Here is a 144,179-nt window from a genome sequence, read left to right on the forward strand (position 1 = left end):
AGGTGAAAACAAAAACAAACGTTTCGGGCCTCAGGCCATCATCAGTGTAAATCGTTGGCACAAACACCTGGCTTCTATTTCAAGGATAATTGCATATGTCACATGATCCAGCAAGACAATGCATCAGAACATCTATAAATCAGTGCTTAGTACAACAGAATGCACGAGATGATATACAAAATGTACAAATGTGGACAGAGAAATAACAAAGGATTGCTTTAATATACTGTATACCATGTCAACATTTCCTCAGAAAACATAACACAGGATTGTAATAGAGTAGGTAGCTAGAGAGACCATTAGATGGGGGTATGCAACACCAGTAAGAGGCACGATACCAGTTACCAGTTACAGAATACACTTCAATAACAATGCCTGATGGGTGGAGAGTTTTTAAATGAACTCCTCTCAACTGCGTTTATTTTCAGAAAACTTAACATGTGTAAATATGTGTATGAACATAACAAGATTCAACAACTGAGACATAAACTGAACAAGTTCCACAGACATGTGACTAACAGAAATGGAATAATGTGTCCCTGAACAAAGGGGGGTCAAAATCAAAAGTAACAGTCAGTATCTGGTGTGGCCACAATCTGCATTAAGTACTGCAGTGCATCTTCTCCTCATGGACTGCACCAGATTTACCAGTTTTTGCTGTGAGATGTTACCCCACTCTTCCACCAAGGCACCTGCAAGTTCCCAAACATTTCTGGGGGGAATGGCCCTAGCCCTCACCTTCCGATCCAACAGGTCCCAGACATGTTCAATGGGATTGAGATCCGGGCTCTTCACTGGCCATGGCAGAACACTGACATTCCTGTCTTGCAGGAAATCACGCACAGAACGAGCAGTATGGCTAGTGGCATTGTTTTGCTGGAGGGTCATGTCAGGATGAGCCTGCAGGAAGGGTACCACATGAGGGAGGAGGATGTCTTCCCTGTATCGCACAGCATTGAGATTGCCTGCAATGACAACAAACTCGGTCCGATGATGCTGTGACACACCGCTCCAGACCATGACGGACCCTCCACCTCCAAATTGATCCCGCACCAGAGTACAGGCCTCGGTGTAACGCTCATTCCTTCGACGATAAACGCGAATCCGACCATCACCGCCGGTGAGACAAAACCGCGACTCGCCAGTTAAGAGCACTTTTTGCCAGTCCTGTCTGGTCCAGCGACGGTGGGTATGTGCCCATAGGCGATATTGTTGCCAGTTATGTCCGGTGAGGACCTGCCTTACAACAGGCCTATAAGCCCTCAGTCCAGCCTCTCTCAGCCTATCGCGGACAGTGTGAACACTGATGGAGGGATTGTGCGTTCCTGGTATAACTCGGGCAGTTGTTGTTGCCATCCTGTACCTGTCCCACAGGTGTGATGTTCGGATGTACCGATCCTGTGCGGGTGAAGTTACACGTGGTCTGCCACGTTCCACAGGTGCATGTTAATTAATGGTTTATGGTTCATTGAACAAGCATGGGAAACAGTGTTTAAACCCTTTACAATGAAGATCTGTGAAGTTATTTGGATTTTTTGTAATTATCTTTGAAAGACAGGGTCCTGAAAAAGGCACATTTATTTTTTTGCTGAGTCTAGAACATCCACCTTCATTCTGTCTGGAGAAGACAGAAGTTCAAGATTTTCCACCCCTACGTGAACATTTTATCTGCTGTATAGCACAGAAGGACATGGAGGAGATGGGGTGACCGGCCTCTGAGAAGTGATGTGCAATAGGGAATGTGGGGTAATTTCTCCTTACAGCTCTCTTGTGTCCAATAATATGCATTCTTATCTGTCTACTGGTTTTACCCTCATATTGCTTATTGCAAGGACAGGAGATACGGTCTAGGAAGCTAGAAGAGCTGTATGTGAGGAACTGTTTGCTAAATATGCTCAATTTTTTATAGGAATCCCTACATGTCGCATAACTACGGCAGGGGTACAAGCAAGTCACCTTGTCCAGTCTTCTGCCATTTATTTTCAGGGGGACATGAGTGTCAACCCGAGTAATTAAGTCCCTGACATTCCTGGCCTTGTAATGTGAAAAGAGAGGAGGGTCAGAGAAAATATTTTGGCAAGCAGGATCAGCCATTCCAATGCTGCTTTATCACTCCCTTGATATCATCACTCAAAGGAAAATATATAGTGGTACAGACACATTCATGTTTTTGGATTTCTTTACTTTTATCCTTTCAGGTTGACCTCTCATCAATGGTACATTCTTTACGGAGAGCATCATCAAGCCATTATTTAGGGTATGAGCTTGCCTCAAAATATGTTCATAGTCTCATTTCAAAAGTCTGTTTTATGTGCTTCAGTCTCAGAAATTGTGTGTACGGTAATCCCTTCTTCAGAAATGCGGGATACACACTAGAGGTATGTAGGATACTGTTCTTGTCTATAGGCTTTGCATACAAAGTAGTGGACAAGGACAAGAGATCAAGGAAGGTTCTCGCCCTGACTAATCTCGGCTGTGAACTTGAACTTGAACCATATCATTAAGGTAAGCGAGAAAATCATCGAACACATTGAGGGACCATTCGTAATGAGAAACACCTTATCAATATATCTTTTGAGAAAGGGTTAGGGTTATTGTGCCAAGCTGTTTTTATTAAAGGCACAGTCATTTTAGTGTATGTAAACGTCTGACCCGTTGGAATTGTGATAGAGTGGAATAAGTGATATAATCTGTTGGAAAAATTCCGTGTCATGCACAAAGTAGATATCCTAATCGACTTGCCACAACTATAGTTTGTTAACAAGAAATTTGTGGAGAGGTTGAAAAATACGATTTAATAATTCCAACTTAAGTGTATGTAAACTTCCGACTTCAACTGTAAATAGCGGGTGTTAACAGCGTGTCATGTGGGAGATTTATTGGTGCCACTCCAGGGTTTTTAAAAGGGTGTGTGCCGTCTCAGGCCAGTTTCTAAACCTATTGCGCCCACTTGGGATTTGACTTTGGTTTTGGATGTGCTGTGTGAGGACCTATTTGAATCAATAGACACTGCAACATACACTATGGATCCTCTCTTACAACATTGCACTGCTCGTGGCTTTGGTCTTGACTAAATGTATGATTGAGGTCAGGGCTTTATGATGGCCACTCCAATACCTTGACTTTGTTGTCCTTAAGCCATTTTGCCACAACTTTGTAAGTATGCTTGTGGTCATTGTCCATTTGGAAGACCCATTTGCGACCAAGCTTTAAGTTCCTGACTCATGTCTTGAGATGTTGCTTCAATATACCCACATCGTTTCCCAACCTCATGATGCCATCTATTTTGTGAAGCACACCAGTCCATCCTGCAGCAAAGCACCCCCACAACACGATGCTGCCATCCCTGTGCTTCACGGTTGGGATGGTGTTATTCGGCTTGTAAGCCTCCCCCTTTTTCCTCCAAACATAACAATGGTTATTATGGCCAAGCAGTTCTATTTTTGTTTCATCAGACCAGAGGACATTTCTCCAAAAAGTACGATCTTTGTCCCCAAGTGCAGTTGCAAACTGTGGTCTGGCTTTTTTATGGCGGTTTTGGAGCAGCAACCTACACCGATGTCCACCCCTCTGTCGTCAGGACCCAGTGGGATTCGGCTCTCGCTCCCGGGAGCGTATGACGGAACAGTTGCCGGGTGCCAGGGGTTCCTACTCCAGCTGGAGCTCTACCTGGCAGCTGTTCAGCCGGCCCCTTCAGGACGCAAGAGAGTGAGCGCCCTCATCTCCTGCCTGACTGGAAAAGTCCTGGAGTGGGCCAACGCCATCTGGGGAAGGGAAGGCCCGACTCTGGATGACTACGAGGACTTCTCCCCGTTTTTGATCATCCACCTGAAGGGAGAGTGGCGGGAGAGCGATTGTTCCATCTGAGACAGGGGATGAGGAGCGCTCCAGAGTTCGCACTGGACTTCAGAACTCTAGCAGCTGGTGCGGGATGGAGTGAGCGGGCCCTGATCGACCACTACAGGTGTAGTTTACGAGAGGACGTTCGTAGGGAGCTAGCCTGCAGGGACACCACTCTCAACCTTGACCAGCTGGTGGACTTGTCTATCCGGCTGGATAACCTGTTGGCCTCCCGCGGACGTCTGGATCGGGGTCCTCCCGTTCCTTTTCCCAGCACCTTGGATCCAACACCGATGGAGTTAGGAGGGGCTGCTATGAGGGGGACCGGAGGGGGGACCATTCCCTGCACCAGCTGTGGCCGCATAGGGGACACTGCTGGTCGGTGCTAGGGTGGTTCTCCAGGAGGTCGAGGTAGCAGGCGGAGCACTGGTGGGTCATCCCAGGTGAGTAGGCACACAACTCACCCAGAGCCCCCTGTTGCACACATGTGGTTACCTATGGAATTTCCTGAGTTCTCCCCGCATTCCCAGCATAAGGTGCTAGTAGATTCAGGCGCAGCTGGGAACTTTATTGACCGCTCCTTAGCACATAGATTAGGGATTCCTATTGTTCCTGTTGATGTTCCCTTCCCTGTACATGCCTTAGATAGTCGTCCTTTGGAGTCGGGGCTAATTGGGGAGGTCACAGCGCCCATTGCTATGTGAACGCAGGAGGGTCACGAGGAGAGAATTAGTCTCTTCCTGATCGACTCTCCTGCATTTCCTGTTGTGTTGGGTCTTCGTTGGTTGGCCTCTCATGGTCCTATCATTTCGTGGAAACAGAGGGCTCTCAAGGGATGGTCCTGTCAGTGTTCAGGGAGGTGTGTAGGTGTTTCCTTAGGTGCCACTATGGTGGAAAGTCCAAACCAGGTTTCCACCATGCACATTCCCCCCGAATATGCCGATTTGGCACTCGCCTTCTGTAAAAAGAAGGCGACTCAATTACCACCCCATCGACAGGGGGATTGTGCGATAGATCTCTTGGCGATAGATCTCTTGGTAGAAGCTGCACTTCCCCTCTGTCACAGGAGGAGACGGTGGCTATGGAGACATATGTCACCGAATCTCTGGGACAGGGATACATTCAGCCTTCCATCTCACCTGTCTCCTCGAGTTTCTTTTTCGTGAAGAAGAACGATGGAGGTTTGTGCCCGTGTATTGATTATCGAGGTTTAAATAAGATCACGGTAAAATACAGCTACCCGCTACCGCTCATAGCCAGTATGACCGGAGTCATTACACTTTTTTATTTTTTTATTTCACCTTTATTTAACCAGGTAAGCAAGTTGAGAACAAGTTCTCATTTACAATTGCGACCTGGCCAAGATAAAGCAAAGCAGTTCGACACATACAACGACACAGAGTTACACATGGAGTAAAACAAACATACAGTCAATAATACTTCACAAAATTGGACCTCAGGAGCGCTAACAACCTGGTGCGTATCCAGGCGGGAGATGAGTGGAAGACAGCATTTAGCACCACTTCTGGGCATTATGAGTACCTCGTCATGCCGTACGGGTTAATGAATGCTCCATCAGTCTTCCAATCCTTTGTAGATGAGATTTTCAGGGACCTGCACGGGCAGGGTGTAGTGGTGTATATAGATGACATTCTAATATACTCCGCTACATGTGCCGAGCATGTGTCCCTGGTACGCAGGGTGCTTGGTAGACTGTTGGAACATGACCCGTAAGTCAAGGCTGAGAAATGTCTGTTCTTCCAACAGTCCGTCTCCTAGAGATGGAGATTGACCACATTTCAGCAGTACGTAATTGGCCGAATCCAACCACAGTAAAGGAGGTACAGCGGTTTTTAGGGTTTGCCAACTACTACCAGAGATTTATCCAGGGTTTTGGTCAGGTAGTGGCTCCCATTACCTCACTGCTGAATGGGGGACCGGTGCGACTGCAGTCGACAGCTGGGGCGGACAGGGCTTTTGGTCACCTGAAGGCTCTGTTTACCTCGGCTCCCGTGCTGGCTCATCCTGATCCCTCCTTAGCGTTCGTAGTTGATGTGGACGCGTCCGAGGCAGGGATAGGGGCTGTGCTGTCTCAGCGCTCAGGTACGCCACTAAAGCTCCGCCCCTGTGCATTCTTTTTGAAGAAGCTCAGCCCGGCGGAGCGAAACTATGATGTGGGAGACCGGGAGTTGTTGGCTGTTGTCAAGGCTCTGAAAGCGTGGAGACATTGGCTTGAGGGGGCTAGACACCCTTTTCTCATTTGGACTGACCACCACAATCTGGAGTACATTCGAGCAGCGGGGAGACTGAACCCTCGCCAGGCAAGGTGAGCCATGTTTTTCAGCCATTTTGTTTTCACCCTTTCCTACAAACCAGGTTCCCAGAACGTTAAGGCAGACGCACTGTTCTGGCTGTATGATACAGAGGAGCGGTCCACGGATCCCAATCCCATTATTCCAGCTTCTCGACTGATGGCACCGGTGGTATGGGAGGTGGACGCGGACATCGAGTGGGCGTCACGTGCAGAGCCCACTCCCCCTGAGTGTCCACCATTCCCACCCTGTGTCGAATTGGACGTCTGTATGTTCCGTTTGATGTCCGTGATCGTTTGATCTGTTGGACTCACACGTCACCCTCCTCTGTTCATCCTGGCATCGGTCGGACGGTGCGCTGCCTTGCTGGGAAGTACTGATGGCCCAGTTTAGCTAAGGATGTGAGGGTATGCACACAGTGCAAGGCACCTAGACACCTACCCAGAGGGAAATTACAACCCCTTCCCGTTCCACAACGACCGTGGTCACACCTATCGGTGGATTTCGTGACGGATCTTCCCCCGTCGCGGGGTAACACCACGATCCTGGTCGTTGTGGATCGGTTCTCTAAGTCCTGCCATCTTCTTCCTTTGCCCAGTCTCCCTACGGCTCTACAAACTGCGGAGGCCCTGTCACGTATTCCGGCACTACGGGGTGCCTGAGGATATAGTTTCTGATCAGGGTCCCCAATTCACGTCTAGAGTCTGGAGGGCGTTTATGGAATGCCTGGGGGTCTCGGTCAGCCTTACCTCAGGTTTCACCCCGAGAGTAACGGGCAGGTGGAAAGAGTCAACCAGGATGTGGGTAGGTTTCTGCGGTCCTATTGCCAGGACCGGCCGGGGGAGTGGGTGGTTTACATCCCCTGGGCGGAGATGGCCCAAAACTCCCTCTACCACTCCTCTACCAACCTATCACCATTTCAGTGTGTGCTGGTTTATCAGCCGGTCCTGGCACCATGGCATCAGAGCCAGATCGAGGCTCCTGCGGTGGATGAATGGTTTCGGCACTCAGAGGAGACATGGAATGCTGCTCATGTGCGGCTACAACGGGCCGTCAAGAGGCAAAAGGCGAGTGCCGACTGCCACCGCAGTGAGGCCCCGGTGTATGCACCGGAGGATCGGGTCTGGCTCTCGACCCGAAACCTGCCCCTTCACCTGCCCTGCTGGAAGCTGGGTCCGTGGTTTGTGGGGCCATTTAAAGTCCAGAGGAGACTGAACAAGGTTTGTTATTGGTTACAACTCCCCCCTGATTATCACATTAACCCCTCGTTCCATGTGTCTCTCCTCAGGCCGGTGGTGGCTGGTCCGCTCCAGTAGTCTGAGGTGCGGGAGGTTCCTCCGCCACCTCTGGACATCGAGGATGTCCCGGCGTATAACGTACGAGCCATCATGGACTCAAGGCGTCGGGCGAGGGGCCTTCAGTACCTCGTGGAGTGGGAGGGTTACGGCCCGGAGGAGAGATGCTGAGTACCTTTGGAGGACATCCTAGATCCTTCATTGCTACAGGAGTTTTACCGTCTCCACCCAAATCGCCCTGTTTCCCGGGGGGTACTGTTACGACTTCCGCCGAAGTCGGCCCTTCTCCTTGTTCGGGTGGTGTTCGGCGGTCGACGTCACCGGCTTTCTAGTCACCACTGATCCATGTTTCAGTTTCGTTTTGTTTTGTCTGTATTACACACCTGGTTTCAATTCCCATATCATGTTCCTTATTTAACCCTCTGGCATACATTTCTGTTCTGTCCGTGATTGTTGGTGTCTTTAGTGGTTGTTGATTGTGCTAGTGTGTATGTATGTTCCTATTTGGAATTTGTGCTTGACTTTTTGAGTAAACTCAGTTGTGTTGCTCAAAACCTGTGTCCTGCGCCTGACTCCGCTACATCTCTGCACCCAATTGCCAAGACTGATTGGTTCTGTATGAGGTGACCTGAAGAGATATCCTTCAAGTTCTCAATGGTGTTGATGCTTTGCCTCCAGTCATTGCTGACATCTGCCAGGGAGTTCTGAATGTCCTTTATATCCCCCAGGGCCTTATGGAGCTGAATGAGGCCTGTACGTATGAGGCCTTGTCTAACTGGGAATGATTGGCAGCCTGGAGAGTGGGGACAGATAATTGTAAACAGTTCAGATAGGGCTTTACATTAACCAAAGGCCAGTACATATTCACAGAATCCAATGCTTCTACTAAAATTCCAGATCTGAATGGGTGACCAATAAATCATTGGATTTATGTCAGTTGCTAGGTCTTAGCAAGTGAATGCCTGCTTTTCTCATGATTATGCTAGCTAGCAATGGCTCCATACCAGTGGAGGCTGGTGGGAGGAGCTATAGGAGGACGGCCTCATTGTAATGCCTGGAATTGAAGAAATGGAAGATAGCATCAGGCTACAACGTTAGAGTTACACTTGTAGAAAACTCTATTAACAGTGACTTGGACAATAGCTTCCAAAAACGTATAATAAATAAGAAACAAGCTTGCTACCTAGCCAGAAAAGTAAGACATTTTAACTTACCCATCACCATGGCAAATGGACTTCTTTGTTGGACATGCTCAATCAGGACATGCACAAGCAGATTGGCTGTCATCTCAGCTGTTTACAGCTAGCATTAGACAACCAGCTAGGAATCGTAGCTAAGACTTCAATGTCTCTCTGGTTGATAACGTTAACTAGCTGGGTCAAATACATTTATAGCCAGATATGAGTATTTCTGGCATAGTTATAAATGGCTAGCTTGCTAAATAACTGGCTAGGTAGCTAACGTCATAATTTTTAGGACCTAGATGTGATCGCTGACCGGAAAATAAATTATTGGTAATGTCAGCTAACAGGATAGCCACTTCACTCCGGGAGACCTGTAACTTACATGTCAATTGTATATCCAAGGTGTACAGGTCTCCCGGAATGAAGAGGATACTAGCAGGGGGAATGCAACGCTATAACAAGCAAGCCTGTAGCTAGTTAACGGTGTTGCGTTTCCGAATGTCGCAAGTCTGTAAATAGCTATTCAGATAGCGACAACTTGGCTAGTTTGGTTTTCTGTGACATAATTTTAGCTAACTAGATACTTAGATCATTTGATAGCTAAAGGCAGTCTCCTCTAATATTACAATGGCACCGTTCTATAACTTAATAACTTCAGGGGGAATTCCGAGTGGCTCCCGAGTGGCTCCCGAGTGGCGCAGCTGTCTAAGGCACTGCATCTCAGTACTAGAGGCATCACTAAAGACCCTGGTTCAATCCTGGGCTGTATCATGATCGGGTTGCCCACAATTGGCCCAACATTGTCCGTGCTAGGGGAGAGTTTGCCTGGGGTAGGCAATCATTGTAAAATAAGAATTTGTTCTGAACTGACTTGCCTAGTTAAATAAAGGTTCCATTTTTTTTTTTTTTTTTTAAATAACCAGTTGAGCTGACAGCCGTTTTGCTCTGTTTCGCTGTGACTTTAGTCATCAATCTAGCAAGAGGGCTATTTTATTAATGTAGCAGTGTTTCCCCCCCTAGAAAGCTTGGCTTTCACCTGGAATTGTTTATTTATGTCTGAGAAAAAAACACTTTTCAAACTATATGATCTAGTACCCAATAAAAGTATAATAAAATATATACAGTACAAATATGATGACATGATAAAAAAATGTGAATGAATAAGCCTTTTCATACTTTATAATATGTCCATATACTGTTATAATCTATTTTAGGAAAATCTACCCAGAATATTTCTATATAACTTTACCAAACATATCATGGCATTAGTGATAATTAAAAGCTGTTAAATTTGTGAACTTGTGAACATTTGGGCCATTTAAACATTGTGCGTCCCTCCTATAGACAAGGGGAGAAAAGTAAAAAGCTAGATTTTGTCATTCTGAGCATTTGCAAGGTGTCTGCCTCTGACATTAAACAAATGTTTGACTTCCACACAAAATGACTTCTTGACTTATTTTAGGTTTAAGAAAGTACGTAGGTCATATTCTTTATCGTAAAGCTATGATAGTTATGCATTTAGATCTGCCTGCTCGAGACAAATTCAGTGATTGCTTTGCCATGTCTGTGCCATGTAGCAGTCGAGCTGGATACCTATTTTAAGTATAGGCCCTTTGACGTAATGTTGCAGTGAAGTGATATTCATCAATGTAATGATGTACCCGATCACCAGAGGGAGGCAAATACAAGTTTATTCAACAGAGAACTGGATTGCTGTTTTCTGACTTATAAAACGGTGGGAAATCAATCAAATAAGTAATGTAAACATATACACTACCGTTCAAAAGTTTGGGGTCACTTAGAAATGTTGTTGTTTTTGGAAGAAAAGCACATTTTTTTGTCCATTAAAATAACATCAAATTGATCAGAAATACAGTGTAGACATTGTTAATGTTGTAAATGACTATTGTAGCAGGAAACGGCTGACTTTGTATGGAATATCTACATAGGCCCATTATCAGCAACCATCACTCCTGTGTTCCAATGGCACGTTGTGTTAGCTCATGGCACGTTGTGTGAGCTAGGCTAATTGATCATTAGAAAACCCTTTTGCAATTATATTAGCACAGCTAAAAACTGTTGTTCTGATTAAAGAAGCAATAAAACTGGCCTTCTTTAGACTAGTTGAGTATCTGGAACATTAGCATTTGTGGGTTCGATTGCAGGCTCAAAATGGCCAGAAACAAAGAACATTCTTCTGAAACTTGTCAGTCTATTCTTGTTCTGAGAAATGAATGCTATTCAATGTGAGAAATTGGCAAGAAACTGAAGATCTTGTATAACGTTGTGTACTACTCCCTTCACAGAACAGCGCAAACTGTCTCTAACCAGAATAGAAAGCGGAATGGGAGGCCCCAGTGCACAATTGAGCAAGAGGACAAGTACATTAGAGTGTCTAGTTTGAGAAACAGACGCCTCACAAGTCCTCAACTGGCAGCTTCATTAAATAGTACCCGCAAAACACCAGTCTCAATGTCAACAGTGAGGAGGTGACTCTGGGATGCTGGTATTCTAGGCAAAGTTCCTCTGTCCAGTCCTCTGTCCAATGTCTGTGTCTTTTATTTTAATTGGTCAGTCTGAGATATGGCTAATTCTTTGCAACTCTGCCTAGAAGGCCAGCATCCCGGTGTCGCCTCTTCACTGTTGACGTTAAGACTGGTTTCAGAACAAGAATAGACTGATGAATTTCAGAAGAAATGTATTTGTTTCTGGCCATTTTGAGCCTGAAATCAAACCCACGAATGCTGATGCTCCAGATACTCAACTAGTCTAAAGAAGTACAGTTTTATTGCTTCTTTAATCAGAACTGTCACGCCCGACCTGAGTATTCTTTGTTTTCTTTATATATTTTGGTTAGGTCAGGGTGTGACATGGGTGATGTATATGTTTTGTACTGTCTAGGGTTTTTTGTAGGTTTATGGGGTTGTTTACCATCTAGGTGTTTTTGTATGTCTATGGTTGCCTAGATTGGTTCTCAATTAGAGGCAGCTGTTTATCGTTGTCTCTGATTGGGAACCATATTTAGGCAGCCATCTTCTTTGGGTATTTCGTGGGTTATTGTCTATGTGATGTTGCATGTTAGCACTCAGTTTTGATAGCGGTCATTTTGTTATTTGGTTAGTGTACTTCGTGGTTTTCATCTTTCATTAAAAATATGTATTCTGCGCTTTGGTCTCCTCAATACGACGATCGTGATAAGAATAACAATTTTCAGCTGTGCTAACATAATTGCAAAAGGGTTTTCATTTTTAAATTTTAAACTTGGATTAGCTAACACAACGAGCCAAGAGTGATGGTTGCTGATAATGGGCCTCTGTTCGCCTATGTAGATATTCCATAAAAAATCTGCCATTTCCAGCTACTACAGTCATTTACGACATTAACAATGTCTACACTGTATTCATTTTAATGGACCAAAAAAAATGTGTTTTTCTTTCAAAACAAGGACATTTCTAAGTGATCCCAAACTTTTGAACGGTAGTGTAATTTAAAAACAAAAATAAGTCATTCTGTAATTCTGAAGGATTCCTTTACTAATGATTATGGTATCTAGCTAGCATAATTCATGTTAGCTGGATAGGTGGCTAGCAAGTACCTCTATGTTCAAGATTTAACATTGTTAGCTAGACACAAACAGAATGATATGTACAAAAAGATTGACATTTAGAACGACATTAAGTTGCGCCGAATGTCATGCTTTTCAACGGAGTGGCAACACAAGGCTCCATGCGGTTGAAGGTTCCGTTGTTGAGAGACACTCTGCGATGTCTTCAGTCTAGCCTCATCATAGACCGGAGGTTTCCAAACCACAGAAGATGAAAATATTGATGACTTTGTAGGATAGCTAACATGTTAGCAACTTGTAAACGATTACCCATTCCTATAAGTAAGTTCTACTTATAGGAATACTTATAGTAATGATAAATAATACACATTGGCTTTTGAGGCGATTATATTATATGACTGTTGCTTCCCGTTTAAGTTTATTGTTATGGTAATGTCATTTGTTTTTGATTGTAATTATTAGGTGGAGGTCGCTAGCTACAATGGTATCTTCAACCTAGCCTAGCTTTTAGCTAGCTAGCTGCTCTGCAGTTCAAGTTTACCGTAACGTTACAGAAACACGTTGAGGTAACTAAACAAAAAATAACTGATTATCACCTGAAACAATATATGTATCCTGTCTTTTAGAAGTCAAATGGACATCTTACAACGTATTCACCCTCCTAAGGTATTGTAATACAATTATGTTGTAGCACCATTAACATGCAAGTGTGGTAAGAATAAGGTTTGGGGTATGACTTTTCTTTAGGAAGCAAAGCAACTCCCTTTCATTGAATCATATGCCAAGTATTCTCATTCTTCCACCCATCTTTCACAATGGAACTACAAAGTGTGTTTTTAAAACAAGACTATAAGTAGGAATTTGCTTTCTTTGTTTTTTTTTCAACCTCCTTTTCATGTCAAAATGTTACATGTGAAAAATAATTCCACAATAATTATGCCATTCAGTTTCGGTCACAAAAGGTAATCTGTGAATTGCCCACAAGGTGGCAGTATTTTCCCTATTGAAGTGACTGCTCTGCTCTCTGTCATCCACTGCTCAGTCACTACCGCACATTATCCCGTTTCTACTTGTGCTCAATTTCCCATGAAAGACAGAGGCCCAGTCCCATATGGGACCCTACACCCTAAACAAGATCTGGGCAATTATTTTCCATGGAGGGCCACATTAGAATATACTTTTGCCACCGTGGGCCAGAATCATATTACAGGATTATACATCATGTGTATGACTGTGTTGACAGATATATCTACTGTAAATCACATCCAGATATGCTACTTATTTTACTTTTTTAACATGCACAGAAATAAACCACATCCATGTTCTCCTTTTGGTAGGTATTTTCATTATTAAACATGCAATGAACTACACAGAGGGAAGAGTATTCTGTGCATTCAGCACCACGGACAGAACTCTTGTTAACGGGTATGCACAAAAACACAAGAAAGAGAGAGCTCAAGATTGCATTTAAAATACTCAATCAGTGTGAGGAGTGAAGTCTCTGATGGGCGTTGCCTAGAGCGGTGAAGTCAGGTATAGTTTCTGACGTCTCTATGCGCAGGATTGCTGAGAGGTGAGAGTCAGTAATAAATGATCTGTGCCTTGACTTGTTATATTTCATCACTGAAAATGTCTGTTCTCATACATAGGTTGACCCAAACAGTACAAAATAAAGTTTTGTTCATTGAGAGATGCTTAGAACCTCGTCAGTGACATTGTTTTGAAACGTTCTCCAATCACAGCATCCGATTGAAGATCGATAAGCTCAAGTTGTAGGTCAATTGGAGCGTTATCCACATTGAAAGTGAAAGGAGAGGAAACCAACAGCATGTCATTTTCCAACACTTTGAAATCCTCATAACTACGAGACAACTTACCATTCAAAGCACGCAGCAGCGATGTATACTTCTCCCGCTGGTCATCTGATAGGGAACAGACTAGTAGTGTCTGAAGGTGGGTGAGATTGTTGGCTTCTACTTGGCGGGTCAGGAGGAGTCATTTTCCCTTGAAGGCTTTGACAAGGCTGTACATCTGATTAGCAAAAAGGCCCTTCCCTTGTAGTTTGGAATTCAGTTCATTCATGAGGGACATGATGTCCACGGTGAAGGCAAAATCAGCCAACCATTCTTTATCTTGCAGTTGAGGGAAATCCACATATTTTCCTCATTTGCAAAAACTCAACAATCTCCAAATTCAGGTCCCAGACCCTTTTAAGCACCTTCCCCAAACTCAGCCATCTCACGTTTGTGTGGTAGGGGAGATCTGCATGACCCGACTCTGTCTCTTCCAACAGTGAGACAAACTGTCTGTGGTTTAAAGATTATGCTTTTATGAAGTTTACCACTTTAGTGACTGTATCCACAACATGGCTCATTTTCAGAACACATTTACAGAGCACCTCCTGATGAATAATGCAATGCAGGAAAATCATTTTCTGATCTGGGTTCAGCTCAGCTCAAAAGGACAACGTTTCTCCCTGTCAAGTTTGAGCACCCATCATTGGTCACACTCGAAAACTTTTGCAACACACTTATTAATCTCCTCCAATAAATCTTTCCCTGTGGTTGTGCTCTTCATTGACTGCACTGAAGCAAGCTCCTCTGTAATTCCAAAGTCTGGGGTTATGCCTCGTAAGAATATCAACAACTGCACCGTGTCACTTGCATCACTGCTCTCATCCAGCGCCAAGGAGAAATAGGTGAAATCCTTTACCTTGTCTTTCAACTGTTGTTCCATATTCTCTGCAATGTCCTCAACAGGCAGTGTCACTGTTCGTCTTGACAGGGAAACATTTTCTTGTCGGGGCAAGGTATTGCTGCAGAGTCAATTAAACATTCTTGTCAGGTGTGTGCGTACTGGCAGCGAAGTCAGGTGCAGGAGAGCAGAGAGTTGTGAACAGGCGCATACTTTATTGAGGCAGGAGAAACCAACAGACGAACGCAACTGCGTCTAAACCTCCAGCCAATATACCAAAGTACAAAACGAGCAAAACAGTCACAATAATTTATGTTTAACAATAAACATCTTCGTGAACAACACGGTATAAGCAAACCAGTCTGGCACGTCAACAATAAACACGTATTACAAACAATTTCACACAAAGACATCAGGGGGAACAGAGGAATATATACATGCAGTGTGATTGGGGAATGTAAACCAGGTGTGCAGTGAACAAGACAAAACAAATGGAAAAAATGGAGAGGCGATGGCTAGAAAGCCGGTGACGTCGAATGATCCCGCTAACGGGATGGGTGCGTCAAGAAGTTAAGGTTGCAGTGACACATCCATAACCTGAGTGGAAACCAGATTGCATACCAGAGAGAATACTATAGACATCACAAAAGCCAGTCAGTTGATTATTGACAAGTTTTTCCAACACTTTTGATAAACAGGGCAAAATAGAAATAGGCCTATAACAGTTAGGATCAGCTTGATCTCCCCCTTTAAATAAAGGACGAACCGTGGCTGCCTTCCAAGCAATGGGAACCTCCCCAGAAAGGAGAGACAGGTTAAAAAGGTTGGAGATAGGCTTGGCGATGATAGGGGCAGCAACCTTAAAGAAGAAAGGGTGTAAACCATCTGACCCAGATGTTTTTTTGGAGTCAAGTCTCAGGAGCTCCTTTAGCACCTCGGACTCAGTGGCTGACTGCAGGGAGAAACTTTGTAGCGGGGCAGGGAAAAAGAGGGAGGAGCATCAGGGCTAGTCACATTAGAAGGGGTGGGAGATGAGGAAATGTTGGACAGGCAAGGAAACATGGTTGAGTCAAACAGGAATGCTGACTTAATGAAGTGGTGATTAAAGAGCTCAGCCATGTGCTTCTTGTCAGTAACAATCACATCATCAACTTTAAGGGAGATGGGCAGCTGTGAGGAGGAGGGTTTATTCTCCAGATCTTTAACCGTTTTCCAGAACTTCTTGGGTTAGACCCACAGAGAGAGAACTGCTCCTTAAAAAGAAGGTCCAAGCGTCTTCAACAGAGGGGCTCAAGCTGATTCTATACCATTTTACAGGCCAGTTCATGAAGGAAGGCTTGCTCATTTAAGTTTTTTAGCAAGAGTCTATGACAAATCAGGACAGGTCGTTTCACTGAGCAGCCATTACAAACACAGACTGTAAAACAGTGATCACTAAGGTCTTTACAGAAAACACCAGACTGATACCTATCAGGGTTATTTGTGAGGATAACTTTCAGTAGAGTAGCTTTTTCTGGGTGTTTGGAGTCATACCTTGTGGAATTGGTAATAATCTGAGAAAGATTTAGGGAGTCCCATGGCTTTAGGACTTGGTCAGGTGGTTTAAGCATGTCCCATCTAGCAGGACAAATTCAGACTTAGTGTAAGGGGCCAGGAGAGAGCTTAGGGCATGGTAATGCCTCCAATACGGTAATAGTTCCATCTTGTTGTCTGACAGGCTAGGTTGAAGTTTCACTATATTGTTTATACTAATCACCTCCTCTCAGATCTCTACAAGTGCATAGGGTGTAGACTCTAGGGGTCCACTTGGGATTGGACCAAATACTACACTGAGTGTACAAACTATTAGGAACACATGCTCTTTCCATGACATAGCCAGGCACACCAGTTTGAGTGTGTCAAGAACTGAAACGCCACTGGGTTTTTCATGCTCAACAGTTTCCAATGTGTATCAAGAATGGTCTAGAAAGGACATCCAGCCAACTTGACACAACTGTTGGAAGCATTGGAGTCAACATGGGCCAGCATCCCTGTGGAACACTTTCGACACCTTTTAGAATCCATGCCCTGAGGGCAAAAAGGGGTGTTCCTAATGTTTTGTACATTGGTGTATGTGTGCAAGTTTAAGGACCAGAGGCAGATACAGGTTCAGATGTCCGACACAGGTTGCCTGTTTTAGCCAATGGTGTAATTGCCTGTGTGAGGGCAGTAGAAGTCACAAGGACGGACAGGTTCCACTTGTATGGCAGGTTGTGTCCAAAATGGCAACATATTCCCTACATAGTGCACTACTTTTGACCAGAGCCATAATCGGCCCTGATCAAAAGTAGTGTGGAATAGGGTGCCATTAGGGACCTAGAGTCTAGACAGGATAATGTGGTCAGACAGTGTGCTCAGGTAATTGCTCTTTGGCAGTGGTAATGTTAGGCCCTATGAAAGATTTTATGCTTACTGAATTCTCTGAGTCAGTCCCCTGTATTCAAGCCTGAGTGCCAGTCTGTTTGCGCTATCATGCCAACTCCTTGTCACTCATTGTCATGGCAAAACAATTGTTTTGAGCAATGGAGTTTGCAAGAGCACAAACAGATCTGGAAACAGGCTAAATGTATTCCCTTCTTTTAACTTTCCTGTACTTCCTCTTGCTGTCTTACTGAAGACACCGTGCCTCCAGATTACTACGCTAAAAAAAATGCTGGGTTAAAAACAACCTCATTTGGTTAAATATTGGACAGAACACAAGTTGGGTTATTTTGACCCAGCCAGTTGGGTTACAAACAGCTCATTACCATGCCCTGCTCAGATCAGAAGACTGGAGGCGTGGCTTATTAGGGGCGTGGCTTGCAGGTCGTTTTTTGGGGGGAGGACCAACCGTGATAGTAAATGTCATTCCAGTGAATCAGTTCAATTGTAATGTCAACACATGCTGAGTTAGAGCACTGACACTCTTATAACTTTAATAAGACTTACACAAAAGTATGAGTTCCTAAATGCTCATCCCAAGCATTCCCTTGGATTACCCAAAAATGGGTTAATTTAACCATTGGTATGGTATTTATTCAATTTCATGCAAGTTTGACCCTGCAGATGGGTATTATTATAATGTAATCCATCTCTTAAGGTCTGAGAGCATGAGTTTTTTTTATGTGCTTGATGTCAGAATGCACTCACTGTTTCAAAATGTGATTGTTACGCAACAGAACAGTTATCCTGCACTGCCCTCAAACCAAGGCATGCTGCCTGCTAATGATCTATAGGCTGTTTCAACTTACCAATTTAAAGTTGTTTTCAAACAACAGTTTGAAATGAGGATTTCTGCCTCCTCATTAATGCAGATAAAAGTACCCCATTTTACTGGGGCAGCCAATTCACTTTTGAGGCATGCTATGCTAATGTAAGGACAGGATTAGCTAGATGAGCCGGGCAAACTACTCTCTTCGAGCCCAAGCAGTCCCTCAGTGTTTCCCCAGGTCAAGTATGCAGACACACCCCCAGTTAGAACCCGCATGAACTTTTCCCCCTGGCGCATGTTCCAGCTGGCGCACACATTGCCTTCATTGCTGTTTACCTTATTCAAAAACTTTGGACATGTGTGCATTCCCATCAAAGTATGTGATCTTATATCATAAGTTTCTGTATATTGTGTTATATAGTTTCTACTGTAGCAAACCATATTTCTGTATGGAGGATAATGTATATGTGTGTATTCCTTTATAACCGCAGACAAATCAGGTAATGATTTCATAACCTTTACAGTGTTTAATTGTGCTTATGTAGGTAACTGGCACCGGAGGGGATGGCTGCAGTTGTACGGCCTCCTAACCAACTGTGCTATTTTGTTAGTTTTTTTTCCGTTGTTCATAACTCAATTTGTACATAATGTTGTTGCTACCATCTCTTATGACCAAAAAGAGCTTCTGGACATCGGAACAGCGAATACTCACTTCACGAAGAATATACTGCTTTGTCAAGACAAGGCCCAAATCCCTGTCATCAGCGAGAAGAATAGACAGAGAATAAGGGGGATGAGGGCGGGGTGCCTTGTAAGAATTTGCAGATGAGTAGGTAAACGACCACTACCCTCCGTATTATTGGCCAAAGTGCAATCATTGGAAAGCAAACTGGACGATCTACAATTAACCTCTCTAGGGTATGTGGGAGCGTCCCACCTGGCCAACATCCAGTGACATTGCAGAGCAGAAATAAATACAAATACAGAAATACTCATTATACAAATTCAGAAAAGATACAACTATTTTACATAGGTTTAAAGATTAACTTCTTGTGAATCCAACCACGGTGTCAGATTTTTAAAATGCTTTACGGCGAAAGCATACCTTACGATTATTTGAGAACATACCCCCTGCAGACAAGTCATTACAAACAGTAACCAGCCAAGTAGAAGAGTTACACAAGTCAGAAATAGAGAGAGAATTAATCACTTACCTTTGATGATCTTCATATGGTTGCACTCAGAAGACCTTCGTTTATTCAATAAATGTTCATTTTGTTCGATAAAGTCTCTCTTCATATCCGAAAACCTCTGTTTTGTTCGTGTGTTTTCTTGAGTAATCCACAGGCTCAAACGCAGTCACAACAGACAGACGAATAATCCAAATTGTAACCGTAAAGTTCATAAAAACATGTCAAATTATGTTTATATTTAATCCTCAGGTTATTTTTTGCCTAAATAATTGATAATATTTCAACCGGAAAATAACGGTGTCAATATAAAAGGTAAACAAGAAAGGCACTCTCTGGGTAGCGCACATGAAAAAGCTCTGTGACACGGCAGGGTCCACTCATTCACACTGCTCTTACTCTCTCATTTGTCAGAATACAAGCCTGAAACAATTTCTAAAGACTGTTGATATCTAGTGGAAGGCATAAGAACTGCAATTTGAGTCCTAACTCAAAGGATACTGTAATGGCATTGAATAGAAAACTTTTTCTCAGGTTTTCGCTTGCCAAATCACTTCTGTTATACCCACAGATATTAGTTTAACCATTTTTGAAACTTTAGAAACTTTGTTTTCTATCCAAATCTACTAATTATATGCATATCCTATCTTCTGGGCCTGAGTAGAAGGCCGTTTAATTTGGACACACTTTTCATCCAAAATTCCAAATGCTGCCCCCTACCCTAGAGAAGTTAAGACTATCCTACCAACGGGGCATTAAAAACTGTAATATCTTAAGTTTTCACTGAGACTTGGCTGAATGACAACACAGATAATATAGAGCTGGCTGGCTTCTCAGTGTTTTGGCAGGACAGAGTAGCTACATCTGGTAAGACGAGGGGCAGGGGTGTGTGTCTATCTGTCAATAACTGAGGGGCAGGGGTGTGTGTCTATCTGTCAATAACTGAGGGGCAGGGGTGTGTGTCTATCTGTCAATAACTGAGGGGCAGGGGTGTGTGTCTATCTGTCAATAACTGAGGGGCAATCTGTCAATAACTGAGGGGCAGGGGTGTGTGTCTATCTGTCAATAACTGAGGGGCAGGGGTGTGTGTCTATCTGTCAACTAACTGTCAATAACTGAGGGGCAGGGGTGTGTGTCTATCTGTCAATAACTGAGGGGCAGGGGTGTGTGTCTATCTGTCAATAACTGAGGGGTGTGTGTCTATCTGTCAACTAACTGACTGAGGGGCAGGGTGTGTGTCTATCTGTCAATAACTGAGGGGCAGGGGTGTGTGTCTATCTGTCAATAACTGAGGGGCAGGGGTGTGTGTCTATCTGTCAATAACTGAGGGGCAGGGGTGTGTGTCTATCTGTCAATAACTGAGGGGCAGGGGTGTGTGTCTATCTGTCAATAACTGAGGGGCAGGGGTGTGTGTCTATCTGTCAATAACTGAGGGGCAGGGGTGTGTGTCTATCTGTCAATAACTGCTGGTGCGCAAATGTCTATTATTAAAGAAGTAAGAAAGTTCTCATCTATATTATTCGTAGCTTTCTATTTACCACTACAAACCTATGCTGGCACTAAGACCGCAATCAATGAGCTGTATAAGGCCATAAGCAAACAAGAAAATGCTATTCCAGAAGCAGCGTTCCTAGTGTCCAGGGACATTAACAAAGGAAAACTTATTAAATCTGTTTTACCTAATATCTACCAGCATGTCACATGCAACCAGAGGAAAACAACTCTAGACCACCTTTACTCCACACACAAAGACTTATACAAAGCTCTCCCTCGCCCTCCATTTGGCAAATCTGACCATAATTCTCTCCTCCTGATTCTTGTTTACAAGCAAAAACTAAAGTACCAGTGACTCGCTCAATACATAAGTGGTCAGATGACACGGATGCTACGCTACAGGACTGTTTTGCTAGCACAGACTGGAATATGTTCCGGGGTTCATCCAGTGGCATTGAGGAGTATACCACCTCAGTCATCGGGCTTCATCAATAAGTGCATCGACGACGTCGTCCCCACAGTGACCGTATGTACATTTCCCAACCAGATGCCATGGTTGGGAAACAACATCCGCACCGGGCTAAAGGCTAAAGCTGCCACTTTCAAGGAGCAGGACACTAATCCGGACGCTTATAAGAAATCCCACTATGCCTCCAGACGAACCATCAAACAGGCAAAGCGTCAGTACAGGACTAAGATTGAATCCTACTACACCGGCTCTGATGCTTGTCGGATGCGGCAGTGCTTGAAAACTATTATGGAATACAAAGGGTAACCCAGCCGAGAGCTTCCCAGTGACGCAAGCCTACCAGACGAGCTAAATGCCTTTCGTGCTCGCTTCGAGGCCAGCAACACTGAAAAATGTATGAGAGCATCAGCTGTTCTGGATGACTGTGCGATCACGCTCTCCCTAGCTGATGTGAGCAAAACCTATAAACAGGTCCAATATTCACAAAGCCGGATTACCAGGAGGTGTACTCAAGGCCTGCGCCGACCAAGTGTCTTTACTGACATTTTCAACCTCTCCCTGGCCAAGTCTGTAATACCAACATTTTTCAAACAGACCACCATAGTCACTGTGCCCAAGAAAGAGAAAGGTTTGAAGGTTGATCACACCATCATGCCAGAAACCCTAGACCCACTCCAATTCACATACCCCCCAACAAATCCACAGGTGATGCAATCTAAATCGCACTCCATACTTCCCTTTCCCACCTGGACAAAAGGAACACTTATGTGAGAATGCTATTCATTGACTACAGCTCAGTGTTCAACACCATAGTGCCCACAAAGCTCATGACTAAGCTAAGGACCCTGGGACTAAACACCTCTCTCTGCAACTGGATCCTGGATATCCTGACGGTCCGATCCCAGGTGGTAAGAGTAGACAACAACACATCTGCCACGCTGATCCTCAACACGGGGGCTCCTTAGGGGTCCGTGCTTAGTCTCCTCTTGTACCCCCTGTTCACCCACTAATGCGTGGCCAAACACGACTCGAACATCATTATTACATTATTACATTTGCTGACAACACAACAGTAGACCTGATCACCAAAAACGACGAGACAGCCTATAGGGAGGAGGTCAGAGATCTCGCAGTGTGGTGCCAGGACAACAACCTCTCTCTCAATGTGAGCAAGACAAAGGAGCTGATCGTAGACTATAGAAAAAGGAGGGCTGAACAGGCCCCCATTAACATTGACAGGACTGAAGTGGAGTGGGTCGAAAGTTCCAAGTTTCTTGGTGTCCACAGACAGATTATTTCACATATAATGTACTGTATCAGAATTCCAGTGGGTCAGAAGTTTACATTCACTAAGTTGACTGTGCCTTTAAACAGCTTGGAAAATTCCAGACAATGATGTCATGGCTTTAGAAGCCTCTGATAGGCTAATTGACATAATTTGAGTCAATTGGAGGTGTACCTGTGGATGTATTTAGAGGCCTACCTTCAAACTTAGTGCCTCTTTGCTTGACATCATGGGAACATCAAAAGAAATAAGCCAAGACTTCAGAAAATAAATTGTAGACCTCGACAAATCTGGTTCATCCTTGGGAGCAATTTCCAAACACCTGAAGGTACCACGTTCATCTGTACAAACAATAGCACACAAGTTTAAACACCATGGGACCACGCAGCCGTCATACCGCTCAGGAAGGAGACGCGTTCTGTCTCCTAGAGATGAACGTACTTTGGTGCGAAAAGTGCAAATCAATCCCAGAACAACAGCAAAGGACCTTGTGAAGATGCTGGAGGAAACAGGTACAAAAGTATCTATATCCACAGTAAAAACAAGTCATATATCGACATAACCTGAAAGGCCGCACAGGATGGAAGAAGCCACTGCTCCAAAACTGAACTGGTTCGTCCGGCCATGCACTGCCGAAGACATAGTAAAACTCCTTGTATGCGATTCCTATCTCACTCAAGTTAGAGGATCCCTGATGAATTTGCTATCACAAAATGGGTCCCCGGCCTCAAAAACTTTGAGAACCCCTGCCATAAGTCATTGCAAAATATGTAGAATTTCAGGAAATTAACTGTAAAACAGCAAAAACATCTCTCCACCCCACAGCAAAATGTGTAGAATTGCAGAATATGTGCTGTAAAATTGCCAATATTTCTCTCCACCCAAACCAAATCTCACTTAGGGCCCCCAAAAAGGATAGAGCCAACCATGCTATGTGTTATAACTGTTTATTATATATACAATTCTATAAAATGTTTATTACATTTATAAGCTATATATAATAAAGAAAATATAACAGTTAATAGTATAGAGATGTTATTAATTATTTTATAAATCCAAGGCTTGTCCAACATTACAGTATTTTAGGCCTATACTTAATTAACATTGACACGCCAGACAACTTTCCCCTAAGAAGTAGACAAAAAATGTTTTGACAGACATAAATCGAAAACACATTGCTCTGACCCGCTTGCACTTCCTTCAGCATTTTACATATTTAAACGTTTTAACTCATTGCTCTGGCCCCCGTTTTCAGGGAAGGAAATATTGTTCACGTTAGAATAAGAACAGAAACATGTATTATGTCAAAACCAGGTCCTGTTTACCTTATACACATACCATTGGTGGCCGCTGACTGTCACTCAAGCTCTTAGTGGGTGTTACCAGTTGACTTCGTAGGATTTACGAACGTAATAGATCTGTGATTGACAGTAGACAACGACAGTCAGGCGCGATAGACACTACGAACAGAACACAGATACACTTAGCCTGTAACCGCGCAGTTTTAGATAAAGGACATCCCGAGTGAGTTGTATTTTTTATTCCATCATCGCAAAAACAGCCGGTTTTCAACTAGTGCCCTCTATCAGAGTTAATGAAGAAGTGACGACGTTTTTTACACTTTTACATTTGGTGCCTGGACTGGACGATTCATTGAGTGTCTTTATGTGACAGTTGAGCTATTTGTCTGTTTACTTTAGAGATGGCAGATTTACCGCTGCCGCAACAGTTGGTTGATATAGACCCGGATTTCGAGCCACTCTCGAGGCCCCGGTCATGCACCTGGCCTCTGCCTCGACCAGAGTTCATCGAACCCGCCTGCTCAAACACATCTTCACCGGCGCCTTCAGTCAAACAGGAGCCTGTCGAATACATCAGTAACCTCAGTTTTTTAGAAGAGTCAGAGGACTACCCGGAGGATCAGAAACCGCTCGTTTTGTGCAATGATTTTCAGTGCCAGGGGAACTGCATACACCCGCAGCAGGAGAAACAACATCCACAGCAGTTACAGCATCATCAGCAGCACCCGTGTCCTCAGCTGCCGCACCAGCAACAGGTGCCCCCGGTCTCATCCCCCAACGGGTCGAATTCGGTGGCCGCCGCCGCAGCCGTGCAGAGGAAAAGCAGCTCGTCGCGTCGGAACGCGTGGGGGAATATGTCCTACGCGGACCTCATCACCAAGGCGATAGAGAGCTCACTGGAGAAGCGACTCACCTTGTCTCAGATCTATGACTGGATGGTGAAGAGCGTGCCATATTTTAAGGATAAAGGAGACAGTAATAGCTCAGCAGGTTGGAAGGTAAGCAATACTTATCAGTTCTTACGTGATATCTATATAACATTATGTAGGCCTATTTTTATAACCAACTCGTTTTGTAATAAGCCCTGTTTAATTTTTCAAGTCAATACAATTACGAGGTTTAATGCCAAGAATGTCCCACTTCATTAATTCACTGTGTGCCACAATGTCCTGCAGTGCAGCGTCATGGATAGATAGAAGTATCTGGGGATCACGGAGCAGTGATAAAAGACAATAACCAAATTGTGTATAATTATGAAGGGCTGATATTCCCCCCACCTGTTGCATGTACATGGTCCCGTGGTCTCACCCAGTGAGTACGGTGCGGTCGGTGGCTGGTTAGGCATTGTCTATTTTATCAAAGCCAGATTTACTCACAAATAAACCTTGATGAAGCCCAAGTTCACCATACAACATATAACTCCAACAACCAGAGTGACATAGGCTATTCACCGAATTTGACAAACAATTTTCACCAAATGTATATACCAAATGTAAATATCAAGCTATACAAGAAATAGCCTCTGATGGCGGCATACTTCATATCATCCAACAAAAGGACACACTGCTCAACTCAGCTCAGCCATAGAATAATGGAGCCAATACAGTGCATTCAGAAAATATTCAGACCCCTTGACTTTTTCCACATTTTGTTACATTACAGCCTCATTCTAAAATTGATTAAATCGTTTTTTTTTCATCGATCTACACACAATACCCCATGATGACATCACAATACCCCATAATGACTAAGCAAAAACAGGTCTTTAGAAATTTCTGCAAATGTATAAACCCCGAAATAACACATTTACATACAGTACCCATCAAAAGTTGGGACACACCTACTAATTTATTTATTTTTCAAAATTTTTACTATTTTCTACATTGTATAATAATAGTGAAGACACCAAAACTATGAAATAACATATGGGATCATGTAGTAAGCAAAAAAGTGTATATTTTATATTTGAGATTCTTCAAAGTAGCCACCCTTTGCCTTAATGACAGCTTTGCACACTCTTGGCATTCTCTCAACCAGATTCACCTGGAATGCTTTTCCAACAGTCTTGATGGAGTTCCCACATATGCTGAGCACTTGTTGTCTGCTTTTCCTCCACTCTGCGGTCCAACTAATCCCAAACCATATCAATTGGGTTGAGGTCGGGTGATAGTGGAAGCCAGGTCATCTGATGCAGCACTCCATCACTCTCCTTTTTGGTCAAATAGCACTTACACAGCCTGGAAGTGTGTTTTGGGTCATTGTCCTGTTGAAAAACAAATGAAAGTCCCACTAAGCGCAAACCAGATGGGATGGCGTATCGCTGCTGAATGCTGTGGGAGCCATGCTGCCTTGAATTCTAAACAAATCACCTGTATTTGGGGAGCTTCTCCCACTCTTCTCTGTAGATTCTCTCAAGCTCTGCCAGGTTGGATGGGGAGTGTTGCTGCACAGCTATTTTCTGGTCTCTCCAGAGATGTTTGATCGGTTTCAAGTCTGGCTGGGCCACTCAACGACATTTAGAGACTTGTCCCACAGCCACTCCTGCGTTGTCTTGTTGGTGTGTTTAGTGTCCTTGTCCTTTTGGAAGGTGAACTTTCACCCCAATCTAAGGTTCTGAGCGCTCTTATGCAGGTTAACTACATTCTTCGCTCCGTTCATCTTTCCCTCAATCCTGATTAATCTCCCAGTCCCTGCCACTGAAAAACATCCCCACAGCATGATGCTGCCACCACCATGCTTAATCGTAGGGAGGGTGCCAGGTTTCCTCCAGACGTGACGCTTGGCATTCAGGCCAAGGTGTTCAATCTTGGCTTCATCAGACCAGATTATCTTGTTTCTCAAGGTCTGAGAGTGCTTTAGGTACCTATTGGCAAACTCCAAGCAAGTTGTCATGTGCCTTTTACTGAGGAGTTGCTTTCGTCTGGCCACTACCATAAAGGCCTGATTGGTGGAGTGCTGCAGAGATGGTTGTCCTTCTGGAAGGTTATCCCATCTCCACAGAGGAACTCTAGAGCTCTATCAAAGTGACCATCGGGTTCTTGGTCACCTCCCCGACCAAGGCCCTTCTCCCCCGATTGTTCAGGTTGGCTGGGAGGCCAGCTGTAGGAAGAGTCTTGGTGGTTCCAAACCTTTCCATTTAAGAATGATAGAGGCCACTGTGTTCTCGGGACCCTTCAATGCTGCAGAAATGTTTTGGTACCCTTCCCCAGATCTGTGCCTCGACACAATCCTGTCCCAGACCTCTAGGGACAATGGAAACAGTATTCCCCTGAGCTCAATTCGAATCTCATAGCAAAAGGTCTGAATATTTATGTAAATAAGTAATTTCCGTTTTTTATTTGTAATACATTTGTAAACAATCTAAAAACCTGTTTTCACTATGTCACTAAGTCGTTTTTCTTTGTCATCATGGGGTATTGTGTGTAGATTGATGAGGGAAAATATTAATTAAATCAATTTTAAAATAAGGTTGTAACGTAACCAAATGTGGAGAAAGTCAGGTGTCCGAATAATTTCTGAATGCACTGTATATGGCACATTTCTTCTCACTAGTTTGCAATACAAACACCATAGACAGGTTGGTTGTTTAGCAACGAAACCGACGTGTGCGCAACTATGTTTTGGAAAGGGTTGGCTTAAATTGTTGACAACCTGTAAACTATGTTTTGGAAAGGGTTGGCTTAAATTGTTGACAACCTGTAAACTATGTTTTGGAAAGGGTTGGCTTAAATCGTTGACAACCTGTAAACTATGTTCTGGAAAGGGTTGGCTTAAATCGTTGACAACCTGTAAACTATGTTTTGGAAAGGGTTGGCTTAAATCGGTGACAACCTGTAAACTATGTTTTGGAAAGGGTTGGCTTAAATCGTTGACAACCTGTAAACTATGTTTTGAAAAGGGTTGGCTTAAATCGTTGACAACCTGTAAACTATGTTTTGGAAAGGGTTGGCTTAAATCATTGACAACCTGTAAACTATGTTTCATCGCCGATGTTTATTTTTAAACATAAATGCATTTACACAATTTGCACTTGTGTCTCTCAAATACATTGTAACTGTTAGATATACGGCAAATTTGAGCCGTATTAGCAATGACATGAAATCAGTCAAAACACCTCAAAAGACATGGAATCAAGAACACGATAAAACTAGCTTAAACAAGTCACTTACAATTCCTCACATGGCAGTTTCTTGTAATTTTTGCTAACTATCTGGCCATCCAGAATCAAACCAACACACTGACTTTAAAACATTTAAAACGTCAAAGTGTCATCAAAACAAAATTCTAGCTTGATAAATCAAATGCATGAAAGCGATGTTGTCTATTCTCATGTTCATTCACAATTGAGAATAGTCTATGCTCAGGCTTAGGCTATAGACCTTTTTTTTAACACCTTAGGATAGAATATTTGGGAAATAAGATACTGTTAATAACTTTAACTTTAATTTAAGATTTTATGATAGGCCTAGTAGGAGGATAGATTATTGGCCATTTAGTTTTCAACCTTGCGTGAAGGGATTTTCCCGGCCCGCGTGGGTCATTATTAAGCCTAAACTTGATTAAACTTGTCATTAAATGTTTCTATAGGCTATTGATATGGTTTGTTCTCTCTAGTTATTAGTCCCATTGCTACCTTACGTTTTTCGGCTAATAAAACAACCTTTTGAGATAGAACTCTGTCACATTCACAGTTTGATTGGGAGAAAGCCATGCATAAAACAATAAAAGACTAGCCTAACCCGCAACCAAAAATGCATTCGTAAGTCTTTCATGTTGAACTTCTCTGTGATAAAGTGATAAAAATGATCAAACCTGGCTTTCATTTGAACACTGATATTGTAAGAAACGTCATTCCTCTCATCTCTGACCGGCTGCCTACTCCAGGTTGCTGTGTCTGTCAAGCTGAGTGTGGTGCCTGCGATCTGATGATATTCTGTCCATTCCTCTGATAAAGGTCAGGACGATACAGCTAATTAGTGACCTTATTTTATCAATCAAGTACAAGGGAGGAACAAAAATCCACAGACACTCAGCAGAATGACTTTGACACATGCACAAGTGTGTAGTGTATTTTTTTTTTACGTATCCTACTCTGCCAAATACACCCTCAGATAGTGGGGTCAAAACCAGCCATTATTGGCAGCAAACCTGGAGCAATTATGGTTAAATGCCTTGCTCAAGGGCAGATCAACAGACTTTTCATCTAGTCAGTTTAGGGATTCAATCTAGCAATCTTTCAGTTATGGGACCAACACTCTAACCGTTAGGCTACCAGGGTACACCAGCATTGAGACCTAAAGCAGCACCTAAAACTTTACCATGCCGTCATGTTAATCTGAGCGAAGTCATCTGACCTCCCTGTAACGCAAGTCCTGCTAACATGCCCCGTACACTCACACTAGGCTGTGAGGTCACAGTTTGTCTTGTGATTTAATGATCAGTTTGACGTATTAAGTCTTGTGGGGCCTCAGTGTGTCTGGTGACTGCTACTAGGAATCACAGATTCAGAGGTGTGGATTAGACCAGCCTGACCAGGGATCAATAGCATTCTTCCTGCTTTATAACTCTCTGGTTTACCATGATGGTTAGCTAGATGGTCATCTTTAGCTTAGTTGGTAAAGCACGGCGCTTGCAACAGCAAGAGAGTGGGTTTGATTTCTAGACCACCCATACGTAAAAATATGATGCATGCATGTAAGTCACTTTGGATAAAAGAGGCATATATGATAATTACATTGTAATTCTGAATTGTGTTGCAAATTGCTCTTTTTTTTCAGTTCTTGAATTTGAATTGACCACACCCCACAGGAAACGTAATTTGAATTTGAATTAAAACCTTGTAAATGTAATTAAATGTAATTGAAAATGTAATCTACGTAATCCCCAAAAGTAATTATTTATCATGAGAGGGCCATAAACAATAAATAGTAATCCTGCATACTCCAAGAAAGGTTCTCACCTTTCTGGTAATTATTTTATAAATTGCTGAGGTGTAGTCACTTTTGAGGACAAAAGCTCAAGTACAAACATGATACAAATATTATTTATTTCCTATTCAACAAATCTGTATGAATAAGGCTTGAAATGACTCATATCTTTTTAGTATATTGAATTTATAAAACAACTAACTATAAGATTTCATCTTCTTTATAACTGTAAAATACATATTTGTATATTTAGCGTTAGAGAAAATGTGCATATTTTCTAAAGTTCTCTCTTGATCAAAACGTCTGCCCCCATTGCTGTAAACGTCTCACAGATATCTAAGTAATCTTTTTTTTAAATATATATATTTTTTAGCCCCTTTTTCTCCCCAATTTCGATCTTGTCTCATCGCTGCAACTCCCCAACTGGCTCGGGTGGCGAAGGTCGAGTCATGCGTCCTCCGAAACATGACCCGCCAAACTGCCCTTCTTAACACCCGACCGCCTAACTCGGAAGCCAGGCACACCAATGTGTCAGAGGAAACACCATTCAACTGACGACCGAGGTCAGCCTGCAGGCACCCAGCCCACCACAAGGAGTTGCTAGAGCACGATGAGCCAAGTAAAGCCCCCCCGGCCAAACCCTTCCCCGATGCTGGGCCAATTGTGCGCTGCCCCATGGGACTCCCGATCACTTCCGGTTGTGATACAGCCCTGGACCGAACCCGGGTCTGTAGTGACGCCTCTATCACTGCGAAGCAGTGCCTTACACCGTTGCACCACTCGGCCTGATCTCATCTTTCATTTCATATTAATCTCTTCCGTCTATGACAAACAGAAAGTGTTTCTTTGTTTCAAATCAATGAATTATTTTAGATTACTGACATGAAATCCATCTCTGAATGAGCTACAGCGACGAAACCACTCTAGCCTGCTGCGCTACGGTGTACGGATTCAAGGCATATATGTTGTTAGTGGCTGTGACGTAGAATTCATCCAGGAGTTGATGGGACAGTCGGAAGAGCGAATGAAATGGTACGAGGGAGATCCCAGCTTCAAGGAGTGTCAGATTTCACATCCTGCTTCACATAGGCAGAAGAGACATACTCCTGTGTCTGTGAGAATCAGGGCTACCCCTCAATGCAATCAATTTCGAACTATGGTGTCCAAATATACATTTTAAAGTGAAAATCTCTATCGGAACCTGTACCAGAACCCAAAACAGGGGACTTTACATATAAGAGAAGTTACATTTTTTATTCAATGAAATTCAAATTACTTATCGCCATAGTAATGTTTATTTTGACATGTAGTATAAGGTCATTTTTAAAAGTCATTCTCCTAAAACAATTTGAAATAATTAAAGTGGTCATGTTGAGGGTTCAGTTGTCTATAATAGTTGATAATTCCTTACTTATTTTGAAATATATACGTTACATATATATATACGTTATTCTAAAATGGATTCAATTAATGTTTTCCCTTATCAATCTTCACCAAATACCCGATTATGACAAAGCGAAAACAGGTTTTTAGAAATGTTCGCAAATGTATTACAAATGAAAAACAGAAATATCTTATTTACATAAGTAAACAGACCTTTTGCGATGAGACTCGAAATTGAGCTCAGGTGCATCCTGTTTCCATTGATCATCCTTGAGATGATTCTACAACTTGATTGGAATCCACCTGTCTATATAAGGTCTCACAGTTGACAGTGCATGTCAGAGCAAAAACCAAGCCATGAGGTTAAAGGAATTGTCCGTAGAGCGCTGAGACAGAATTGTGTTCAGGCACAGATCTGGAGAAAGGTACCAAAACATTTCTGCAGCGTTGAAGGTCCCCAAGAACACAGTGGCACCTAAAGGACTCGTGGACCATGAGAAACAAGATTCTCTGGTCTGATTAAACTATCAGACCAGAGAATGCCAAGCGTCACATCTGGATGAAACTTGGCCCCATCCCTATGGTGAAGCATGGTGGTGGCAGCATCATGCTGTGGGGATGTTTTTCAGCAGCAGGGACTGGGAGACTAGTCAGGTTCGAGGGAAAGATGAATGGAGCAAAGAATAGAGAGATCCTAGATGAAACCCGCTCCATAGTGCTCAGGACCTCAGTCTGAGGCGAAGGTTCACCTTCCAACAGGACAACGACCTATGCACACAGCTAAGACAATGCAGGAGTGGCTTCGAGACAAGTCTCTGAATGTCCTTGAGTGGCCCAGCCAGATCCCGGACTTGAACCCGATCGAACATCTCTGGAGAGACCTGAAAATAGCTGTGCAGCGACGCCCTCCATCAAATCTGACAGAGCTTGAGATGATTTGCAGAGAAGAATGGGAGAAACTACCCAAATACAGGTGTGCCAAGCTTTTAGCATCAGACCCAAGAAGACTCAAAGCTGTAATCATTGTCAAAGGTGCTTCAACAAATTACTGAGTCTGAATACTTATGTAAATATGATTTTTAAGTTTAGGATTTTTTATACATTTGCAAAAATTTCTGAACCTGTTTTTGCTTCATCGTTATGGGGTGTTGTGTGTGGATTGATGACGGAGAAAAAACGATTTAATCAATTTTAGCACAAGGTTGTAACATACCACTGTGAAAAAAGTCAAGCGGTCTGAATACTTTCCGAATGCACTGTATTTAAAAATATCAGAATTCATTGGATCAAACATCTCATGACAAAGAAAAATACTGTTTGATATATTTGAGTTGTAAACAAACTAATATTTGAAATGGTATGTGTATTCTTTGCATTAATAAGTGGCATATATCCCTTCGATAAAATATTTGCCAAATTAATGAGATGTTCATGTTTTATGTTGAATTGGTTTGAATTGCTTGGAATTAAATTCTACTTCCTTGAATTCAAATTCAATTCAAATTCTGCTTACTGTGGTGTGGGATCAATTCATTGTTTTAATTGAATTGAATGTAGAAATTCCGAATTGACCCCAACATTGATAATTATGTGTCACGTCCGTTGAATGGATGAGACCAAGGCTCAACGTGATGAGAATACTTCTTTAATGAAACGAAGACAATTAACAAACTTACCAAAACAACAAAACGAACGTGAAGCTATATATAAACAAGTGCAGACACAGGCAACTAATCATAGACATACAAAACCCCTAGACAGGAACAAAAACACATACATCACCCATGTCACACCCTTACCTAACCAAAATAGTAAAGAAGACAAAGAATACTAAGGCCAGGGCGTGACATTATGTTACTAGAAATAATGGTAGTCTTCAGGGGAACCTCAACGTAACAACAGCAGCAGTACAACTTCAGAGAAGTTGACTCGTTTCTCAAAGCTCAGGGATGTGAAACACTCTGATCACAGCAGATAGAAATAGATTGAATAGAGCCAAGACAATTCCCTATTATATCTAGTTGATTCTGTCTACACATTTCTCACAGCTGATCCTTTCCTGTGAAGGACACGTTTCTCCATTAAAGGCGAACCAACTTGCTTATCATAAGTGCTTCATAGAGCATTCATTAACTATTCAAATGTACTACTTGGGTGCTTCACAAATCATTCAAAAAACGAATGGTAATAAAATGTACAATAAAGCCTTTAGAAATGGTTGTTTGCTTAAAGCCGAATCTGTGGACAGGAATGGAGGCCTACTCACAGGCACAGGTAACTGTGTGTTTAGAACTGCCTCTCATTCACTCCACTACAGAGCTGAAGTTTTTGCGTATCAGTCTCGAGTCTGTTATGTTACTATTATGGACGCCAGGCACCCCTCCCTTCTTCAGGCTAAAAATAGAGGATTACCTGGAATTACCTGCGATACTCCAGAGGTGTGTTTCAAGACGTAACAGTTATTGCCATTTGCCCTCGTTCTCCTTGTTAAAGGTCAGTGTCAACGTTCCATGCGGTCATGGGATGTTTCTTTGGATCCACTTTTAAGCTTTAGCTGTGGGTATGTGTGTCAGAGAGAGAGAGAGAGAAGAAGAAATCGAGAGAGACAGAGAGAGAGAAGAAATAGGAAGAGAGACAGAGAGAGAATTAATAGACAGAGAGAGAGAGAGAAGAAAGAGAGACTAGCAAAGTCTTCTCTCTGTCTCATGGCAAAATGTGTAGAATTGAAGGATATTAGCTTCAATTCTGCAACAACAAAATATGGCTCTGGCCCATTGACAAAATGTGTAGAATTGCATGAAATTAGCTTGAAAATTGCGAGAGAAAAAATCAGCCTTGCCCAGAAGTCGCTTTTAAAATGTTCCTTCCAGGGCCTGAGACTTGGTTCGTCCGTCCGTGCACTGACAAAGTTATAGTAAAACGATGAGTGGGTCCCTGATGAATTTGCTATCACACAAGGGGTCCTCGGCCCTAAAAAGTTTGAGAATCCCTGCTCGGAGGTTCCCCTCTAGTATAGAAAGGCTATTGTATTATGGTCTTCTTTTCAGTCCAGCATTTCGTTATGATGGACTCAGCTCAGCCAAGACTGAAGAATAGTTTCTCTCCATCATAATAGACTTGCTAAAGAAATGTCCCAACGTCATTTACACCACCTATACTGTATGCACATTTTATTTCAGAATATTGCATTTTACTGTCCTTCTAAAGCAGAATAAATGCTATATTTTCTCACATAATCCTTTTTGACCCAATTTAACTATGCCTATAGACACAGTGTCCATGATGCTATGGTTTGTTTGTGTGTCAATCCTGAATGTTTGGTTCCTTTTAAACTCTAACACAAAAACACCTCTGTTTATATTAGTAATGTATTACTCTGTGTACCTGTCCATATTCCTCAACAGCACTGTTTATGTAGCAAAATACCCTGCTGCTGGTGGCTGTGCAAATGTTCAACAGTCAGCATTGATGTGGCTGGTTGCTGGATGAACCTTGGTACCCCAGCAACTTTGAAATTCCAGAGGAGTGAGGGAAGAGAGTGGAGAGATTCCCCCCTGTCCAGTGATACAGCACGTGCTTCGGCCTCCCTCCTCTCTGTCACTCATTTTAGTGACTTCTTTCGAAACTAACAAGTTCTAGAACCTCTGTCGGAGAACTAGAGAGAGAGACCCGTAGCAGACTTATCTGAAAGTAAACAAAACAAAACACACTATCGGTCGATGCACGCGATGATATTGTAGGACAAGAGAAGCACAACAAACAGTGAGTGAGTGTGTGTGTTCAGAGTTGGTCACGGAAAGATTTGGCATGCACTGCAGGTTATTGGCACCCAAATGCACTGCATGACTCCCGTGGACACAATGACACAATTCCCTGTTGTTGTCAATTCTACAGCGCTCTGAGTTTGTTGTGGTGTCTTACAGACATCCAGGCAATCAGAGAAAGCTTCACTCAGCTCTATTTCTCCACTTAGTGTTGGGTCACACGTGAACAGCTGACAGTGACACTGCACTAGACTAGACAGTTGTAAAAGTACCATAAGCCTCAGTGGAGCTGGTCTGGCACTAGGCCAGTTCAATAAGAGCTATCATAACGCTGGCACAGGAAGTTGTCTCCTTTACTACAGCACTGTGAGCTGAGAGCAGGCTTGGGCTCAGACTAGAGGCCACATGTATCAAGCATTTCAGAGTAGGAGTGCTGATCTAGAATCAGGTTCCCCCTGTCCGTATCATCTTATCCATTGTGATCTTAAAGGCAAAAATAATCCTAAATCAGCACTCTTACGCGGAGACGCTTGATAGGCTACACATAGCCCCTGGACTAGGGTGATTGACTGCTGTAAGTGTGTGGTTGGAAGAGTAGAGAGAGAAAGAGCAATGAGAGAGCCCAATGGATATTGCAGAATAACAAGAAGAGCATTGCTTTGGTGATTCGTCATAGAAGAGTTCTCCTCCTCGACGTTCGCCAAAGACATTCCTTAACGGCTTGTTTGTGCTTTTTAAATAAAACGCCCCACCAAGGTTGTTATAGTACACTAAAACTGCATCTAAAACTAATCATGAATAAACTATTTAGTAAATTGAAATAAAATAATTAAGAAACCTGTTTGAAAAACTTAAAGTATACTGAAGCTATTATCTTTGAATCCAAAAAAACGAACTAAAATGAAATAAAAACCATATTGAATTACATTTCTCCTTTACCCAAATCCAGATAGCTGATGTTCTGAAAGAGCTGCAAAATCTGGACCCCTACAAATCAGCCGGGCTAGACAATTTGGATCCTCTCTTTCTAAAATTATCTGCCGAAATTGTTGCAACCCCTATTACTAGCCTGTTCAAACTCTCTTTCGTATCGTCTGAGATTCCCAAAGATTGGAAAGCTGCCGCGGTCATCCCCCTCTACAAAGGGGGTGACACTCTAGAAGCAAACTGCTACAGACCTATATCTATCCTACCCTGTCTTTCTAAGGTCTTCGAAAGCCAAATTAACAAACAGATTACTGACCATTTCGAATCCCACCGTACCTTCTACGCTATGCAATCTGGTTTCAGAGCTGGTCATGGGTGCACCTCAGCCACGCTCAAGGTTCTAAATGACATCATAACCGCCATCGATAAGAGACATTACTGTACAGCCGTATTCATCGACCTGGCCAAGGCTTTCGACTCTGTCAATCACAACATTCTTATTGGCAGACTCAACAGCCTTGGTTATTCAAATGACTGCCTCGCCTGGTTCACCAACTACTTCTCAGACAGAGTTCAGTGTGTCAAATTGGAGGGCCTGTTGTCCAGACCTCAGGCAGTCTCTATGGGGTGTCACAGGGTTCAATTCTCGGGCCGACTCTTATCTGTAGACATCAATGATGTCGCTCTTGCTGCTGGTGATTCTCTGATCCACCTCTACGCAGACGACACCATTCAGTATACTTCTGGCCCCTCTTTGGACACTGTGTTAACTAACCTCCAGATGAGCTTCAATGCCATACAACACTCCTTCCGTGGCCTCCAACTGCTCTTAAACGCAAGTAAAATGCATGCTATTCAATCGATCACTGCCCGCACCTGCTCGCCCATCCCGCATCACTAAGGACGGCTCTGACAACTACAAATACCTGGGTGTCTGGTTAGACTGTAAACTCTCCTTCCAGACTCACATTAAGCATCTCCAATCCAAAATTAAATCTAGAATCGGCTTCCTATATCGCAACAAAGCATCCTTCACTCATGCTGCCAAACATACCCTCGTAAAACTGACCATCCTACCGATCCTCGACTTCGATGATGTCATCTATAAAATAGCCTCCAACACTCAACAAACTGGATGCAGTCTATCACAGTGCCATCCGTTTTGTCACCAAAGCCCCATACACTACCCACCATTGCGACCTGTACGCTCTCGTTGGTTGGCCCTCGCTTCATACTCGTCGCCAAACCCACTGGCTACAAGTCTCTGCTAGGTAAAGCCCCACCTTATCTCAGCTCACTGGTCACCATAGCAGCACCCACTCGTAGCACGAGCTCCAGCAGGTATATCTCACTGGTCACCCCCAAAGCCAATTCATCCTTTGGTTGTCTTTCCTTCCAATTCTCTGCTGCCCATGACTGGAACGAATTGCAAAAATCTCTGAAGCTGGAGACTCATATCTCCCTCACTAGCTTTAAGCACCAGCTGTCAGAGCAGCTCACTGATCACTGCACATGTACATAGCCCATCTGTAAACAGCCAATCTACAGTGGGGCAAAAAAGTATTTAGTCCACCATAATTTGCAAATGAATTCATAAAAAATCCTACAATGTGATTTTGTCTGTCATAGTTGAAGTGTACCTATGATGAAAATTACAGACCTCTCTCATCTTTTTAAGTGGGAGAACTTGCACAATTGGTGGCTGACTAAATACTTTTTTACCCTACTGTATCTACCTACCTCATCCCCATACTGTATTTATTTATTTATTTTTTGTGCTTCTTTGCACCCCAGTATCTCTACTTGCACATTCATCTTCTGCCGATCTACCATTTCAGTGTTTAATTGCTATATTGTAATTACTTCACCACCATGGCCTATTTATTTCCTTAACTTACCCAATTTGCACTCACTGTATATATACTTTTTGTTTTCTTTTTCTAGTGTATTATTGACTGTATGTTTGTTTATTCCATGTGTAACTCTGTGTTGTTGTATGTGTCGAATTGCTACGCTTTATCTTGGCCAGGTCGCAGTTGCAAATGAGAACTTGTTCTCAACTAGCCTACCAGGTTAAATAATGGTGAAATAAATAAATAAATAAAAATATTCCGTTCTAGTTTTTTGGGGAACAAAAATCTAATTGGTGTTTCAAGCACATTGAGATTTACTTCATAATTTAAGACTCAGCGAGATGACATTGCCACAAGCAGCACCTCAAGATATTGGGAGCGTGTTTGAGTGGTTAAAGTCACCAATGGTACACGAAAAACGAGGACTGAAGTCGGGGGAGGTGCATCTGCAACAGCTGAAAGTCAGATACTAATGTGGTTTTCTAACAGCAAGACTCAGATCAACATGGCAGTTTTGCAATTTTTTATATAAAGAATATATATATATTATAATGTCGAATTTAACATGTATCTAACCCCCATATCACACATTACACACTGAAATCATAATATAATATTATGTGTGTACACATTGTAAAATCAGTTAGTGAGAGAGCTTCCAATATCAAATATTTTTGTATATATCCACTGTACACATAAATAATGGCAAATTGGTTCCTGTTTCAGTCATGTCTTTGCTCACATTTGTGTGGGTTAAACAAAAACACCAATGATTGGTTGACCATAGAGCCTTCCACAATGCAGAAACATGCAGTCGACTGCAGTCAAAATTTCATGACCTTTGATCCCAGGATTTTTGTAAAGTTCCTGCAGTTGACATGTAGGCGCAAGTCTGACAATTTTATCCCCAGAATGCAACACACTTTGAAATGCTGACTTGACTAAAGTGATCTGCTCAAATGTGCCCATTGAGATTAGTAGACAGAGTATCCGCACTACAAAGTGGTAGCCACAGGACCAAAATAGCAGAGTTTAGCCTCGCGTTTCAACACTCTTGGTTGTGGCGAAGATTTACTGTATACTTCATGCATCTACGTCATCTCGCTGAGTCTACTTTTAAACCTCACCTAACCTATGACCTGACCCTTCACCCCAACAAAACCAAAGCCACACAACACATAAATGGCTCCTAGCCTCCCCCCATGTATAGGCTACTTTATGTCCCTAATACTAAAACAGAAACAAATATACATGTTTTTATAAAAGTTCAACTAAATAAAAACTAGTCAAGTGGATCTGAAAACTAACTGAAACTAAACTGAATTTCATATAAAAATCGTAAAACTAATAGAAAAAAAAACAAATAGAAAAACACAAAACTATAATAACCTTGGGCCCCAAATACTATATTTTGGGACTCTAAACCAATCCCTCTGTGCGAAAGAATGTAAAAAATATATATAATAATGCACAACAATATTCTTGTATGGACCGTCATTTTCTTTTTCAGTCAAAACACTTGGACTACAAGATCTATTTCATGTTTTTGTATTTGTTGGCTATCTTGCCAGTGCTGTCTGAGGCTATGTGTTAATATGGATGTATGAGTTCAGATAGGGTGACTTATTATAAGAGATGTTCTGCAACAAAAAATGTACTGGAATTGGAATGCCCTGGGCCAAAGCCGTGGTAGTTAGTCAGCTCAGTGGTGATGATACAGGAGAGGAGAGCCGGGGAGAACCGACTCGGGAGGTGAGGAGGATTATGGGAGCTACACTTCTAATTAGATCACATACACAGACAGACAGATGGAATAACAAATAGAAGAGGAGATGCAGACGTAGTTAGAAATACAGAATGACAGGTAGCTGTGGACTGACAGACAGTCAGGAAGACAGGCACAGACACGAACATGGACTCATAGGGATTAAGCCTAGCATTTGAACTCATCTCACACATCCTTCTGTGCTTGACTTGTTTTCAATCGACGTTCTGCAGTAAATGCCTAATAGTTGAGTGTTAAGGGAGTTCAAGTGCAGACAGAAATACTTCTGAGCTGTAGTACCTCCTCTTCTGTGAGATGAAACTAACAACCTTATGTCAGGAAATGCCTGCAGAGCTATGTGTGACTGACTGGCTGCCGGGGCTGAACAAAATCAGTTTCCCTCGTGTGAAAACCGTTGATGTACAAAACGGCTTCGTCACTGCATGAATTACTGCCCTGTCTATAAAGCAGCCGTTTTCCTCCTAAATATGTCTTGATATTCTTCGACATAGCCTGGGGGTGCATCGCAGTAAGGGTAGGGTAGGGACGCTAGGCTCTGCTAGTAGCCACAGACCTTATTTTTAGGCCTGAAAACCATAACTCAATTAAATGTTCTTCTTACCTGCTAAAACAAACAACAGTTTAGACCAGCATTAATTTTAAGCTGGTCGGATGCTTGTCAAGCTGTTGTGACCAGCATGGTCTAACTGGTGCTGCTGGCCGACCAGCTTTTGTTGTGTTTTCGCTGGTGATCAGTATTTGCTGTGTTTTCAACACTGGTAACCAGCATTAGCTAAAAAATACTAGCATCAAGTCACATTATACAGCCTTATGAAGACATGATTCATTCCTGTGAGTGAATTCCCACAAACTGCATTCAGAATGACTGCCAGGATTAGAACAATACACGAGACTACCTAAACCATCTAAACTGGAACAACAACTTCTGATGACCAGGTGGCGAATCGCATCTCTGCATGTCTGGCAGACATATCAGTGTGGATGACGGATCACCACCTCAAGCTGAACCTCGGCAAGACGGAGCTGCTCTTCCTCCCGGGGAAGGACTGCCCGTTCCATGATCTCGCCATCACGGTTGACAACTCCATTGTGTCCTCCTCCCAGAGCGCTAAGAACCTTGGCGTGATCCTGGACAACACCCTGTCGTTCTCAACTAACATCAAGGCGGTGGCCCGTTCTTGTAGGTTCATGCTCTACAACATCCGCAGAGTACGACCCTGCCTCACACAGGAAGCGGCGCAGGTCCTAATCCAGGCACTTGTCATCTCCCGTCTGGATTACTGCAACTCGCTGTTGGCTGGGCTCCCTGCCTGTGCCATTAAACCCCTACAACTCATCCAGAACGCCGCAGCCCGTCTGGTGTTCAACCTTCCCAAGTTCTCTCACGTCACCCCGCTTCTCCGCTCTCTCCACTGGCTTCCAGTTGAAGCTCGCATCCGCTACAAGACCATGGTGCTTGCCTACGGAGCTGTGAGGGGAACGGCACCTCAGTACCTCCAGGCTCTGATCAGGCCCTACACCCAAACAAGGGCACTGCGTTCATCCACCTCTGGCCTGCTCGCCTCCCTACCACTGAGGAAGTACAGTTCCCGCGCAGCCCAGTCAAAACTGTTCGCTGCTCTGGCCCCCCAATGGTGGAACAAACTCCCTCACGACGCCAGGACAGCGGAGTCAATCACCACCTTCCGGAGACACCTGAAACCCCACCTCTTTCAGGAATACCTAGGATAGGATAAAGTAATCCTTCTCACCCCCCTTAAAAGATTTAGATGCACTATTGTAAAGTGGCTGTTCCACTGGATGTCTTAAGGTGAACGCACCAATTTGTAAGTCGCTCTGGATAAGAGCGTCTGCTAAATGACTTAAATGTAAATGTAAATGTAACAGGTGAAATAAGTTAAACTAACACCTTAGATTAGTTTAGTTTAGTTATTTATATTTGTGTAGTATAAGATACATGAATTGATTAATTAATCCATCAATGTACAGTACATGCAAAACACAGATATTGAAACAAACAATTTTAAAAAATCTAACTGCAAAAGAGCATGCTGGGAAATATGAAAAGTACAGGTGTGGTTTTGCAGACCAGCAACATTCTGATTACTTGGGAGTCAGCCTCATTTGAGATTGGATCTCACAACTTCTCAGTTTCCTGCTTTGCCACTGGATCTGTGAGTATAATAAAGATTGTTAAAAGACTAGAACCAATAGACATTTTGTCATTTTTCCCTATGGGGGAACCCTTTTTGGTGCCACATAGAACCCTTAGATTTGTCCCTATAAGGGAACCCTTTTGAGTTGCATTTAGAACTCTCTCATGAAGAACCCTCTGGTTCCAAGTAGAACCATTGACAAGTTCTACAGTTATACTTACAGGATACTTCAGTTATGCATATGGCACACACTGTTAAGAGATAACTTTTCATTTTCCAGTAACTTGTAGAAATGAACCGAAGGATGTTCAGCTTATGTTTTGATTCAGGGCTGGGTTTATTTGAATGTTACCACCCACCAGCGTAGTGCTGTTTATTAATCAGAAACAGCTGCAAAGTTATTCCTCTTTGAGACTGAGATGAGCCAAACAGCCTTGTGTCCACTTGGCCACAACTTAAAATAGGGGGTGCAAACTTGTTTTGACACCTGCACTTTTTTTTACCTGAAAAATATCATAAGCCATTGGATAATTCGTCCCCAATTTTATTTTTTAGCTAGTCTGTATATAAAAATGATGTAGGACCATTTTATAAATTGTAGCCACTGGGATTTTTGCCCATTCTTCAAGGCAAAACTGATCCAGCTCCTTCAAGTTGGATGGGTTCCGCTGGTGTACAGCAATCTTTAAGTCATACCACAGATTTTCAATTTGATTGAAGTCTGGACTTTGACTAGGCCATTCCAAGATATTACATTTTTTCCCCTTAAACCACTCAAGTGTTACTTTAGAAGTATGTTTAGGGTCATTGTCCTGCTGGTAGGTGAACCTCTGTCCCAGTCTCACATCTCTGGAACACTGAAACAGGTTTCCCTCAAGAATGTCCCTGTATTTAGCACCATCCATCATTCCTTCATTTCTGACCAGTTTCCCAGGCCCTGCCGATGAATAACATTCCCACAGCATGATGCTGCCACCACCATGCTTCACTATGGGGATGGTGCGCTCGGGGTGATGTGAGGTGTTGGGTTTGCGTCAGACATAGCGTTTTCCTTGATGGCCAAAAAGCTACATTTTTGTAGAAGTACCTTCTTCCATATTTGGGGAGTCTCCCACATGCCTTGTACAGCTTTAAGGAATACCTAGGATAGGATAAAGTAATCCTTCTCACCCCCCCCCCTTAAAAGATTTAGATGCACTATTGTAAAGTGGCTGTTCCACTGGATGTCATAAGGTGAACGCACCAATTCGTAAGTCGCTCTGGATAAGAGCGTCTGCTAAATGACTTAAATGTAATGTAAATGTAAATGTAGTGGTCCTATGGACAGATATTCCAATCTCCGCTGCAGAGCTTTGCAGCTCCTTCAGGGTTATCTTTGGTCTCTTTGTTGCCTCTCCGATTAATGCCCTCCTTGCCTGGTCCGTGAGTTTTGCTGGGCGGCACTCTCTTGGTCGGTTTGTTGTGGTGCCATATTCTTTCCTTTTTTTAATAATGGATTTAATGGTGCTCCGTGGGGTGTTCAAATTTTCAGATATTTTTTTAAATAACCCAACCCTGATCTGTACTTCTCCACAACTTTGTCCCTGACCTGTTTGGAGAGCTCCTTGGTTTCCATAGTGCAGCTTGCTTGGTGGTTCCCCTTGCTTAGTGGTGTTGCAGACTCTGGGGTCTTTCAGAACAAGTGTATATATACTGAGATCATGTGACAGATTATGTGACACTTAGATTGCACACAGGTAGACTTGATTTAACTAATTATGTGACTTCTGAAGGTAATTGGTTGCACCAGATCTTATTTAGGGGCTTCGTAGCAAAGGGGGTGAATACATATGCACTCACCACTTTTCCTTTTTTATTTTTAAGAATGTTTTGAAACAAGTTATTTTTTCCATTTCCCTTCACCAATTTGGACTATTTTGTCCATTACATGAAATCCTGGACTATTTTGTGTATGTCCATTAAAGCTAGGCCTCAAAATAAAGTCTTATGAGCTATTTAATGTATGGTCATAAAGAGTTTAATTATAACTTTAACACTTGCCACAGGACTGAAAGTTAACAAATTCAACAACCATGTCTCTGTCACTAAAAAGTACAGTCATGGGTGGTAACTCTACAATTCACTCAAAAGGAGGGGGGCATCAAACATCCTCAAATTCCAGAGTTGTGTGCTCATATCCCTGCCTTGTCCGTGTCCTCTAGAGTTTCCTGAGCGGATGCCACTGCTTGGCCTTTTGGGTCTGCATCTAGTGCACTGCTTTTGACCAGAGCCCACAACATAGGGAATAAGGTTCTATTTGACCAGGAGACCAGGCCCAACCAGGCTCTCTCTCTCTCTGAGAAACAAGGGCTTGTTGTTGTTGTATCTTCTCCTAGAACTTCCCTTCCCTCTCTGGTTTTACTGTATGAAGTGATGTCTGACTGTATACGTTTAAAGCAGTGAGAGTAGTGTGCAGTGGTTTGGGTTCATGTAGCATATAGCTTTATTGATAATAACAATAACAGAGATCTGACAATGCTGATAAGCAGATGACAGTCTCAATGGTGGACTCATGATAATTTGATTTATTTGTTACATGTCTATAATTTTACTTATTTTGTGTATCTTTAACTGTCATACTTTGTCTAACCCATCGTTCATAATACATGTTCGATATAACAACATCATGCCTGTATGTGAATGCGGCCATCTGTGTGTCTGACTGTGTCTGTATTGTGTATGCTGCTATGCGACCAGAAATCAGTACAAGACTCAGTTTAGCAGTGGGACAATCTTGGGGGGTGGGGTGGAGTGGGGTAAGGGAGTGTGTGTGTTTGTGCGCGCATGCATGTGTGTTGGCCATGGGGTGAGTTGGAGTGTGGTATTGCATGTAGTCACCATGAACTCTAAGGATTGGAATCAAGCACTTTAACCACTCATAACCACAAAGTCTCCTGTCTGAGCCTTTAGCCCTCAGCCTTGTCCTGCAGTAGAGGACCACTCATATAGGACACACAGGGAGAGCTGCAGCCTGAATGTTTGTGTGGGTCAGTCAGAGAAATCCTTGGCATGAACTGAGGTCATGGCTTTGGTACTGAGGTCATGACTTTGGTACTACTTTGTTGTCAACAACCAATATATAAAACACAAGAATACTGCCATGGCAAATATCGCATAGATTGTGGTTTGAAATATACAGTACCAGTCAAAAGTTTGGACACACCTACTCATTCAAGGGTTTTTCTTTATTTGTATTATTTCTACATTGTAGAATAATAGTGAAGACATCAAATCTATGAAATAACACATATGAAATGATTTAGTAACCAAAGTATATGTTATATTTGAGATTCTTCAAAATAGCCACCCTTTGCCTTAAGGACATCGTTGCACACTCTCTCTCAACCAGCTTCATGAGGAATGCTTTTCCAACAGTCTTTGATGTAGTTCCCACATATGCTGAGCACTTGATGGCTGCTTTTCCTTCACTCTATGGTCCAACTCATCCCAAACCATCTTAATTGGGTTGAGGTTGAGTGATTGTGGAAGCCAGGTCATCTGATGCAGCACTCAGTCACTCTCCTTCTTGGTCAAATAGCCCTTACAAGCCTGGAGATGTGTTGGGTCACTGTCCTGTTGAAAAACACATGATAGTACCCACTAAGCGCACACCAGATGGGATGGCGTATCGCTGCAGAATGTTGTGGTAGCCATGCTGGTTAAGTGTGCCTTGAATTCTAAATAAATCACAGGCATTGTCACCAGAAAAGCACCCCCACACTATTACACCTCCTCCTCCATGCTTCACGGTGGGAACCACACATGCGGATATCATCCGTTCAACTACTCTGCGTCTCACAAAAACACGGCGATTGAAACCAAAAATCTAAAATTTGGACTCATCAGACCAAAGGACAGATTTCCACGGGTCTAATGTCCATTGCTCGTGTTTCTTTGCCCAATCAAGTCTCTTCTTCTTATTGGTGTCCTTTAGTCGTGGTTTCTTTGCAGCAATTCGACCATAAAGGCCTGATTCACTCAGTCTCCTCTGAACAGTGAACAGAAAGTTTTCACACCCCTTGACTTTTTCCACATTTTGTTGAGTTACAGCCTGAATTTAAAATAGATTAAATTGAGATGTTTTTGTCACTGGCCTACACACAATACCACATAATGTCAAGTGGAATTTTGTTTTTCGAAATTGTTACAAATTAATTAAAAATGAAAAGCTGAAATGTCTTGAGACAATAAGTTTTCAAACCCTTTGTTATGGCAAGCCTAAATAAGTTCAGGAGTAAAAATGTGCTTAACAAGTCATATAATACGTTGCATGGACTCACTCTGTGTGCAATACTAGTGTTTAGCAGGATTTTTGATTGACTACCTTGTTTCTGTATCCCACACATACATTTATCTGTAAGGTCCCTTAATCCAGCAATTTCAAGCACAGATTCAACCAGAAAGACCAGGAATGTTTTCCAAAGCCATTTAAAGAAGGGCATCTATTGGTAGATAGGTTAAAAAAAGAAGACATTGAATATCCCTTTGAGCATGGTGAAGTTGTTAATTACACTTTGGATGGTGTATCAATACCAGTCATTACAAATATATTTTTTTGTGATATCCAATTGGTAGTTACAGTCTTGTCCTATCACTGCAACTACAGCTGTAATCACTGCCAAAGGGGATTCTAACATGTTTTGACTCAGGGGGTTGAATATTTATCTAATCAAGATACTGTATATTCCTTTTATTTTTTTCTACAAATGTTAGAATTTTTCTTCACTTTTACAGAGTATTTTGTGTAGATCATTGACAAAAAATGACAATTAAATAAATGTTAGTTACGCTTTATAACACAGCAAAACATGGAAGAAGTCAAGGAGTGTGAATACTTTTTGAAGGCACTGTGCATACATCATTTCAAAAACTCAATCACAGATAATTGAAAAGCCCATTTCGTAGAGAATGTTACGAACTGGACTATATGTAATTTACTTTGAAGAGATGGTGATTGGGTCTAAATCGATGTTTGTCGTTTGGTAGTCTGAATTAAATGTCCTTGTCTTTAACTGCCATTTCCTGAAAGTCAACACATTTTTCTCAGCCTCAGAAGCATCTGCCCTCACCAGATTTTGTATCGTTATCCTTAGACGTATTATCCAGAATTATACATCGGGAATTGTTGATATGTTTTATTTTTGTAGATACCATTTTCTCTGAAAAATGCAAAAAATATGGATTTTTTTTGTATTTTACAGATAGAAAAATTAAATGTTTTTATCCACAATTGGCTGTGTATAAATCCAGTCCTGGAGTGTCTTAACCATATTAAACCAAAATATTTAGGCTGACTTCATCCAGTGTCCAGAAAAATCGATTTGTGTCATATGCATATATGTGCATATTTAATTAGATATCACAGAATTAGCATATTTTTATACAATATTCAAGAAATTGTTAATACAAAAGTACTAGTTTTGTGTCTACACTCATTGTCTAGAGAGTGCTGTGACAAATTCTCCTGAAAGACAACCTCAAAGAGCATCCTCACTTGTTGCTTGCCAACCGTCATTTTCCTTTAATGTACAACTAAAAAACACAACAGGAGCTTTTCATGTCATGTAATGCCGGCCGATCCCGGCCCCAGCCGCCAAGCCCCCGGCCCCTAGCCCCAGCCCCAGCCGCCAAGCCCCCGGCCCCAGCCCCCGGCCGCCAAGCCCCGGACGGTGGAACCTTTGGCGATTGGTTATTTTTACCCCTTCCTGTAAAAACAGCAGCAGCTCGGTTGGTGTGTTGGTTCGTCCCCCACAATGAACTATGATGCACATCCTGCTGACTAGCTGGAAAATAGCTCCGGCCTGCTGTTCACATCTCCTCCCTTTGCCCTGAAAAACATAAGGGCCAGGCAGGGAGAGAGGGGAGGGAAGGAGGGAGGGAGAGGTATGGTTCCTGGCTCAGGCTAATTATGTGTATGTGCGTGCACGTACATGCGTGCATGTGTGTGTGTGTTTTCTCTAGCTGCTCTCCATTCTCCACAACGGTCATTCCCTGTGCTCACTGTGTGGTCTATCACCTTATCAACAGTTTTCTCACTGCTCTAGTAGTGATCATATCTCTAAAAAGGTCATAGGTCAGAGCTTATCTACAGTACATATTTAGTATGTACAGTAATTACACTACCATAATTCTGAAACAATATAGGGTGTGGGAAATCATTCCCCAACACCACACCCAGTGATACTGACATAATGATGATAAGGGTGATAGTAGATAGTAGGGTTGGGTGGTATCCAGATGTTCATATCGTCATACCGTCCTTCTCTCATATAATATATATATATAATAATATACATTATTACCCACTTAGTATGCATGCGCCATATATTTATGTGGATGCACCATATATTTATGCGGTGGACACTTGATACGGTCACATGATATTGTTGTGGTATGTCACAAAATCATGTTACGACCACACATATTCATTTTATATATCAATATTTTGCTAAGTCTCGCTAAGTGGATGGGTCTCTACAGAAGGTGTAAACGGTACAGCCAAATGGTTACTTGCATAGTAGCAATATCAGAAAAAGATAGTGTCAAAATAAAATAATATCAATAACAATATCAGTGGTAGAGGTAGTTATATGCATACAATCAGGGGTAAAGTGGCTGAGCAGCGGGATAAAAAATAGTAGATGTATGATGTGTGTGTTAGGAGAGAGTCATTTGAATAGAGGCACTGCAGATAGTGGTCCGTCCAAACCACGCATGAACAAGGGAATCTATATTCTCAGAGCCTGTTTCTGTTCTGCCCTTGACTTTGGTACAGGGCATGTGATGTCCATAGCCTCTTCGTCGCAAAACTCCCTGATCTTCTCAAAAAGATACATTTGTCGAGCTGTGTCAGCGTTGCGCAGCAGCTGAAACCTGGTCCCGACAGTCCGAACGCTCCTTGGCGACAACAACACCAGGCTCCAGAGCATCGAAGCTGTAAAACAGTGAATAATAACAACAACAAAAAATCTCGCAAAACATCAATTCTCCTCCCAAGTTTAGATAAGAAGAATAACCTCAAACAATGAAAATGATTTTCACCTGAAGTGCTGGTACTGCTTGATCTGTGGCAGCGGCCTGAAGTGCGGAGTCAGGTGTTGTTGCCAGTCGTAGCTTTCACCAGCTCCATACCATCCTCCAGTCCAACCAGCTGTGGGATGTTGACCCCTGTCACAGTGCTGTCCTTCACAACACCAGCAGTCTCAGACAAAGTGTTCACTCTGGTCTTTCTGAAGTGCTGCTTGATGAGGCCGAAGCACCAGTCGGGGGCAAACTTGGTGTGGCCTGTGATCAGGAAGTGAAGGTTCAGACTGTGGTGTAGCTTGCACATGTTCCACCAGACACAATACCAGAGCACAGACTTGTTCTTGTTTTGGCCACTGCAGTTATCACAATTCATGTCCACACGTGTTTTCCCAACTCTGTAGTTTGTGAAGAAATGGTGCATGTAGTTGATGACTACGCTGCTGCCTATTCTTGCTTGGGCCAGCTCTCTTTTTGATGGGAGGCATTAGACCATTCTCCTATGACTGATGGAGGAGATTCAGGCGTGTTCTACTGATGCTGAAAGACAGATACAAATATTTTAGCATTATTATACAATAGATGTGAAATGGCATCACTACACACACTTCATACACGTAATGTTAGCTAGCTAGCCAGCCATATAACTTCAGCTGGCTAGCTAACAGCAAGCTTTAACTAGCAATACAAACCGATTGTCATAGCTACCTAAAGTTAACTAAATAGGTTCAATGTTAGCTAGCTAACATTAGGCTATAACTAGCAATGCGAAATGGCAATTCTGAAAAACATCACTGACGTTACACACAATTCATACACGTAAATTAATGTTAGCTAGCAATCCAGCCATCTAACATCAGCTAATGTTAGCTAGCTAACAGAAAGCTTTCACTTGGGGTCTTTTGTTTAGACATGTCACATTAACATTAGCTAGCTAAAAAATTAACTAGAATCACAATCCATAGAGTAACATTACTAGCAATACAAACCGATTGTCATAGCTAAAGTTAACCAAATAAGTTAGGTTCAATGTTAACGTTAGCTAGCAAGCCAGCCATCTAACCTCAGTTTACGTTAGTTAGCTAACAGCAACCTTTAACTTGTGTTTTTTTGTTTAGATATGTCACGTTAACGTTAGTTAGCTAACAGCAAGCTTTCACTTGGGGTCTCTTGTTCAGAAATGTCACATTAACATTAGCTCGCTAAAAAATGAACTATAATCCCAATCCATAGAGTAACGTTACTAGCAATACAAACCGATTGTCATATCTTAAGTTAACCAAATAAGTTAGATTCAATGTTAACTTAACTTGCAATGAAAACAACTTTCTGACAAAATTAAAACGTATAATATCTGAAACTATAGCTAGACTCTTACCCGTATACATGGATCAACGCTTCACGGCAGACTGCAACCCCTTTCATTGAATAAGACGTCATGTGTCATTTCTGTTTAGTTTGCACAGTTTGTTTGGCCCGTTGTATTCCACCGATTTCAAAACTCAACTTCTTCCGTGACAACACCACTGTTGATCGCTGTTTCTTCCCCATCACCGTCATCAGAAGACTTTACAATGTCTTCGTCGATGAAAATGTTTTTACCGAAATCAGGGATTTCCTCATCATCTGATTCATTTTCAGAGTCAGAGAGTGTCAGCATGGCCCGATTGTCCTCCAAAAAGTAGTCCATCACAACTTTTTCCCACTGATCTTTGTTGATAGCGCCTGCTAAATTCAGTGCAGCAAAGTTATTGAGAGCAGTAGCAACATATTTGCTGTTCTCCATGGCTAACATTATATCTTTAGAAAAAACGGCATTAGAAAGGACTATCTACACATTACGAGCAGCTCATTTTATAGACACAAGATGCTACACCGCAGACCAATCTGAAACTCATCTCTCGGCATGTCCAGTCGACTCATTATCTAAGTCAAAAATGGCTAGTGCGAAGGTTCCTGACTTTTTCTTTGGCTAAACCAACTAGGCTCTTATTTTAACAACTTTATTCGTATTTACAGAGGGCATAAAAGTTTGTTAGTAAGGCAGCTGAAAGTTCAAATATTCGAGAAGGAATTTCTGCCAAAAAACTATGCTAAAAAATATTTAAAATGGCTCTCCTGTGAATTTGTGACTTGCGACATATGCCTAGTTTCCTGAATCGGGTCACATATATTTAAAAAAAATAATAATAATACTGTCGCTGAAACAAAGACGATTCTGATGAGTTGTCCTGCAGAGTTATTCGAGGAAGGAAAGAGAAGAAGGCTCACATCACTCTCTCACTTAATCTAATTACTGCTCTTTTTGTAGCTTTAGCAACTATATGTGTGTGTTTTCTATACCTATTTGCTTATCTACCTGTGGGCTTTACAGATGCTCCCCACCCATTGGCTGCAACCCTTCTAATTTAGTGTACCTTGCGCGCACAACCCATGTGGAATTCCGGGTCTCTGGCAGCGTTTGGAACTGCCGATCTGCAGTCAAGAACAGCGAGTTAATCTCAGTCTATGCTTCCCTTCAGTCACTTTACTTTTTGGCACCGACATAGATCACTCCAGAGAACACGGCTAATCCAGCTGCTCTCTTCATCTGACTATGTTTTCTCTCATAGTCCGAGAGTTTCTGGTCATCGCATGGGTGGTACATTTCTCCTGAATTGAGATTTTCTCTTTTCTCCCTCTCCCTCTCCCACCTGTCCATCTCTTCATTTGAATTCCATGCTGTCGCTGTCACTGTCACTTGTCCACTCAAACTTGTTGTCATTTTGCTTATCAAAGTTTGACACTTTGATAAATGATTTTCCTGACGATGGCTCAATGCTCTTCCTACTTGGCGACTTCAACCGCCTTCGATCCATTTCTTTCTAACTCACACTTTCCCGTCCTTGCCTCTTTTGACCTCACCCTTTCCCAATCCCCTCAAAAGGCAGGCAATATGCTTGACCACATATTTACTAAAGGTTGCGCACCTACTAATCTCACTGCAACCCTGATCACTACTTTGTTTCCTTCTCTGTCTCCCTTTCCTCCAACCCTAACCACTCAGGCCCTATCCAGATGGTCATGCACCATCACAATCTTCGCTCTATCTCTCCTACTACTCTCTCTACTGTAACTCTCTGTTGGCTGGGCTCAATGCTTGTGCCATCAAACCCCTGCAACTTATCCAGAACGCTGCAGCCCCCCTGGTTTTCAACCTTCCCAAGTTCTCTCATGTCACCCCGCGCCTCTGCACACTCCACTGGCTTCCAGTTGAAGCTCACATCCACTACAAGACCATGGTGCTTATTTATGGAACAGCAAGAGGAATTGCCCCTCCCTACCTCCAGGCTATGGTCATTGGACATCCCACCCCTACAGGAGGGTAGCTCCCGCTCAGCCCAGTCCAAGCTCTTCTCTGTCCTGGAACCCCAATGGTGAAACCAGCCTCCCCCTGAAGCTAGGACAGCAGAGTCCTTGCCCATCTTCCAAAAACATCTGAAACCCTACCTTTTCAAACAGTATCTTAAATAATCCCCCTCCTCACCTCGACAAGAAAACCATCACTTGCACTTGTTCTCCCACCCCCTTCTAGCTCTGACTCTACTGACATTTCTATGCCTGTGATATGTGGTTGACCCACCTAGCTATCTGACTGTTAGTCGCTCTGGATAAGCGCGTCTGCTAAGTGACTCAAATGTCAAATGAAAATGAAGCTATTTAATGCCGAATGTGTTGTATTTCTGTGAAGGAAAACTATAGTTGCACATCCCTGATCATTCTATTGAAGCAACAAATCAATACACAGTTTAACTCACCTGCTCCCGCTTTCTCCTGTTGTGCTATTTACAAACAAACACGTGACTGGCTTAACTGTTCTGGGGAACTACGGTAAGCTTCATAATGTCAAATAATGTGACCGTTGAAATGAAGAACTCAATCTGCTTAATCTCCTAATGTAAATTGACTTCAGGTATTGACTCAAAAAGTAGCTACAAATATTAAAATGTATTGCAAAACTTCAAAGGAATTGTTTCAACGGTATTGACCTATTGAAAAACCACCCTGTGGCTATTTCCAAATACCCCGGTATACGGTATATGGTTGATTTTGCAAATACAGCAACTTTTGGATGTTAAATGTTTTGGAAAGTGAAACCTCTTGAAACCTCTTTTTGTCTATCTGAATTATTTCTTCTCTCTTGTCTGGAAACAAGATCTAATAGTGGCTGAGACCATACCATTTAAGAATATAAATATTTTTATTGGTCTCCCCAAATACCCGAGGGGGGAAATGTCACTACCACCACGTCACAAAATGTGCTATTTTAGTTGAAAAGGAAATGACAGAAATTCAATTGTAAGGCATTCTGCATTGGGGCAGGTGTCTTTCTCCTGGTATACGGCAAACCCAGATTCTTCTGTCGGACTGCCAGATGGTGAAGCGTGATTCATCACTCAAGGAATCGCGTTTCCACTGCTCTAGAGTCCAATGGCGGCTAGCTTTACACCACTCCAGCTTGGCATCGTGCATGGTAATATTATGCTTGTGTGCGGCTGCTCGGCCATGGAAACCCATTTCATGTAGCTCCCGACGAACATTATTTTGGCTGACGTTGCTTCCAGAGGCAGATTGGAACTAGGTGGTGAGTGTTACAACGTTGGACACATGATTTTTACACGCTACGTTCTTCAGCACTTGGCGGTTCCGTTCTGTGAGCTTGTGTGGCCTACTACTTCTAGGAGAGGGAGAGATAGAAGGAGGAAGGGATGGAGGTAGATGGGACGGAGACAAGAGAGGAGAGAGGGAGAGATGATAGAAATATAGAGGGAGAGAGAGGCTTGGTGAAGGGGAGAGGGAGTGGAGCGGGAACGAGAGAGGGGGGCTTGTGGAAGGAGAGGGAGGGTTGGGAAATGGGCTTTCACAGGGGGAGAGAGACTTAAGTAGGACGGGTGTCTGTCTGGAACTGTCAGCTGACTGCTGGGGCTGTGGTTTAGAGCTCAGGGGCTGAGGAGGGCTAAGGGTTTGAGTACAGTGCAGGGTCTGTGTGTGTGTGTGTGTGTGTGTGTGTGTGTGTGCGTGCGTGCGTGCGTGCGTGCGTGCGTGCGTGCGTGCGTGCGTGCGTGCGTGCGTGCCTGCCTGCCTGCCTATGTGTCTATGTGTGTGAGGTTGAGGCCTGAGAGGGGCTGTGCAGAAGCAGTACAGTGCAGGGTCTATGGTGCAAGAAGCAGACTGTGTGAGGCTGTGGAATGTGTGGCACGCTTGGCCGCTGCATTGTCTTACAGTTCCAGCCAGCCAGCGACAGGATAATCACATCCCTTACACTACACCCCACCCCTCACTTCCCCCTCTATTCGGGGCACTGGGGAGCCTCTGGGCCACCACTAACAATACAACACACATCATATAACTGCAAGTATTTAAGAGGATTCATCGGGCTGGCTGGGGGCTGTTGTAGGGCAGACAGACTGGAAGAACATGGGGTGGTTTCTATAGTAGTAGAGGATTCATCGGGCTTGCTGGGGCTGTTGCAGGGCAGACAGACTGGAAGAACATGGGGTGGTTTCTATAGTAGTAGAGGATTCATCGGGCTTGCTGGGGCTGTTGTAGGGCAGACAGACTGGAAGAACATGGGGTGGTTTCTATAGTAGTAGGGAGGACGGATAAACTAGTTGGAAATTGTTTTTACTGTTGTTGTTTTTCTATATGTGTTGGTAGAAATATGTTGTAGTTAGACCTTGTTTTAGACCAGGTTAGAACACAAGATATAAAGTCACATTGAACTCAGTCAGTGTGCCTGCCTGCCTGGGTGCATTTGAGGTGAAACAAAGCAAGTGGAAATAAAAACGCAGGCCAGTTTCCTGCTTCCAACCTCTTCCTCTACCAAACTCCTCAGCCATTCTCCAATGCTCTCACAACAGATTCCCACAACTCTTCAAAGTTTAAGTGGGCATCAGCACATGTCATCCTAACCCATGTTAGATATTGGACGTCATATCGATATCTGCAGATGTTGTGATGACTAGCTGACCACGTCAAATCAAATCAAACATTATGGGTCAATATTGGACCAATACAACAAGTGTAGACCTTACTGTGAAATGCTTACTTACAAGCCCTTAACCAACAGTGCAGTTCAAGAATAGTTAAGAAAATATTTACCAAATGAACTAAAGTAAAAAATAATGAAAAGTAATAACAAGGCTATATACAGGGGGTACTGGTACCAAGTCAATGTGCGAGGGTACAGGTTAGTCAATGTAATTTGTACATGGAGGTAGGGGTGAAGTGGTGAAGCTCACATTGAGGGAGAGGTTGTTGTGCTGGCACCACACAAACCTCTTCCCTATAGGCTGTCTCATCGTTGTCGGTGATCAGGCCGACCACTGTTGTGTCGTCTGCAAACTTAATGATAGTGTTGGCCACGCAGGCGTTGGGTGAACAAGGAGAACAGGAGGAGACTAAGTACATAGCCTTGTGGGGCCCCAGTGTGGATCAGCGTGGCAGGTATGTTGTTGCCTTCCACCTGGGGGGCGGCCTGTCAGGAAGTCCAGCATCCAGTTGCAGAGGGAGGTCTTTAGTCCCAGGGTCCTTAGCTTAGTGATACGCTTTGTGGGCACTATGGTGTTGAATGCTGAGTTGTAGTCAATGAACAGCATTCTCAATGAACAGGTGTTCCTTTTGTCCAGGTGGGAAAGGGCAGTGAGTGGAGTGCGATTGGAGTGGAGTGCGATTGAGATTGCGTCATCTGTGGATCTGTTGGATGGGTATGCGAATTGGAGTGGGTCTAAGATATACGGGAGGATGCTGTTGATGTGAGCCATGACCAGCTTTTCAAAGCACTTCATGGCTACTGACATGAGTGCTACGGGAGGTAGTCATTTAGGCAGGTTACCTTCTCTTCCTTGGGAACAGGGACTATGGTGGTCTGCTTGAAACATGTACGTAGGTATTACAGACTCGGTCAGGGAGAGGTTGAAAATGTCAGTGAAGACATTTGTCAGTTGTTCTGCTCATGCTTTGAGTATACGTCCTGGTAATCCGTCTGGCCCCATGGCTTTGTGAATGTTGACCTGTTTAAAGTTCTTGCTCACATCTGCTACGAGAGCGTTATCACACAGTCGTCCAGAACAGCTGGTGCTCTCGTGCATGCTTCAGTGTTGCTTGCCTCGAAGCGAGCATAAAAGGCATTTAGCTCGTCTGGTAGGCTCGCGTCACTGGGCAACTCGCGTCTGGGTTTCCCTTTGTAGTCCGTAAGTTTTCAAGCCCTGAAACATCTGACGAGCGTCAGAGCCGGTGTAGTAGGATTCAATCTTAATCCTGTATAGATGCTTTGCTTGTTTGATGGTTCGTCTGAGGGCATAGAGGGATATTTTATAAGCATCCGAATTAGTGTCCCGCTCCTTTAAATTGGCAGCTCTAGCCTTTAGCTCAATGCGGATGTTGCCTGTAATCCATGGCATCTGGTTGGGATATGTACGTAGGGTCACTGTGGGGACAATGTCGTCAATGCATTTATTGATGAATCAGATGACTGAGGTGGTATACTCCTCAATGCCATTGGATGAATCCCGGAACATATTCCAGTCTGTGCTAGCAAAACAGTCCTGTCGCGTAGCATCCGCATCATCTGACCATTTTCGTATTGAGCGAGTCACTAGGACTTCCTGCTTTAGTTTTCGCTTGTAAGCAGGATTCAGGAGGATATAATTATAGTCAAATTTGCCAAATGGAAGGTGAGGGAGAGCTTTGTATGCATCTCTGTGGGTGGAGTAAAGGTGGTCTAGAGGTTTTTTTCCTCTGGTTGCACATGTAACTTCCTGGTAGAAATGTAGTAAAACGGATTTAAGTTTCCCAGCATTAAAGTCCCCGGCCACTGGGGGCACCGCTTCTGGATGAGCATTTTCTTGTTTGCTTATGGCGGAATACAGCTCATTTACTTATGGCCTCATAGAGTTGGTTGAGTGTGATCTTAGTGCCAGCATCGGTTTGTGGTGGTAAATAGACGGCTACAAATAATACAGATGAGTACTCTCTTGGTAGATAGTGTGGTCTATAGCTTATCATAAGGTACTCTACCTCAGGCTAGTAATCAGGCTAGACTTCTTTAATATTTGACATCGCCCACCAGCTGTTATTGACAAATAGACACACACCCCCACCCCTCGTCTTACCAGACGTAGCTTCTCTGTCCTGCCGGTGCATGGAAAATCCCTCTAGCTCTATTTTATCGGTGTCGTTGATGAAACATGAGATATTACAGTTTTGTATGTCTAGTTGGTAGGATAATCATGTTTTATTTTATTTTCCAATGGTTGCACGTTAGCCAATAGAATGGATGGCAGTGAGAGTTTACTCGCTCGCCTACGAATTCTCAGAAGGCATTCCGACCTCCGCCCTAGTTTATCTCTGTTTTATCTTCACGCAAATGATGGTGATTTGGGCCTGTTCCTGAGAAAGCAGTATATCCTTTTCGTCGGACTTGTTAAAGGAAAAATCTTTGTCCAGTTCGAGGTGAGTAATCGCTGTTCTGATTTCCAGAAGTTATTTTTGGTTATAAGAGACGGTAGCAGCAACATCATGTGCAACATAAGTAAAAAATTAAGTTACAAACAATGCAAAAAACCAAACAAATAGCACAGTTGGTTAGGAGCCTGTAAAACGTCAGCCATCCTCTCCAGCCAAATATGCATGTTTCTTCAGCTGATGTGGCCAAACCATTTCCCTCACTCACAAAATCTCTCTCCTGTGATTGGAGGTTTGGTTTTAAGAGGCTGTTTTGGAAGGATGTAGACCCAGATATTCTCTAAGAACATGAAGTATGGCTGCCATCTTCAAAAGGCAGCAGAGGTCCCTTCTTCCTGACTCATTAGACGTTTCCCCCTGACTTCACTGGGACGCACGCATGCACACACATTCATGCACAAACACATACAAACACATGAACACACACACACCCACACACTTAGCCCCAGTGTGTTCATGGTGCCCTTTAGGGGGCCACTGTCTCCTGTGTTTGGCAGTCAGAAAGGCCATATCAGCACCAGGCAGCACTTCCTGAGCGGATATGATGGAGAAGGGAGTGCAGTGCTCTGACTGAACTGCCCACTAACAAGCCCAATGGTGCACTGAGGTCTCTCGCTCTCTCTCTCTCTGTTCTCTCTCTTTCTCTCTCTCTGTTCTCTCTCTCTGTTCTCTCTCTCTGTTCTCTCTCTCTGTTTCTCTCTCTCTCTCTTTCTCTCTCTCTGTTCTCTCTGTTCTCTCTCTCTTTCTCTCTCTCTGTTCTCTCTCTCTTTCTCTCTGTCCTCTCTTTCTCTCTCTCTGTTCTCTCTCTTTCTGATCTGTCTCTCTCTCTCTCTGGCATAACACTGCTCTGGCTTCGTACAGAGTACTGCAGACTATCACAGCACACACACACACTTAGTCATGTACTTATGTCCAACACACACACACACCCACACCCACATACACACACAATCTGATCCTCTGAAAACCATTACATAAATCACAGAGAGAGAAAAAAAGGGAAAGAAATGGTGAGAAATAGAAAAACAGACAGAGAGAGGGAGGGAGAACGAGAGACAAAAAGAACGAGAGAGGCAGGGAATGGGGACAAAGAGTGTGACATGGTGTGAAGAAAAATAAAGAAATTAGAGTTCATTCCTGTTAAGACTATTTGGCCTTTTTACCATGTAAGTAGATGCAGAAATGTGAGACATTCATTTTCAGATTAGACCCAGTCAGAGATGACAGTTCATAATATATCTGTCTAGAATTTGTGCCTCAATTTCATACTGTGGAACTATTACAAGTCTGAATATATCTGTCATAGCTTCAGCCCATGGAACTAATTAAGTCCTTATTAAGTCCTTATTATCGTGCAAATAGACCTACACTGGGAATATAAAACATTAACCAGATGAATGCAGGTGAAAGCTATGATCCCTTATTGATGTTACTTGTTAAATCCACTTCAATCAGTGTAGATGAAGGGGAGGATGGTGTATGTTTGCCATTCAGAGGGTAAATGGGCAAAACTAAATATTTAAGTGCCTTTGAACAGGGTATGGTAGTAGGTGCCAGGTGCACCGGTTTGTGTCAAGAAATGCATAGCTGCTGGGTTTTTCATGCTCAACAGTTTCCCGTGTGTATTCAGAATAGCAAAGATGTCCCAAAGGACATCCAGCCAACTTGACACAACTGTGGGAGGCATTGGAGTCAACATGGGCCAGCATCCCTGTGGAACACTTCCGACACCTTTTAGAGTCCATGCCCAGACATATTGACCCTGTTCTCGCAAGACTGACCTGAAGATACCTCTGTATCCCAGCGAAATCGGTGCCATGCAAGGTTGCCATGTTTGCAGTTTTCTAGACAAATTGGGCTACTTTAAAAACAATGTTGCAGTTGAAAATATTTTGGTTGAGAATTGCAGGTTTTGGGCTACTTCTACATTGCACCGCAGCCACCGTGGCATTTCTCTCTCTCTCAAAACGAAGATTTCACCGTGACCTGCTGCTGCATCAGGCAGTGAGCAGGCTGTTGCTGAGTGAGTGTGCGGTGGGGAGGGCTGGATGTGTGTGTCACATGACCGAGAAGAGTGAGTGAGGAGACTCACTTCCTGCAAACTTTTTACCGGTTGTAGGTAGGCTATTCAAATCAAATGAAATGTTATTTGTCACATGCGCCGAATACCACAGATGTAGACCTTACAGTGAAATGCGTACTTACAAGCCCTTAACCAACAATGCAGTTCAAGAAAGAGTTAAGAAAATATTTACTAAATATTTACTAAATCAACTAAAGTAAAAAATATTAAAAAGTCACGTAAAAAAATAACAATAACGAGGCGATATACAGGGGGTACCGGTACCGAGTCAATATGTGGGGGTACAGGTTATTTGAGGTAATTTGTACATGTAGGTAGGTCTAAAGTGACTATGCATAGATAATAGACAGCGCGTAGCAGCAGTGAAAAAACAAATGGAGGGGGTGTCAATGTAAATAGACCGCGTGGCCATTTTAATTAATTGTTCAGTAGTCTTATGGCTTGGGGGTAGAAGCTGTTAAGGAGCCTTTTGGTGACTTGGCGCTCCGGTACCGCTTTGCCGTGCTGTAGCAAAGAGAACAGTCTATGACTTGACACTTTTTGGGGCCTTCCTCTGACACCACCTGGTATAGAGCTTCTGGATGGCAGGAAACTTGTCCTCAGTGATGTAATGGGCCGTACACACTAAACCCTCTGTAGCGCCTGGTCACAGCGCTATCGCAAATGTATCATTCTCCACATTTAATGTCAGTTTCATTGTGTACTTTTCTCTGAAATGAGATGTAGGCCTATCAGGGGCCATAAATCAAATCACATTTATGTATATAGCCCAAAAGGAAAAATTCCCTAGGCCAGAACCTAGGAACCAGGCTATGAGGGGTGGCCAGTCCTCTTCTGGCTGTGCCGGGTGGAGATTATAACAGAACATGGCCAAGATGTTCAAATGTTCATAAATGACCAGCATGGTCAAATAATAATAATCACAGTGGATGTCGAGGGTGCAACAGGTCAGCACCTCAGGAGTAAATATCAGTTGGCTTTTCATAGCCGATCACACAGAGTATCTCTACCTCTAGAGAGTTGAAAACAGCAGGTCTGGGACAGGTAGCACGTCCGGTGAACAGGTCAGGGTTCCATAGCCGCAGGCAGAACAGTTGAAACTGGAGCAGCAGCACGGCCAGGTGGACTGGGGACAGCAAAGTCATCATGCCAGGTAGTCATGAGGCTCAGGTCCTCCGAGAGAGAGAAAGAAAGAGAGAACTAGAGAGAGCATACTTAAATTCACACAAGACACCGGATAAGACAGGAGAAGTACTCCAGATATAACAAACTGACCCTAGCCCCAATACACATAAACTACTGCAGCATAAATACTGGAGGCTGAGACAAGAGGGGTCAGGAGACACTGTGGGCCCATCCGACAGTACCCCCGGATAGGGCCAAACAGGAAGGATATAACCCCACCCACATTGCCAAAGCACAGCCCCCAGGTAGCCATAGGCTACCTGCATCTAGCTCAGCAAACCATGGCAAAATGTAATTACAATCAAAAACCCAGATTTTAGTCAGTAGCCTATGCTTATTGAAATTACAAGTCAAACTCGCAAATAGTCCATTTGTAATGGCTTATGGTCTTAACATCTGGCACATAATAACAGCACAATTGCCAGAAAATAGCCTGACATTAGTTTTTTTAACTTTGTCCAATTTACACAGATATTTCGAGATCCTCTCTCCAACTTTCATCACTCAAACTCGCCTGTCGGATTTTTCTATAGTTATGCACATGCGCAAACAGGATTTATTTACAATCATAGGTCAAACAAGTTCAGTCAACATCCACTGATGGAAAATGATCTGGCGAGGTTAATAAAGGAAAGTTATATTTTCTCTTCAGACATATTGAAATTCCTTAACTTGCATTATTTATTTTTTTGATGGAAAACCAAATTTAGCTTCTGACGTTGTTACGAATTACATCGATATTCATTCTTAATCCAATCGATAACATTTTGGAAAAAGGGTTTCTTGGATAAATGTGGCAAGTCCTCTCTTGCTGCACATAAAAAAAACATGTTAGGAGAGTTTTCAGGCCTTGTGGGCAGGCTTTGAATAGTCATTGGTCTGGAAATGTTTTGCTAGACATGGCAACCCTGGTGCCATGAATAGGCTAGGATAGTCTACAGTGCATTCAGGAAGTATTCAGACCCGTTGACTTTTTCCACATTTTGTTACGTTACAGCCTTATTATAAAATGGATTAAAAAAATGTTTTCTCATCAATCTACACACAATATCCCATAATGATAAAGCGAAAACAGGTTTTTAGAAGTTTTTGCAAATGTATTAAAAATAAAAAACTGAAATACCTTATTTACATAAGTATTATACGGGCGGCAGGTAGCCTAGTGGTTAGAGCGGATAGAATCCCGAGCTGACAAGGTAAAAATCTGTCGTTCTCCCCCTGAGCAAGGCAGTTAACACACAGTTCCCCGGCACCGAAGACATGGATGTCGATCAAGGCAGCCCCTCGCACCTCTCTGATTCAGAGGGGTTGGGTTAAATGCGGAAAGACACATTTCAGTTGAATACATTCAGTTGGACAACTGACTAGGTTATCCCCCTTTCCCTATTCAGACTGGAGTTGAGATTAGAGTCAATTTGTGGTAAATTAAATTGATTGGACATGATTTGGAAAGGCACACGCCTGTCTATATAAGGTCCCACAGTTGACAGTGGATGTCAGAGTTTGGGATTTTCCAAAAGGCACCTAAAGGTTCTCTGGTCTGATGAAACCAAGATTGAACCTTTGGCACGAATGCCAAACGTCACGTCTGGAGGAAACTCCATATGGTGAATTATGTCGGTGGCAGCATCGTGCTGTGGGGATGTTTTTCAGGGACTGGGGCTGTTAGAATAGTCGAGGGAAAGATGAAAGGAGCAAAGTACAGCAAGATCCTTGATGAAAACAACGCAGGAGTGGCTTCGGGACAAGTCTCTGAATGTACACAGTACATTTTACTGGTGGTCCCAGAAATCAAACACACTATCCTGGCTTTGAAGTGTCATGCTCTACCAACTGAGCGACAGAGACCTGGAATCAGACATAATGAGTTGTTTTCTGAAGAACTGGTACCTCAGCTACTGTTAATACAGCATGTAGATATGAGCAGCAACATGAAGTGTTAGACTGTCTATGCTAGTAAAATGTGACTCTCTCGGTCCATTAAGCCTGATGAAGCTTTGTTGTTTTCAACCTGACTATGCGCTCACTCACAAGCAAATTAGCAGGCCTGGCATAAAAAGGTCACTCATCACGTTGCTTAGTGTTCACAGAGGAGAGGATGCAACCCAAATGGCACCATATTCCCTGTGTTATTCACTAGTTTTTACCAGAGCCTTATGGGCCCTGGTCAAAGTAGTGCACTATATAGGGAATAGGGTGTCATTTGGGACATAGACGTCATGTTGCTTAGTGTTCACAGAGGAGAAGGCTGCACTATACTAGGACCATTAGAAGTCCTTCCCAAATGGCACCATATTACCTTTGTAGTGCACTACTTTTGACCAGAGCCCATAGGTGCCATTCAGCTCTCTCTCTCTCTCTCTCTCTCTCTCTCTCTCTCCCCCCACCCTCTCTCTCTCTCCACACACCCTCTCTCTCTCTCTCTCTCTCTCTCTCTCTCTCTCTCTCTCTCCTCACCCTCTATCTCTTTCTCTCTCTCCCTCCCCACCCACCCCTCTCTCTCCCCACCCTCTCTCTCTCTCCCCACCCTCTCTCTCTCTCTCTCTCTCCCCTCCCCTCTCTCTCTCTCTCCCCACCCTCTCTCTCTCTCTCTCTCTCTCTCTCCCTACCCACCCTCTCTCTCTCCCGCTCTCTCTCCCCACCCTCTCTCTCTCTCCCTCCCCACCCTCTCTCTCTCTCCCCACCCTCTCTCTCTCTCTCTCCCCACCCACCCACCCACCCACCCTCTCTCTCTCTCTCTCTCTGTCTCCAGATTGTGCAAGAAGAGTGATGTTCATCTGCACCCACTGTGCACATGCATCACTACTGGCCTCTTTACAGGCCCGTAACACCAGCCAACACTTCTCTGTTTCTCTTTGACTCTGCTTTCTGCTCAACTCTCATTTTGTAATTGTCAGTTTGCTCCTGGGCTAGCGAATGTGTGGAGTGAGAGAAAAAAGAGGTCGGTGGTGGAGAGTGTCAAGGGGGAGAGAGACAGAGAACGATAGAAAGCTTGAAAGGGAGAAAAGAGAAGAAAGAGATAGAGTTATGTACAGGAAGAGCACATAAGGATGTGGGTAGCCCATTCAGCCTGTCATTGTGAACGTATCTGTAAGCTCTGAATATGTCCTCTTGCTTGTCTCTCTCTCCATTTATTATCTTCGTAAGACTCCAGTTCTCTTAAACCTCTTAAACAAATCTCAGCAATGTGAACATGCTTGTCGTTCTAACCATGACCATCGGACCGACTTGAAAACTGACACTGACAACTGTGTATCTTAAAAAGCAGGAATGTTCTTTGTGCTGTTTTGCTAACACTCTTATGGTTGTTGTCAATCTCCTGGAGATACTTTTGGCAGTTACAATTAGTGAGGTTGTGATGCTTCTGTCAGTTAGTATTCTCTCTGTAGATAGAGCAGTCAGTATACCCTGTATTAGCTGTCGAGGCTGTTCGGTCACCCAGGGTGCGCCTGGCAGGATCTGGGTCTTGTTGTGACCTGTGACCGTTAATGTGATCCTCCTCACACCTCACTAGTCTCAACAGCTGGGACCATGAACTGGTTATTCATATTAGAAAGATGATGATTATGTTGTTGTTGTTGGAAAACAGTTCAGTTCATCATTAAGACTTAAATACGTCGGAGCACTTGAGAATCACCACCAAGACCGATGCCTTAAATCAAGACATCTATCTCCTGGATACATCATAGAGTATATATCATCTCTTTAGAGGTCACCGTTTACTCATAGACTTATTTATAGACTCACAGAACAATGGGTAGAATAGGGAAGAGGAGAGTGTCCAGTGGTCACATGGTGAGATGTAAAAATGCCTAGCACTGGTTAGCAGATGCTTAACTGTCTCAGATAAACAGATGGATGGATGGATGGTCGGGCAGACAGTCAGACAGACAGACGGACAGACAGACAAACAGACAGGAAGCAGACGAGAACAGGGCATCAAACCATCAGATGTGATGACATTGAGAGGTGAGAGGGGGATGCCTTTAAATCCCATTGGCTGACTGCCCTCTGCTAACTTTAAACCCCACACCATGAACATGCACACCACTGGCATCTCTGACTTATTGTGGGCAACACTGGAAATAGACCAGAGAGCAGCGAGGAGACATTCTCCTACAGCACAGCTGTATGTGTCCTTTCTTGTACATTGACATTATGTCGCCTGTGAAAATGAACAGTACAACAAACTGTTTGTTTGCTTAGAGCACCTTTGAATTGTAAATAGCACTCAACGTTTGTCATCAGTAGAACTGAAGGTGCCAGCAGCAGGCCTGCCTCTTAACGTGCCTGTAGATTCAGTAGATAGCTATATAATATATATGCCGTTTAGCAGACTTACAGTCACACATGCATACATTTTACATATGAGTGTCCCCAACAGGAATCTAACCCATAACCCTTCGCACTGCAAGCGCCTTGCTCTACCAACCGTGCTACACAGGACCAGAGACACAGATACATAGAGCAGATAATATCCACTCATAGCCAGAGAAAACAGGGGGTTCTGTCTGTAGGGAAACACAGATCTAAGGGATGGAGTTCACACTGCTATCATTGATCTAATCTCCCATACCTACCTCTCAGCCTGACACTTTGGCTCTACTTTGGTTTTGAAGACGGGGTGCCTCAAATGACTCACTGGGTATTTTTTTGGGCAGGGTTGACATTTTAGGGTATTGTTTCTGAAGAAGAGTGGGAGGAGGGGACACCCCCAGCCCAGAGTCATTGATGTTGTTGAGGTCTCTTCTGCTGTGTCCTGCAGAGTGAGACCTGTTTCAGTTTAGGGATTTACCTTTATTTATCCAGGTAAGTCAATTAAGAGCAAATTTTTATTTACAATGTCGATCTGTCAGCGAGCGAGCGCACCACGTATAACACACAAGTAGGTGAAAAAATATCATGCAAACAACAATACACATAATGAACAGTCAGCAATACATTTAGTAATAGGCGGGATTTAAGAGGCAGGGGGAAAACACATGCAGTTATCAGACTAGCCCCCCCAGAGACCATCTCTCCTTTGAGCCCCCCATGGTTGCCACTGCATTCACCGTGGACCCTTTAATGCTACGGCATCCATACATAGTCATGCACGTAAACACACACACACCAGCACAAAGTAACACACACACACACACTGTCATGTTACTATCCTTGTAGGAACCAACGTTTTTTTTTCTTTAAACTATTTTTTTTATTGAATTTGAAAACAATACAATCTACATGCAGTGAAGACACTCAACATTTATATTACATTCCAGTCATCTAACAGACTCCTTTCCAGAGCAACCCACAGGAGCAACAAGGGTCAACGCCCTGCTCAAGGGCACATCGACAGATCTCCCACAAAGGTCAAAAACGGGGACCCGAAACAGCAACCAGTCAGCCAACGGCCCAAGCTCCCAACCGCCAGGTCACCAGCTCTCCAAGATCCTCCCACAGTTTCCCGAGTGCTGCCCCTCAACTATCCTAGCCCCCGCCCCACATCCCCCCCCCCCAGTAAAATAAAATGATTCCATTTCCCCTCCTCAAAGACCCCACCGCCACCCTCTTCTGAATTCTACGCACCATATATGTTTAACATCCCATTTGTATCTATCTAATCAAATAGATTCCACATATTGCGAGTTAAATAAATACTGTTAATCAAAAATCAAATCAAATTTTATTAGTCGCAAACACATAGTTAGCAGATGTTAATGCGAGTGTAGTGAAATGCTTGTGCTTCTAGTTCCGACTGTGCAGTAATATCTGACAAGTAATCTAACAATTTCACAACAACTACCTTATACACACACGTGTAAAGGAATTAATAAGAATATGTACATATAAATATATGGATGAGCGATGACCGAACGGTATAGGCAAGATGCAGTAGATAGTATAGAGTACAGTATATACATATGAGATGAGTAATGTAGGGTATGTAAACATTATATAAAGTGGCATTGTTTAAAGTCACTAGTGATACATTTATTTCATCCAATTTTTATTATTAAAGTGGCTAGAGATTTGAGTCATTATGTTGGCAGCAGCCACTCAATGTTAGTGATGGCTGTTAAACAGTCTGATGGCCTTGAGATAGAAGCTGATTTTCAGTCTCTCGGTCCCAGCTTTGATGCACCTGTACTGACCTCGCCTTCTGGATGATAGCGGGGTGAACAGGCAGTGGCTCGGGTGGTTGTTGTCCTTGATGATCTTTTTGGCCTTCCTGTGACATTGGGTGGTGTAGGTGTCCTGGAGGGCAGGTAGTTAGCCCCCGGTGATGCGTTGTGCAGACCTCACTACCCTCTGGAGAGCCTTACGGTTGTGGGCGGAGCAGTTGCCGTACCAGGCGGTGATACAGCCCGACAGGATGCTCTCGATTGTGCATCTGTGCATCTGTAAAAGTGTGACAAGCCAAATTTCTTCAACCTCCTGAGGTTGAGATGTTGTTTCCTACCCCCACCACCTTCGGGCGTCCCGTCAGAAAGTCCAGGACCCAGTTGCACAGGGCGGGGTCGAGATCCAGGGCCTTGAGCTTAATGACGAGTTTGGAGGGTACTATGGTGTTAAATGCTGAGCTGTAATCGATGAACAGCAATCTTACATAGGTATTCCTCTTGCGTTGTCTGTGGACCTATTGGGGCGGTAAGCAAATTGGAGTGGTCTAGGGTGTCACGTAGGGTGGAGGTGATATGATCCTTTACTAGTCTCTCAAAGCACTTCATGATGACGGAAGTGGGTGCTATGGGGCGATAGTCGTTTAGCTCAGTTACATTAGCTTTCTTGGGAACAGGAACAATGGTGGTCCTCTTGAAGCATGTGGGAACAGCAGATTGGGATATAGATTGATTGAATATGTCCGTAAACACTCCAGCCAGGTGGTCTGTGCATGCTCTGAGGATGCGGCTTGGGATGCCGTCTGGACTGGCAACCTTGTGAGGGTTAAGACATTTAAATGTTTTACTCACGTTGCCTGCGGTGAAGGAGAGCGTGCAGGTTTTTCTGAGCTGTTGAATTGTGACTACTTTGTATCTATACTGACACTTAGCTTGCTTGATTGCCTTGCGGAAGGAATAGCTACACTGTTTGTATTCTGTCATGTTTCCGGTCGCCTTGCCATGATTAAAAGCAGTGGTTCGGGCTTTCAGTTTTCCTGAAAGTATTAGTAATTGACTGACCAGGTGTCTCCAGATCTCCCAACAATGTTATTTTTAGGGTCAATTTTAGATTAATGTTATGCTTTTTCAGCCATTCCTGAACCTGAGACCATAAACATGCTACCTGAAAGCAATACCAAAACAAATGGTCTATTGATTATGTACCCTCACAACAAAATCTGCAGAGCTGCAATGATTGTATTCCCCAAATATTCAACATTTTGTTGGTGGCAAGAATACTGCATAATAATTTTAGCTGAAAAACACTTCTTGAATTTTGCATCGTTTTATGTTTCAACTCATACACCCTGTACTACAGGTATTTTATTAAACAGCACATTTGAGTTCAACCGTAATATTTGTTCTATCTTTTCAGGGGGATGAAATTCAAGTTGTAACCAGCTCTGCAATGCTTGTTTGAAAAAGAGAGATACTTTGAAAAAGGTTTCATTTTCAATTAATCGAAAATGAGACTAACGGCTTTCTTCTGTGGACGAAGGATCGGACCAAAGCGCAGCGTGGTTAGTGTTCAACATGTTTAATAAAGACAATAAATGTGAACACTACAAAAATACCAAAACAACAAATGTGAAAAACCGAACCAGTCCTATCTGGTGCATAGACACAAAGACAGAAGACAGGAAACAACCACCCACAAAACCCAACACAAAACAGGCTACCTAAATATGGTTCCCAATCAGAGACAATGACTAACACCTGCCTCTGATTGAGAACCATATCAGGCCAAACATAGAAATGGGAAAACTAGACACACAACATAGAATGCCCACTCAGCTCACGTCCTGACCAACACTAAAACAAAGAAAACACAAAAGAACTATGGTCAGAACGTGACAGAGACATGGCAATCTTTAAACAATGGATGAGCTTTTCTTAGTAATCCACTTGAGAACCATTTAGGGTTCAAGTAAAACCTTTTGTATAAGTGAAGCTTTTAGAGAGAGGTTTAGTGCTTTTATATTTAATAATCTCAACCCACCCAGTTCATATTCATTATATAGATAGGCATGCTTTATCTTGTCTGGTTTAGCATCCCAGATAAAGCAAAATATTTTTTGCTCATATCATTTGAAAAACCAATCATCAGGAGTAGCCAGTGCCATTAGTAAGTGAGTAAACTGAGATATTAAGGAGTTCATCAGTTTTTGTACTAGTTCTCTATTGAAATTCATTGTGGACAGCTCATTGTAGAGAGCTCATTCATATATTTTGTGATATGAATACCAAGTATGTCTACTTCACCATCAGTCCATTTCATAGGTAAACTGTAGGGTAATGTAGAAGTTGCATTTTTTTAAAGATCCAATATTGTACACATCATAATTAGGTTTTAGTCTAGAGAATCCAGAAAAGTTATTTAGAATTTCAATGAGAATCGTATCTACCTTGCGGACTTAATATAAAACTTGAGACATCGGCATACATGGCCACTTTTGTTTTTAAGCCTTGGATTTCTAATCCTATAATGTTGTTCTATGCACTGCTTGTAATAGCTGGCATTTCGATGGCCATAACGAATAGATATGGTGACAGCGGAAACCCTTGTTTAACTCCTCTTGACAATTCAAAACTCTCTGAGAAGTATCTGCTATATACTATTTTACACCTGTGGTTGCTGTGCATTACTTTAGACCATTTTATAAGAGACTCATCGAAATTGAAAACATTTATGAATTAAATCCAATTTTACTTTATCAAAGACCTTTTCAAAATCTTTTTGTACATTTGTATAACTTTTTATAATCGTTTGGAAAGTATTCCTTACACTGATTGTCATTTAGAGGGTGAGGATGAGACAGAAAAGATCTACATCTATGTAACGATCGTCGTTGGTGGAATTAGACCAAGTTGCAACGTGGGGTAGGTTAATCATATTCTTTAATGATAACCAGAGAAAACAAGAAAGAGAGAACCAACGAAACGTACAGCCTTGTAGGGCTCAACAGCAACAATACAAGGACAAGATCCCACAACATAGGTGGGAAAAAAGGCTACCTAAGTATGATTCCCAATCAGAGACAACGATTGACAGCTGCCTCTGAATGGGAACCACACTCGGCCAAACACAAAGAAATATAACACAAAGAATGCCCAGCCAAATCACACCCTGACCAAACCAAATAGAGACATAAAAAGGCGTGACAGTGCGGGACGCAGACCCCGCTCCACCTCTGGCTCCCCCCACTTTGGTGGCGCCTCTGGTTCGGGGACCCTCGTCACCGACCCCGGACTGGGGACCCTCTCAGCAGGCCACAGACTGGGTTCCCTCGCCGCAGCCCCTTGCCTGGGGACCGTCGGCGGAGGTTTGCTGAAAGCTCTGGACTGCGGATCAACACTGGAGGCTCCGTGCCATGGATCATCACTGGAGGCTTCGTGCCATGGATCATCCACTGGAGGCTTTGTGCCATGGATCATCCCTGGAGGCTTGGTGCCATGGATCATCCCTGGAGGCTTGGTGCCATGGAACATCCCTGGAGGCTTCGTGCCATGGATCATCACTGGAGGCTTCGTACCATGGATCATCACTGGGGCTTCGTGCCCTGGATCATCACTGGAGGCTTCGTGCCATGGATCATCACTGGAGGCTTTGTGCCATGGATCTTCTGTAACGATCGTCGTTGGTGGAATTAGACCAAGATGCAGCAGGTTAATCATATTCTGCAAATCACACCCTGACCAAACCAAATAGAGACATAAAAAGGCTCTCTTAGGTCAGGGCGTGACAATCTACTTAAAATATTTAGCTTTCTCTTTTAAAATATAATTAGGAGAATCAAAGATGACTCTGTCTTTAGTAAAGAAGAGTTTCTGCAAATTATTTTTGGTTGCGTTCCTGTGTTGGAGATTCAGGAAGAATTTGGAGCATTTTTCTCCATATTCCATCCAGTTTGCTTTATTTTTGTAATAGATTGCATTAGATCATTCTTGAATAAGTTCCTCAAGTTCTTTTTGTTTTTCCTCTAACTTATTTTCTATCTCTGTAGTATCGTTTTTATTGCCATCTATCTATTATTAGTTCATGTATTTCCTTGTTAGTCTTGTCTCTTTAGACTGGAACTGCTTTTTTTTAATTATTGATGCGTACGGAATTGAATGCCCTCTGAAGGTACAGTACATTTAAAGGTATCCCAAACAATAAGGGGACTGATTACATTTCCAATATCCCCGTCCACGTGGGAATTCTGTAAGAGTTATGTGAAAGCCAATTAGATGTCAGGATGAGTAAGACTATAATGTGTGATGTCTAAATAAATAATAACCCAGCCATTTTGCGTCGTTGATTGTCGATGTGTGTAACATGAAGTGAGTATAGCCTTAACATTCAGGATGATAATTGTAATCGTTATCGTATCACCATCATAGTTGCGTCATATTTACATTAAACATAACTCTCATAGAGAAAAACATCCTAGTATTTCCATATGTCCTAGTATTTTCTAGAGATGGCTTCACTACAGTACAAATGTATCCCGTACAATATGTTATTATGTTATTATTTCCCAACGTCCTTGTTCTGATAACTTCCCATTGCTTGTTGAAAACATAAATAAACATGAAGGCAAAGACATACAAAAAATAGACAACCAAAAAACATATTAAATTATAGAAAAGTTCTCAACAATAGAGAGAGAGAGGAGAGAAGATAGAGAGAGTGAGATAAGAGTGAGAGATCAAGTGTGTGTGTGTGTGTGTGTGTGTGTGTGTATGCAACCGTAAGCGAGCGTGTAATTGAGTGTGTGTGCACGTATCAACTTCATAGTGTTCAGATATTTTTACAGTCCCCATTATTTTTTCTGGAGCCTGATGTCCCCATAGAATTTAGTATAGCATGGTGTTATGGAGCTGTCTCAGAAGAGCTGCCCATCTATAAAGAGTTTGTTCACAATGATAAAGGCACGCTTACCATTCTCCCTCTGTTGCCTTTACGCCGTTCGTTTATCTCCCTTGGAAATTGGTCATTGAGCCCGAATTTGGCCCCTTTAAGCTCCCTTCCCCTGCTTTTGATCATCAAATCAAATCAAATGTATTTATATAGCCCTTCGTACATCAGCTGATATCTCAAAGTGCTGTACAGAAACCCAGCCTAAAACCCCAATCAGCAAGCAATGCAGGTGTAGAAGCACGGTGGCTAGGAAAAACTCCCTAGAAAGGCCAAAACCTAGGAAGAAACCTAGAGAGGAACCAGGCTATGAGGGGTGGCCAGTCCTCTTCTGGCTGTGCCGGGTGGAGATTATAACAGAACATGGCCAAGATGTTCAAATGTTCATAAATGACTAGCATGGTCAAATAATAATAACCACAGTAGTTGTCGAGGGTGCAGCAAGTCAGCACGTCAGGAGTAAATGTCAGTTGGCTTTTCATAGCCGATCATTCAGAGTATCTCTACCACTCCTGCTGTCTCTAGAGAGTTGAAAACAGCAGGTCTGGGACAGGTAGCACGTCCGGTGAACAGGTCAGGATTCCATAGCCGCAGGCAGAACAGTTGAAACTGGAGCAGCAGCACGGCCAGGTGGACTGGGGACAGCAAGGAGTCATCATGCCAGGTAGTCCTGAGGTAGTCCTGAGGCTCAGGTCCTCCGAGAGAGAGAAAGAAAGAGAGAATTAGAGAGAGCATACTTAAATTCACACAGGACACCGGATAAGACAGGAGAAGTACTCCAGATATAACAAACTGACCCTAGCCCCAATACACATAAACAACTGCAGCATAAATACTGGAGGCTGAGACAGAAGGGGCCAGGAGACACTGTGGCCCCATCCGATGATACCCCCAGACAGGGCCAAACAGGAAGGATATAACCCCACCCACTTTGACCGAGCACAGCCCCCACACCACTAGAGGGATATCTTCAACCTCCAACTTACCATCCTGAGACAAGGCCGAGTATAGCCCACAAAGATCTCCGCCACGGCACAACCCAAGGGGGGGGCGCCAACCCAGACAGGAAGACCACATCAGTGACGCACCCCTCCTAGGGACGGCATGAAAGAGCACCAGTAAGCCAGGGCTGACTCAGCCCCTGTAATAGAGTTAGAGGCAGAGAATCCCAGTGGAAAGAGGGGAACCGGCCAGGCAGAGACAGCAAGGGCGGTTCGTTGCTCCAGAGCCTTTCTGTTCACCTTCACACTCCTGGGCCAGACTACACTCAATCATATGACCCACTGAAGAGATCAGTCTTCAGTAAAGAGTCTCTCACATGGGTAGGCAGACCATTCCATAAAAATTGAGCTAAATAGGAGAAAGCCCTGCCTTCAGCTGTTTGCTTAGAAATTCTAGGGACAATTAGGAGGCATGTGTCTTGTGACCGTAGCGTACGTGTAGGTATGTATGGCAGGACCAAATCAGAGAGATAGGTAGGAGCAAGCCCATGTAATGCTTTGTAGGTTAGCAGTAAAACCTTGAAATCAGCCCTTGCCTTAACAGGAAGCCAGTGTAGGGAGGCTAGCACTGGAGTAATATGATCAAATTTTCTGGTTCCAGTCAGGATTCTAGCAGCCGTATTTATTACTAACTGAAGTTTATTTAGAGCTTTTTCCGGAAAGTAGAGCATTGCAGTAGTCTAACCTAGAAGTAACAAAATAATGGGTACATTTTTCTGCATCATTTTTGGACAGGAAGTTTCTGATTTTTGCAATGTTACGTAGATGGGGAAAAAAATCTGTCCTTGAAACAGTCTTGATATGTTCGTCAAAAGAGAGATCAGGGTCCAGAGTAACGCCGAGGTCCTTCACAGTTTTATTTGAGACGACTGTACAACTATTAAGATTAATGGTTGATCAGCTCCCTAATGATCAGCTCCTTTTGTTGGTAGTGTTCAAATTTTGTGATAATCGGTCAGGGACCCTTGGTCTTGTCGCTCCGAGCTCCAAGTCTGTGCCCTCGGTGGAAAGCCACCTTGTTTACGGTATATAGAGGAAGTTTCAAGGCGGATTTAGTGAACTCTCAACAGGTAGAGTGCTTGCTGCATAGTCTGGTTCGAGTATTATGATCCCTGGACCTGGGAACCTAGTTCCCAAACGGCTGCCTGCTGCTCCAAAGCCCGAGAGCTAGACTGTCCCTTTTTATAATTACTTCAATATAATATACATTCATACCATTCTCATTCTCCAAGTGGAAATGTTCTTTGGATAGCTCAGAAACTGCACAACACTTGTGATAAATGGTTTGGTTTGATTTATTTAATTGCATTTACTAGTTCACTGTCAATTTCTTTGTTGTTTTTGTTTGGAGAGCATGTGTCCGGTTTGTCTCTCATGTTTAATGTTGTGTGAACGTGCACGCTTTAGTGTGCATAGATATACCTGGCCTGCGCGCCAAGAATAGATGTGGCCGAATGTACACTACATGACCAAAAGTATGTGGACACCTGCTCTTCATAAATCTCATTCCAAAATCATGGGCATTAATATGGAGTTGGTCCCCCTTTGCTGCTATAACAGCCTCCACTCTTCTGGGAAGGCTTTCCACTAGATGTTGGAATTTTGCTGCGGGGACTTGCTTCCATTAAGCCACAAGAACAATAGTGAGGTCATGCACTGATGTTGAGAAATCAGGCCTGGCTCGCAGTCGGCGTTCCAATTCATCCCAAAGGTGTTTGATTGGGTTCAGGTCAGGGCTCTGTGCGGGCCAGTCAAGATCTTGACAAACCATTTATGTATGGACCTCACTGTGTGCACAGGGGAATTTTCATGCTGAAACAGGAAAGGGCCTTCCACAAACTGTTGCAACAAAGTTGGAAGCACCGAATCGTCTAGAATGCCATTGTATTCTCTAGCGTTAAGATTCCCTTTCAATAGAACTAAGGGTCCTAGCCTGAACCATGAAAAACAGCCCAAGACCATTATTCCTCCTCCACCAAACTTTACAGTTGGAACCATGCATCGGGGCAGGTAGCTTTCTCCTGGCATCCGTCAAACACAGATTCGTCCATCGGACTGCCAGATGGCGAAGCGTGATTCATCACTCCAGAATACCCATTTCATGAAGCTCCCAACGAACAGTTCTTTGCTGACGTTACTTCCAGAGGGAGTTTGGATCTCGGTAGTGAGTGTTACCACCGACAGATGCATTTTACTTGCTACTTTCTTTAGCCCTCGGCGGTACGATTCTGTTTGCTTGTCTGGCCTACCACTTTGCATCTGAGCCGTTGTTGCTCCTAGACATTTCCACCTCACAATAACAGCACTTACAGTTGATCAGGGCAGCTCTAGCAGGGCAGAAATTGGACGAACTGGCTTGTTGGAAAGGTGGCATCCTATGACAGTGCCATTCTACTGCCAATGTTTGTGTATGGAGATTGTATGGCTGTGTGCTTGATTTTATACACCTGTCAGCAACGGGTGTGGCTGAAATAGCCAAATCCACTAATTTGAAGGTGTGTCCACATACTTTTGTTTATAGGTGTATTTAAGTGCCCATTTGAGGATGTTCCAGCTAGTTAGTAAAGTTTTGGGTAAGGAGAGGCAGTATCTGAGCCTGGTAGACCCCACATGTGCTTTGCTGGTTAAGACAGGTGTTGCCTGATGAGAGGCTTTTTCTTTTGAATGCTGACATTTTGATGTCAAAACTTTGTAAATATTACCGTCACCTTTGAAACACCAGCGCAGTGTAAATAAATCCAACACTCATTTGCACCTCTACTGTACCTGCATGCCTCCTGCTGAATCTTGTACTTGAATGCCCTTATTTTACGCTGACACAGCGCAGCGGAGATGGGCTACAGATTTCCCGCCAACCTGTCACTTCATAGGCACTCAGTGGTCTCAGAGTCTCTGAATTTCAACTTCATGTTTATTGTGGTGTAGTGTGATATAAACAGAATTCAATATAATTCCAATGCAAGAACCCCCCAAAATGTAGCTCGCTGATTTCATCTGCCCCCTGGCGCCGGGTCTGACCTGGTGACCGAACAGGCTACCAGCTGGGGGGATAGCTCCAGGGGCCCTTGAGCTGGGCATTCATGACTTGCGGAGACCCAGGGGGGGGCTCGGAGTACCTGACCACCACACAGGCCTGTCTGTCGACATAAGCCCCGCACACCACAGGGCCTTCAGCCTGCCAGGGGTGGTCAAATCTCCCATCCCTGAAGTTGAACTTTAACCGTTAATAACTGGCACACAAAAGCCAACCTCCACAGATGCTGTCTGCTCTGCTCTCCTGAAGGACAGTGTCACACACACCTATTTACATAGGCCTTCTCCCTGGGGTCTACCTGACTTCCAGGCAGGCTCCCACGGACCTGGTGACATCTTCTACTGTCAAAGCACCCCTGTTTGGTTCTGACTCCTACCTCACCCTCCTTGGCTCTCTTTGGGCATCACCCATCACCACGTCCCGGCCAGGACTCAGCCACCTCCACAACCTCGCCCCAAGGTGAAACTGGGCCCCACACTCAAGCAGCCCTCTCCCGGCCACGAAGAACTCTATTGCTCCGCTGTCCGGGACCACCAGCACCCGGTGACCCAAACGCGCACTGTGCACCTGGTAACCTATAACAGGCTCTGCACACATTGTAACATGCTCTCTTTTCTGTTCATAGAGTCCCAAATCTACGCTCAACAGCCTAAGTCCAACCATGTACTTTGTGACACCCCGCTCCGTTTCCGCTCCAGAGAGGGGCCCTGCCCGAGTCCGGCCGCCCTTGCTCTGACTCTGAGTGCCCCGTCTGTGGGCCCCCGTGTGTACCTGGTGACACTACGACTTCCAGGAAGGCCACAGTGAGTCAGGCCTGACTCTGCCCTCAGGCCTGACTCACAGTCCAAGAGGACGGGCCCACTCTGTTTCTGGTCCCTGCTTCAATGCCTTCCCTCTCCCTGGGCCTGAGAGTCCAGCTTACTCCCTGGAAGACCAGACCTGCAGGCCTCCACACCTACTCTCCCGTCCCAGTCCAACACCCCTCTCTCTGGGCATCACCCATGACCAAATAACTGTATGTATTTAACAGTGGATGAAGGATGTATTGCTGCCTCGATCAGAGCTCTGGCCTGACTTGGCTTTTTCTTTGCAACTCTGCCTAGATGGCCAGCATCCCGGGGGTCACCTCTTCACTGTTGATGTTGAGACTGGTGTTTTGCGGGTACTATTTAATGAAGCTGCCAGTTGAGGACTTGTGAGCCGTCTGTTTCTCAAACTAGACATTCTAATGTACTTGTCCTCTTGCTCAGTTGTGCATCGGGGCCTCCCACTCCTCTTTCTATTCTGGTTAGGGCCAGTTTGCACTGTTCCGTGAAGGGAGTATTACACAGTGTTGTACGAGATCTTCAGTTTCTTGGCAATTTCTCACACGGAATAGCCTTCATTTCTCAGAGCAAGAATAGACTGATGCATTTCAGAAGAAAGTAAGTCGCTCTGGATAAGAGCGTCTGCTAAATGACTTAAATGTAAATGTAAATGTAAAGTTCTTTGTTTCTGGCCATTTTGAGCCTGTAATCGAACCCACAAATGCTGATGCACCAGATACTCAAGTAGTCTAAAAATGGCCAGTTGTAATTGCTTCATTTATCAGCACAACAGTTTTCAGCTGTGCTAACATAATTGCAAAAGGCTTTTCTAATGATAAATTAGCCTTTTAAAATTCTAAACTTGGATTAGCTAACACAACGTGCCATTGGAACACAGGAGTGATGGTTGCTAATAGTGGGCCTCTATACCCCTATGTAGATATTCCATAAAAAATCAGCCATTTCCAGCTACAATAGTCATTTACAATATTAACAATGTCTACACTGTATTTCTGATCAATTTGATGTTATTTTAATTAAAGGACAAAAAAAAAATCATTTTCTTTCAAAAACAACAACATTTCTAAGTGACCCCAAACTTTTGAACGGTAGTGTATATTGACTCTATGCACAATCAGAGGACTCTACACACACTCACACTCAGTCACACACACTCACACTGACACTCCAACACAAACACACACTTAATTTTCGCACACACATAAAACGCACAGACATTCATACTGACTCTACGCACACACACACACACACACACACTCACATATAATCATCATATACGCTGCTGCTACTCTGTTTACCATTTATCCCTTTTTACAGAGTGGTGCGACAAACAAAAAACATCCAGCCAGCAGCAGTCCTGTGGGAGAAAACAAGCCCAGTTCCTGTTGCGTCATGCTGATGACAGAGTCAGGATTTGACTTAAACAGCATGAGTCCATGGCCCCTTCCTGTGTGGTGTCAACGGTACAGGCTGGTGGTGTAATGGTGTAGGGAATGTTTTCCTGGCATACGTTAGGTTCCTTGATACCAATTGAGAAACGTTTGAACGCCAAACCATGTAGAATAAATGCCCCAGAGAATTCAGACTGTTCTGTAGGCAAAGGGGTGTCAAACCTGGTACGAGATGGGTGTACCTATAAAACTGGCCTCTGAGTGTATATTTGATAATTTTGTATTTTATTTATGCACTTAGAGAATATTCTTGTATAATGAAAAGCACATTTTACGAATGTAATAAATTATTATTATTATTATTATTATTATTATTATGTATCTTTACCCCTACCACTCCAGTATCCCTGCGCATTGTAAATATTTTTATTTTTTAAATTTTTTTATTTCACCTTTATTTAACCAGGTAGGCTAGTTGAGAACAGGTTCTCATTTGCAACTGCGACCTGGCCAAGATAAAGCATAGCAGTGTGAACAGACAACACAGAGTTACACATGGAGTAAACAATTAACAAGTCAATAACACAGCAGAGAAAAAAGGGGAGTCTATATACAATGTGTGCAAAAGGCATGAGGAGGTAGGCGAATAATTACAATATTGCAGATTAACACTGGAGTGATAAATGATCAGATGATCATGTACAGGTAGAGATATTGGTGTGCAAAAGAGCAGAAAAGTAAATAAATAAAAACTGTGGGGATGAGGTAGGTGAAAATGGGTGGGCTTATTTACCAATAGATTATGTACAGCTGCAGCGATCGGTTAGCTGCTCAGATAGCTGATGTTTGAAGTTGGTGAGGGAGATAAAAGTCTCCAACTTCAGCAATTTTTGCAATTCGTTCCAGTCACAGGCAGCAGAGTACTGGAACGAAAGGCGGCCGAATGAGGTGTTGGCTTTAGGGATGATCAATGAGATACACCTGCTGGAGCGCGTGCTACGGATGGGTGTTGCCATCGTGACCAGTGAGCTGAGATAAGGCGGAGCTTTGCCTAGCATGGCCTTGTAGATGACCTGGAGCCAGTGGATCTGGCGACGAATATGTAGCGAGGGCCAGCCGACTAGAGCATACAAATCGCAGTGGTGGGTAGTATAAGGTGCTTTAGTGACAAAACGGATGGCACTGTGATAAACTGCATCCAGTTTGCTGAGAAGAGTGTTGGAAGCAATTTTGTAGATGACATCGCCGAAGTCGAGGATCGGTAGGATAGTCAGTTTTACTAGGGTAAGCTTGGCAGCGTGAGTGAAGGAGGCTTTGTTGCGGAATAGAAAGCCGACTCTTGATTTGATTTTCGATTGGAGATGTTTGATATGGGTCTGGAAGGAGAGTTTGCAGTCTAGCCAGACACCTAGGTACTTATAGGGAATATGGTATTGGCACTGACCCTGTATACACTATAAACTCAGCAAAAAAAGAAACGTCCTCTCACTGTCAACTGCGTTTATTTTCAGCAAACTTGTGTAAATATTTGTATGAACATAACAAGAGACATAACAACTGAGACATAAACTGAATAAGTTCCACAGACATGTGACTAACAGAAGTGTCCCTGAACAAAGGGGGGGGTCAAAATCCAGACGTGCTCAATGGGATTGAGATCCGGGCTCTTCGCTGGCCATGGCAAAATACTGACATTTCTGTCTTGCAGGAAATCATGCACAGAACGAGCAGCATGGCTGGTGGTATTGTCATGCTGGAGGGTCATGTCAGGATAAGCCTGCAGGAAGGGTACCACATGAGGGAGGAGGATGTCTTCCCTGTAACGCACAGCATTGAGATTGCCTGCAATGACAACAAGCTCAGTCCGATGATGTTGTGACACACCGCCCCAGACCATGACGGATCCTCCACCTCCAAATCGATCTCGCTCCAGAGTACAGGCCTCGGTGTCACGCTCATTCCTTTGACGATAAACGCGAATCCAACCATCAGTGAAGAGCACTTTTTGCCAGTCCTGTCTGGTCCAGCGACGGTGGGTTTGTGCCCATAGGCGACGTTGCCGGTGATGTCTGGTGAGGACCTGCCTTACAACAGGCCTATAAGCCTCTCAGCCTATTGCGGACAGTCTGAGCACTGATGGAGGGATTGTGCGTTCCTTGTGTAACTCAGGCAGTTGTTGTTGCCATCCTGTACCTGTCCCGCAGGTGTGATGTTCGGATGTACCGATCGTGTGCAGGTGTTGTTACACATGGTCTGCCACTGCGAGGACGATCAGCTGTCCGTCCTGTCTCCCTGTAGCGCTGACTTAAGCGTGTCACTGTACGAACATTGCCATTTATTGCCCTGGCCACATCTGCAGTCCTCGTGCCTCCTTGCAGCATGCCCAAGGCACGTTCACGCAGATGAGCAGTGACCATGGGCATCTTTCTTTTGGTGTTTTTCAGAGTCAGTAGAAAGGCCTCAGTTTTCATAACTATGACCTTAATTGCCTACCGTCTGTAAGCTGTTAGTGTCTTAACGACCGTTCCACAGGTACATGTTCATTAATTGTTTATGGTTCATTGAACAAGCATGGGAAACAGTGTTTAAACCCTTTACAATGAAGATCTGTGAAGTTATTTGGATTTTACGAATGATCTTTGATAGACAGGGTCCTGAAAAAGGGACGTTTATTTTTTTTGCTGAGTTTATATGCAAAAGTATCTAGACACCGCTTCAAATGAGTGGATTGAGCTATTTCAGCCACACCCTTTGCTGATAGGTGTATAGAATCGAGCGCACGCCCATGCAATCTCCATAGACAAAGATTGGCAGTAGAATGGCTTTACTGAAGGGCTAAGTGACTTTCAACGTGGCACCTTTCAAACAAGTCAGTGTGTTAAATCTCTGCCCTGCTAGAGCTGCCCCAGTCAACAGCAGCTCCACACATGCTCATAGAACGGGACTGCCGAGGGCTGAAGCACGTAGTGTGCAATAGTCATCTGTCACGGGTTGCAACACTGACTATGGAGTTCCAATCTGCCTCTGCAACCAACGTCGGCACAAGAACTGTTCGTCGGGAGCTTCATGAAATGGGTTTCAATGGCCGAGCAGCCGCACACTAAGAGTGGTGTAAAGCTCGCCGCCATTGGACTGTGGAAACGCGTTCTCTGGAGTGATGAATCACGCTTCACCATCTGGTAGTCCAATGGACAGAGCTGGGTTTGGCAGATGCCAGGAGAACACTACCTTCCCCATTGCATAGTACCAACTGTAAAGTTTGGTGTAGGAGGGATAATGGTCTGGGGCTGTTTGTCTTGGTTCAGGCTAGGCCCCTTTGTTCCAGTGAAGGGAAATCTTAACGCTACAGCATACAATGACATTCCAGACAATTCTGTGCTTCCAACTTTGTGGCAACAGTTTGCGGAAGGCCCTTTCCTGCATGACAATGCCCCCGTGCACAAAGCCAGGCCTAATCTCCCAACATCGGTGCCCGACCTCACTATTGCTCTTGTGGCTTAATGGAATATTGTAACATGTAGTGGAAAGCCTTGCCAGAAGAGTTGAGGCTGTTATAGCAGCAAAGGGGGACCAACTCCATACTATTTCCTGTCTGTTTTTGTTCTACTTTATTTTATAGTACTACTGTTATTGATTACTGCATTGTTTGGAAAGAGCATACAAGAAAGGCATTTCACTGTGCTTGTGCATGTGACAATACAACTTTGGAACTTAAAATTTGAGTATATGCTGTTGTTGCCCTTTACATCCTTCTGCTGACCTTACAGTTTGCTTGAACAAAATAAGAAAACGGTGGTCATTGAGTGTGTGCGTGTGTGTATTCGTTCTCTTTAAGCTCTTCCCAGCAAGCAGGGGACGTCCTGATGACATTTGGTGATGTTCCCATTTGGTCCCTTAAGGGTTTCGACGTGATGTTATCCCAATGACGTCCTGATGACATTTGGTGATGTTCCCATTTGGTCCCTTAAGGGTTTCGACGTGATGTTATCCCAATGACGTCCTGATGACATTTGGTGATGTTCCCATTTGGTCCCTTAAGGGTTTCGACGTGATGTTATCCCAATGACGTTCTGAGATTTTATTTGATTTATTAGGATTGTTCTAAGAACATTATAAGAGCGTTGAGTGATAGTCCCAAGAGAATGTTCTCTGGGGGACCTTTGTCATCTTCCCTGTAAGTTCTCAGCGTGTCACTGAGGACCATGTCATTTTTTCTAGTCCTTAGGATGGTCCGAAAGCAACATTCTCTGCGGGACCTTTACATAGAGTTCCCGGTTTTTCCCAGGGGAGTTTTTAGGATTTTCTTGGGTCGTTGTGCTATGATCCCCTTAAGGTCACATGAACTTTCTTGGTAGGTTTTTGTCTAGATCCCGGTTTGTCATTTTTAGGACATTCTTGGGACGTTTGTGTCATGGTCCCCTGAAAGATTTTTGGACGTTCTGTCATTGTCCCCTGGAGGTTTTTGTCACGTGATGGTCTCAGGTGTCCCAAACCCCATTCATTACTTATAATACATCTCTGCACTTAGCAAAATAATGTCATCTGCACTGCTATTTTAGTTATCAGGTAATCTGACTATTCTCTCACTGATTTAATTTACTCATTTCAGCCATTTGAGTTTGGGGTTTCAGTAGAGTTGTTGGTGGGGCTTATTATTCAGTTTTAATGTTACTCCTGAATCACTATGATAAATATAATAGTTTTTCTTCAGTGTATTTTTACCAGAGCTGAGATTTACTTAGATGTGAAACGTGTAGGAAAAGGCCATCAGTCAATGATGCAGACATTGTGGTGTAGCAGGAGGATTGGAATGCTGTGAATCAAGAGGTTGTGAGTTCAAATCCCAGGTGACGACATGTTGAATAATTAAATACTGTATGAATAAACTTACATCATGTGTGTCAAATATGTTGAACACATTGTGTTGAATGCTGTGGTTGTGACTGGATCAGTTTGGTTCACCAATCAGGGTCTTGATGGGCTTGGCAAAAGTAACAAGGGTGATGTAAAATGAAACTAGGGTGTGTGTGCCCTGGGTAAATAAAGAACACATTTGGGGATGGGTGTTTCTTTGTGACAATCAGGTGACAAAGACCTCCAGGGGACCATGACACAGTGTCTCAAAAATGTCCCTGGGACTAACTGGGAACTAGGCAAAACCTCCATGCAATCATGACAAAAAATCCAGATGACTTTAGGTGGCAATTTTGTGACATCCCGGGGACGTCCTAATGCCTCATTATTTTTTGCAGGGTTACTCCAGTACTTACTGTATTCAATTCAACTCAACCCACACACACACAGAAGGGAAGTGAGTCATGTGGAGACAGCGTTGCTTTCAACCCCTCTGAGTAAAGCCAGGCTAATCAGATCTTACCTCACAAAACCCACTGGCCAAGTCGGCTGGAAGAGAGAAAAAAAAGTTTTATTGTCACATACACCAGATACACCAGGACTAACTATTTACTTGTCATTGTCACTTCAACAAAAAAACTATAACGCTGTTTTCATACAGTATATATTCTCTTGTGACTGAAAAACATTGCAGTTAATGTTGAGATGTGTTCTTTACTTGAACTCTGTGAAGCATTTATTCGGGCTGCAATTTCTGAGGCTGGTAACTCTAATGAACTTATCCTCTGCAGCAGAGGTAACTCTTGCTCTTTCACTGCTGTGGCGGTCCTCATGAGAGACAGTGTCATCATAGCGCGTGATGGTTTTTGCGACTGCACTTGAAGAGACTTTACAAGTTCTTGAAATTTTCCAGATTGACTGACCTTCATGTCTTAAAGTTATGATGGACTGTCGTTTCTCATTGCTTACATGAACTGTTCTTGCCATAATATGGACTTGGTCCTTTACCAAATAGGGCGATCTTCTGTATACCCTTGTCACAACACAACTGATTGGCTCAAATGCATTAAGAAGGAAAGAAATTCCTCAAATTTAACTTTTAAGAAGGCACACCTGTTAATTGAAATGCATTCCAGGTGACTACCTCGTGAAGCTGGTTGAGAGAATGCCAAGTGTGTGCAAAGCTATCATCAAGATGAAGGGTGGCTATTTGAAGAATCTCAAATATAAAATAGATTTTGAGTTATTTAACACTTTCTTGGTTACTACATGATTCCATATGTGTTATTTCATATTTTTGATGTCTTCACTATTATTCTACAATGTAGAAAATTGTACAAATAAAGAAAAACCCTTGAATGAGTAGGTGTTCTAAAACTTTTGACCGGTAGTGTATGTGGTTGTGAAATTGTAACTCAACTTACTGTCATCTAGGTGTATTGTTTGTCAGTTATGTTCTTCATTATTGTGTTTTTGACGGAGAAACTATTTGTGTGGGGAACTATTTCCATTGTCGTTTACTGAGCTCTTCAAACTGTTTCTCTGGGTGTCTTTTGTAATGCTGCCCGGCCCGCCTGTAAAAAGAAAACCTTTTTTTGATATTTTCCCCTCCCTTTGTTCTTTCTCTCTCTCTCTATTTTCTCTCTGTTTGATGGTGTAGGCAGTTAGGGTGTGTGTGTGTGTGCGCATGTGCATGCTTCTGAGGGGGAGTTGATAGATGAGTGGGAGAGGGTTGTACAGGTGAAACAGGGTGGAGTTCTACAGGAAACGTGTTACTCAGAGCTATTGTGAAAAGGATTACAACCATTGGTTGTGTGTGTATGCATATTCGTGTGTATATGTGCTGTCAGTGAAATGTAAAAAGAAAAAAACACTATTATGCTCTCTGTTTTGTTTCTTTTTAAATCACACCGCAAGGCTAGCACCTCCCCTTCCTCTCTGGCTCAGAGTGCACACCTCAAAGATCTACACATATCTTTTAGATTATATTCAAGGTTCTAGACCTTTTCAACAGTCAAAACAATAACATGTTCTATATGCAAACGCAACCAAGACCTTCTCCAGGAAACATCCAATCCTGCAGATCACCATAATTGTTAACTACCTAGTTAGTTGGCTAGCTAGCACAACATTATAAGTTAGTATTTATTGATCCAACCCAAAAATGTAACAAATGAATTATATACACACATTGACTTGTTGCTACCACATCCACAAAACAAAATCATCAGAAAATGTTTATTTCCCGTTTATTATCCGTTTAATCGGATGGTGTTACATTTGGCTAGCACAGCAAATAACCAGAGCTAGCATTGTGAAGGTAGACAAAGATCAGCTTACCTTGTTAGCCAGCTAGATAGATGAATTTATCTCACGACAGCCAACAATATAAACTAAACTAAATGTAGCTAGCATACGAGTCCAATGTTTGACGGCCACATTGTTTAGCTACATCAAAGTTAGCTAGCAGCAGTAATTACCCCACTATCGACCTCTCTCTCTCCCCCTCACTAATCTCTCTCTCCTAGCTCTTCATCTGCTTCCTCCAAAACGCAACTATATTTTAACCAGGTGTACTGCCCACTTAGTTTCAATTAAGGAACATACTGTAGTTTTAATGAACCGCTAGCTTGTGCTAGACATGTATTATAAACCTCACGTTACGAGACCAAGCTAGTTGTTTGTTTACATGTAGTAAAGCTTAGAATACAAATGCTGCACCTTGTGGTGATAATGTTGAACTGCATATTAATTACTCCAGGATGATACATTACATGAAGCAACTTTATTTCAACCATCATGTATTTTGAGAGGGACCACTGTGAAGGGTAACTTTTACATGGGCTGCAAAGTAGCTATGTAGTAATGTGTGAGTTCCATCTTTGTATGGCTGACTGGCCAGGACACAAACCCTAATCAAATGACACTTGTAGCTAGCATGCTAATCACTGGAGAAGGAGGACAATGAGTGTAGCGGAATGAAACAAATCAGTGCAAAGTTGCAGGAGGAGATCCTCCCGTAGCCGAGATGCTTACAGTATAAAAATATGGATACCGTCATGATAGACAGGAGGATACACTACTTCAAGTCTCAAGGGGGATGACATCACATTGGCTACTAGAACTCACATGCAGCTCACCTCTACTACAGTCACAACCCTTTCACCTCCTCCTATGCCAGTGACAGTATAACTCAGCCACCGACTGTGTGATCAGAGTCAATGTAGCTATTTTGTGGGTACTAGATTGACTCAGTTCACACAGTCTGCTCTGCTGGCTGCTGAGTTTGATGCGGAGGAGGACAAGGTCAGTGAGTGTAGAAGAGAGGTGAGTGTGTATCACATGTGAGCTAGTTGACAGGTGAGTGCTAGGCTCTTTCTCAATTCATCATTACTCGATTCATCTCCTAGTCTCCTTCTAAAAACCCATTGGAGAAGTAGGTCAGAGGGGAGGGACTTTGTACCTTCTCCTCCAATACAGTTGCAAATACAATAGAGTTGAGGAGATAGGATGCAAATAATCAAGGAAAGACAAAGTGAGAATGCCCTAGTAGCCATGGTGTGGTGACGTCACCCGCCCTGAGACCTAAGGTACTGTTATCCTAGCCCAACCAAGATCAAGGTTTTGTTATGATAATAGACGCTGCTTTGTGGGTATGCAGTGCTGTTGTGGACCGGGGTTGCATCCTAGGTCAGCCAAATCTGTGCAATATCATCAGACAAAATGAGAGTGAGTGACAACCAAATAAAACAGAAACAGTGACTGTTCAATGAAATGTTGAAGACAAGTAAAGCCTGAATGGTGTTATTAGCAATGTCTATTATGATGTTAAATCCAAACTCTCTCCTCCCCTCCAGAATTCCATCCGCCACAACCTGTCCCTCCACAGTCGTTTTGTTCGTGTGCAGAACGAGGGGACAGGGAAGAGCTCGTGGTGGATGCTGAACCCCGAGGGAGGGAAGAGCGGCAAGTCCCCCCGACGTAGAGCTGCCTCCATGGACAACAACAGCAAGTTCACCAAGAGCAGAGGACGGGCTGCCAAGAAGAAGGTAGGAAGGAGCAGAACAGTACATACACTGTCTATCATCATCTGTATTTCAGCACCACTACAGTGTTTGTTTGTCAATATGGGAAAGTGAATAGATTGGGGTACATCACTTATATCCATTATAGGTTAATATGAGTTGCCAAAAAGTACTGAAATTAAAACTATCTCTAATTTTACCTACAGTGCAGAGTTGTTCTGCACGTCTGTCAGCTTTGTGTCAGTGGCCTGTCCACCTGTGTACCTTTGTCTACCTGAGCTCACCTCTGTCCCTCTCCTGTCTCCCCAGGTGGCTCTCCAGGACGGGGTAGTTGGGGGTGCAGACAGCCCAGGAGGCTCCCAGTACTCCAAGTGGCTCGGCAGCCCCAACTCCCACAGCCACAGCAATGATGACTTCGAGGCCTGGACTACCTTCCGGACGCGTGCCTCCTCCGACGCCTCCACCCTCTCTGGCCGTCGCTCTCCCTTCCTGGAACAGGACATCGACCTATCAGAGGCCGACGTCCATATGGGCTACCCTGGAGGGATGGGGCCTAAGATTACCTCCATGGCCACCCTGCCCAGCCTATCAGAAGTGGGCCTGGCCGGCTCCATGGGGGGTCATCATCATGGTCACCACGGAACAGAGAATGTCATGGAGAGTCTCCTTGACAACCTCAACCTGCTGTCCCCCAAGAATCAAGGCCAGCTGGTGATATGTGGCGGGCCTGGGTCTGGACCCGACTCCTCACGGTCCTCCCCCTCCTCCATGCTTCAGAACAGCCCCTATAGCTCCCCCTCCATGAACCCCCAACCCCAACAGCAGGACTACAGGAAGTGCCTCTATGGCCAGGCTGGGCCAGGCATGAACAGCCCACATCTCTCCCCCATCCCCATGCAGACGCTGCCAGAGAGCAAGCCTCCAGGGTCCTTTGCACACTTCCGGAGCCATTACAACTGCCCTGCTGGGCTCCTTAAGGAGCTGCTGACCTCTGAAGTAGCTGACCCCCGTGGTGGGGGTGGTGGGGAGGCCATGCCCACCATGGAGACAGTAGTGTCCCAGTCAGGGAGAGGGCGAGAAGGAGGAGGGCGGATGCTGCCCAACTACAGCAGCCAGGGGCAGGTGGGACAGGTGGGACGGCACAGAGGGGTGAAGATGATGAGTCCCCCTCCTCAGCAACACACACAACACCCTCAGTCCCACACTCAAAATCCACACCCTCACCCACATCTGCAGCCTTTCCACAGCCAGGGCCAGTGCCCTCCCCCATCTGGGCCATCCATGAACGGCTGTGGCCTGATTCCCCTGACCAGCCTCAACCACGCTGGGGGCCCTGCCCGTCTAGCCAGCCTCAGGACACACATCCACCAGCTACAGCAGCGGCCCCACAGTGGTGGTGGTCACCCAGTCTCAGGCCATCACAACCACAGTCCCCACCACAACGGAGCTCCTCCACCCAGCTACAGCAGCAGTGCTAATGGTTATGGGAGACCAGGTCCAGGTCCCAGCTCTGCTCATCCCCAGTCCCACCACTACCACCACCATCATCATCATCATCATCAGGAGAGGCTGCCTAGTGATCTAGACGACATGTCCATCGAGAGGTTTGAGTGTGACATGGAGTCTGTTCTTCATGACACGCTGATGGACGGAGACTCGTTGGACTTCAACTTTGACCCCATGGTGACCACCCAGGGGTTTAGTCAGGGGGTTGGGGTGAAGACCACCACACAGAGCTGGGTGTCTGGCTAAGACACACACACACCTCTCCGACTCAGAGCAGACAGGTTAGTGTATAGAGATGCAATATAATACAACAATGTAAATATAATATCATATATTTACTATTAAATTGTGTCTCAATGGTAAATGTTTTGCAAATCCTTTAATGGATTCATTATGCAGTTATTGATGGTTTTACAGTTTTGATTTTTCAGATTTTTCAACATTCTCCACTGGCCTTCATGAAGAGAATGGAAGAGTCTAAAGAATCCATTGCCCCTCTCCAGAGGACTATCATCAGCCCGTCCCAATTCTGTCACTATCCATTGCAGATATGTAAGATGGAAGAAATCAGGTGGAAGCTCCATCACTAAACTGTGTTCACATATCTAGACCCTTTAGATTTGCAAAGATCAAGGGGTACGGAGGGACTGCGCTGGCTGAAACTGTGAGGGAAAGTCTGGTCTGAAGTTGGCCTTGTAAATATAGCAGCACAATACCATTCACTTCAACAGTACTTGGAAGAAGCTGGAGACTCTTAAAGCAATGTTTTATTGTGAAAAATGTTTTGTGTTTAGTATGTTATTTGAGTTTTTTGGATCTCACATGATGTTTTTGCGAGTGTGTATTTATCTTTTTTTAGTTTGGCTTTAGCTCATCAAAAACAACTGGAATGGAGTCGGTTCTGTTTCACATTCAAGTGGGGTCTGTCCCACCCTTCAAGGTGCTTCTCTATAAGGTTGTCAAAAAAGGTTTTACATATTATGTCTGAGTAAGATATTATCGATGTAAATATGCTACTATACTTCAAACATACAGTGCATTCGGGAAAGTATTCCGACCGCTCAACTTTTTACAAATTATGTTACGTTACAGCCTCCTTCTAAAATTGATTCAATTGTTTTTTTCCCCCGCATCAATCTACACACATTACACAATAATTACAAAGCACATTTTTTATTTTTTTAAAAACATTTTTGTAATTGTTTAAAAAAAAATCAAAAATGAAATATCACGTAAGTTTTCCGACCCTTTACTCAGTACTTTGTTGAAGCACCATTAGCAGCGATTACAGCCTTGAGTCTTCTTGGGTATGACACTACTGTCACGTGTGCTCCCTCTCCGGCCTCTAGGTCACCAGGCTGCTCATTATGGCGCACACCTGTCACCATCGTTACGCGCACCTGCGCATTATCAGACTCACCTGGACTCCATCACTTCCCTGATTACCTTCCCTATATATGTCACTCCCTTTGGTTCCTTCCTCAGGAGTTATTGTTTCTGTTCCAGTTTCATGTCTGTGTTGTTCGTGTTTTGTATTATGTTTTCATTTATTTATTATATTATTCACTCCCTGAACTTGCTTCCTGACTCCCAGTGCACACATTACAACTACAAGCTTGGCACACCTGTAGTTGAGGAGTTTCTCACATTCTTCTCTGCAGATTCTCTCAAGCTCTGTCAGGTGGGATGGGGAGCATCTCCAGAGATGTTTGATTGGGTTCAAGTCCGGACTGATTGGGTTCAAGTCCAGGCCGCTCAAGGACATTTAGAGACTTGGCACACCTGTAGTTGGGGAGTTTCTCCCATTCTTCTCTGCAAATCCTCTCAAGCTCTGTCAGGTTGGATGGGGAGCATCGCTGCACAGCTATTTTCAGGTCTCTCCAGAGATGTTCAATCACATTTATGTCCGGGTTCTGGCTGGGCCATTCAAGGACATTCAGAGACTTGTCCCGAAGCCACTCCTGCATTGTCTTGGCTGTGCTTTGGGTCGTTGTCCTGTTGGAAGGTCAACCTTTGCCCCAGTCTGAGGTCCTGATCGCTCTGGAGCAGGTTTTCATCATCTCTCTGTACTTTGCTCAGTTCATCTATGCCTCAATCCTGACTAGTCTCCAAGTCCCTACCACTGAAAAACATCCTCACAGCATGATGCTGCCACCACCATGCTTCACCGTAAGGATGGTCCCACGTTCCTCCAGACGTGACTCTTGGCATTCAGGCCAAAGAGTTCAATCTTGGTTTCATCAGACCAGAAGATCTTGTTTCTCATGGTCTGAGAGTTCTTTAGGTGCCTCTTGGCAAACTCCAAGCGGCTGTCTTGTGCCTTTTACTGAGGAGTGGCTTCCGTCTGGCTACTGTTCCATAAAGGCCTGATCGGTGGAGTGCTGTAGAGATGGTTTACCTTCTGGAAGGTTATCCCATCTCCACAGAGGAACTCTCCAGCTCAAGGCCCTTCTCCCCCGATTGCTCAGTTTGGCCGGGCGGCCAGCTCTAGGAAGAGTCTTAGTGGTTCCAAACTTCTTCCGAGTTTCATAGCAAAGGGTCTGAATACTAATGTAAATAAGGTATTTATGTTGTTTATTTTTAATACATTTGCTAAAAATATATATTTAAAAAACTTTTCGCTTTGTCATTATGGGGTATTGTGATGTCATCATGGGGTATTGTGTGTAGATTGATGACAAAATAAATGTATTTAATCCATTTTAGAATAAGGCTGTAACGTAACAACATTTGGAAAAAGTCAAGGGGTCTGAATACTTTCCAAATGCACAGTATATGCTATATGCTGTGTGTATATTTGTGATACAGAATATTCTTACATTTTTTCATATTTCCCTAAAACCAGAAATGTCTTAGTTTCTCTCAGTCTATGCATTAAAAAGCCTTTCAAACTGCCGATATTCTATGTTGAACCTTGTACCCAGGAACCAGTCCAGCATAGGAATAGCCATAATCACAGTGATTTATATATCAGTGATAGTACATATCAGACTAGTTCAGTGATAATAGATTCAGTGTATTTCAGTGACAGGACAAATCCGAGAGGTGTAGGTAGCAAGGGGTTACTTATCCAACATTTTAGGCTATTCTCACCTCAGCCTTTCATCGGTCTTCCATTCTCTCCCTCTTCAAGTCACTCCTCAGTTACTATTCCTAATTCCATCTACTTTTCTCTCATCATCTAATGTATTTGACAATCAAACTCTCCCTTCCTGGCCTTTCTCAAATCAGCTCACTTCCCAATACACCACTTGTTCTCTCTCCCTCTTCCAAAATATCTCCCTCCCACTCTCCTGAATTTGATTTTACTCCCCTCTCTGTATGCCTTAATATTCTCTCCCACTTTATCTCTACCCCTTCCTTCTCTCTCTGGCCCTCTCTCTGTCTTTCCCTCCCTACCTGTGGGTGTGAGGGCGCTGTATGCTTTAGTGGTCATTTGAAAGGCTGATAATGGAACCTAGTTTAACTCACAGAACACAGGATTTGAGCTATGTTCTTCCATATGAGCCCTGCATCTTTGCTTCCCTGTTTATCACGGACCACAACGTGTTATCCAACTAACCTGAAGTTTTGGAGTCAGTGTACTTATTCTACAGGTATCTGCCAAAATAATATCACACAAGTATATGGGGGATACAAAGTCAATTGAAAGCATGTGCTTACATACAGTTGTGTTTCCTCGGTTAATTAAGCAATTAACATCCTATCATGATGAGGAACATTATTTTGACTACCATGGCTATGCCACCATAGGATGACAATGCCCCCATCCACAGGGCACGAGTGGTCACTGAATGGTTTGATGAGCATGAAGACGATGTAAACCATCTGCCGTGGCCGTCTCAGTCACCAGATCTCAACTGAACACTTATGGGAAACCCTGGAGCGGCACCAGAGACAGCGTTTTCCAGCACCATCAACAAAACACCAAATGATGGAATTTCTCACGGTAGAATGGTGTCGTATCCCTCCAATAGAGTTCCAGAACACTTGTAGAATCTATGCCGAGGTTCATTGAAGGTGTTCTGGCTTGTGGTGGCCCAACAACTTGTTGAGAAACTTTATGTTGGTGTTTCCTTTCTTCAAGTTGTATTAGTCGGATGTTCCTTCTCGACAATGCAACAACAATAAAAAAAAATATTACAAAATAACAATATGTACATAAAGTAAATTGCTCAGTAGAATAAGTTATCATTTTAGCATAAGTATAATACATTTATAGTCCAATATTTACACGTTTTGGAGAATGGGGGATTGGGGGGCAAGTGTTTAAATTGTGCTGTATTTATCAATAATAATTAGAGGCTGGTAGCAGCAGTTGTGATATGTGTAGCATGAATGTGTGTGTGAGTGTGTGTGTTTGTTTGTTGGTGTGTGTGTGCGTGTGTGTGTGTGTGTGCGTGCATGGCTGTCTGTGTGGGTGAGTGAGTGCATGTGTGCTGAGGTGCGGAGAGTCATTGCAGGTGGTCAGTCCAGTTCAAGTGTTCAGCAATCTGATGGCTTGTAGATATAAACTGTCTCTGAGCCTGTTGGAGTCAGACCTCATGATGCAATACTGTCTGCCCAATGGTAAGGAAGTGAACAGCTCGTGGCTGGGGTGTGTGGGGTCCTTGACGATGCTGCAGGCCTTCCTCAGGCAAGTAGATGTCCTGGATGGGTGGGAGCACGGTCCAGGTGATTTATTTTGGCAGTTACCTGTATATAGTCTCACATTTTGCTGAAAATAGTTGTTACTATTCTGTTCCTATTCATTTAGAACATTATTTTCCCGAGATGTTGTGCGGTCCTCCCATTAAGACTCGTCGGGAAAGCATGTTGTTTATTAGGCTACATATGAAATAAGTTATAATGAACTTCACAGGGTGGTGAAAGTGCAAGGTGATGAGTTTGATGTTAGTTTCCAATAAATATTGGGGGTCTTATTCTGGAGACATGATCAATGATGCTTGGCTGCCGTTTGGTAATCTCTTTCTTTTTTCCATAATAATCTCATCCTGTAGGCTATACCCGCAATGTTTCTGCAAGCTTTTGGCTATATAGCACCATTTTTTTTGTGAGAACACCATCAGTAGATTTAAAATTGAGATGGAAATGAATTGAACTTGTATTTTTTATTCTGTACAAAGTCCTCATGCACAGCCTTTTATCCACAATAAGTAAATGATGGAAACGTCTCTGTTAATGCACATATAGTTTTTTTAATGCAGATTTTAGATGCAGCCGCCAATTGGATGGAAACCTAGCTAGTGACAGTCACCCAATTAGCATTTTTTTTAAAAGTCTAGTCTCCAGCTATATAAACTTGTAGTAATCATGGTTGAATTCCTGACTGGGGAACCCCCATTGATTTTGTTAGTCACTCTCCCTCAGAGATCATATTAAAAACTACAAACATTTCTCTCCCCCCATGGCAAAATGTGTAGAATTTCAACAAAATGTAGCTTAGGGCACCCAAAAGGCAAGGGCCAGCTCTGACTGCATGTGTGGGTATGCAGACGCAGACACTGCGGCCTCTCATCATAAGTTTTTCTTGACCCCACCCCCATCAAAATTGCCCATCCCTGATTTAGAATTCTAAGTTTGGGAAAGTGAAGGCTTAGATGTTATTTGTTAGTGGACGTAGCATTGTCATGTATAGTAATTCCCAGAGTAACCTGTTAGAGTCTAACTCTGCATTCCAAATGGTACCCTATAGGTGCCTTTTGGGACATGAATCAGCAGTCTCAAAATCCAGGCTCGGGAGCGATATCAGGCCTGCAAGATGAGTTATTGCACACTCACACACTCATACATCGACTTTTTACCTCTCAACATCGTGAAGGGAATTTTTTTTTTTTTTTTTTGCATTTCCTTTTTCTGTCACAGTGCGTCGGGATTGTGTATGGAAAATATGATACGTAACTGTTTTCTTCATTTACAGTATGGATAAGTTGTTGATGCTAGAATAGACTGTTCACAAACCTTACCAGCCATGTGTGTACTGAGTTATATATTTATTCTTTCAATTTCTGTTGTTTCCATTTTTCTTTGCTTATTTCAAAATAATAGCCATTACTAACTTTCAGCATATATATGTGACCTCACTGTAAATAATAATACATTAATATGTTGATTGTTTAAAATGAATGAAAAGTTTAAGATAGGGTATGCAGTATCTACAGAGATCTTATCGTGAGTGACTCCGTCCCAAATAGTACCCTAGTTCCTATATACAGTGCATTTGGAAAGTATTCAGAGCCTTTCCCTTTTTCCACATTTTGTTACGTTACAGCCTTATTCTAAAGTGTCTAAAATACTTTTTTTACTCATCAATCTACACACAATACCCTATAATGACAAAGCAAAAACAGGTTTTTAGACATTTTTGCACATTTATTAAAAATACAACAGAAATACCTTATTAACATAAGTATCTAGACCCTTTGCTATGAGACTCGAAATTGAGCTCAGGTGCATCCTGTTTCCATTGATCATCCTTGAGGTGTTTCTACAACTTGATTGGAGTCCACCTGGGGTAAATTCAATTGATTGGACATGATTTGGAAAGGCACATACCTGTCTATATAAGGTCCCACAGTTGACAGTGCATATCAGAGCAAAAGCCAAGCCATGAGGTCAAAAGAATTGTCCTTATAGCTCCGAGACAGGATTGTGATCTAGGGAAGGGTACCAAAAAATGTCTGCAGCATTGAAGAAGAACACAGTGGCCTCCATCATTCTGAATAGAAGACGTTTGAACCACCAAGACTCTTCCTAGAGCTGGCCCTCCGGCCAAACTGAGCAATCAGGGGTAGAAGGGCCTTGGTCAGGGAGGTGACCAAGACCCAATTGTCACTCTGACAGAGCTCCAGAGTTCCTCTGTGGAGATGGGAGAACCTTCCAGAAGGACATCCATCTCTGCAGCCCTCCACCACAATCAGGATTTTATGGTAGAGTGGCCAGACGGAAGCCGCTCCTCAGTAAAAGGTACATGACAGTTCGCTTGGAGTTTGCCGAAAGGCACTTGAAGGACTCTGACCATGAGAAACAAGATCTGGTCTGGTTTGATGAAACCAAGATTGAACTCTTTGGCCTGAATGCCAAGCGTCACGTCTGGAGGAAACCTGGCACAATCCCTATGGTGAAGCATGGTTGTGGCAGCATCATGCTGTGGGGATGTTTTTCAGCGGCAGGGACTGGGAGACTAGTCAGGAACGAGGGAAAGATGAGCAAAGTACAGAGAAATTCTCTATGAAAACCTGTTCCAGAGCACTCAGGACCTCAGACTGGAACGAAGGTTCACCTTCCAACAGGACAACGACCCTAAACACTCAACAAAAACAATGCAGGAGGGGCTTCAGGACAAGTCTCTGAATGTCCTTGAGTGGCCCATGATAGAAACTCCCCAAATACAGTTGTGCCAAGCTTGTAGCATCATGCCCAAGAAGACTCGAGGTTGTAATCGCTGCCAAAGGCGCTTCAACAAAGTACTGAGTAAAGGTTCTGAATACTTATGTAAATGTGATATTTCATGTTCTTTTTTTTGTTTTCATTTCTTTTGTTTTATTACTGTTTTTGCTTTTTCATATTTGGATATTGTGTGTAGATTGATGAGAGGGGGAAAACGAGGTAATCCATTTTAAAATAAGGTTGTAACATAACAAAATGTTGGAAAAGTCAAAGGGTCTGAGTACTTTCCAAATGCACTGTAGTGCACTTTTTTGGGCTAAATTCCATAGGGATTAGGGTGCAATTTGGGATGCAAACACTTTTGTAAATGCCAGCTTTAAGATAATCATCCATGAGACAATTGTATTATATAAAATATAAACTTTCTGTTACTATTTTGATTTTGATTTAAGTGCTGTTTTTTGATTTCGTAACATACATTGTTACGTAGCTGCTGTTTGTATATATAAAAAAAACAATAACTAAAAGTAGAAATGTTAAAATAGACTTTATCAACAACATAGACGGCAGGTAGCCTATTGGTTAGACCGTTGGGCCAGTAACCGATCGAATCCCAGAGCTGACAAGGTCAAAATCTGTTGTTCTACCCCAGAGCAAGGAAGTTAAACCACTGTTCCTAGGCTGTCATTGTAAATACGAGTTTGTTCCTAACTGACTTGCCTCGTTAAATAAAAAGTAGGACCAATTTTCATTTAAAATGTTGCACTTCTAAAGTTTTGTAGTTGCTCAAGTGTTTCATAGAATTTGTTTTGATTAAAAAGATTTTTACAGAAAAATGCTTATCCTCAAACGTAAAAAAGTGTTTGAGCCGGTTACATTTCTTAACTTATGTACAGAAAGCAACATGTATTTTGATATACAGTATGTGGGAAATACCAATAAAGTATAATATAATTATTCAATGCGATTTGTTTATGCATTACAGATGATCTATATTCAGAATTATATATTGTAAGGTAGCTGTTGCTGTTTGTTATATAGACAATTTACTGTTTTGTTAGTTATGATTTGGAGCGAGGTAGAATTGTTAAGTGTTATGATTTGTATCATATTTTGACAATGGAAAATCTTTAAAGTCAATGGGTATTGTTCAACGTTAATTCTGACCTTAAAATCACTGTTGATGAGTTGGTGTTGACTCTGACTTGAAGTTGTTTCTGGTAAGTGTTCATGAAATGTCAATGTTATTGGTAAATGTTTATTCTGCCATGAAAATGCTGTCTGGAATTATTTAGCCTTGGTGTTAAAAAAAATACATCCAACCACCCCCCTAGCGTCGATGTCCGAGCCCCCACGGAAATCGAATTAGCATAAAACCAAAATCCCCATCAAAATCTTTCTGTCTAAGGTGAGATGTGTTTTCTTGCATAGGCTGCATATCAATCCACTGTATCCCTCTATGTTGACCTTCCACCGCAGATGCGGAGCTTGTCAGACCAGGAGACATCTAGAAAATCGGTATTCTCACGAAAATGTCTAGCGTCCGAGTGCTTTGGTCTCACAAGACTCGCCCGGTACTAACAATGTATGGGAGTATATACAGTTCGGAAGGTATTCAGACCCCTTGACTTTTGACACATTTTGTTACGTTACAGCGTTTTTTTATGTATTAAAAACAATATCCTCATCAATCTACACACAATACCTTATAACAACGAAGCAAAAACGAGTTTTTAGAAATTTCTGCTAATTTATTGTAAAGAAAAACCTGAAATATTTTCAGGTCTCTCCAGAAAAGTTGGATCAGATTCACGGCCCTGGCTGGGCCACTCAAGGACATTCAGAGACTTGTCCCGAAGCCACTCCTACGTTATCTTGGCTGTGTACTAAGGGTCATTGTCCTGTTGGAAGGTGAACCTTCACCCCAGTCTGAAGTCCTGAGCGCTCTGGAGCAGGTTTTCATCAAGGATCTCTCTGTACTTTACTCCTTTCATCTTTCCCCTCAATCTTGACTAGTCTCCCAGTCCCTGCCACTGAAAAACATCCACACAGCATGATGCTGCCACCACCATTCTTCAAACCTGGTGCCAGGTTTCTTCCAGATGTGCCGCTTGGCATTCAGGCCAAAGAGTTCAATCTTGGTTTCATCAGACCAGATAATCTTGATTCTCATGGTCTGAGAGTCCTTTAGGTGCCTCTTGGCAAACTCCAAGTGGGCTGTCATGTGCCTTTTACTGAGGAGTGGCTTGGTTTTATGGTAGAGTCTGGCCACTCTACCATAAAGGCCTGATTGGTGGAGTGCTGCAGAGATGGTTGTCCTTCTGGAAGGTTATCCCATCTCCACAGAGGAACTCTCCACCTCTGTCAGAGTGACCATCGGGTTCTTGGTCACCTCCCTGACCAAGGCCCTTCTCCCCCGATTGCTCAGTTTGGCTGGGAGGCCAGCTCTTGGAAGTGTCTTTGTGGTTCCAAACTTCTTGGATATAAGAATGATAGAGGCCACTGTGTTCTTGGGGACCTTCCATGCTGCAAAAATGTTTTGGTACCCTTCCCCAGATCTGTGCCTCGACACAATCCTGTCTCGGAGCTCTACAGACAATTCCTTCAGTGTCATGGCTTGGTTTTTGTTCTGACATGCACTGTCAACTGTGGGACCTTGTATAGACAGGTGTGTGCCTTTCCAAATCAAATACCTAAATGATTCTTGATATGACCATCTTCAAATAATTCCATGTGTTAGCTTAGTAGAAATCCAGCCCCAGGCCTTTAGACATTAGTAGTCATATCTTTAAATGACAACCCAGACCAGCTATCTACACCACAGTGGAACCCGGAAGTGCCTGACACTATTCTATTTGCGCCATATTTACAACAACAAAATGCAACAATTTTTTGCAAATGTTGGTTGAAGCCATATATGTACATAAATGATCTTACTGAAAATCTTTGTCGTGGTCTCTTCATTGTATAGTTAGTTGGTGACCATCTCTCTTTGTAACCCCTATATCAATGGCCTGACACTAAAAGGCTGCTTTTAACTACTTACTGTACTTTCCACCTTGCTACACCCAACCCCTATAATCTACAGTCCATGTTTACTGTTATCTTCTCCAGTTATTTGCACAATGTTTAGACATACTGTAGCAATAACGGTGCTAGGTTCATTTAGATTGTACAGGCTCTTGTGATTTGTTGTAAATCCATGCTGAAATGCGTTTTCAGAACTACACCCCCTTTCCAAAAAAATAAACAGGCTTCTGGACAACAGTTGTGGCAAAACTTTGGCCAATTTCCTGCAAATTTGAGGCAAGCTCATATTTTCACATGCAAATTAATTTTGTGACATACTGATGCGGTAGATTTGCGGCAACTTGTGAACTTCTGGGGAACTTGTGGCAAACATTCTGTTGCTGCAAACTCAGTATGAATATGCACATTCTATCAGGTTTTTGGTTACTGTGTGTTAAACAACATTGAAATATATCTACATAAACCAAATCACATAACTTTAAGTGAACGTACTTCAGAGTAAAAAACATACTAAACGTAGTAAATATACTTAACAACATATATTCAATGTCAGATAACAGATAAAAATATATTCTAAAATACAACTTGAAATCATCATGAAGAAAATTGCCAACTGTATATTTCCCAAATTAATTGTTTAACAAAAACAACATTTGCACTATGGGGAGGATGACCTTAGGATGTTTAAAGGGGAAACTACATAATTATTTACATGAGCCAAGTGATAGCTGAGCAATAGATGAACCAATGGAAGTTGAAAAGATAATAAATGTAATAAAAACAAAAATGTTTTGAGTTCGGAGACGGAAGTCCTTCGTTCAAAGCGTATTGAATGCAGACACTGAAACAACCAGAAAACAAAATTAGGAAACAGAAAACTATTTATATTTTGTCATCTTAAAATATTTTAATTTTTCCAAAATGAATTATTGTTACTCAATTTGGGTAATTTCGACAACCCAGTGCTGGGTCAATATTTAGTCAAAAAATATTGACGGCCGACACGTCCCTAGTGTCCTATGTGCCAAAGAAAGGGAAAAATGTGGTACTCAAGAGCACGCTTTAAAGGGATGGGATAATCTGTGGCCAGGAACAGCAAAAACGGAAATCATTATGGATTACAATGCCACGAAAGGAGGGGTGGACAATTTAGAGACTGGCTACAGTTGCAAAAGAAGAACCCTATGCTGGCCACTTGTGATATTCTTCAACATCTTGGACATCTCGGTGTACAGCCCGTTTGTCATCTGGATGTCTTTGAATCCAGATTGGAACAGAGGGAAGCTCCAGAGGAGACGGCTCTTTCTCGAGGAGCTGGTAAGACCTCAAATCCAGAGAAGGCAACATATCCCAAAGACCCCAGCTTCTGCAGCCATCGTGCGGAGCATTCAGGAGGAGGATGCTGATGTGTAGGCCGGCCTTCATTTGTTTTCAATTGGACTCATTTATCATTTACATAAAATACTGTATGTAAAATTTGTCCTTCCAATTTGTTCAGTTCAAAGCAATAAACATCAATAGTGATGAAATATATTTGTTCAAGAAAAACATTATTTATTCGACCCATGTCTTGAAAATCACGTTTTATAAAAAAAAAATGAATAACCCTTTTAATAGTAAATGTGATCTAGCAAAGGTAAATGGCAAATATGAACCATGTATGCTGTCTATATTGCTTGTAAATATATAAGTCAACATCAAATAAAATAAAAGTTTTATCTGTCACGTGTGCCGAGTACAACAGGTAGGCCTGATCACCGACAACGATGAGACGGCCTATAGGGAGGAGGTCAGAGAACTGGCAGTGTGGTGCCAGGACAACAACCTCTCCCTCAATATGAGCAAGACTAAGGAGCTGGTCATTGACTACAGGAAAAGGCGGGCCAAACAGGCCCCCAAGAACATCGACGGGGCTGTAGTGGAGCGGGTCGAGAGTTTCAAGTTCCTTGGTGTCCCCAGATCCTTAAAAGGTTCTACAGCTGCACCATCAAGAGCATCCTGACCGGTCGCGCCACCGCCTGGTATGGCAACTGCTCGGCATCTGACCATAAGGCGCTACAGGGGGTAGTGCGAACAGGACCTATATAATAGGCGATGTCAGAGGAAAGCCCATAAAATTGTCAGACTCCAATCACCAAAGTTATACACTGTTTTCTCTGCTACCGCACGGCAAGCAGTTCCGGAGGGCCAAGTCTAGGACCAAGAGGCTCCTCAACAGCTTCTACCCCCAAGCCATAATACTGCTGAACAATTAATAAAATTACCCCCCCTCCTTTTTGTACAGTGCTGCTACTCGCTGTTTATTGTCTATGCATAGTCACTTCACCCCGACCTACATATACAAAATACCTCAACTAACCTGTACCCGCGCACACTGACTCTGTACCGGGGCCCCCTGTATATAATCTCATTATTGTTATTTTATTTTAGTCTACTTGGTAAATATTTTCTTAACTCTTCTTGAACTGCACTGTTGGTTAAGGGCTTGTAAGTAAGCATTTCACTGTAAAGTCTACACTTGCTGTATTTGGCGCATGTGACAAATAAAGTTTGATTTGATTTGATTTGTGGGGCCCCCGTGTTGATGATCAGCGTGGCAGATGTATTGTTACCTACCCTTACCACCTGGGGGCGGCCCGTCAGGAAGTCCAGGATCCAGTTGCAGAGGGAGGTGTTTAGTCCCAGGGTCCTTAGCTTAGTAATGAGCTTTGAGGGCACTATGGTGTTGAACACTGAGCTGTAGTCAATGAAGAGCATTCTCACGTAGGTGTTCCTTTTGTCCAGGTGGCAAAGGGAAGTGTGGAGTGCAATAGAGATTGCATAATCTGTGGATCTGTTGGGGCGGTATGGAAATTGGAGTGGGTCTAGAGTTTCTGGGATAATGGTGTTGATGTGGGCCGTGACCAGCCTTTCAAAGCACTTCATGGCTACAGACGTAAGTGCTTCGGGTCGGTAGTCATTTAGGCACATTACCTTAGTGTTCTTAGGCACAGGGACGATGGTGGTCTCTTTGAAACATGTTGGTATTACAGACTCAGACAGGGAGAGGTTGAAAATGTCAGTGAAGACAATTGCCAGTTGGTCAGCACAAGTCCGGGTAATTCGTCTGGCCTGCGGGATTTGTTATAAGCGTCCGGGTTAGGTCCCAGCTCTACCCTTTAGCTCAGTGCAGATGTTGCTTGTAATCTGTGGCTTCTAGTTGGGGTATGTACTTACAGTCACTGTGGGGACGACGTCATCGATGCACTTATTGATGAAGCAGGTGACTGATGTGGTGTACTCCTCAATGCCTTCGGAAGAAACCCGGAACACATTCCAGTCTATGCTAGCAAAACAGTCCTGTAGCTTAGCATCGGCGTCATCTGACCACTTCTTTATTGATCGAGCCACTGATGCTTCCTGCTTTAGTTTTTGCTTGTAAGCAGGAATTAGGAGGATAGAATTATGGTCAGATGTGCCAAATGGAGGGTGAGGGAGAGCTTTGTACGTGTTTCTGTGTGTGGAGTAAAGGTGGTCTAGAGTTTTTTTGAAAGAACCAATCAAACCCCGTTGCACAATTTATTAGCGCATATTACATGAGCAAATCTCCTCTTTTCCAGACCATTTTGGTCACAGCTCTCCCTGTGCTGTGAGTCACGTCAGCCAGGCTAGTTAATCACAGCAAACATAATCAAATTCAGTCTAATGTTTTTGTGAAAAAGGTAAGACACAATGCCTGGAGTATACAGCAGACGCGGATACTCTCAGACTATTTTGACTGTCTTGGCCCCATTCTGTCTGGTCCACTGAGCCCTCTGGATTGCGGCCAGATGTTGTTCAGCCACTTTGTCATCTGGGCTGCTCTCTCACATTTGACTCTGCTGTGAGCACAAAGTACTCAATGAATTATAAATTCCCTTTAACAATCAATTTTCAAAATACAAAACAGATCTTTCAACATGTACCTGGCAAGACCCGGCTACGTGTGTGTCTCAAGAACCTCCCCTCGTGTATTTACGGAACACTCACTGCGTGTAAGGCTTTTATGTTCTTCTTTATTTCAGGCTATAGTTGTGCAAAATAAAGTGTGTTTTTGCACCTTGCTGGCTCTGGGATTCGAACAAGCGACATATTAGTTACTGGCCCAATGCTCTTAACCTCCTGGCTTAACCAGGAGTGGGGAGTTTTTAAGGGAGAGTTTCACCCACATTTCTAAATTAAATACTTTGAGGGAAGGGTTGATAAGCCAGGTCAAATGGTTGAACAAAGGCAAGGGAGTGAGGAAACGCTAAATGTATAGGTGTGGCAGTAGCTTCGAGGTTAGAAAAGCAGGCCGATATTCGAACGCCTGAGCTGCCTGCGGGGAAATCTGCAGGGAGTGATCTGTCAGCCAGGGGGTTACCATCTAAAATATCTTTATACTACCTACTGATGTTGAGGAAGTGCTCATGAGCTGCTCCAAGCCTGTGATGTGTGTAGTGTGTCAGGTTGGTATTAAAGAGGCAAGGTTCCACTCATTCAGTGTTTGTTTACAAAGCTGTTCATTCATTGGTCTTGACCTCTGCAATGAAGAAATGTTAGCTAAACTAACTTGACTACATCCAATTTAAGATAAACTCTTTAAGATAAACTCTAACATTAGCTAGCTAACAGAATTTGCATCCATCCTCCTCAACTTCACAAGTCCGACTAAAGCTGCCACTGTCAGCAACCATTGACAACCAGTACAGTAATGCTAGCTAGCTAACTCAATCAATCACCATGCAAGCATGAGATAAGCCTGCTAAATAGCTTTGTTAAATTAAACCAGATGGAGAATAAGTCAAATCTAGCTATGGTAACGTAGCTGGTTAGCCAGCTAACTTAGCCAGCTAATGTAACTAACGAGTGAAACAGTGTCCGAGACAGTCCAGAAGAAGTGTCAGACTAAGCTAGCTAAGGTAGCTAAATTTAGCTAGCTACTGTTACAGACACTGACATAGGTAGCTAGCTAGCCAAACATTGACAAAAAACCTACATTTAGTTACAACACTTCAATAACCTTGCGTTGAGAGCATGGTCGCGAGGCTAATGTTACCACAGCTAGAGATATTAGAACAGAAAATGGCTAGCTAGTTCATTCGCTAACATTAGCTACCTACCTAATTATGATAGGACAACATATTTAACCTGAATGACCATCAAATTCATAATTCGTTACGTTTGTTACTTAGCGTTTTCAGTTAGCCAAAATACCCGTAGTCTGTCGAAACTGTCAGTCACACTAACTATAACTAGAATACTTGCAAGTATTCTGGTGGAATTCACGTGCTGGTGGTGGGACAATTATCCCACTGGCTGGGTCAAATATCCATAACCCAATCTTAATAACCCAGCAACAACAACCCAACCTTGCTGTACAGTATTTACAGTGAACAACCAAACTATTTTTGCCTAACTGATTGCTTCTAGAAAGAGAGAAGGAACAACATATGATCAAGATGAACTAGCTACTATTTTAAAGCAATGAAAGCTCTAATTGTTACAAAAACATGAATCTATGGGCTACATGTATGGGAATAATACCTGCATTTACTTACCCTATCAATCTTGAAGACGAGACACTAATTTATCACTCAAAAAATGTGTTATGAGTTCACCACAAACATACTTTCTGGGTTTTGATGCATCCTCCTCCCAATACATCCTCTTCCAACACCATGGGTTAAGGGAAGGTTATCCATCTTCAAAAGTTTTGTTTTGCGTTGATGTCAAATAAACTCATAGTTTTGCTAGATAGCTACCTACCTTAGCTGTTAGGCTAGCTAACATGATACTGAACCGTGACACTAGCATATTGACATGCATATTGGTTTTAAAACACAACAACGTATTCACCTAAAAATAGGCAAATAATGAGTTATCTAGCTAGCTACCTATCACATGAATTGTGCAAATATATGGTATCTAATGTTAGCTAGCTATGCGCTAGCCAGTCAGTCAGTGGCACTGACAGATTAAAACTGGTATCAACTAAATATGTTTCACTCTCTCCCATAAATCATGACATTGCTAACATGACATTTAGTTAATAAAATGTTAAAGTTTATTAGGAAGTTTAATTAATCAGTTAGACACTCACAGGACAACATTGGTAGGTAGCTAGCAAAATAGCTTGGTGTCCATTTAACCAACAGATGCTTCTAATCCCCCTGATTGGTCATCAACTGTTACTGGTCTTGGAAGTTGTTGCCATAAACAAATTGCGCTAGTGGCAATAAATATTGGGTGTGTTCATAAATTCAATCTGGAGTGCGCTCTGGGCATTTGTAAATTCAGAGCGTTTTCAGATTATCCATTCAAAAATTCAGACCGTTTCGCTCTCGGAGCGTTCAGATTGCATACTCAACAACCTGGCCGAATAGTAGGGTTGATCCGAGCGTTCTGACCTCACAACGGCAGTCAAGCACCCAAGACAACTGGCTAACGTTGGCAAGATTGCTAACTACTTCCAGACACAAATGAGACACCTCACTCTGACCATTTTACTTGCCCTAGCAGAGCTGGTTAGGCTGTTTTCATGTTATCCAGAGCATTGGTAACTGTAACTGTGCTGCTGAAAACAATTTAATTACGTTTTTTTGCCGATGTTTACTGACACCGGCCATATTTATTGGGTGTTGAGCATTTGTAAATTCATTAGGTCATTCTGACTCTGGCACACTCAGACGAGAGTGCTCTGAAAGCGGAGTAGACAGCCAGAGTGAATTTACGGTTTGCAGAAGATTTAACACTAGTGGCAAACGTTTGTAAACTTTTGGCAACATTTTGTGCTACACTATTTATTTTGCAGCAAATTTGCCACAAACCTACGGAAAGTTTGCAGCAATAAATACATTTTTTGTAAGGGACCGCAGCAGACCAGGGTTCAAATACTATTTTAAATCTTTCAAATACTTTGAGCTTTTGCTTTAGCCTGCCTGGAATGCAGACTAAAGATCAGTCTGTTTTACACTTTTGGGACACTTCAACTCTATTGGTTCCATTTTGCCTGGCAAGCTCAATCAAACACAGCTGAATTATTTTACATGATTTCAAATAAAAAAATTCACCAAGGTCTGCGCTGCAGTGACCTTCTCATGACTCTCTTCAATCTTGGGTTCATCGTCAGCAGGGAAGGCCAAAAATGAAACAATACACAAATAAATACCATAAAGATCATTTAGCAAAATAAACCACTAAATACATTTTAAAATACAGAAATACATTTGCAATTACACGGCCCAAACAGCAACAATATTCTCAGTAACGGTTACAGAACCCGTTACTGACTTGCTATGATGTGTGTTGCTACCTTAGTTGAATGCACTGATTTTAATTCTCTCTGGATAAGAGTGTCTGCTAAGTGACCAAAATGTTAATGTAAACATGAAAAGTGAACATACCTACATGAACTGCAAAGCACACTGGGTATTATTATTGGCCTTGTTTCGAGCTCATGTCTAGACAGGATACAGCTTAATCTAATTATCCTAACCTGCTATGTTGATTCTCCTAACCTGCTGCGTAAATTCTCCCAAAACTGCTACGAAAAGTACATTATTACAAAAGTTGGAACAGAAATACAGCCCATCTCTGATTGCATGAGCAGGATGTGAAGAGAAGATGTGTCATCCTTCAGACAAATTCAAAGCCAAAGTAACACACCAAGTCTGACTGGGATAGATACAATACCGGTTTACTGTTTTTAGCTGAATGTCCCAAGTGTATATGAAACTCTGTTGATAAGCCGATATCAATCTCTGGCCATCTTCAACCTTTATTAGACATTTATTTAACATTACAGGACACGCCTGTCTGGGGGTCCTCCTCGTGCCATTCACTCAGTAGGAAGAGCCTGCAGGTATAATGCTATATAACTTTTTATAAATATATATGTCTCAGACAGTCAAACAGACGGGTATCAGAAGAGAACTGGCTCTAGAGGAATGTTGCCTGCTGTGGCAGGATAGACATGCATCATTAACAAGCACACATAGTCCAGAGAGCCAGAGCCAGCTCCAAGAAAGCTTGAGGACTTGAGGACACATAGCACAGGGGAGATGGGTTCACTAGCTGGGGCAGTGCATCTGTAGGACAACCCCACAACCCTTCTTTCTTTCTTTCTTTCTTTCTTTTTTTCTCTTTAATCAAGTTAATTTTGGGGGAATGGGTTATGGCTGTTATGGGGAAAGTGTTTCAGATTACACATTCCAGACCTACACTCTTAGTGGTGACTCGAGGAACCCTGGAGATCTTCAAGAGACCCATTGCTAGTCAATGGTTCATATTTGCACCTTCAGTTAGTATCAGGGTTATTTGACGAACCTTTAGTGGTTTAATATAGCAACAGGTTCCTGGAGGAACCCTGGAGTGGAGGAGTGGCTTGGTAAGGGGCATAGCTTTACAATATATATATTTTTGGGCCACCCGTTAGATTAAATGTTATTCCTGTTCATCTGTTCTGTTTAATTGTCATTACATGGCCGTGTTGAACACTGACAATTTTGTAACTTCAATGAAGGGGTGGCAGGTAGCCTAGTGGTTAAAGCATTGGACTATTAACCGAAAGGTTGTGAGGTCGAATCCCCGAGCTGACAAGGTAAACATCTGTCGTTCTGCCCCTGAACAAGGCAGATAACCCACGGTTCCTAGCATGTCTATGAAAATAAGAATTTGTTCTTAACAGACTTGCCTAGTTAAATGAAAGAAAAATAAATAAAACAGATCCCAAAGTTGGAATGGTTAACACTGTATTTAATCAGCAATGATAAATATTGAACAAACTTTTTATTTTTTTGCAGTGTACAAACTTCTTATTTCTATGGTTATGACCTGCTGCGGTCATTCCCTTGTGAAAAGGCAGTGTCAAGATCATGTTGTTCAAAGTGACAAGAGAGGACTCCGTAATGAGAGAGAGAAATATTGATACAGCCTACAAGATTCAATCGAGCTACGCTTGCTTCAGTTCAGTTGCATTAATGAGAGGAAACAAAGGCACCCCACCGGGCACAGACGTCAATTCAACCTCTATTCCACCTTGGTTCAATATAATTTCATTAAAATGACGTGGAAACATTCAACCAGTGAGTACCCAGTGGGACTTGCACATACTGTATTCTGATCCTCATGACTTTCTTTCATGTTTACAACATTTTACTTGATACCCAGTGTCATAACATGACACCATGTGTCAAAACAGCTGACAACCGTTTTTCAGTCTCCTAACCAATTGTGATATTGTGTGTGTGTTTTTTTTGCCTTATTTGTAACTTATTTTGTACATAATGTCTCTGCCACCATCTGTAATGACTGACAAGAGCTTCTCGAAATCAGAACAGCGATTCTTAAGGTTTTGCTCGCCTGAGGTAGAGTATCTCATGACAAGCTGTAGACCACAGTATTTACCAAGAGAGTTTCATCTATATCCTTCGTAGCTGTCTATTTACCACCACAAACCTATGCTGGCACTAAGACCACACTCAATGAGCTGTAAACAGGAAACCGCTCATCCATTTGGCCAATCAGAGTTCCTCTGCCCAGTGGCTGTGTTATTTTGGCCATCTTAATCTTTATTTTTATTGCCCAGTCTGAGATATGGCTTTTTCTTTGAAACTCTGCCTAGAATGCCAGCATCCCTAAGTCACCTCCTCACTGTTGATGTCGAGACTGGTGTTTGAAGCTACTATTTAATGAAGCTGCCAGTTGAGGACTTGTGAGGCATCTGTTTCTCAAACTAGACACTCTAATGTACTTGTCTTCTTGCTCAGTTGTGCACCAGGGCCTCCCACTCCTCTTTCTATTCTGGTTAGGGACAGTTTGTGCTGTTCTGTAAAGAGTAGTACACAGCGGTGTGCGAGATCTTCAGTTTCTTGGCAATTTCTCACATGGAATAGCCTTCATTTCTCAGAAAACAAATAGACTGACGAGTTACAGAAGAAAGGTCTTTGTTTCTGGCTATTTTGAGCCTGTAATCGAACCCACAAATGCTGATGCTCCAGATACTCAACTAGTCTAAAGAAGGCCAGTTTTATTGCTTCTTTAATCAGGACAACTGTTTTCAGCTGAGCTAACATAATTGCAAAAAGGGTTTTCTAATGATCATTTAGCCTTTTAAAATGATAAACTTGGATTAGCTAACACAACGTGCCATTGGAACACGGGAGTGATGGTTGCTGATAGTGAACCTCTGTACTCCTATGTGGATATTCCATATAGAATCTGTCGTTTCCAGCTACAACAGACATTTACAACATTAACAATGTCTACACTGTATTTCGGATCAAGCTTATGTTATTTGAATGGACAAAAAAATAGTTTTTCTTTCAAAAACAAGGACATTTTTAAGTGACCCCAAACTTTTGAACGGTAGTGTCCATATTACCTCAATTACCTTGACTAACCGGTGCCCCTGCACATTGACTCTGTACCGGTACCCCCTGTATATTGCCTCGCTATTGTTATTTTATTGTTGCTCCTTAATAATTTGTTGCTTTTTTTTCACTGTAAGGTCTACCTACACCTGTTGTATTCAGCATTTCACTGTAAGGTTTACTACACCTGTTGTATTCGGCATTTCACTGTAAGATCTACTACACCTGTTGTATTCAGCATTTCACTGTAAGGTCTACTACAAATGTTGTATTCAACATTTCACTGTGAGGTCTACTACACCTGTTGTATTCAGAATTTCACTGTAAGGTCTACTACACCTGTTGTATTCAGCATTTCACTGTAAGGTCTATACACCTGTTGTATTCAGCATTTCACTGTAAGGTCTACTACACCTGTTGTATTCAGCATTTATCTGTGAGGTCTACTACAATTATTGTATTCAGCATTTCACTGTGAGGTCTACTACACCTGTTGTATTCAGCATTTCACTGTGAGGTCTACTACACCTGTTGTATTCAGCATTTCACTGTAAGGTCTACTACACCTGTTGAATTCAGCATTTCACTGTAAGGTCTACGACACTCGTTGTATTCAGCATTTCACTGTAAGGTCTACTTCACTTGTTTTATTCAGCATTTCACTGTGAGGTCTACTACATCTGTTGTATTCAGCATTTCACTGTAAGGTCTACGACACCTGTTGCATTTAGCTTTTCACTGTAAGGTCTACTACATCTGTTGTATTTAGCATTTCACTGTCAGGTCTACTACACCTGTTGTATTCAGCATTTCACTGTAAGGTCTACGACACCTGTTGCATTTAGCTTTTCACTGTAAGGTCTACTACATCTGTTGTATTTAGCATTTCACTGTAAGGTCTACGACACCTGTTGTATTTAGCATTTCACTGTAAGGTCTACTACACCTGTTGTATTCGGCCCATGTGACAGATAACATTTGATTTGATTTGATAACCTGTTATAATACGGTCATAACACTGCCATGACTCATATATTTAGACCTGTTATGACCTATATTGCATTATTTTATGGCTGGTTATGACACCTACATAAAAGTGTCAAAACCCACATTTATTTATATTTAAAACAATTCTGTCAAGTTTGTCTATTAAATCTTGTGTTTTTGTTTAATTAATTCTTCATTGTTTTTTTTCCATCATATTTTAAATAACTGGTAGAAAATACACTTTATGACACTGTGAAGAAGCATTATGACCATCCTGTGTCCCTTTATTTAGACTGATAAAATACACTTTTTCACACTGTGACACTGTATATATAACATACTGTTTATGTGGGTTTTGACACTCTTGTGTAGGTGTCATTACCGGCCATAAAATAACTCTAAATGTATGTGTCATGACAGAGTTATGACCATATTATAACAGGTTATGAATGAACAGTTCTCAGCTGTTTTGACATATTATGAAATGGTTAAGACCATGTCATGACGTGTTATGAAGCTGGGTGTCAAGTAAAGTGGTACCCAATTTTGTTTTGCTCATTTCAATTATATTGTTTGTCCCTCCTCTCTTATTAAGAGATGGAGTCCATAAACAGGCTACTTTAGGAAACTTTCTGAATGGACATAGAGAGAATTAGCTAACTTCCACACACACAACCACCCACACACACACAACCACCCCACCATGGCCTTTTTTTGCCTTTTACCTCCCTTATCTTACCTCATTTGCTCACATCGTATATAGACTTGTTTCTACTGTATTATTGACTGTATGTTTGTTTTACTCCATGTGTAACTCTGTGTCGTTGTATGTGTCGAACTGCTTTGCTTTATGGCCAGGTCGCAATTGTAAATGAGAACTTGTTCTCAACTTGCCTACCTGGTTAAATAAAGGTGAAAAAATAATCATAATTTTAAAAAAAGGATCCATCAATCAAAGCCACCAGCGCATCTCAGACACACAGAAATCACATTTCCTAAAATCCTGTTCAAAAACCTAACTTCAAATCTGTAGTCCATCAGAAAGTAGGCCTTGGCTACACTAAACATAATGGGTGATATTAGAGAACTATACTTTTTTATTGCACATTTAATTAAACTGCCGCAGTTGGCGATGTTCAACTTTAATTAATTGGCTCATATGTTCTTGTCCCTAGCTTGCATAGCACAAGTGATGGTCGCCTAAATCCACTATAGTAGGCTAGCATACAAATGGTGGATGAATAGTCCAGCCTATGAATCAATTCCTAATTTACACGTGTCTTCACTGTTCCCTGCTTGCGTAATTCATGCATCTTCCATCCTCTCTCTATTCCTCTTATAACTCTTGAACCAACCTAGCTGATTTTCATTTAACCAGGCAGGTCTGTTAAGAACAAATTATTTTTTACAATGACGGCCGACACCAGCCAAACCTGGACGACGCTGGGCCAATTGTTCACCGCCCTATGGGACTCCCAAATCATGGCAGGTGTAACGGTTCTCTTGTGGTGAAGGAGAGTCGGACCAAAATGCAGCGTGTAGATTGCGATCCATGTTTAATAAACACACGAATCAATTATAAACACTACAAAACAAAGAACGTAACGAAAACCGAAACAGCCTATACTTGTGCAAACTAACACAGAGACAGGAACAACGACACTAAGGACAATCACCCACGAAACACTCAAAGAATATGGCTGCCATATGGCTGCCTAAATATGGTTCCCAATCAGAGACAACGATACACACCTGCCTCTGATTGAGAACCACTCCAGACAGCCATAGACTTTGCTAGATAACCCCACTAAGCCACACACCCAACACCCCACAAAACCCCAAGACAAAACACACCACAATAAACCCATGTCACACCCTGGCCTGACCAAATAAATGAAGAAACACAAAATACTTCGACCAGGGCGTGACAGCAGGTTGTGATACAGCCTGGATTCGAGCACTGAGATGCAATGCCTTGGACCGCTGCCCCACTCGGGAGCACCTACAGTGTGTCTGTCCCAGAAGTAGCAATATGGTCACTAACTTTGAACAATTAAAAAATATATATATTCCAGGAAAGAAGCACCTTGCTCTTGGCAACAGCCTTCACAATGAACTGTCAGGGAAGTTTGAATGGCGAGAGCTTCTCTGGCTTGATGTGATCACATTGACTGGTGGTAAAAATGCAATAAATGGGAATCCTCTTTCCCCGTGCCCAATACACACAATTTAATGCATTACGTCAGAATGCCCAATTTTAGAATGTTTCCAATCAAATGTATGAATTAATCAATCTATTTGCATACACACGGTGATTGACTGATAGCTGTGAGGGTTCTCAAATTAGGAACCACTCCAGACAGCCCTTAGATGTTCATATTTGAAGATTGACAAAAGGCCAGCCTCTTTGGCAAAGGACAGGAGTTGCAAGGAGTAGAATGGAATAGCAGAGATGGCAACCAGGCTATTCCAGACCTGCATTGTTTGTTGAATTGACAGAATTATCACAATAGGCAACCAACAGTAATGCTCTAAAAGAATGCTGTATCTGAGTTCATCAGTAACTGCACTTAGTTACAGTGTTACATCAACACTTTCCTTGGAGTTCCAGCATGACCTCAGCGAAGCCTTTGAAGTTTTTCCCGTGCGGTGTGGTCACATTTGATGGAAATTCCTCCAAAGTTTGGAAATTCAATATGGAGCCTTTCATGTTTCACAGTGTGAGCCACTCCAGAATTCCATCATGGAGTGCAGCAAGCTGAGAATAGTCTCTTATTCACTCTGATCACCCCTTCTCACCTCTCTGATTCAGAGGGGTTGGAATAAATGCAGAAGACACATTTAGGTTGAAAGCATTAGGGTTGTGCAACTGACTAGGAATCCCCTTTCTCCTGTGTGTTTGTCAGAGAATTACTGACTGAGTCAGGTGAGTTCAACTAACCAGGCTCATCGTGTCTCGTGTCCTGGCTGTTTCCCTCTCTAGTCACAAGCGATCTGTATCCACCAGCAGCCATCCCCATATGACTCTGCCCTCCCTTCAGCCTACTGATGCCCAACATCAGTATCAACGGGTCGTTTAGTTTACTAAAAGAGCGTGGTCACTGTGTTTACTTCATATGAGGAAGAGCGAGAGGTATCTTTAGACTTTTCTCGTGGCACGAATGGCTGTTTTCTTTCTCTGTTTCTGACATAATGCCAGAGAGGTTTCATAATCTGTGCCACCCATCAATGACTGGGCACAATTGGACATGCCCAGAGTAAGTTTCAAGCACATGACCTGTTTTTGATGAGGAAGTGAGAGTGTGTGTCCCTCTCTTGCCAATGCCACCAACTTGCCCAAAACACTTTTTAGCTGTTTGGGCAGAAAGGATGTCCATTGTGGTGAATGCATGAGATGCCACCATTGTTACCTGCATCGCACAAATGTTATCTGTGCCACACAAATGCAGACATGAAGTATTTTGATTAATTTCCTCTATTCCATGGATAAATTCGGTTTTGTTGGAGTTCATGAATTACAAGCTGTTGTGTTATGAATTGGCCAAGGAACCTCTGTCTGTCTGTCTGTCTGTCTGTCTGTCTGTCTGTCTGTCTGTCTGTCTGTCTGTCTGTCTGTCTGTCTGTCTGTCTGTCTGTCTGTCTGTCTGTCTGTCTGTCTGTCTGTCTGTCTGTCTGTCTGTCTGTCTGTCTGTCTGTCTGTCTGTCTTTGTGTGCAGCTGTACTCTGCTTTAATGTGTCAGACCATATTGAGACAATTAACATTATTCTATTGTCTTTATAGGTTTCTTATGTTTTATATAACAGCTATTCTGAGCTTTCATTCTGTATTTAGTGTTTTGTGCAGTTCAGCATACGTACAAGGCTACGTGGCATCCATTGGAAGACCAGCAGTGGCCATGTGAATTTGAAAAGAGTTTAAATACTTATACATTGTAAAACTTTGTCTCTCGCTCTCTCTGGACTTTGATATTTACTTCTGTTTGATTGAGATTCCAGTTTTTTTTTGTATCGTAAAAAGGCTGAACAAGACAGACAGAGCAGAGAAGGAACAGTTGGTTTAGCTGCATGTTGGTTCGTTGCACGCAGTGTCATTTGTTTCTATTGTCTTATTATATGTTGACTGGGATGAAGAATTAAATTATAAAACTGCATCATTTCAAATGACTGGGGAAGTTAGACAGTGGCCATAAGATGATCATCTCATCTACAGTACAGAGTGCGTTGGAAAGACCTGGTCCAGAGCCAAATCATTTCTAAGCCTATATCAAAGATTGCAGAATGAAACTGATATTCCACCATTGTCTAACAACCTTTTTGTTTAGATGTGCCTGAGTGTAAGTCAACCTTACAGATAGATGGCTGGTTATTAGCGACCTATGATGTCATGGAAAGATGTGCCGCTCACCTATGGTGGAAAATAGTGCCAAAGTCTGTCATTCAATGAGGATTTAGAGAGTGGGGTATCCCTGGTGATACAGGATGGTGGTGCAGGTGGTGTGGGTTAACGGCAGCAAGGTGATGGATGCAAAGACATACGTTTACTCTCCTCTCTGCTCCTCTCCCCTTTCACCGTTAACGGAGAGCTTAAGGTCTCTATTAAGATACTGTATGTAAGTTGTAAAAATTGACAGTGTTCTCCTTGTTTTTCCTAATGCGGGCATCATTTCACAGACAAAAAAATATTGCCCATTGCCTATATATCATGAAAATGTAGCTTCATGTCAAACTGTCTTAATGACTCATTTGACGGGAAGCAGCGAAAGGACAGTATAAAATGTGCTTTTATGTCTTTACAATCTGTGCCATGTCAAGAGACACGCTGTATCACAGACTATTCATGTGACTAAAATGAACAAATAGAACATAAGATAACACAAGATTTCTATAAGACAACAGGGAAACCATTCCTTCTAAGTTTGGAAAAACAGAAAGAGCATCAAGGTATAATGCCTTAGAATTACATATAGAAATGAATAGGATCTCTGTTCCATTTACATTAAAAAAATACTAATGGACTTAAGAGGTGAGCAAATAACAAGCAACATTGATCTGTCATCCATCTCCAACAATTAAAGAAAAAGAGAGGGTCAAATGACAGATAATTTCAGTGTGCTCTTTAAAGGGGGAGTAAAAATGAGAAAGCCTTTGTATTAAAGCTACACTACTCACCCTCACTTACCACTCTATCACCCCCCCCTTTCTCGCTAATCTCTCTTTCTCTCCATGAAAACATTCCCTCCCCCTCTATTTCTCTCTCCCTCACTATCTCGCTCACTCTCTCTTTACCGCCCTCGATCCCTCTAACTTCCCCACTCTCTCTACCCGCTTCCTTCCTTCCTTCCCTCTCTCTCTCTCTCTAATCGTCAGATTACCAGATGCTGCCAGTTTCACACTCAATGAATCCCGGTAAGATTGGTCAATCAAGTGGACTGAGAGCCATTTAGCAGCGGGGGGAGGATGACAATAAAAATGACTTAAATGTAATGTAAATGTTAATTGGTTTCTGGATACAGACCTCTGATTGGTCCAAGAACAAGTAAGCGAGTGATGTGGGAGAGGGGTTGGGTGGTGGTGGGTCATATACTCTTAGAAAAAAAGGGACCAAGTAGAACCATATAGAGTTGTGTGGTTTGTCCCCATATGGGAAACCTTTTTGGTGCTAAGTAGAACCATATAGAGTTCTTTGGTTTGTCCCCATATGGGAAACCTTTTTGGTGCTAAGTAGAACCATATAGAGTTATTTGGTTTGTCCACATAGGGGAACCCTTTTTGGTAATGGGTAGAACCATATAGAGTTCTTTGGTTTGTCCCCATAGGGGAACCCTTTTAGGTACTAAGTAGAACCATAGAGTTATTTGGTTTGTCCCCATAGGGGAACCCTTTTTGGTAATGGGTAGAACCATATAGAGTTCTTTGGTTTGTCCCCATAGGGGAACCCTTTTTGGTGCTAGTTACACAGTAAACTTTGCAGGGTTAAATCAAAACTTAAAGAGTTAATTTTAATACTATCTCAGAGTACATACTGTATGGTCCCACTCTACATAGTGTAATAAGTACTCTGATTATAGTGTTACATTAACACTCAAAATGTAACACACCATAGTGTCAAAAATTACCACTGCATTACACTTGCCAGTGTTACTCAAATGTATGGGGTAATTAACACTCAGTGTTATTTGTATTCAACACTAGTACTGATCTAGAGTTAACTCCTATTAGTGTTAAACAAAAACACTGTTACAGTAAGTCATTTTGGGTGTTGTTTTAACACTGTATGTTGTAAAGCCTAATTTGCATATTTCCAATGGTTCCTTTTCTTCTCGAGTTATATGTAGAGTTACCACCCATGACTGTATTTGTTAGTGACAGAGACATGGTGTGACGTCCCTCCCACTCAGTCTGCTGGGTTCTCCTGTTTGGTAGTCTGTTTGTTGCAGGAGGCCAGTGGGCAGACTGTTTTCACCATACAACACCCTCTCCATACACTGCATACACTACTGATCCTATGGATGTCCACAACTCATGTTACATTTTTGTATTTATTATTATTTGTTTAATAAATGTACAGTTGAAGTTTGAAGTTTACATACACCTTAGCCAAATATATTTCAACTCAGTTATTCACAATTCCTGACATTTAATCGTAGTAAAAATTCCCTGTCTTAGGTCAGTTAGAAACACCAATTTATTTTAGGAATGTGAAATGTCAGAATAATAGTAGAGAGAACTATTTATTTCAGCTTTTATTTATTTCGTCACATTCCAAGTGGGTCAGACGTTTGCATACACTCAATTAGTATTAAGGAGGCATTGCCTTAAATTGTTTAACTTGGTTCAAATGTTTCGGGTAGCCTTCCACAAGCTTCCCAAAATAAGTTGGGTGAATTTTGGGCCATTCCTCCTGACAGAGCTGGTGTAACTGAGTCAGGTATGTAGGCCTCCTTGTTCGCACATGCTTTTTCAGTTCTGCCCACAAATTTTCTATAGGATTGAGGTCAGGGCTTTGCGATGGCCACTCCAATACCTTGACTTTGTTGTCCTTAAGCCATTTTGCCACAACTTTGGAAGTATGCTTGGGGTCATTGTTCATTTGGAAGACCCATTTGCGACCAAGCTTTAACTTCCTGACTGATGTCTTGAGATGTTGCGTCAATATATCCACATAATTTTCCATCCTCATGATGCCATCTATTTTGTGAAGTGCACCAGTCCCTCCTGCAGCAAAGCACCCCCATAACATGATGCTATAGCTTTTCTCACCAAAGTATGTTCATCTCTAGGAGACAGAACGCGTCTCCTTCCGGAGCGGTATGAAGGCTGCATGGTCCCATGGTGTTTATCCTTGCGTACTATTGTTTGTACAGATGAACGTGGTACCTTCAGGAGTTTGGAAATTACTCCTAAGGATGAACCAGACTTGTGGAGGTCTACACATGTTTTTTTCTGAGGTCTTGGCTGATTTCTTTTGGTTTTCCCATAATGTCAAGCAAAGAGGCATTGAGTTTGAAGGTAGGCCTTGAAATACATCCACAGGTACACCTCCACTTGACTCAAATGATGTCAATTAGCCTATCAGAAGCTTCTAAAGCCATGACATCATTTTCTGGAATTTTCCAAGCTGTTTAAAGGCACAGTCAACTTAGTGTATGTAAACTTCTGACCCACTGGAATTGTGATACAGTGAATTATAAGTGAAATAATCTGTCTGTAAACAATTGTTGGAGAAATTACCTGTGTCATGCTCAAAGCAGTTGTCCTAACTGACTTGCCGAAACTAAAGTTGTTAACAAGAAATGTATGGAGTGGTTTAAAAATGAGTTTTAATGACTCAACCTAAGTGTATGTTAACTTCTGACTTCAACTGTACATGTATATTGCTGAACACTCTTGTTCCAGCTGGGCTTCACCTTGTCTGTTAGTCAAGAAGCCTGATTCATATTTTAGGCCATGCACAGACTATCGCAAAGTCAGCAACATTACAAAGCCTGATTCTTTGCCTCTTCCTCGTATGGAGGATTGTGTTGATCAAGTGGGTTCTGCAAAATTTGTGAGCAAGTTCAATCTTCTAAAGGGCACCGGCAGGTCCCCTTGTCTCCTAGAGCATGGGAGATTTGTGCTCTGATCACAACTTCTGGACTCTATTTCTATACAGTTGTGCCTATTTGCAGTGTTAAGCATGGCAATTCACAGTAGCTGTCCCTTATAGAATTAATTACATGGCTACAGTATGTATGTTTGCTGCATTCATTTAATCACTAACAATTTGTTATTACCTCTCTGCCACTGTTTGCAATTATCAGGGCCAGCTTGACAGTGGCCAGGTCCTAATGTCAAAGATGGAAGCTCTTCACAAACTGAATTTACACTGTGAGAAGAACAAACTGTATCCTCTCAGACAGAGGCACAAACGTTAACAGTTGTATTCAGCTGTAGTGCTGAGACCCTAAAATGTGAATTGCTATCTTAAGAAGATGTGGATTGACTTTTATACCGTTACATTCTTTGTTGCATTTATTTGTGTAATTTTCCAAAAAAGGCAACTTCAAGTGCATTTACAATGAAGTCATACAATCCTCTGAGCATTGATGTTTCTAAATCTGGATTATTTATTGAAGTCAAGTGAAGGAGATAAGTGTGAGATTCAAAAATACACGTTTGTCCCGATTTCCGAGCCGAGTAAAATATGCATAAATGGGAACGTAAATTCCATTTTTATGCACTTTTCTCTCTATGCATATTCTGATCATGAATTTAAGCATGAGAATAAGGTCTCCCGAGTGGGGCAGCAGTCTAAGGCACTACATCTCAGTGCCAGAGGGGTCACTACAGGCCCTAGTTCAATTCCAGTCTGTGGGCACTCTCAAATGTCTTCATTATAGTCTACCTCAACTTTCTGTTTCCTATTTCTATCATGTTAAATGTTAGCCACTATCAGTATCGACCGTCAGTAGGTGTAATAACAACACATATTCAACTCCCAATTTACTGTTAGTTCCCGTCGGTTGCTATAGCCTACATTATCATTTAATTACATTATTTTGCCATGGGTCAAACTTGATTTTTAAGATTCATACTGTAAATACTTTTCTAACCTTAAATAATCTACAAGATCAGAGTATTTTTAAATCTACCAATTGGTGCTAAAACGGAGATGAATATGCATATATTTAGATGGCTTTCTTTCGTTGATTTGGCGGCAGGTAGCCTAGTGGTTAGAGCGTTGGACTAGTAACCAAAAGTTTGCAAGATTGAATCCCTGAGCTGACAAGGTAAAAATCTGTCATTCTGCCCCCGAACAAGGCAGTTAACCCACTGTTCCTAGGCTGTCATTGAAAATGAGAATATATTCTTAGCTGACTTTCCTAGTTAAATAAAGGTAAATAAAAAATGAATCTCTAATATTGTCAACCTGTTCTCTCTATATATTCTATTGAGTCTGTAAACAGAATTCTAACTAAAAGATACACCGTATTTAAAGGTATGGCTTAAGCTTAATGTGCTGAAAACCCTATTGAATGAAAACTCAATTAGAAAATCTGTTGGCCAGCAAGTGGGAGGGTTTTGGGCAGTTAAATTACATTTATTCAGTGTGCACAAGGGAACAACGACTGCAAAGCCTGTTATGGGACTGAATAAGTTAAGTCTGAATACCTACTGAGAAGTTATAGGACTGTCTTGTGTAAGAAAGGTGTAATTTCCTAAGTCGGAATCAGGCCCTTTATGAACAAGTAACTATGGGTGACAGGTCACAACTTGGCCCACTCATTTCTGTAAAAAACCCAATTATTTATTTATTTGCGTTCCAATTTTTGTTCGTTTCGCACTGTTGGGGGTAGGTGCACATGATTCAGCAGCCCTAATATAAATTGGTGCACGAGACAGAAATACAATAATGCAGTGCGACTTGAGTTTCACCATCAGCTGGAAGAATGTGTCCCCTTGTCTCAGCGGAGGGCAGAGGGACAGTGAGCCTTACCTCTGTTCCCTCCCTCCTCTCAGACTGACCATCAGCTGGAAGACTGTGTCCCCTTGTCTCAGTGGAGGGCAGAGGGACAGTGAGCCTTAACTCTGTTCCCTCCCTCCTCTCAGACTGACCATCAGCTGGAAGACTGTGTCCCCTTGTCTCAGCGGAGGGCAGAGGGACAGTGAGCCTTACCTCTGTTCCCTCCCTCCTCTCAGACTGACCATCAGCTGGAAGACTGTGTCCCCTTGTCTCAGCTGAGGGCAGAGGGACAGTGAGCCTTACCTCTGTTCCCTCCCTCCTCTCAGACTGACCATCAGCTGGAAGACTGTGTCCCCTTGTCTCAGAGGAGGGCAGAGGGACAGTGAGCCTTACCTCTGTTCCCTCCCTCCTCTCAGACTGACCATCAGCTGGAAGACTGTTTCCCCTTGTCTCAGCGGAGGGCAGAGGGACAGTGAGCCTTACCTCTGTTCCCTCCCTCCTCTCAGACTGACCATCAGCTGGAAGACTGTGTCCCCTTGTCTCAGCGGAGGGCAGAGGGACAGTGAGCCTTACCTCTGTTCCCTCCCTCCTCTCAGACTGACCATCAGCTGGAAGACTGTGTCCCCTTGTCTCAGTGGAGGGCAGAGGGACAGTGAGCCTTACCTCTGTTCCCTCCCTCCTCTCAGACTGACCATCAGCTGGAAGACTGTGTCCCCTTGTCTCAGCGGAGGGCAGAGGGACAGTGAGCCTTACCTCTGTTCCCTCCCTCCTCTCAGACTGACCATCAGCTGGAAGACTGTGTCCCCTTGTCTCAGCGAAGAACAACATTGGTAGGACAATTAAACCATAGCCAATATGCAGTGATAATGTATGTAAAAATGTGTACTTTGGTCTCATGAGTCCAATTTTGAGACTTTTGGTTCCAACCGCCGTGTATTTTTGAGATGCAGAGTAGGTGAACAGATTATCTCCGCATGTGTGGTTTCCACCGTGAAGAATGGAAGAGGATGTGTGATGGTGAGTGGGTGCTTTGCTGGTGACAATGTCTGTGATTTATTTAGAATTCAAGGCACACTTAACCAGCATGGTCCGATAGTCCAGGATTATGAGGAAAAACATTAAGATGTGCAATATTTATTCCACGGAACAAAACTAGGTCCAGATTATGACTGTGGCAGTGAGTAGGTCCGGAGACATGTTGGACAAAACCCACTGAGTCGATGATGGCTCTGAAAGCCTTTTGGAGTGGGTCTGTGGACTTTTCCATGTGAATATTAAAGTTACCAAAAATGTGAATATTAACTGCCATGACTACAAGGTCCAATATGAATTCAGGGAACTCAGTGAGAAACGCTGTATACGACCCAGGAGGCCTGTAAACAGTAGCTATAAAAAGTGATTGAGTAGGCTGCATAGATTTCATGACTAAAGCTCAAAGACGAAAACGCAGTCATTTTTTTTGTAAATTGAAATTTGGTATCGTAAATGTTAGCAACACCTTTGCCTTTGCAGGATGAACGGGGGATATGGTCACTAGTGTAACCAGGAGGAGAGGCCTCATTTAACACAGTAAATTCATCAGGCTTAAGCCATGTTTCAGTCAGGTCAATCACATCAAGATTATGATTAGTTCATTGACTATAACTGCCTTGGAAGTGAGGGATCTAACATTAAGTAACCCTATTTTGAGATGTGAGATATCACATTCTCTTTCAAAAATGACAGGAATGGAAGAGGTCTTAGTTCCAGTGAGATTGCTAAAGCGAACACCGTCCTGTTTAGTTTTACCCAACCTAGATTGAGGCACAGACACCATCTCAATGGTGATAGCTGAGCTAACTACACTGACTGTGCTAGTGGCAGACTCCACTAAGCAGGCAGGCTGGCTAACAGCCTGCTGCCTGGCCTGCACCGTGTCTCATTGTGGAGCTATAGGAGTTAGAGCCCTGTCTATGTTCATAGATAAGATAAGAGCACCCCTCCAGCTAGGATGGAGTCCGTCACTCCTCAGCAGGCCAGGCTTGGTCCTGTTTGTGGGTGAGTCCCAGAAAGAGGGCCAATTATCTAGAAATTCTATCTTTTGGGAAGGGGAAGAAAACAGTTTTCAACCAGCGATTGAGTTGTGAGACTCTGCTGTAGAGCTCATCACTCCCCCTAACTGGGAGGGGGCCAGAGACAATTACTCGATACCGACACATCTTTCTAGCTGATTTACACGCACATGTTATGTTGCGCTTGGTGATCTCTGACTGTTTCATCCTAACATTGTTGGTGCCGACGTGGATAACAATATCTCTATACTCTCTACACTCGCCAGTTTTAGCTTTAGCCAGCACCATCTTCAGATTAGCCTTTGATGATTTTCATCAGAATGCACTCCCAGGAATCCCAGTTCCACAATAAATGTTTGTTTGTTCGATAAAGTCCATCATTTATGTCCAAATAGCTACTTTTGTTAGCGCGTTTTGTAAACAAATCCAATCTCACAAAGCGCGTTCACTAGGAGCAGACGAAATGTCAAAAAGTTACATTACAATCCGTAGAAACATATCAACCAATGTATAGAATCAATCTTTAGGATGTTTTTAAATCTTCAATAGTGTTCCAACCTGAGAATTCCTTTGTCTTCAGAAATGCAATGGAACGCGAGCTAACTTTCACGTGAACGAGCGTCACGAGCTTGTGGCACTCTGCCAGACACCTGGCTCATTCCCCTCTCATCCCCCCCTCCTTTGCAGTAGAAGCCTGGAACAAGGTTCCAAAGACTGTTGACATCTAGTGGAAGCCTTAGGAAGTGCAACATGGCCCGAAACCCACTGTATCTTCAACAGGGAATGAGTTGAACAACGACCAACCTCAGATTTCCCACTTCCTGGTTGGATTTTGTCTCAGTTTTTTGGCCTGTCATATGAGTTCTGTTATACTCACAGACATCATTCAAACAGTTGTACATTTACATTACATTTAAGTCATTTAGCAGACGCTCTTATCCAGAGCGACTTACAAATTGGTGCTTTCACCTTATGACATCCAGTGGAACAGCCACTTTACAATAGTGCATCTAGGTCTTTTAAGGGGGAGGGGGGGAGGGGGGGGGTGAGAAGGATTACTTTATCTTATCCTAGGTATTCCTTAAAGAGGTGGGGTTTCAGGTGTCTCCGGAAGGTGGTGATTGACTCCGCTGTCCTGGCGTCGTGAGGGAGTTTGTTCCACCATTGGGGGGCCAGAGCAGCGAACAGTTTTGACTGGGCTGAGCGGGAACTGTACTTCCTCAGTGGTAGGGAGGCGAGCAGGCCAGAGGTGGATGAACGCAGTGCCCTTGTTTGGGTGTAGGGCCTGATCAGAGCCTGGAGGTACTGAGGTGCCGTTCCCCTCACAGCTCCGTAGGCAAGCACCATGGTCTTGTAGCGGATGCGAGCTTCAACTGGAAGCCAGTGGAGAGAGCGGAGGAGCGGGGTGACGTGAGAGAACTTGGGAAGGTTGAACACCAGACGGGCTGCGGCGTTCTGGATGAGTTGTAGGGTTTAATGGCACAGGCAGGGAGCCCAGCCAACAGCGAGTTGCAGTAATCCAGACGGGAGATGACAAGTGCCTGGATTAGGACCTGCGCCGCTTCCTGTGTGAGGCAGGGTCGTACTCTGCGGATGTTGTAGAGCATGAACCTACAGGAACGGGCCACCGCCTTGATGTTAGTTGAGAACGACAGGGTGTTGTCCAGGATCACGCCAAGGTTCTTAGCGCTCTGGGAGGAGGACACAATGGAGTTGTCGACCGTGATGGCGAGATCATGGAACGGGCAGTCCTTCCCCGGGAGGAAGAGCAGCTCCGTCTTGCCGAGGTTCAGCTTGAGGTGGTGATCCGTCATCCACACTGATATGTCTGCCAGACATGCAGAGATGCGATTCGCCACCTGGTCATCAGAAGGGGGAAAGGAGAAGATTAATTGTGTGTCGTCTGCATAGCAATGATAGGAGAGACCATGTGAGGTTATGACAGAGCCAAGTGACTTGGTGTATAGCGAGAATAGGAGAGGGCCTAGAACAGAGCCCTGGGGACACCAGTGGTGAGAGCACGTGGTGTGGAGACGGATTCTCGCCACGCCACCTGGTAGGAGCGACCTGTCAGGTAGGACGCAATCCAAGCGTGGGCCGCGCCGGAGATGCCCAACTCGGAGAGGGTGGAGAGGAGGATCTGATGGTTCACAGTATCGAAGGCAGCCGATAGGTCTAGAAGGATGAGAGCAGAGGAGAGAGAGTTAGCTTTAGCAGTGTGGAGCGCCTCCGTGATACAGAGAAGAGCAGTCTCAGTTGAATGACTAGTCTTGAAACCTGACTGATTTGGATCAAGAAGGTCATTCTGAGAGAGATAGCGGGAGAGCTGGCCAAGGACGGCACGTTCAAGAGTTTTGGAGAGAAAAGAAAGAAGGGATACTGGTCTGTAGTTGTTGACATCGGAGGGATCGAGTGTAGGTTTTTTCAGAAGGGGTGCAACTCTCGCTCTCTTGAAGACGGAAGGGACGTAGCCAGCGGTCAGGGATGAGTTGATGAGCGAGGTGAGGTAAGGGAGAAGGTCTCCGGAAATGGTCTGGAGAAGAGAGGAGGGGATAGGGTCAAGCGGGCAGGTTGTTGGGCGGCCGGCCGTCACAAGACGCAAGATTTCATCTGGAGAGAGGGGAGAAAGAGGTCAGAGCACAGGGTAGGGCAGTGTGAGCAGAACCAGCGGTGTCGTTTGACTTAGCAAACGAGGATCGGATGTCGTCGACCTTCTTTTCAAAATGGTTGACGAAGTCATCTGCAGAGAGGGAGGAGGGGGGGGGGGAGGAGGATTCAGGAGGGAGGAGAAGGTGGCAAAGAGCTTCCTAGGGTTAGAGGCAGATGCTTGGAATTTAGAGTGGTAGAAAGTGGCTTTAGCAGCAGAGACAGAAGAGGAAAATGTAGAGAGGAGGGAGTGAAAGGATGTCAGGTCCGCAGGGAGGCGAGATTTTCCTCCATTTCCGCTCGGCTGCCCGGAGCCCTGTTCTGTGAGCTCGCAATGAGTCGTCGAGCCACGGAGCGGGAGGGGAGGACCGAGCCGGCCTGGAGGATAGGGGACATAGAGAGTCAAAGGATGCAGAAAGGGAGGAGAGGAGGGTTGAGGAGGCAGAATCAGGAGATAGGTTGGAGAAGGTTTGAGCAGAGGGAAGAGATGATAGGATGGAAGAGGAGAGAGTAGCGGGGGAGAGAGCGAAGGTTGGGACGGCGCGATACCATCCGAGTAGGGGCAGTGTGGGAAGTGTTGGATGAGAGCGAGAGGGAAAAGGATACAAGGTAGTGGTCGGAGACTTGGAGGAGTTGCAATGAGGTTAGTGGAAGAACAGCATCTAGTAAAGATGAGGTCGAGCGTATTGCCTGCCTTGTGAGTAGGGGGAAGGTGAGAGGGTGAGGTCAAAAGAGGAGAGGAGTGGAAAGAAGGAGGCAGAGAGGAATGAGTCAAAGGTAGACGTGGGGAGGTTAAAGTCGCCCAGAACTGTGAGAGGTGAGCCGTCCTCAGGAAAGGAGCTTATCAAGGCATCAAGCTCATTGATGAACTCTCCGAGGGAACCTGGAGGGCGATAAATGATAAGGATGTTAAGCTTGAAAGGGCTGGTAACTGTGACAGCATGGAATTCAAAGGAGGCGATAGACAGATGGGTAAGGGGAGAAAGAGAGAATGACCACATGGGAGAGATGAGGATCCCGGTGCCACCACCCCGCTGACCAGAAGCTCTCGGGGTGTGCGAGAACACGTGGGCGGACGAAGAGAGAGCAGTAGGAGTAGCAGTGTTATCTGTGGTGATCCATGTTTCCGTCAGTGCCAAGAAGTCGAGGGACTGGAGGGAGGCATAGGCTGAGATGAACTCTGCCTTGTTGGCCGCAGATCGGCAGTTCCAGAGGCTACCGGAGACCTGGAACTTCACGTGGGTCGTGCGCGCTGGGACCACCAGATTAGGGTGGCCGCGGCCACGTGGTGTGGAGCGTTTGTATGGTCTGTGCAGAGAGGAGAGAACAGGGATAGACAGACACATAGTTGACAGGCTACAGAAGAGGCTACGCTAATGCAAAGGAGATTGGAATGACAAGTGGACTACACGTCTCGAATGTTCAGAAAGTTAAGCTTACGTAGCAAGAATCTTATTGACTAAAATGATTAAAATGATACAGTACTGCTGAAGTAGGCTAGCTGGCAGTGGCTGCGTTGTTGACTTTGTAGGCTAGCTGGCAGTGGCTGCGTTGTTGACACTACACTAATCAAGTCGTTCCGTTGAGTGTAATAGTTTCTACAGTGCTGCTATTCGGGGGCTAGCTGGATAGCTAGCAGTGTTGATTACGTTGCGTTGCGTTAAAAGAACGACAATAGCTTGCTGTAGAAACTTCAGAGTGTTTTCTATCCACATTTACTAATAACATTCATATATTAGCAACTGGGCCTGAGTAGCAGGCAGTTTACTCTGGGCACCTTATTCATCCAAGCTACTCAATACTGCCCCCCAGTCCCAAAGAAGTTAAGGATGTCTGGGATCCCCTTCCCCCCATTCTCAACTGCTTTGTTCAGGGTGCTGTGCTTGAGTTGCTCCATCTGTCTCCCCCAGAAAAAGGTCAACATCATGTGTTCGATTTTCCTGCTAATCACTCTGTATGTGGGAAGCACCCTGCCTAAATACAGGAGAATGGGGAGCGATTGCTGTCAGGACCAGCATCGTACCCGTCATTGTGAGAGACCGTGCACTCCATTCATCTTTTGTTGGACGTGGAGAATGGTCTCCTTCCATCTGACGGAGCCATCTCCATCCCCCTGGAAGGTTACCACAAGCAGCTTGATGATCTCTGTTTTGACAGAGAAAGAGGTGTGGAGAGATTCATGCCAGTCCTTAGACAGATACAGTTCACTCTTACCCCTGTTGACAAGGCCACCAGTGGTTAAACAGTGGTCGCCCACCACTTTTGTTGCTGTGGCGATGAACCGACTATCTGTGCCGACGATGGCGAAGTCATCCATGTATGCCGCCACTTTAAGCCTCTCCCCCTGAGCCCCTGGCATCTGGTAGCCAGGGATTCCTGATGTTGACCTGACCTGCTCTATGTAGATGACGTACTGCAGAAGGGCTAAAGTGCAGCCTTGGAGTAAGCTGGATCTGATGGGAATGGATCTGTGAGGGTGTTGTTTAACAGAACTCTGCTTGTGATGTTCTGGTAGCATTGTTCTGTCCTGGGGATGAGGTGGGGAAGGGTCATCTTGGTTAGCACCCTCTGCAGGAAGTCATGGCTGGCTAACCCTGTCAAAAGCTTTCTCCTGGTGTAGACTGAGAAGGCCCAAAGAGGAACTCTGCTTCTGGGAGTGCAGGATGAGATCTATCACCAGGAGCAGGTTGTCATTGATGGGCCTACCAGGGATGCTGCAAGTCTGGTCTGGGGCATTTAGTGAGGGAAAGTGGGCCTGGAACTGTTTATTGAGGGCATTGGTCACAATTTTATATTTGACAGAGAGGAGCTTAATGGGGCGCCAGTGCCGGAGATCCATGAGGTACATTTTCTTGGGGATAAGAAAGACCGTACTCTGTCGCATGGACCCACCCAGTCTCTTTTCCCTGTATACTGCTCTGAAGACCTCCGTCACGTCGTCATTGAGGCGGTCCCAGAATGTCTGATAGAACTCTCCTGGTATCCCGTCCGGTACTGGTGCTTTGTGTTTGTTCATGGAGTGCATGGCCCGGGTGACCTTCTCTGTACTTGGGTTGGAGTTTTCGCTTTCGCCACCCTCGGTGACTCTGTCTAGCCCTTATAGGGAGGTGACCATGAGAGCTTGATGTAATGTAGCCTACAGTAGAACTCATGCGTCACCCCCAGGATGTCCTAATTTTTTCACATAGAGTCCCCTTTGTTGTTGTATAGGGACAGAATGTTTTATTTTCTTTGACTGCGCCCTGCGAAAGAAGCAGGTGCTCCTCCTCCTCCAGACCCAGAAGTGTTGGATCTTCTGTTCTTCCAAATAGAGGGTGGAAATGTGTTCTTTGGTTTTGGCCTGCTCTCTGGCCACCTCCCACCCCTTCAGCTGGAGGATGCTAAGACGTTGTAGGGCCGGGTTGTGGTGTTCAAAACTGGCCCTCTTTCCCATAACTTTCCTCTGTCCTATTCCCCCTGTGGTCTGAGAAGTGCACCACTTGGCTTGTCAGGGAGCACATTTTCAGACCTGGCATGAGCAAGAACATGTCAATCTTGGAGTAGGAAGCACCGGAGGAACTCACCCACATTTGTCAGTTGTCAATGATTGATTGTAGTTTGAGTGTGCTAGGGTCTCGTCAAGCGATTGTTTTGTCTACTTTTCAGCCTGTTTTTTTTGTGCACTTTTAGGGCTACTGTGACTTTTACAACCTCATTCGCGCCCTTCTCCCAAACCATCATGTCGTACTGTAAACCATGACTGCCTACGCCCCCTTCGGCCTACCACTCTCCATAAACCCACCTCTCAGTCTCACAATACTAACTTTGCTCTCCTCAATACACAATCTATGAACAACAAAGCCTCTTTGCTCCATGAACTTATATCTGACAACAAGCCAAACTTCCTCCTCCTAACTGAAACTTTGCAACAACCTGCGGCCTCGCTGTGCTGTACAACTCTAAAATAACTGAACTCTCTCCCTATTGTCTCCTCATTTGAATACATTGCTTACAAATCTTCTTGCTCCATGACCACTATACTTGTGTATACACTATACTTGTCTCCTACGGCTAATGAATCGTTCCTGTCTGAACTAACTGAACTACTCACCATCGCTGTCTCACCTACCTCTCTCCAACATCATCAACAGCTCTACTAAGAACTCCCGAACTCTGTTCTCCACTCTCAGCAAACTATTTCACCTCTGTGACGACACTTTCTCTATTTCCTCCACTAAACTCTGCAACTCCTTCCTTTCGTTTTTCAAGGACAAGATCACCAAAATAAACTCATCACTGACTGATCAATCACCCTCATTTGCCCCTCCCCCGGTCAACCTCCCAACCTTCATACCTGCTACACGTTTATTTTTATTTGCCTCCATTTTGCCACAGTTTCTGCACTGTTTGGGCATGCTGTAGTACTGAACATAGCTGTAGTAGTAGTGATGGTTCTGGGGAGGTGTTGGACGCCGCCCATTCTGGTTGGGTCCGGTCTTAACATTAAACAGGGCTGAATCTTTTCACTTTCTGAATTTTGATCAAAACTGTTCTGGTAACTGGGGGAATCTAGAAACTGGCTTCAAATGAATTCTGTGGCCCTTGGGGTTTCATCAGGCAGCCAGGTCAGATGGCACAAAGCCCATACCTCTCTAGAGAACTGCCCTGCTGAAATCCAGGCGGGTCATGGTTTCTGCTCCCCGGCGATTAGCGGCTCCATCCTCGGCAGCCTCCGATTAGCAGCAGCCTCACCGCGTTTTAGCAGCTCATCATTCGTGGGTTCATCCCAGTCATCTCATTCAGGTGGGTTGTGTTGTTTTTTGGGGGTCTGCTCCGGTCCTATAGGGGGAGGATGGACAAACCTCACAGCAGGCTGACACACCTGGAAGCCCGTGACCCGTAGGTCAATGGAGGCACTCCCCTGTGGTCTGCTCGCTCCAGGTTTATGTTGGTGTCTTTGATCCTTCCTCTGTTCCTCTGGGTTTGGTGGCAATGCTCATTCATCACAAAGTCCACTGATATTGGAATCTACTTGAATGTCTTTTTCATTGGCAATATAAGCAAACTTAGGGATGACATGCCAGCAACACACGCTGACACTACCCATTTCTTAAAGGAACTTTCAGAGGAAAATGTGACTGACCACTTTGATTTGGTCTTATGTAGCAACATTTGAAATGGTGTTTTTTTACATTGAAAAAAAGTAGAGACTCAGAGGTACAACATAGTAAATCATAAACTGCAGTTGAGGAACAACGGAAAATAAACACTTACACTTAACCCTTCTTTGTCTACACCCATTCAGCGTGGTTCACACCCTCATAAGCCTGAGCCACACCTGGAGCTGTTGTGGTGACCATATTACTGCCACACCGCCGGTCACGAGTCATGGATGCAGTCCAATTCCAAGTGACCGTTTAGTCAAGGTAATTAGGCTTCTCCAAGCTCTGATGCTGCTGATGGCCATTAGTAGCCTACCAATCTCGCTAACTGCCTGGTACTCAGCACTCTATTGAGCCTTTAATCCCTCTGACATCAATGCAAATGTAATCAAAAACCTAATCAAACACTCCATGAGAGCCCATGAGCTCATGTTGCGCAACATTTCTAATGCCAGAGAAAACAGAGTGATGGCAAATATTAAAAAGAGGAAGATCCCATCTACTTTCTATAGGCTAGGCCTACTATATTTATTCCTCAACGTTCCTAATATTAAGTACATTGCTTATCTTTCTAACAGGAGTATAGCCTACCTGGCTGGCATGAAAATGAACCACGCGTCAGCCTCATTGCGCAAAGTTTTTTTATTCTAACGGTTGTATTCATTTGGGATTTATCGCATCCCACAACTGTCCCAGACTATGTTTGGAATATTTATTTCTCACCAGAATAAAAAAGGTCAACTTTTGAACTATGGGGGATAGTAGATTGACATAGGCTAGTGCTTTTGCTGTTCGTTAGGCCTACTCATCTTGTTGGCTGACAAAAAGTAAATGTGGGCAGTTCTTCCAACATCTTCAATACGAGTTGCGTCCCCGAAGTGCATGTGAGTGAGAGGTGCTTCAGAGCAGGCAGCTCTCAGGGAGAAGGGAACTGCCGCTGGCCGCAAAAGGCATGGATTGTTTTAGGGTGCATTACGGCCACACAAAGGGGATGCCGCCAGGAAATTCGAGGCAATATAGGTGCTTGACACATTTTGAATGAGATTCTGATAAAGTGTGTACAGCCTGCATTAAAAAAGCAGAGCTCATGTCTTTTAAGTGACTATTTCACACTTTTCTTTTGTGTTATTGACTGTACGTTTGTTTGTGTAACTCTGTGTTTTTGTCGCACTGCTTTGCTTTGCTTTATCTTGACCAGGTCGCAATTGTAAATGAGAGCTTGTTCTCAACTGACCTACCTGGTAAAATAAAGGTGAAATAAAATAAATAAAACGTTTTTTTCAAATCATCATTAGTCGCATCATGCAGTCTTACAATGTCTTAAACATCTAAACATAAAACCCAACATTTTAGAACTAAAGTTACTTTAACTATTTGTTAACCATTCAACAAAGCATAACCGCATGTGTGTGCACTCCCTCAAATCGTTTAGAGAAAATATCCTTTCTGTTTTCTTCAGTTTTGTTCAGCTTTGTTCGAGTGTAACCCACAGCCAGATCAGGACCTAGCATAAGGACAACTCAGAGTATTCTGTTCTTCTAAAATGGACATTTTCTTCATGTCTATCACAACGTTTATTCTCCTGCGCCTGACTTCCCTGCCACCCACCGCATTACAATATGTTTCTTTAGACCTGTCAAAAATAGATTTATTGTGAAGGTGTAGGCTATATTACATGGATTTCTTACTTTTTAAATTGATTTGGTTTGTTTAACCTTTATTTAATAACTATGCAAGTCAGATGCAGTGCCTTAATCGCTGTGCCGCTTGGGAGCCCGGAGTAGCTGTCCAAAGGTCTGCGTCTTGTAGGTGTGGAAGCCAGGAGATGGAAGTGTTTATGTTAATGAACTGTCCGTTACCATTAGACCAACAGTTATTTGCTTCACAGACTGACAAAATTTCATGAAGTCCACAGCCCTAGCCCCACCCATCTCTTTAAGGATTCACATGAGACCATGTAGTAAACAGAGTGAGAAGTGTAGTAAACAACCAAAGATTAAGACTAAAAGTGGTTAAAGTAGTAGCCTGCAATGAAGACAACCCCAGGTAAAACTACATTTTATCCTATATCCTAATCTGACTTTGTTGTAGGTCACATTGTTCTTCACATTACCGTCTTTGGTACACACACTTTATCAAATCAAATCTGAGTTTGTCACATGCACAGGATACAGAAGGTGTAAACGGTTGAGTAGAATGTTTACTTGCATATTTGGATAGTAGCAATATCAAAAACAAAGTGTTCAGATAAAAACATTAGATGACGCTTACCCAGACACACTTATTTAATTTGATGGGTCATGTGAAAGAAATGCTATAACTCCCAGCCACATCTAGCTAAGTGAATGGGTCTTGTAACGGCTGTCGTTGAAAGGAGTGGACCAAGGCGCAGCGTGGTAGGCGTACATCGTAATGTTATTGATGACACCGAAAAAATAACAAAGACATAAAACGAAAGCAAACAGTTCTGTCAGGCAGAAACACTAAACAGAAAACAAGATCCCACAAAACCCAAAAGGAAAATTACAACTTATGTGATCCCCAATCAGAGACAATGATAGACAGCTGCCTCTGATTGGGAACACACACACACACACACACACACACACGGAAAAAAACAAAGAAATAGAAAACAGACTTTCCCCACCCGATTCACACCCTGACCTAACCAAACATAGAGATCCTTTTTATTCTCTAAGGTCAGGGTGTGACAGGTCTCTACAGAAGGTGTAAACTGTACAGTGAAATGGTTACTTACATAATAGCAATATCAGAAATAGAAAGTGTTAATATAAATAAAGCCAGTAGAGAAATAACAAAATAATATACAGTATGTACAAGAACAATTTAAAAAACAGTATCAGTGATATTGGTGATCGACATGGTAGTTAAACTCAGTAAAAAAAAAGAAACATCCTCTCACTGTCAACTGCGTTTATTTTCAGCAAACTTAAACATGTGTAAATATTTGAATGAACATAAGATTAAAAAACTGAGACATAAACTGAACAAGTTCCACAGACATGTGGCTAACAGAAATGTAATGATGTGTCCCTGAACAAGGGGGGGTTCAAATTCAAAAGAAACAGTCAGAATCTGGTGTGGCCACCAGCTGCATTAAGTACTGCACTGCATCTCCTCCTCATGGACTGCACCAGATTTGACAGTTCTTGCTGTGAGATGTTACCCCACTCTTCCACCAAGGCACCTGCAAGTTCCCGGACATTTCTTGGGGGAATGTCCCTAACCCTCACCCTCCGATCCAACAGGTCCCAGACGTGCTCAATGGGATTGAGATCTGGGCTCGTCGCTGGCCATTGCAGAACACTGACATTCCTGTCTTGCAGGAAATCACGCACAGAACGAGCAGTATGGCTGGTGGCATTGTCATGCTGGAGGGTCATGTCAGGATGAGCCTGCAGGAAGGGTACCACATGAGGGAGGAGGATGTCTTCCCTGTAACGCACAGTGTTGAGAATGCCTGCAATGACAACAACCTCGGTCCGATGATGCTGTGACACACCGCCCCAGACCATGACGGACCCTCCACCTCCAAATCGATCCCACTCCAGAGTACAGGCGTCGGTGGAACACTCATTCCTTTCGATGATAAATGTATTCCGACCAGCACCCCTGGTGAGACAAAACTGCCACTCGTTAGTGAAGAGCACTTTTTGCCAGTCCTGTCTGGTCCAGCGACCAGATTTTTGCGAATTATCTTTGAAAGACAGGGTCCTGAAAAGGGACGTTTTTTTTATATGCATACAATAAGGGTTAAAGTGGCTGAACAGCAGGATAAAAAAATAAACAAATTATAGCAACTTATGGTGTGGGTGTTATGAGAGAGTCATGTGAATGTGCATAGAGGCACTGCAGATAGTCTGGATGACTGGGAACTCACCCACAGTGATGAACTGGTTCGTTCGCACCATGAACAGGGGAATAAATATTCGGAGAGCCTGTTTCGATCCTGCCCTTAACATTGGTGCAGGGCATGTGATGTCCATGGCCTCTTTGTCGCAAAAGTTTGTCTATTTGTGTCCAGTCCAGCTGGTGCTTGAACAGGCAGACCGTTTATGGGAGGAAGGACGTCAGCCTGGCACAGCAGCTGAAACCTGGTCCTGACTGAGTCCGAACGCTTCTTGGTGTCAACAACACCAGGTTACAGAGTGTCAAGGCTGTAAAACAGTCAAATATATTTCAAAAATTGAGAAGACATTACAACTTTGCACAACATCAATTGACATCCCAAGTACTGCTTGATCTGTGGTAGCGGCCTGAAGTAGGTAGTCAGGTGTTGTTGCCAGCCATAGCTTTCCACTAGCACTGTACAATCCTCCAGTCCAACCAGCTGTGGGATGTTGACCCCTGTTACAGTGTGTTAGGTGCCTCCTAAGAAGAGGTAGGTTCAGGAGTCAGGAGCAGGAGAGCAAGGAATTTCCAGTAACACAGTAGTGTATTATAAAGTCCCAACCCAACAACAACAGGTGGAGAGACAAAAAACCCTGTGGCGCAAACACGCTCCCCTAACAGAGCAAACACAGCAAATAATCCTACACAAAGACTAGCAGGCAGCGGAGGTTAATAAACCCCCCGAAATGAACTAATAGGACACAGGTGTAAACAAAAACAGACAGACACAAACGAAAAGGAAAAATGGATCGGTGGCAGTTAGTAGGCCGGCGACGACGACCGCCGAGCACCGCCGAACAGGGAGAGGAGCCACCTTCGGGGGAAGTCGTGACACAGTGCTGTCTTTCGCCACACCAGCATTCATTAAGTCTATGTCTGGTGACAGTAATGTTAATGAATTACCGTCATGTGTATTGAATGACTTTGTCGCTGTATATGATAAAACTGAAATGCTGAATTGTTTCAATGAGCACTTTGTATCATCTTGTAGGCTGTTTGATACAGTGTCTTCTGTCTCTGTACAGCCCTGTGTGGATGAACCAGTGAGAGCTGGTCAAACTTTTAGCTTTTTGCCATTCTCATTGCAGGTGGTACATAAAGCCCCGAAATCCTTAGATCAGAGAAAGCCTGCAGGTCCTGATCTTTTGGATCCCTGCTTTTTACATCTGGCAGCTGATTTCATAGCTGAACCACTTACATATCTGTTCAATCTTACCCTGGAATGTAGTGAAATTTCAAAGCTCTGGAAATAAGCATTTGTCCTACCACTTTTAAAAGGAGGAGATCCAACTCAACTTCTTGTGACTAGCAATCCCGTATCCGGGAGCGTAATCATAGCCTCAAGTGCATTACCATAACGCAACTTTTCCTATTCATGAAAATCGCAAATGAAATAAAATAAATATATTCAAACACAAGCTTAGCCTTTTGTTAATAACACTGTCATCTCAGATTTTCAAAATATGCGTTACAGCCAACGCATTTGTGTAAGTTTATCATGGCATAATGCTATGCTAGGCTCTGCTGGCAGCAGGCAACATTTTCACGAAAATAAGAAAAGCAACCAAATTAAATCATTTACCTTTAACCTCTTAACTCCACCCGACACGCAGGCGTCTCATCTAGCCATCTGGAAATGCAAATGCGCTACGCTAAATGCTAATAGCACTCGTTAAAACTCAAACGTTCATTAAAACACACATGCAGGGTACTGAATTAAAGCTACACTCGTTGTGAATCCAGCCAACAAGTCAGATTTTTAAAATGCTTTTCGGCGAAAGCATGAGAAGCTATTATCTGATAGCATGCAACACCCCGAAATACCTGAAGGGGACGTAAACAAAATAATTAGCATAGCCGGCGCTACACAAAACGCAGAAATAAAATATAAAACATTCATTACCTTTGACGATCTTCTTTGATGGCACTCCTAGATGTCCCATAAACATCACTATTGGGTCTTTTTTTCGATTAAATCGGTCCATATATACCCTAAATATCGATCTATGAAAGGTGTGTGATCCAGGAAAAAACAGCGTTTTAAAACGTAACGTCATTTTTTTAAATTAAAAAAGTTGACGATAAACTTTCACAAAACACTTCGAAATACTTTTGTAATCCAACTTTAGGTATTAGTAAACGTTAATAATCTATCAAATTGATCACGGGGCGATGTGTATTCAATAGCTCCACGTCTTGAAATCATGTTCGGAAATTTCTACTCCAAAACATCCTGTCAGAGACCGGAAGGAATGGGCTCTCTCTTACTCGTTTGACCAAGAAACAAAGCCCAGGCAATTGACAAGACTGGTGACATCGTGTGGAAGCTGTAGGACTTGCAATCTCAGCCCCATGTAATTTGCTTTCCAATAGACAATACATGCAAGTGGCGCATTGATATATTTTCCAGTTTTCGGTGATCAGTTTTTCTTGCGCTTTTCGATGAAACACACGTTATGTTATAGTCACAGCCATGATTTAACCAGTTTTAGAAACGTCAGAGTGTTTTCTATCCACACATACTAATCATATGCATATACTATATTCCTGGCATGAGTAGCAGGACGCTGAAATGTTGCACGATTTTTAACAGAATGTTCGAAAAAGTAGGGGGTAGGCTTAACATTAAAGAACTTCAGATGCTTTCACTCAGGAGACTCCCAGTTAGATAGCAAATGTTCCTTTTTTCCAAAAATAATATTTTTGTAGGCGAAAAAGCTCCCGTTTGTTCATCATGCTTGGCTGAGAAATCGACCGAAAAATACTTCAACTATAACGCCGAACCTTTCAAAATTTGCTCCATAATATCGACAGAAACACGGCAAACGTTGTTTAGGATCCATCCTCAATGTGTTTTTAACATGTGTATTCGATAATATATCCTTCGAGGCAATTGGTTTCTCATAAGAAACGATTGGAAAAATGGCTACCTCAGTATTTTACAAAAATATTTTTTTTATATTTTACAAGATTTTCTCCGGGAGACACCATGTGACCACTCGCTATATATGGTCCCTTACAGCCATTCTCCAATGGAAATGCCTAAAAAGACGTCACAATGCTGTCGACACCTTGGGGAATGCATGGAAAAAGCTCATTCGTAGCTCATTCACATCCATATAAGGAGTCATTGGCATGAGGCGGTTTCAAAAAATGCGTCACTTCCTGATTGGATTTTTATCTGGGTTTCGCCTGTAACATCAGTTCTGTGGCACTCACAGACAATATCTTTGCAGTTTTGGAAACGTCAGAGTGTTTTCTTTCCAAAGCTGTCAATTATATGCATAGTCGAGCATCTTTTCGTGACAAAATATCTTGTTTAAAACGGGAACGTTTTTCATCCAAAAATTAAAATAGTGCCCCCTATATCCAAGAGGTTAAATAATTATAGGTCAATCTCAAAGATGTCCCCCCTGGTTAAAATACTTGAAACCATTGTGAGTGAACAGCTAAAAGAGTTTTTATTTACTAACTCTATTTTATCAATGTACCAATCGGGCTTCAGGAAGAAGCATAACACAATTGCAGCAGCCATGAAGGTTTTAAAAAATATCACTGAAGCCCTTGACAAAAAATAGCCCTGTGTCTCACTTTCTATTGATCTCTCGAAGGCTTTTAATACATTTGATCATGCTATACTAAGGCAGAGATTGTTGAGGGTAGGTCTTTCAGAGTAGGCAGTTGCATGGTTTGCTAACTATCTGTCTGATAGAACTCAGTGTACTCAATTTGATGGGTTCATGTCTGTTAAATTGTCTGTCTGTAATGGTGTGCCACAAGGCCCTGTATTTGGTCCTCTCTTATTCACTATTTATATAAATAACTTAGACAAGAATGTCCAAAATGCGCAACTTCATTTTTATGCTGATGATACTGTTATTTACTGTTATGCCTCGTCTTTTACAAAAGCTTTCCAGAACTTGCAAAATGCTTTTTATACTGTACAACACATATGTCAGAGTCAAGGCCCGCGGGCCACATCCGGCCCGCAAGAAGGTTTTTTACGGCCCCTGGGATGATCTTGATTTATTATTAGAACCGGCCCGCAGCAAGCCGGCAGCCCGCAGATCTTTTACACGCACCAATACTACATTTCCCACAATGCAAAGGTGACGCACCGAGCAGTAGGCTGCTTCATTTCAATATTTATTGGCACAGCAGTCGTCAGCATCACAGTAAAATTAACTTTCAGATACCCATCAAAAATGGCAAAACGGAAGGTGGATACTGAGAACCGGGGGTTTCAAACAAGGTGGGAGTCGGAGTATATGTTCACGAAGGTAGCTGGAAAACCTGTGTGTCTTCTGTGTGGAGAAAGTGTGGCGGTACTGAAAGAGTATAATCTGAGACGACATTATGAAACGAAACACGCGGACAAAAACAAGAATATGGACATGGAACAAAGGCTACAAAAGGCAGAGGAATTAAAACGAGGCCTCAAATCTCGACAGGCTCTGTTCAAAAAAGCCAAATCACAAGGCCAGGCTGCTGTCAAGGCCAGTTTTATTTTGGCAGAAGAGATCGCTAAATCAGCCCGGCCATTTACGGAGGGGGATTTCATCAAAAACTGCATGATTAAAGTTTGTGACGAAGTTTGCCCAGAAAAAGGCAACTCTTTTTAAATGTGAGTCTGAGCAGAAACACCATTGCCGAGAGAGTAGACCAGTTGTCCATCAATCTAAAAGAGCAGCTTGTGAAAAAGGGAAAAGATTTTATTGCATATTCCTTGGCTGTGGATGAGAGCACCGACATTTCTGACATTGCCCAGTTGTCAATTTTCATCCGCGGAGTGGACTCCAACCTAAGCGTGACAGAGGAGTTTTTGGCTTTACGTCCTATGCATGGCACAACTACGGGGCATGATTTGTATGAAGAGGTGTCAAGATGTGTAAATGAGATGGAGCTGCCTTGGGAAAAACTCGTGGGTTTGACAACCACGGAGCACCTGCGATGTGTGGACACAGGAGCGGACTGGTGGCGAAGATACGGGAAAAGATGCAAGAGGAAAACGCGACAGGTGAGCTGACAGCTTATCATTGTATCATACACCAGGAAGCGTTGTGCGGTAAAGCCTTGAAAATGGAGCATGTAATGAGCATCATCACGCGCACAGTTAACTTTATCAGAGCCAAAGGTTTGAATCACCGCCAGTTCAAGGCATTTCTGACGGAGTTAGAAACGGAGCATGGTGATTTGCCTTATCACACAGAGGTGCGATGGCTAAGCCAGGGAAAGGTGCTTCAAAGATGTTTCGAGCTTCGTGAGGAGATTTGTCTGTTCTTGGACAGCAAAGGGAAAGACACAACACAACTCCGAGACGAAATGTTTCTGTGTGAAATGGCTTTTCTGTGTGACATTACGAGTCATCTGAATGCAATAAACTTGCAGCTGCAGGGTCGGGATCGTGTCATCTCTGATATGTACAGTACAGTGAAGGCATTTAAAACCAAACTGACTCTGTGGGAGACGCAGATGCGGAAAGAAAATTTGAGCCACTTTCCCAGCTGCCAGACCATGAAAGAGAAGCTCTCTACCAGTGCGTTCCCGAGCACACAGTTGGCTGATAAAATAGGTATGCTTGCCGCTGACTTTCGACGCCGATTTGCTGACTTTGAAGCACAAAAAAGCAGGTTGGAACTGCTCGGTAACCCATTTGCTGTTGACGTGGAAAGCTCACCACCAAACCTCCAAATGGAGTTGATTGACCTCCAATGCAATGATGCACTGAGGGCAAAATATGCGGCAGTGGGTGCTGCGGAGTTCGCCCGTTTCCTCCCCGGCACAATGCCCCAGCTGCGCATCCAGGCTGCTCAAACGTTGTCTATGTTTGGCAGCACATACCTGTGTGAACAACTGTTTTCTTTGATGAACCTGAACAAAACATCACACAGAAGTCGACTTACTGCTGAACACCTCCACTCAATTCTGAGGATTTCTTCAGCTCAGAGCCTTACCCCGAACATTGATGAACTTGTGGAAAAGATGGGACACCACCAAGTATCACCCTCAACCTCAAACAAGTGAACATTACTGTGCAATCACATATTTAGAGTTTTTACTCAGTTCAAGTTTAAAAGTTAAAATTTAATATTTGTTTTCACTGCATGTTACTTCTCCTTAAACAAAGTGTTGTTTTTGATTAATAGATTTTTGCACTTTATTTTTTTTGTATTTCAATCCAATTATATTTTAAAAATATTTCAGTTGAGTGGATGATAGAAAATTGCTATTATTGTTTTTTCTTTGAAGTAAATTTAGCCCACTTTTGCTAAAATAGAAAATATAGTCTACTGATGGTGCCTTGAATACCGGTTTCTTTCATTTAATGATAATATGTTATGGGGATATTTATATAAAGGAAATTTGTCTTTTGTGTCTGTTGAAAATTAAAGATTACTGACAGAGCCATAAGAAAATATTGCTTTATTTATCTGATCATATTGTAATATATTTGTTAGGTTTTCAGTAGGTTCAATTAGGTTCACTAGACTATATGCGTCATTTAAAAATTTTTCAATGAACATTCGAACAGTCCGGCCCTCGTCTTGTAGCTGATTTTTTTATTTGGCCCTCCGTCCATTTGACTTTGACACCCCTGCTGTACAACATACCTTGTGTCATTTGAAGCTTATCCCCAATACTGACAAAACTAAACTAATGGTGTTTTCTAAAGCAAGAAATAGACCTCTGAACTTTTCACCTGTTATTACCTGTCAGGGCATTAAGGTTGAGACTGTAACCGCATATAAATATCTTGGCATTTTAATTGATGACGGCCTCTCTTTTAAATTGCATACTCAACAACTTACAAAAACAATTGAAGCTGAAATTGGGATTTTATTTTAGGAATAAGGCCTGTTTTTCTTTTGAAGCCAGAAGGAGGCTAGTAATCAGCTACATTTTTGCCTTTACTAGACTATTATATATGAATGCTTCTGCTCAGTGTTTGAGATCAATTGACACCCTTTACCATGGCACTTTGAGATGTATTTTAAACTGCAAAACTCTTACGTACCACTGCCATTTATATACAAGGGTTGGCTGGACTTCTCTAGTCACTCGTAGGCTCAGTCACTGGTATATCTCATTGAGGTATATCTCATTGAGCACTTCCTCCTGGTTAAATAAAAGGTTTAAACAAAATAAAAGGTTTATTTATTTTTATTTTTTATTCTCTCCACAGATTCCTGACAGAAGACAGCTTGACTACACATAACTTTCAAAAATAATGTGAGATCAATAAAAAAAAGTTGTGCCAATCTTGTCTGAGGTAAATTCAATAATCAATAGATGTGTTGTTTATGCTTTACATAGCAAGTGTCATTGATTCCTTGCAGATACGCCACACAGCTGCTTTTGTCACATGAGATGGCAGCAGCTTTCCACCAAAGTGTTTCTATCCTGGTGACGTCCTGGTAATACTATTGCATTATCCTCTGCATAGATGTTGATGAAATCCTCATGCGTCCAAGTGTAACCTAAAGTGCATTTGGAAGGTAGTCAGACCCCTTCCCTTTTCCACAATTTGTTACATTACAGCCTTATTCTAAAATTGATTTCATTTGTTTTACTAATCAATCCACACACAATACTCCATAATGACATGCTTTTGAAAGGCACACACCTATCTATATAAGGTCTCACAGTTGATCGTGCATGTCAGAGCAAAAACCAAGCCATGGGGTCAAAGGAATTATTCGTAGAGCTCCGAGACTAGTCTAGTTTAGGGGTGTTTTTGAATACTTATTGTTTCTTTCCTTGGGTCCAGCTCAGCCCCTTTTCCTGCTCCCCCCCATTACCGTGTGTTTTCAAATAAACCTTGAGTTTGACGGTAGATTTCAGTTGTCCTGGTTATTTCGTTCACACTTTTACTTTGTCACTATTATAATTTGCTTGAGTTATGTTACGGGTCTCGTTACCATCCCCCCCTAGACTGTCGGGCCAAAAGGGATTCGTAACAAACATGCACATGTGGAATGGTTGTTAAGACAGCTTACAGACAATAGGCAATTACGGTCACAGTTATAAAAACTTAAGACACTAAACAGGCCTTTCTACTGACTCTGAAAAACACTACAGGAAAGATGCCCAGAGTCCCTGCTCATCTGCGTGAACGTGCCTTAGGCATGCTGCAAGGAGGCATGAGGATGGCAGATGTGACCAGGGCAATAAATTGCAATGTCTGTACGCCTAAGACAGCGCTACAGGGAGGCAGGACGGACAGCTGATCTTCCTCACAGTGGCAGACCACGTGTAACAACACCTGCACAGGATCGGTACATCCAAACGTCACACCTGTGGGACAGGTACAGGATGGCAACAACAACTGCCCGAGTTACACCAGGAATGCACAATCCCTCCATCAGTGCTCAGACTGTCCGCAATAGGCTGAGAGAGGCTGGACTGAGGGCTTGTAGGCCGGCAACAACCTCACCTATGGCAGACACCCACCGTCGCTGGACCTTATCCTGACATGACCCTCCAGCATGACAATGCCACCAGCCGTACTGCTCGTTCTCTGCGTGATTTCCTGCAAGATAGGAATGTCAGTATTCTGCCATGACCAGCGAAGAGCCTGGATCTCAATCCCTTTGAGCATGTCTGGGACCTGTTGGATCGGAGGGTGAGGGCTAGGGCCATTCCCCCCCAGAAATATCTGGGAACTTGCAGGTGCCTTGGTGGAAGAGGGGGGTAACATCTCTCAGCAATAACTGGCAAATCTGGTGCAGTCCATGAGGAGGAGATGCACTGCAGTACTGAATGCAGACTGTTACTTTTGCCTTTGTTCAGGGACACATTATTCCATTTCTGTTAGTCACATGTCTGTGGAACTTGTTCAGTTTATGTCTCAGTTGTTGAATCTGATGTTCATACAAATATTTACACATGTTAATTATGTTTGCTGAAAATAAACGCAGTTGACATTGAGAGGATGTTTATTTTTAGGCTGAGTTTACATAGACTGCTACCACTTGAATTACCAGAGGCGGCTGTACGAAATAAGTTACAAATAACGTGAAAAACACACACAATAGCACAATTGGTTAGGAGACAGTAAAACGGCAACCATCGACGTTCGGTGCCTCCTTACCTCCTGGTATGTGGTGCACCAGGAGGGGTGTGGGTTTCATGTTCCTCTACTCCATTAAATATTCATTAAATAGTCCTCATAAAACTGTGTGACAGCAATTAACCCTGAATTAACAGCTGTGTTAATTTATTCATGATGGTCCGAGGATCTATTGTAGGTTTGGCAGTGAGAGACAGTACTGCACATATGTCAGAGTCAAGGCCCGCGGGCCACATCCGGCCCGCAAGAAGGTTTTTTACGGCCCCTGGGATGATCTTGATTTATTATTAGAACCGGCCCGCAGCAAGCCGGCAGCCCGCAGATCTTTTACACGCACCAATACTACATTTCCCACAATGCAAAGGTGACGCACCGAGCAGTAGGCTGCTTCATTTCAATATTTATTGGCACAGCAGTCGTCAGCATCACAGTAAAATTAACTTTCAGATACCCATCAAAAATGGCAAAACGGAAGGTGGATACTGAGAACCGGGGGTTTCAAACAAGGTGGGAGTCGGAGTATATGTTCACGAAGGTAGCTGGAAAACCTGTGTGTCTTCTGTGTGGAGAAAGTGTGGCGGTACTGAAAGAGTATAATCTGAGACGACATTATGAAACGAAACACGCGGACAAAAACAAGAATATGGACATGGAACAAAGGCTACAAAAGGCAGAGGAATTAAAACGAGGCCTCAAATCTCGACAGGCTCTGTTCACAAAAAGCCAAATCACAAGGCCAGGCTGCTGTCAAGGCCAGTTTTATTTTGGCAGAAGAGATCGCTAAATCAGCCCGGCCATTTACGGAGGGGGATTTCATCAAAAACTGCATGATTAAAGTTTGTGACGAAGTTTGCCCAGAAAAAAGGCAACTCTTTTTAAATGTGAGTCTGAGCAGAAACACCATTGCCGAGAGAGTAGACCAGTTGTCCATCAATCTAAAAGAGCAGCTTGTGAAAAAGGGAAAAGATTTTATTGCATATTCCTTGGCTGTGGATGAGAGCACCGACATTTCTGACATTGCCCAGTTGTCAATTTTCATCCGCGGAGTGGACTCCAACCTAAGCGTGACAGAGGAGTTTTTGGCTTTACGTCCTATGCATGGCACAACTACGGGGCATGATTTGTATGAAGAGGTGTCAAGATGTGTAAATGAGATGGAGCTGTTTGGGAAAAACTCGTGGGTTTGACAACCGACGGAGCAATGTGTGGACACAGGAGCGGACTGGTGGCGAAGATACGGGAAAAGATGCAAGAGGAAAACGCGACAGGTGAGCTGACAGCTTATCATTGTATCATACACCAGGAAGCGTTGTGCGGTAAAGCCTTGAAAATGGAGCATGTAATGAGCATCATCACGCGCACAGTTAACTTTATCAGAGCCAAAGGTTTGAATCACCGCCAGTTCAAGGCATTTCTGACGGAGTTAGAAACGGAGCATGGTGATTTGCCTTATCACACAGAGGTGCG

General features: G+C 43.2%; 1 protein-coding gene across 2 annotated transcripts; it reads left to right on the forward strand.

The window, feature by feature from the left end:
• The first annotated feature begins 23,974 nt into the window (after positions 1-23,974).
• Positions 23,975-96,524, forward strand: LOC115134609 (forkhead box protein O1-A-like). Of its 2 annotated transcripts, none has more exons than XM_029668776.2 (4): positions 23,975-24,856; positions 86,500-86,691; positions 86,977-88,454; positions 88,591-96,524. In XM_029668776.2, the coding sequence occupies exons 1-3, from the start codon at positions 24,260-24,262 to the stop codon at positions 88,417-88,419; spliced, it is 2,232 nt and encodes a 743-aa protein (XP_029524636.2). In that variant the 5' UTR covers positions 23,975-24,259; the 3' UTR covers positions 88,420-88,454; positions 88,591-96,524. The 2 variants fall into 2 exon arrangements, with proteins under 2 accessions (XP_029524636.2, XP_064878810.1); XM_065022738.1 differs by having other exon boundaries at positions 88,605-96,524.
• Positions 96,525-144,179: the final 47,655 nt, after the last annotated feature.

This window comes from Oncorhynchus nerka, linkage group LG9a (genome assembly GCF_034236695.1).
Source record: "Oncorhynchus nerka isolate Pitt River linkage group LG9a, Oner_Uvic_2.0, whole genome shotgun sequence".
NCBI classification, from domain to species: Eukaryota; Metazoa; Chordata; class Actinopteri; order Salmoniformes; family Salmonidae; genus Oncorhynchus; species Oncorhynchus nerka.

Excerpts from the sequence above, each read along its gene's own strand:
- LOC115134609 (XM_029668776.2), top strand. The coding sequence starts at position 24,260 with ATGGCAGATTTACCGCTGCCGCAACAGTTGGTTGATATAGACCCGGAT. Across the intron at positions 24,857-86,499 it reads ATAGCTCAGCAGGTTGGAAG|AATTCCATCCGCCACAACCT; the intron begins GTAAGCAATACT and ends CCTCCCCTCCAG. Across the intron at positions 86,692-86,976 it reads GACGGGCTGCCAAGAAGAAG|GTGGCTCTCCAGGACGGGGT; the intron begins GTAGGAAGGAGC and ends CTGTCTCCCCAG.